We start from the raw sequence: 126,788 nt of genomic DNA on the forward strand, positions 1-126,788 counted from the left end.
CGGGTTTACATAAGCAGTAACTTGATACAACTCTGATAGTAAGTAAAAAGAGAGGCTGACCAGTTAATGCTGGATTACATGTGTGCATTGTTTCCTCTGAAACCGAACCCTGGTGCAGGAGCGGCGGACTCCACCGCCAACAACGAAAACTACTGTTTACAGAGAGGTAAACACAGAATGTAAATACACTGAAAAGATATTGTTGGAACAATGTTGACGACAACGAGCAACAAGAACGAGGTCTGATTTTATGAAAATGTCAAGTTTCTAACTTTAACGTTAACGCCCTGACAGGTTGTCTGGAGATGTTTTAAATTAGATAAGAAGCTCCAAAAGTAATTATTGTGGATAACAGACACATGGGCAGTCCTGAAATAGTTTTTGTCATTCACTAAATATGTGTATCACATGATGTTTCTGCCGAGGGTTCAGCCGGTTTCTGAGTGGTGTCACATGAGTTGACCTCGCACGAGAATGTGATTTGTTACAGGCCGAGACAATCAGAATCCTCCTTTGATTCTCGTTTCTCTCCCTCCTCTCCCTCCTCTGTCTCTTCACAATTATCCCGCTCCTCTCTCTCCCCTCTCTCCAGCTGCCGGTTGGACGGCTTTGAAAAAGTCGAGAGTCTGCCTGTTGATCAGATAGCCCAATAACTAATGAAAAGCGTCATGGAAGTGACAGCAAGATTAATGAAGTATCCCGGGCTGCACTCGCATGCCGCACACTGGGGCTTTTCCCGCGGAGCTGCCGCCGCTGCTTAACCGCTATTTATGGTGACAAATAATGCCCCATTCTGTCACCGACACCTGCGAGTCAAGGTTAAAAAACATATTTGCCACAGCCAGTGCATGGACGGAGGACGGGGGGGGGGGGGGGAGAACTGGGGATAAAGGAATGGAGGATGGGAGGGAGGACAATGATGAAGGAGAGGAGAAAGGGAGAGCTGCCATTTGAGATAGAGAATAGAAAGAACTTATTTATTGGAGCTGGACTCTGTGGGGGGAGACGGCGGGGGGGTCGGGGGAGACGGCGGGGGGGTGGACAGGGAGAATGGGAATTGAGGATTAATTGAAAACATCTGTGCTGTGCAAAATGGCCGCAACGGAGGAGCCTGAAGGGGATGATAGCAGAGAGGAATCACACACGGCTCTTGAGAATGTTTATTATATTTGACTCCGTATTTTTATTTATTTTTTTTTCATTTTTACACTCGTGAGGAGACAGCTGATGATGTCACCAACTGTCTGGATTGATATCTTAGTGTGTGTGTGTGTGTGTGTGTGTGGATGTGTGTGTGTGCGTGGGCAGACATCGCTTTGATCAAGAAAGCGGCGCAGTCGATACCGTCGGGCCGGAGCTCAGGAGCGGTCAATTCGTCTGACCTTCAGCCGCAGCGTTACAGTGGGCCAATCAGACAAAGTGTGTGTGTGCGTGTGTGTGTGTGTGTGTGTGTGTGTGTGTGTGTGTGTGTGTGTGTGTGTGTGTGAGATAGAGCCAAACCCAGGCAGAGGTTAAACACCAGTGGGAACACTATCCAAAACACACATTTGTACGGGGAGAAGCACACACAGACCCTCAGGGTAGTTTGAACTATTAATGCTCTACAAACACAACACATCTGTAACCAGACGCAGGTGCAACTATGTTGTGCTTCTTGTATACATACTTCATGTTGGAACACACACATGTGCAAATACACATACTGTACATATGCTGCCATCATTTGCTTCTGCCAGCATGTTTCTACACCAGAAAAACATCTTCATACCTCAAATCGGAGGCGATACAATAAAGGATGGTGGATTTTTCCTTCTTCTTCTTCTTGGTTTTTCTTGTTTTTGCATCACTTTTGCAACACCAGAGCAGTGATAAGACACTCATGTGAATTAAACCTTGAAATAACAACCTCGCACCCTCGGCGGCGACTCGCAACCTAAAAGTTTCCGAGTGGTGCGACTCAGACTCAGTGATTCTCTTCCCAAACTCAACTTAGTGAAAGTACCCACAAAAATTAAAGAAATTAAGATACCTGGGACGTAACATGTTGACTAGTTTGCCAGCCACGCCTCACTAGTTTGCATTATTACGTCTGCCAAGCAGGTTATGTTTCCGCCTGTGTCTGTTTGTTGGTTGGTTGGTTTGTCAGCAGGATTACACAAAAACTACTGAGAGGATTTCCACGAAACTTAGATGGAGGATGAGTCTCAGCCCAGAATAGACTCTGTTAATGTTGGTGCAGATCCAGATGAAGGGGTGGATCCAGGAATTGTTTCTTACTTTCTCTAACATTGTGAGATTTTCAACATTTTTATTAATTTCTCTGGGAATACTGCATAGATCTTGTTGAAAAAACATCAGACATTTAGGTGGCTGGTATCTGTGAGTGAGTACAATATGATTATGAGTTTAAATTATGAATAAGCAATTATTGGTGGTGATGCTGGGCTGTAGAGTTTGACTTTGGATCAGGCTTGGTTGAATTAAAGGGGACAGTATTGGGGGGAGGTATGAGCTCTACTTGCATTGAGATTGAATATAAAAATGCAACTGTAAGTCAGCGCAATTGTCAGAATAAATGATGGCATTTATGATATTTTGAAACTTTTTGCTTATGCATGTTTCAAATGAAGGTCCGGTTAGGTTTAGGCGCAAAAAGGCAGTTGGTTAGGGTCCGGAAAAGATCATTGTTTGGCTTAAAATACCTGGTTTTGTTGCCACAAAGACGGCTGGAGAGTGTCCCAACATCTCGTTAAAGATACCCGCTGTTGTCGCTTTAAACTTTGTCTTGAAGTGGTCTTGGTCTCTTTCTTGTCAGCTGCCATCCCCTCCTCCTAATCAGACAGTCAGTTCATATACATATATCCTAAATATAATATCATACGTATTGTAAAAATGTTGAAATGACACATTTAAACAGTACAAGTACCAGTACGAGGTTTGCAGAAACACACAGTCCCAAGATTTAATAGTGTCCCTGCCTCCCCTGATCCTGGTGGCTCGACTTCACCAAAAACACAAAACAAGAGGAAAACAAAATGATACGAAGTGCTGCTGACAAAGAGCCCACACACACTTTGTGTGGACAAATCCATTCTTTACGCTAACGTACAGTAAATATCATAACCAGGTGGGAAGCAGCGATGACATGTCACGATTTAGTCTACCCACCTCTCGGTTTGTGGCTGTTATGTAATCATCATTTTTGCATTGCTGATTACTCTGGAGTCACAATACAAACCACAAGATAAACACAAGGCCAAACTGGAAAAACCCTGTCGCTGACAACACTCAGGAGACATTTCTCATCAGCTAGAGGAACTCTTTGTGCTGCCTACAAGACAAATATCCACCCGGGAAGGTGACACACTTTTCTTTAGACTCAACAGAGATGGCAGCTGAAACTGAAACCGAACATCTTTTCTCCTCTCGTACGAATCATCGCCAAAACTGACAATTTTCTTATCAGGTTGCTTTATTTATAAGATGTGCAACGCAAAGAGAACATGATGAAAATTATGCATAAGATGAGGGGGCACGTACAAATGCAACTGTATAATTTGTGTGTGTATGCATTTGTTTGCTTTGCTGCTGTGTATCTGTGTGTGTGTGTGTATCTGTGTGTGTGTGTGTGTGTGTGTGTGTGTGTCTGTTAACGTTTTTGTAAGAGTGGGTGTGTGTCTGTGTGCGTGCGTGTGTGCGTGCGTGTGCGTCAGGGGCTGAGGTTGCTTCCATATTGTCAATATTTTTGGGTCTGTGTGTGTTTCTTCAAGTGTTTTGATCATATTTTGGAGTGTATTGTGCATATACTTAAGAGTGTGGTTGTTTATCTGTGTGTGTGTGTGTGTTTGTTATTGTGTGTGCGTGGTTTAGAGCAGCGTGTACACACACACACACACACACACACACACACACGTGCATATCTCTTGTCGAGCTTCTTTTCAAGTGTGCATCTCTATCTGTGCGTGTGCGTTGTAGATGCACAGTTCGTGTCTGTGTAATGTTTCTAAAAATCCTCTGTGTGTGTGTGTGTGTGTGTGTGTGTGTGTGTGTGTGTGTGTGCGTGCGTGTGTGTGTGCGTGTGCGTGTGCGTGTGAAGGCTACAGATAGAGGGGGAGCAGCAGCAGTGTCTCATGGCTGCAGAAGCAGAGCAGCAGCAGCCTGATATCAGCTCCTGTTGAGTCTGATTACAACCAGCCAGAGAGGAAGAAAACGAATCGTGAAGAGAAAGAGAGAGAGAGGAGGGGGGGGAGGCTGACTAAGTGAGAGCAAAATGAGACAGAAGGGAGCGAAATGCAACAAAAAGACAGTCTGGGAAGGCGTGTTGGAGCATCAGAGAGAAAACAAAAGAGCGAGTGTCATCAACAAAGGGTGAAATGGAAGTGTAAAAGAGGAGGGAGAGCAAGACAAAAAAGAGGCAGAATCAATCAGCGCACTCTGCTGCACTTAAGTAACTGTGTTACTGTCAGCTTTGTGCAGTAATCTGATTTCTTTAGTGAGCTCTGTGTAAACAAGAAACCTGGTTTCCATAATTGGGGTAGGCGTTTAGAGAAAAACCTTATTACCCACCGCTGTAGTTCTGCTGGAGAACAGAAAGTATCACTGTGACAGGCGAGCAGCGGGATGAAAGGAAAGATCGTTAGAGACGCATCCACGTTTCAGAATAATTTAATCCAAAGTCTGACTCAAACAGGAAGTCGCCTCTTTAAGTATTAATAAGTTAGTTTAACAGCTGACTATCTGTTAAACGTACTCGGTAAGGAAGAGCCGTGTGCTCGCTCACCACAGATCCCGTCCTCTCACTGTGACATCAAATCACACAAAACAACGTCTTATCTCACCAGAGCTCTTCGATGTGATCAGCCATGGCCACAAAATCACAGAAGCCTCAAGTGTTCAAACACAAACTGTTACCAAAAACGCAAACTTACCGTAGGGGAGGCGATCTCGCTTGGTGGACGAAACACGCGACGAAAAAAGATAAAAGATGAATTCTTCTGTTAACATCAGTACAAACCATGTCAAATTAAAGATGGCGCCTGAGTCTCCACTAGAAGTAATACACATGAGAGCCAACATGCTCGGCTCACTGATATAGCTTCAGTAAGAGGTGTAGTGAATAAACAGAGGAAAAATAAAGGACAGCACTCCCATCAAACCAGTGATTTTACCAGAATACATGCTGAGGAAGGGCGTCTTTCCCAAAATATATGTTTGGTAAGAATAAACAGTCTGATGGGAGCGCTGTCCTTTATTTTTCTTTTGTTTATCCACTAGAAGTAGAATATACTTCGCATATGAAAATCATGCGTCTGAGTTTTCAAGTTTTGGGGCGAGTGGTTTCAAAAAGAGGTCCGATTGTATGTAAGCTTATGAAAAAATGTCAATACTTCTCGCTTTATTTATCACCTCCGTTAACAGTTTCCTAATGAGTTTATGGTCTCAATCTGTAGTTTCAAGTCTTCTTCAGTGCAGCATGACGTTCATTTTGTAAATTATGCTCCCACGTAGAGTGAAATAGACGATAAAGCAGGGTGTGCTTCAGGGCGTGGCCACCTTGTGATTGACAAGTCCCTACAAGTCACCCTCGGGTTCTCAGTCGGATCCAATCAGAACAGCTCAACCATCTCATCCAGATACGGTCAGTTCTTGCTAACGCTGGTCCAGAAACCAACAGGTGACGTCACGGTGGGTTTACAGCTGAGTGAGAGTGAACTGAAAGTGATGCTCGTGAGCTGTTGAACCGAAACAACGAGCTGAAAGATGCTAAAACGCTGAAATAGAGTCGGGAGGTGATTCTGTTTAGGGTTCTTCACTTTTTACTGGTTATGTATTAAGTATAACATAAAACTACTGATCAGTGAAGCTTTGAAAGTCAGTAAGACTTTTGCCCACCGCCCAGTGAGTTTGTTTTTTTATTAACACTGTTCCAGAAACTGATTTCATGAACACCTGCAGACTTGAAACGCTTCGGTCCAGGACTTTGATATATGATGGTCTACTTCCTATGTGTTGCCCAATTTCCATAACCTGATTTCTCCCAGAAACCTTTTTCTTCTTCTTCTTTTTCTTTTTCTCTGGTATGCATGTAAACGTGCTGAGTGAAAAGGAGAAAACGATAAGAGACAAAAAAGGGGGTGAGTGAAGAAAGGCAGAAACAGAGAGAGAGAGAGAGAAAAACACGCTGCAAAGATATTTACTGAGGTGGAAACGAAGAGAGACAGATAAGGAGGAGAAAGAACCGGGGGAGAGCGAGGGAAGAATCAAGAAAAGAAAAAAAAGAGAAGGGAGCGAGCTGGAGATGGAGGCAGGGAAAGGGGAATAAGATCAAATAAAGGAGAGACAGCGGGGGAAAGCAAGGGGCGAGAGAGGGAGAGAGAGGCATGGTTGACACATAAAACAAAGATGAGACACCTAGAGAGAGAGAGAGGGTGAGAGAGGCATTTGTGAAGAAGAGGCTGTTGCTGGAAAATGTAGATAGACACCTCGGAGAGAGAGGAAGGAAAGAAGCGAAGGGATCCAGTGTGTGGAGGGGCCAGAGAGGAGGAGGAGGAGGAGGAGGAGGAGGAGGAAGACAGAGTGGGGAGGAGGGAGGGGAAGAGCTAAAGAGGAGGGGAGGGGACGAGACAGGCAAGGGAGGACCAGTACGAGGAGAGAGAGAGAGAGAGAGAGAGAGAGAGAGAGGGGGAGGCAGATACGGAGGTCCACAGACAGCAGCAGGCGTGCAGAGTGCAGCATGCAGGCTGGCCATTGACGCTGCTGTCGGATTGAACACACATGCACAGACACACACACCCCTGAGGAGTGTATGAGACATGCCCAGGCTGCTGTCCATGGACACACACACACTGGCAGGGCACCAGAGAGGAAATACAGCAGACCCCCGAGCCTGAGGAGCTATGGAGAGCAGCATGTTCTTTGGTGAGTTTTTAAAAAAACATTTTTTTTTGTATTTATGTGTTTGGATCTCACAAAATCCTTCACGTCAACCTGTGTGTTCTGACTTGTTCTGGATACTGAAGGAGAAACAGAAGAAGTGCTGGTTTGCATTAAAGTTACACACCTGGAGACCTGCTTTTCTTTATGTATATATATATATATATGTGTGTGTGTGTGTGTGTGTGTGTGTTTTCACTGCATGTGCTTTATCACAGTCACATCCAGAGTGCACCTCTCCTTAAATGTAAATGTGTTCCAGCCCGCCTGTTACTTGTTCTGCACAACTAACAAAGACGGATAGGAGTGGAGAAAGCGTGAAGTTGCACACCGGGGACTCCTTCAAACAAAAAATGTTGGATGAACCTGCTCACCAGGTGACCCGCTTCCCTCCTCATGCTCACACTCAGCCCGGTGGATCCAAGCCTCTGAGTGTCATCGTGTTTCACTGTTTGACCAGCTGACTTGTCCAAATAAGATTGCCAGCCCCGAGGAGAGCCACTTGATATTCTGGGTCGGATATTTAGAGAAATTTAGAGAAAGGCCCCCCCTCCATTAGTTTTTATAGAAACAGACTGGAGGAGGCTTAGGGAGAGTTAATGCGCGAGCGGCTTCTCGTCAAGTGCTCCTCTCACGGCTGGCTTACAGTCACATAGGAGGAATAATTACACAGGGATCCCGAGTTCTGAGGGGGTGATTTGTTAAATGAAAGACTCTTTTTTTTTTTTTTTCATCCCGGGGATTAAAGCGATCTGAAGTTACAGACCGTGGCTTGTAACAGCGAGAAGGATTTTCTCTTGTTATGCCATACACAGAGGAGGAGGAGGAGGAGGAGGAGGAGGAGGTGGTAGGGAGAGGAAAAAAGAGTGCTGGGAGCTTATAAATGAATAAGCTGTCAGGTGCGGAGACAGCTTCAGCTCTTTGAGATCCACCACCGATGTCGGTCAGGTGTGCAGCTTGTGGAAAGCGGAGAGGAGACGGAGGCGATGCAGGTCTGGCTGGTTGGCTGGTTGGGATTTGGCCCCGTTTAACCCAAAAAAAATCGAGACAAGAGGGGGGAAGGAGACGCTTCCAGGCCTTGAAGTGGGAAAAAAACAGTTCAGGGAGGTTTACAGGGTTGTTGATTCTTGTTTTGTCTGCGAGCCACCTTATCTCCACAGTCAGTGTGGAACAGAATAAGAACAGGAGGAGTAAAGGTCAGTGTTTGCGTACAGGATGTGCGCCGTTTTAACATTTATGAATGCAATCCTGAGTGCTCGGCTCGGAGAAAAATAGACGCTATCTCCTAAAAGATTAATAACGCTGTTTGTTCTCCAGCTGTGCGTGGCTGCTATTTCCACCGGAACGTGTTTGCTGTTGAAGTGATTAACATCAGGTGACGTATCACGCGGCACCGCTGACCTCTTGGAAACAAGATCCGAAAATGGGAAAAAAACAAAACAAGCAGATGAAAAAAAAGAAAGCTGTACGTCCAAAAAACAAACAAACAGGAGAACAAACCCAGCAGGCTGAGAGGTCTCGAGTGTGCGCCGCAATCATACGAGCTATTAGTGCCGTGGAGTCGGAGGCCCGGAGGAAATCTACCCGGTGTGTCTGACTTTGCGGTCGGCGTTTAGCAGCACGTACGCGTCCCTTTGGTTAACCTCAGATTACAGAGCGCACGGGAAGTGATTGTTGGATGTGATTCGGAGACAGCTGTGTTTATTAGCGAGCTCCACTCACGACAGCGGCGAGAGCTACAGTATGCTAATCTGAAGGGGATGGAGGCAGCGTGTGTTGGGTAGCTCCGAGCCAAACGCGCGCCGCGTGGCGCACGCTGCTGAGATTTATGGAGTTGTGAGAGAACACGGTGCCGATCCTGTAAAGGTTAATTGGAAAATCAGTGGAAGGCAAAGAATAAGAATGTTTTAAATCTACCCTTTGTAGGCACTTTGTGCAGTTTAATAGGGGTGAAATGATTTTATCCGCCTCGCTTGAAGGGAAGTGCTAATCTCGGAGCATGTTAAGGGTCGCGGAATACAATCAGCAAACTCAACGAGACCACAAAAGGTGTTAATCACATCTGGAGCGTCATCAGCATACGAATGACTCTCGGAGAAATTCGGATTTATCTAATAATTGGATTTATGTTTGCTGAGGGGAAAATGAAGAGCGTGCAATCTTATTTTTGAGGCTCTCACGCTGCGTGGACTCTCTGGACAGATCTCATCGCGGGCTCAGGACAGTAAGAGGAGGCAGAAGGTGGAGGAGAGCTGCACAAGATGATTAATTATTAATGCCAGTCGGCGTCCTCCAGACATCATTTTTACTCCCCGTCTCTCGGCGTACTGCCGCAGGAGTAAAAACGCTTGAGCCCAGACGAGTGAATCTTTCAGGAAGGGCGATGCAGAGGACAGACGGCGTCTGAAGCGCGTCATGATACAGTAGCCACACACACACACACACACACACACACACACACACACACTTCCCGTCCGATGAGCTGCTCCTAATGCCTCCTACTGTAAGTGCTCGCATCATTAAGCACAGCCTCGCAGAGAGCGGATAAACAAAGGCCAGTGGCTGAAAACGTTCATCAGTTCTGATCCTTCCAAATATTTCCAGAAGTCGGATCTCATCTCAGTTCTGCGCCATTAAACTTCTGGGCAGAGCCGGCAAAAGAGCATCTCCAAAAAGCCCGAGGTTCAGTGTGTCAACTGGTTTGTGGTAATTTGATTAATTAAAATTATGTTTTAGAATATTCTCCCCCGAAGCAAAGTCTCTACGGACGTGATGAGGTCTTCAAAGCTGCTCTAATTAGTTTCGTTTGGCCACTTGGAAAGAAGAACCCTGAACTAAAGTGAAAAATGCACGTTTAACATATTATGACCTTGTGAAAATGTATGCGACTGATGTGCGAGCGGACTGTTCACACATCCAGCAAGCAGGGAACAACATCAGCATTCATTTGGTGTCATTTCTGTGGTGAGGTGGCGTCTAATAGCTGCGGTTTGGTGATTGGCTCTTTGGCTGCTAAAGCTAGATGCTAACTTTGACTGGCTAACATTCAGCCAAGGAAGAAAAAGACAAATGCTCGAGGTAAATTCCCTGTTTCAGTACACCGATGTCATTTTAGTGAAACTATAAAACATTCTGCCTCCATTACATAAAAAAAACGTGTGTTTATTGGGCGATATATCAATATCGGTATCGACGCCGACACCAAAAATCGAGTTTCGATCAGATTCTAGTTTCCAGAGCTACACACAGCGGCCGTGTGCAGCTACAAATGTCGTGGATCAGAGTCCTGGAGGTGAAATAACAATAAAGTTTTGGGAAAAAAATAAAATAAAACAACAAGCAGAAAGACACTAAAATGCTTCTTATGACGATGACATGCAGAGCTGGGGGATCATTTCCTGTGTGTTTCACAACTGGCAACACCTTCCACAACACCACACATGCAACTTATCTGATGTATGAATGTATTGATCAGTGCAGCTTTAAGGGTCCTGCTTTACCACCTGATTTTAAGACACTGTCCTGCAGATTTGGGGCTTTTTTGCTCCTGACACACGTCTTCTTTCAGAGTAGTGAGCAGATGTGAAAGATACATTGAGGTGTTGATTTCAGTTCAGATTTTCTGGACATTTATGCAAATAAGTGCTGTTTAAAGGAAGTTTCATGTTGATATGTGTTATGTGTATCAAAATTATCCCTTCTCATCAGTTTTTGTCTAAAAATGTACAATGATTAGCCTCTATATATCGTTTCCTCCAAAAAATGTTTTTTCTAAGACTCTGAGCCAGAAATCTCAACTTCAGTAGCGCTCAGTTTTATACCCATCTATATTCTGAAGGATTTCACAGAGGGGTTTTCATGTATCATTCATAGCCTGATTTAAAGAACATTTTATTCCCTAAAACATGGCGGAAATTGATTATTTTTATTTTTATTTTTTTTACGCCTGTTGACAGTATTTCTGGTTTATGGAGTGATAAAAAATTCCCTTTGTAAAAACCTTTGACTCCAATATGTCAACAAAATGAAACAGGAATTTTATTTTGAACCTGGCTTCATCCAGCGCTCAGATTTCTGCTCATGTAAATTCATGCAGATTGGGACCTCGTTTGCATATTCAAACATACAATTTCAGAAAAAAACCTCGTGGTGATTTCCGTTAGTTAAAAATGTCACCTGTTCTCCTGTGGTGTCTCGCTTAATGCACGTCAAATAAAATAATCATGCAGCATTGAAAACTGCACAAAATGCACGGACAGGAGGAGAAGGTGTTTGGTTAACAGGCACCCGGCAGCGGATTTCCTCTAAGGCTGACTTGCAGGTTAATCAGGTCGCGATCACATCTTCTTTTATACACATTTTATTTGAATTTCTGGTGTATGTTGGTTTCAGGTTTGCCTGTTGGCGAGCTGCAGACAGAGAGCAGCCACTCTGCTGCCGTCTGTGTGGCCTGAAATACAAATCTGTGGCCACATTTACATAGACAAACATTTCACAACCTCAAGCACTTAGGAATCCCACATTCAACCACCATCGCATACTTGCTGTCAGTGGCTGCATGAGAAGCTCATAGTCAGAGGTCCTCACTCAGCTACAAGACTTCATTCACTGTGTCAACAAATCAGTCCTGGGAGGCTCGTGCAGAGGGGGGCGATGCTGACATATAAGCAGGCTTTTCATTCGGCTGACGTTTTTGGATTTCGTTTGTTCGGAGCCATGTTTTAAATCCCTCTTTGTTCCGTAGTTTCATGCTGCCTGTCTCCCGGGCCGCTCCGACAATCTTCCACTAGATATTTTAATGACATTCACCTGCTGACCTTTCAGCGTTGAGCGACTCTCCCGAGCGACTCTCGATGCAGATGACTTTGTCAGCTGTAGACATTCAGCCCACCTGCGGCCCTGCACTCTGCCGCCGGAGTCAAAATTTAGAAGTTGCAGACAGAGCTCAAATATTAACATTTTTAGCCAAACGCAAGTCAAATATTGACACAAACTGATAATTATGGATGCCATCTGTGCCTTTTCTGCCACAGCCTGCTGCAACAGGCTTTTTTCTGTCTTGGCGCCGGAGTAATCTGAAGTCAGCGCGCCGCTCAAAGGTCCAGGTTAAAGTTCGGATTAGCAGCCGCGGCCTCGTTTTCCTGCTCTTGCCTCGTATTCTGCACTTTTGCTGGTGGTGACAGATGATCGGGCTGTGGGGAGTTGAAACACTAACCCCCTGCTGCAGGCTGGAATGTGCTTTTTGTGTTTGGGCATGTTTGCTAGATTTCAATTGTTGCCCTTCACAGAGGAGACAAAAGAAAAATTTGCCCTTTTATACCTCAGCTGGTGTGAGGAAGGTGTGAGGAAGGTGTGTGGGGTGAGAGGAGGCTGAGTACAGGAGTGGCTTGAGGGAAAATAAGCACCTTCACTCAAATATATATTTTTTTATTATTCATCGCAGACACTGAGTCTAGAGTTGAAAATGGGTGCGTGCGTAAATAGTCACTCCGAGTGCCAGAGTGCAGTCTGGCGCAAACCGGACCGTTCATTAACTCGGAGCGCTGTTGGAATAAATCGTTCGGTTATCGAGAGCAACACGCTCTCAGCGGCACTGAGTCCGAGGAGACGCAGCAGCAGAGCGCTACGAGCAGCGCTAGCTAACTGTAGAAACTGTGGACTGATGAGTGAATTACCCGAAATAAATGAGAAGAGAAGACTGAGCTGTTTGTGTGAGTAACGTTAGCTGTTAGCTGTAACTGTTTACTGGCGGCCTACATTTCTAAAACTTATTTTCAGAGGCATATTGTCATATCGTCTCTTACATTGTCCTCCTCCTTACTGTCAAGCTCTTACACAAGAGACATTTTGTGATACATCGATGGAAAACTTTATCTTTAAACCGTTTTCTGACAGTTGACCCGTTTGTTAATTTACACAGAAAGCAGGGCTGTACGATACTGGAAAAAACTGACTTTTGGATATTTTGGTTTTCTGCTTTATATTTTGTGATATGAAAAATTACAGGAATATCTTCCAGATAACTTGAAGAGCTCGAAGTGGAAAACCGCAATCACTCTAGAAGGGGAGCGCATTTTGTCAGTCAAACAAAGCAGGCCCTGCTGTCTTTGATGAATTGATCAAGAATGATTGTGGTTTGCTGAGCGTGCAGAGCCAGCGTGTCACTCACAAGCTAAAAAACTCTGATGTATCCGAGAACCATGAAATTTGACTAAATTATGTACGATTAGACAGACTGCTCTTATAGATTAGTCATGGAAAATTAGAGCGTTGAGACTTTTGTGCTGTAGGAGGACATGTTGGAGTTAATTTGCCTTACTTGACGTTGCAGAAACTGTACACTGTGCAGCCCGAACAGAAAGAGCACAGTCTACTGCTTTGAACAGCCACGCTCTCACAGACTGGATTAACAAACGTCACTGTCACTTCGTCTGTCCACCACCGTGTCTTTCATCCAGGCTGAAATATCTCCACCACTGGATGGATTGTCTTAAATCTCACGATGAACTCTTCCAACTTGGGTGAAAACTAAACTACGTGCAACACTAATTCATTCTCATCAGCCTCGGCTGTGCTTTACTGTACGATCTGCATCTTTACAGGCTGCGTTCAGGCGCGGTATTGAGTGTGGGTCACCCGCGTGTTGAATGCTGTCAGAGCCTGACTCACGTTCACTGTGTTTAGACTCTTAAAATGAAAGAAAATACACTTTGAGTCATGTTTACGTGTTGCAGCCTGTGTAGACGGCTGCTTTCATGCAGAGAAACATATGAGGCAGCGACTGAATGATGTACATAAAACGCCTCCTGCGGGCTGCGTTACAGTAAAGTGATGTCATTTTCTGAATCCACCAGATTGTTCTGCTTGTTCTAATACTTGCTTTTACCCGATTAGTCATTATATCCACATTACTGGTGGTTATTTATCAAAAATCTCATTGTCTTAAAGTCATCCCTATAATATTTCTCAATATCTAGCAATCGTAATATTTGATTTTGTTGCCAGTTCAAGCATTTATGACGTGCTCTTGAGGAGATACAGCCTTAAAATTATATATATATATACATATAGCATCTGGTACAACCTCACACTCTGCCAGCATGGCTGTTTATTCAAAACACATGTTCAGCATATAAAATGTGATGCAATGTTTCAGATGAAACTGCACACAATATAATAAAGTGTTAAAATAAGCCCCTCTTTGCCCCGCTGCAACATGAAAAGCAAATAATAGCACAAAAATATCATAAAAAAGAACATAAAAAAGCACATTTTGCATGAATATGTGCTTTTAAATGGGTAAACGTTTGAATGCAGGACTTACAGCTGTAAAGGAGTTGTTTTTAATTGTTGTATTGCTGTTTTCTACTTCAGTAAAGTATCTGAACACTGTGTCAACACAGAGACTTTACTGTGATTCATTGTTCAGTGGAGCTAATCACGTCTGAGTGATGCAGGGAGTGACAGACTTCAGCCACAGTGACATTTCAGATTCAATCTCCTATCACTCAGCAAACACGACCCTATCAAACAAATTCACATTACAGTTTGTCACCCGTCGTCCCGCTGCAGACTAAACCCCGCACATCAGCCCTGGTGTGTCTGAGCGCGGGATCTGTTTTGACTGTGCACGTCGGAGCTGTGAATGGCGGACCGGGCCCGGCGCGAGGTGAGGCGTGTGCATGCCTCTGGGTTGACGTCAGGCCCGGCATGTCGAGAGATGGCACGGTTGGATGATCCCTGCAGAAGGACATGCTTTGCAATAGTCGGGACTAGGACGTGCCTCCACATGAGAGACGGCATGTGTTCTTTTTCCAACAGATGGCAGCGCTCTGGCGACTGGAGGGAGAAGACAGAAGACACAGCGAGAGAAGGGGGGGACAGTCTGTGGTTTTTCCCTCTCCTCGTCTCGTCTTTATGACTTTTGCTTTTTATTTACCCCTTACCACTGCCTGGGGACCGAAACGTGGCAAATCTTGTTTTTATTTGTCTCTCGACGGTGGTTTGATACTGTAACTGCCAGCTCTTTAGAGCCGTGCTGGCCCACGGTTTCACTGTTGTTAAATGTGCAGCGATATAAAAAAATCATCCCTCTGGTTCTCATTACAGCTTTGTGAAATGGCTTCTTTAATTCCTAATGTTTTGGAAGGCTGTGACGGTTTTCTTTGCCTTCTCTCTTTTTTTTTTTTTTTTTTTTTTTGATCCCCCCGTGTTGAAATCAGCCCTGTGCTGTTTCCAATTGGTGGTTTATAAAGCGCTCTGCTGGCGTGGCGCACTCACATGACAATAAAAGTGAAGTATTTACTTTTGTTTTTCCTAGAGATGTGTGGGCCAGGCCTCGCTTTGCCATTGAATCATCTCACAAGACACACTGCGCCTGCTGCAGTCATTCCACATCAGCTATTCGCGGGGACGATTTGCAGAATGAGCACATCTGTTTCGGAGAGATAAACATCATCGCGGCATCGTGCACTGGCCGTCCACATGTACGACTGGCTCTCGGTACATAATTTGGGTCTGGTTGTGATTAAAAGAAGAGGCCCGAATTCAGAAAAGCGACGAGCCTGCAGCTTATTTATCGCAGACGTGATCTCTGAGCCAATCTACAGTAATGAAGTCCATCCTCATAATCAAGTGTTGAAATACTTTTAAGTACAAGTAGCAACCTCAGAAACAGGTTTGTAAAAGTAAAAAACACAACTCCCTGTCAAATCAAAGTCCTGCAGTGAAAATGTATTTCCAGATACCGAACGTAAACACACATTAGCGGCTAAACACACGGAGACATTTAGCTAGAAATGCTTTCGCCAGCAAAACCATTGTTTCCCTGCGGTACGGCACGTCTGGTGCGCACTCCTCTCTGGCACCGTGTTTTTCTGGCCGTTCTTAGAAGTTGAATTATCGTCAGCTTTTCAGCGCGAGGAGTTGCACCACTTTGAATGGATTACTGTAAATATGATGGCCCGTTGCACACACAACCCTGCTCCACGAGCAAACTGAATAACGCTTTTCCAAGACAGTCTTGAAGCGACTGTGCCGGAAGCGACGAGTCTCTGTGTGATCGGGGCCTTCGAGTGTATCTATAGAGTAGAAGTACTCATTGTGAGGTATCAATGTGGTGGGATGTGCGGTGCCCTTGATAACAGAACGGTATATTCCAACATCTCGAGTGGCTCAGTTTGTGCCAGAGTATCTTCTGGCTCTCAGAATGAAATTATCTCAAGTCAAGGTCCAGTTTTGTTTGAGCCACATCGGCTGAGATGCTGCTGAAAAGCCCTGAAAAGCTTTGAAGTGGACCTTGAGGTGCTAGTTTGACACTAACATTGGACTTTCAATGTGAAATCAACAAAAGCTACACAAATTTGAGATAGAAAGATAAGTTGTAAATAAAATGGCAACACCTAAACACGCCTGATGTCTTTCATCAAGATCGCTGCATCATTCCCTGAGAAATGTATGAAAATGAAGAAAAACAACTTGTCTCAAAAGATAAAGAAAGTGAGAAATAAATCCCTGGACCGGTCCCTTTGTCTGGATCCTCACCAAACGTTAATGGGGTCTATTCTGGGCCGAGACTCATCCTCCATCCAAGTTTTGTGGAAATCTGTTCAGTAGTTTTTGCGTACTATGCTCATAAACCAACGACAAACTGACGCAACTGAGAGCATTACCTCCTCGGTGAAGTAAATAAAATATAAGATTGGATTTTAAAAAACAATGAGTGAATGATTACAATCACATTATGCAGAAGCTGCGATAAATCTCTTATTTATTTGAGCTTGGACGTTCAGTACATGTGACAAACTCCACTCGAGATCCACCAGCTGGCTGCGAGCAGCTCGCTGCAGGAGCTTTTGAAAGCCCAAAGCAGCGTGTAAGTGGACCTTGAGTTGAGTTTGTTTGTCACGCCGGCTCTGAAAGCCTGCAAATCCAAGTGACGAGGACTCTAATGACAAATGTAATAAACAAAATGTTGTTGATGAAAGACTTCAGTTCGAAATGATGAAAATCCTCCGAAAGATTTGAGATTGAAGGTTGTCTTCTGGGTTGAGGCATTAAAGGAATCCAGACGGGAGATTTGGGGGATTTCCACGGTATCAGATGACAGACACTCTACAAAATTAGAAAAGTCATTTTTACTCCTGGCAGTAGTTTTAAATCAAATCATCTGGCGCTCTAAGCACTGGAACTAACACAGAGACACAAATAAGATGTTACACAGTGCAAAGAGACATTGTGACACAGACTGAACAAACACACACTTGGATGTTAAGCGTGAAAAGCTCTGGCTCGGGCTCGTGCCTCCGCTGCCGTCTGCAGTTCAACATGTTGTCTTTTCGCTCTCCCTCCTACAGGTAACACATGTCAAAATGGCCTCATGCCCGCCCTGGTGCGCCCCGCCATGCCTGCCGTCCAGACCTCACTGGGCATGAAGCAGTTCCTCCCGTTTCCGTTGGATACAGCCTCGGCGGTCCGCCTCTTCCCGGGATTCAGCGCGGTGAGTCTCTCGTGCGTCACGTGATCCGCTCAGATGACCCCAGCTGAGGTCACTCTGATGGATGGCATTGTTTGAAATGTTTCCATATGTTCTTGTTCACCCTTCTCTGTCTCTAATCTCTTCATATCTCAACATTATTCATGTTTGCTGACATCTTTATCTGAAGCTGTTATCGCCGACCCAGAGCTCCATACCATGAGCTTGTTTTAGCCTTGAGGCGGCGAGGTGTGACCTTTTCTGTTTTATGAAAACGCTCTCTCATTGTTCCCCATAAAAAGGATGCTTTTAAAGCGTTAATGCAGGAAGGACTACGTTTAACAATGTCAGCACTCCACTAAAGAAGAGTACGTCTTACTGTACGTTTTATTATGCTAATATTTATTCAGAGGCAGCAAGATGGAAACCGCAAATTGATTTCTGACCGTTCGGCTGTATTTCTATTAGTGAAACCGCATAATTTCTCTTTCAGTCATGCAAAAGTGGAGAGAAAGCATTGGTGGAGAACGTGTGATTATTGTGGTGGCGCACTCGCTCTCCGGATAGTTTGCATATCCAACTCTTATCACGCCGACTTAATGACAGCTCTGTCTTTACCAGAGCTGCTAAAGCGAGAGCAGATCATCCCTCTTTGAGGAATTTGGCTGCCTGCGCGCCTCCCGTCTCCTTGTTAACATTCACATCTGTTTTTATTTTTAACTCAAACACAGAAACGTAGTTTATCACAGAAAAATGTCAAAAAAAAAAAAAAACCCCAGTTGGCATCCTCGTCGCCTCGCTGTTGTACACATCAGCTCCGAACGAACGTCTTTTCGCTGGCGTCTTTTGTGAGAAATTCTCAGATCAGTCAGAGTTTGCAAAACACGCTCCGTGTTGCACTAATAGCTTGTTTGGAAAAGTGCGGTGTTAATGCGTGTCACCTCTTTTCCTGAGTGCAATATGGTGGGCACCATCTGGAGGAAGCACAAGTTCAACTGCAGACATGTTTGGCGAGGCTTTACTTCACTGATCTGTCATTTCGGAGACAATTTACTGAGAATTATAAAGAAACTTTCCTTGAAAACAGAGACGGAGACGCTTGAATGAACTAATTCCCATTTAAAGCTGGTGGAACAGCTGGACAGTTTGTCTACATGAATCATCCCTGAATGTTCATGATTTATCTGTTAATAATTACTTTTGCTGTTATTTATGTGATTTATTATGCTAATGTTATTTTTTAAAATATATTTCTAACAAATTATTAGATTTTTAATTGGACAGTTATCATTAGTTTCCGAGGGAGCCCCAAAAAACCATGTGAATACAAATTATATTTATGAGTCTTATGTTTAGAAATTTGAAATTCAAACTTTAAATCAGGCATCACAAACCAAACCATAGGCAGCCAATCAGAGATGAGAGTGTGTGTTTCTGGATGCTGGACGTTGAGTTGCTTTCACGGGAAGTCACCACAGCGATAACACAGCGTATCACCGGGGAGAATTGCATGTTTTAAAGGGAAGAAAGCCTTAACTAAGGAAGAATTATCATGGTGAAAGCCATGTTGGTGAAATGTTATCGATGACACGTCCCGTTCCAGTGAAGGAACACGGAGCAGACAGAAACACTCGAGTAAAGAGACGTTTTGCGATGACACAATACACTGTCTCGCCTTGTCTCGTCTCATCGTATCGGTGTAAACAGGTATGCTTAATGCTTATGCTTTTTATTCTTGCAAGTAGATGCAAGTTTCAACTTGTTTAGTCTGGAGTTTCTTTCCATGAAGACCTCAGCCCCCCTTTGAACAGCATTGTTTCCAGCGCCCCGCTGACGTTCTCCGCTAGCTCCCCCGTTGAGAAACACGACACCAGACCTTTAATGCATCGGGAGAGGTGTTCACTGACAACATATTCTGTTTCCTACTAAGTCCTCTCTTGTGATACAATAAGAAACGATTGGCAGAAATTAATCAGCTGTTACTGAATAGCTACTCGAATAACGAAATGCTACATTTTCTTTCTATCAGCTGTGATTCAACTAATTATCTTTGAGTTTTGGACTGTTAGTCAGACAAAAACAAGCCATTTGAAGATGAGTATTTGGGCTTTTTTAAAATTCTAAAGGCACATTTTACTGAATGTTTTTGGAAAAACAGCAGTTTTATGATAATGAATGTAGTGATGAGTTGCAGTCCTGAACACGACACTCGCTCAAGGCAGCCGAGGGAGCGTGGTGGAACATTTTATGGTAATGTCCGGGCCTTTGGTTAAGGTTTGGGGAGAGTTGTCATTTGTTCATCTGTGTTTAATACAGAGGACGTCGCGGTGATGACACAATGCGTTTACTTTGTTAGCATTTAGCCAAAACCACAATCTTTTTCCTAACCTTAAACAAAGGGCTTATGTTGCCCGAGCCTAACGTCATGTTGGACTTCCACGTCTCCTGTGTCAGAGTCCTAGTCCCCCCCCTTCAACCACAATGTAACCAAGAGGACAAATTAGTCTTACGTACCGTACATTTACATGTGAACGTCTTCCTCTGACTTCTCCGACTCCTGTGATTGGTTATTATTGTGATTTGTACACATTATTATAGGTATATTATTGATCTATTGTTGTTTTGATCCCATCACATTTTTAAAATTTGAATCAACCCCTTTAAGTTCATTGTTTTTCCGAGACAAACTCAATAATTGACCGTTTCTCGTGCATCAATATCTGGAGTAAACAGCTTCCTGAAGTGCAGCAGTAGCATGTGGCTACAAAGTCCTTATTGGATTTGCGATCGGTGAGGCGCTGCCTTTTTTTAAATGGAGCACTCACCGCTGTGCACTTACTGTACTGGGCCTCGTGTGTGTGTGTGTGTGTGTGTGTGTGTGTGTGTGTGCGTACGCTCGTATAGATCTATCGATTGATCTTTTTTGAAAGCAGAAAGTAATTATGAGGAAATATGTGGCCTCGAAATCAGCGAGGTCATCAAAAAAAAATACGATGACTCCCGGAAAAAGAAAGAAGAACCCTGACTGATAAAAGCTTGAGAGCATTTTCTTTTTTAAGAGTCGTCCTTTGAGTTACGGGGGGATAGCTCAATTTAAAGTGAGCCGGAGAGAGAGGTTGAAATATGGAGCGCAGCTGGATAAAAGTGAGAAAGAGAAAAAAACCCACCACACACATGAAGAGAGGGAAAAGAAGTGGGGACATGATGGAGAAAAGTCCAGATGACCCTGTGGGAAGACGGATTGTTTCTACGAGGAGAGTTTCATGAGAAAGTTCAGGAATACTGCGTCTCTTTTCTCACCCTCGTCTAATCTGTATTTAACAGACTTGTCTGCAGATAATGAGTAATACACTGGGAGGCCTCCAAGTGGCGGAAAGCTGATACTAGATTAACACAAAGTAATCACCTCTCGCTCTCCGTCGCACAGACACGCTAACACACACCATTCTTGCTCCTTCAACCCTTCCCTCGTCTCTCTCGGCCTCTTTCTGTTTCCTTTTTTGTCGCTTTTTTCCCTCAAACTTCCCTCCGAGCTCCTGCAGTCACCGGCAGACTGTGGTGTAAAATCAGGAGTTGATACAAGAAGCTGTAGAAAGTCAAGATGCTGGCCTATATTCTATTGTGCTGCTTACACAATCCCCCCCTTTTCAGCGCTTTCAACACCAGTGTAAGTTTGGTTTTCAAGCAGTGCAACAAAGGAGCCTGTTTGCCAGCTTGTAGGTCTGATCGGGTGTCTTTGTGTCACGGTGTGTCTCTGGGTGGGAAGAGATGTTTTATGAATCATACTAACAGAGCCGCTAGAGCTGAAAAGTCAAGTCGGTGTCACAGAAGGAAAGTGCTGGTTCAAGTTCAGTACTTTAGTGAGAGTAAAGAAAAACTGGCAGTAAATTCATCCGGCTCATTCGAAAGGACATTTTTAAAAACTTTACATTTCTTTGGGTTACGTTGTGAAAACACTGTGCCCTGGATCAGGTTGGGTTGAGGCACATAAACCACTTTGTTAGGGTTTTTAAAAGATTATGTTTTGGCTTAAAATGCTTGTTTTGGTCGCTACAAACCAACCGGAGATGTCCCAACTCTATAAAAATATCTGTTTGTCCCGAGGTCTCGTTAAAAACACTCGGTTTTGTCGCCACAAACCTGACTGGAGATGTCTCGAGTTCTTGTTTGAAACACCTGGTTGTTGGTCGCCACATGCACAGTGGAAGATTTCCCAACTTCTCGGCAAAACTATCTGTTTTTTGTTGCCTCAAACGTGGCTAGAAATTTTCCCAAAGTCTTCTTGAAAATCTTGCGTCATGCTTCCAACTGTTGAAACGCTGCGGTCACACATGACAAATATCCAGTGGTTTCACACTTAAAAACGTCTTACACTTACTTATACAAACGTTAACGCGTCAGTGGTTTGCAGAAAACACTGAAAGCCAACATTTTACCCCGGCAGCTTGGCCGACTGTACTCTGTGAAGAAAAGCTAAAACCTTGAATCTTTGGTGAGTTTTTCTGCTTTCAGATTTTATGAAGAATGAAAGAAATAACAAATACAAGAAAATCAAGGACATGAAGAAGGCCATAATAGAAGTAGGTGTTAAGGGTAACACAGAGGACACATTAAAGAAAGGATACAAAGAAACTGATCATTTCTCTCTAATGTTTAGTGTAAAATGTTGAGTAAAAAGGGCAACATTACCTCCCAAATGCAGCAGAGTTTCAGCACAAAGCTGTAAAACAAATGAAGTCAGTAACTTTTTCTTAACTATTAACTAACTTTCCAGCTAAACATATGGGCCAATATGGCTTCAGTCAAGCAGTTCACGAGATGCACATCTCCGACTGTAATTGTGCGCAGGAACCAAACAGCTGTCCGACTGAGTGCAGCCGATTCTGTGATTTACGAATCGGGCCGAGGCGAGTTTCCATCTGAACCCTCGGTGGAAGCACACACTTTATATCTGCTCAGATGAGGTCAGATTTGCTTACGCGCCTCCGGGGCTCAATAAACATTTACGCTCCCTTATTCAGAAAAAAAAACCACACCGAATGATCCTATAGATGATGATGACAGTTGTTCCATTAACGCACCGCAGCGGTGAGGACACACTTCATCCAACGGGCACTCACATTATTGGAAGTGTTTTTTCATACGTGGTACAATAGAAAATAAGAAACAGAGAGAGTGTGTGCGTGTCCACACCTGCATCAAATGAGACTAATACCAAAAGTCTCTGGTTGAGCTTTTTACACAGTCTTGTTCTGGGCTGAGTGACTGACACAGTGAGGAAGTCCTCAGCTGGAGGCGAAGAAAAGATGTTTGTTCTCTCTCTCTCTGTCTCTCTGTCTCTTTTCCCTGGTGGGGCTCTTTATACGAGGAAATGTAAGAGAAAAATGTGGCTCGAAGACATAGAAAAAAAAAGACTTCCTGCATGTAACTACATGCGCTCAGAGACGCAGGGGGTAAAAAGGTCTTTGAGGAGGCTCCAGTTGGACGGGAGGTAGTTGAGGTTGGAGCAGAGGATCAGGAACATTTCGTCTTGTAGTGGTCATGTTTTTATTACCAGGTGTTGAACGGTTTATGAGCCTCTTCTGTTCCTTCACACCTAACAACGCGAGGGTTGCTGATTGATTTCAGTCTGTTTTTATTGTTGTGTTGTTCTAGCTTGTCATATTTCTTTTCAGGTGTCGTTTTGAATATAAATTGGTGATGTGTTATGATCCATCTACCTGCTAGCTATTAACTTTAGGCACAGAGATGGATGATGTAACAATATGCCAAGAGAGCAGGAGACGTAGGACTGACGTGGGGAAACAGATAAACTGATAGAGTGGGGGAAAGACAGGCGGGGAAACAGACAAAGACAGGAAGTAGGAAGTGACATGACACACAAGGATATAATCTACAAAATAAAACAGGAAACAAGTAACCAGAAACCCAAATCCATGACATTTTTAGGCAATGTTGCACAACAATAGCAAGACTTCTTACCTACTCTTACTTATTACTCTTTGGTAATATTGAATTTGCAGGATTTTTGCATCCACATAACAATTTAGATTTTTCTTTTCGCGTATTCAGTTCATTTGATTAGTATAGGGCTCAAACAGGGACTATGAAAATAATATTTGCCGTTGAAAACAAAACCTGAACTAAAAAAAAAGAAACATTTGACATTGAAAAAAATGTTTAGGAAAAAGCTGCATTAAAAAATAAAACATAGACATTAATTGGTTTTATTCTATTTTGATATTTTTTCTTATTTTATCTTTATGATGCTTTTTTTTTGTTCATATCCGTCGTTTTTCAATTAAATGTTTTAGCGCTTCATGTTTTTTTCTGTTTCAACTTTCTGTCACTGTTTTGGCCCGGAGAGGATATGATGCTATAAAAGGTTCTTTAAATTTTGGCATGAAAATACATTTGGCATTGAAAACAAAACCTGAACCAAAACAGGACACATTGGCATTTCTTTTTTTCTTCTTCAGCGTTGCTGATTTTGAGTTTCACCTTTCTGTCAGCAGAGAGGACGGGTTTGAGGGGGAGGGGAAGGAAAATGGGATTTACGTATCTGCATACCAATGACAAACCTGCACTCCTCTGACCACACACCTAGCATACAGCACTGACTTCCACAAGTTCACCTGAAACTTCCAAACCGCAGATATGTGAAGTCTCTCTGCTGTTGTTTTTCTTTTTTTTCCTTGAACTGAGCTGGATTAAAGTTAACTTTTAACTGACGTAACGCTGATCCGGCAGAGGTCTGCTGGAACGGGCGCTAACATAAGGTTGTGTCAGCTGCCACATCTAACCTTTGCAAATGTCAGCGATCAGAGCTAAAATTAGTTAATGTTACATTTTATAGCTAAAGTTAAGTTCTGTGTGAAGAACAATGGCAGAAGGAAACAGACTTAACAAGCCTGCAGTTTGGTAGTGTCAGGTAATCTTGTCAAAGACACTGCTGTATTATAAGTGTGAGGCCATGTCAGAGAAATATCAGAGTAAATTTGAAAAACAAATTGTATGTCTGTGTTTTTATCAGTGGAAGTTTTGTTCAGTGCGAACACAACTCTGTGTTGTTGTTCTGCGCACGTAAGAAATTAATTTAGCACAGCTGCTCTGTTGTTGTTTTCTCAGGCGTGTGTGTGCTGACCAATCAGAGTAGACTGAATATTTGGGAGGGGGGTCTTAAGGACAGAGGAGCTAAAACAGTCTTCTGTGATGTCACTGGTCTAGCCCCATAGTTAAGTGAAAAAAACAAGAAATATTTGCTGATTGTGCTCTTAAATGATTAATTCCTGTCCAAAAATGTAATAATATTGAATAATAAGATTTTAATAAGATGTTTGTGGGATGTCAAAGATAAAACAATGTTGTTTCTATGTCAAAAATCTAACCATACATATATACATAGCAGCTCCTCTGTATTTAAGCTAGACTGTCCATGACCTGACAGCTTTCACTGTTTATTTCTACCACATCCATAAATTAGCCTTTATTTTGCACCAATTTGTGTTTTATTCATTATCAGTAATTAGTTTTTTGTTTCCGTTACACCTCTCAGAATTTCTTTTTTGCCTGCGGGGCTCAATAAACTTTGACGCTGTTTTATTCAGAGGAAAACACCAAATGATCCTATAGATGATGATGACGGTTGTGCCATTAAGGCACCGCAGCGGTGAGGACACACTTCATCCAACGAGCACTCGTATCATTGGAAGTATTTTTCATACGTGGTACAATAGAAAATAAGAAAACCCGAAATTAAAGTGTGAGCGTGCGTGCGTGTCCACACCTGCATGAAATGAGACTAATACCAAAAGTCTCTTGTTGAGCTTTTTGCACAATCTTGTTCTGGGCTGAGTGACTGACACAGTGAGGAAGTCCTCAGCCGGAGGCGAAGAAAAGATGTTTGTTCTCTCTCTCTCTGTCTCTCTGTCTCTTTTCCCTGGTGGGGCTCTTTATACGAGGAAATGTAAGAGAAAAATGTGGCTTGAAGACATAGAAAAAAAAAGAGACTTCCTGCATGTAACTACATGTGCTCAGAGACGCAGGGGGTAAAAAGGTCTTTGAGGAGGCTCCAGTTGGACGGGAGGTAGTTGAGGTTGAGAACAGGGTGGAGGAGAGGATCAGGAACATGTCGTCTTGTAGTGGTCATGTTTTTATTACCAGGTGTTGAGCAGTTTATGAGCTTCTTCTGTTTCTGCACAACATGAGGGTTGCTGATTGATTTCAGTCTGTTTTTATCGATGTGTTACCATAATATTATACAGGCCTGTACAGGTGTTATTTTACTGTGTGCAGTCGGTGATGTGCTGCGAGCTGTTTGGGTTATACATGAGGATGGTTTTTGTCGGCCTGTGTGCTGATACACCTGATATGATCTGTACGTCGCCTGATGATGTTTTTTATTTCACTATTTCTATCCCAACATATGTGGCTGTGTTTGGCCTTTTGCTTCAGTTTTGCACATTAATAAACAGGACTCCTCACTGCTAATACTGGATTTACAGGATTTTTGCATCCATATGATGACATATCTTGATTTCTCTTCTTTCTGTGTTTAATTCAAAACTACAGAAAAAATGATCGTGCTCTTATTTGTCTGCAGAAAAATCCATAATATTGTCAAGATTTAAGATTTAATTGTCCAGGCTTGCCTCGCCTTTCTGTTTCTCCCTCCTCGTACGTGTCTGCTCTGGTGATTTTCTTTGTCAGCAGTATGTTTTATGAAAGTCTACAAGAACACCACACCTCGCACACTTTGTTTTGTTCTTTTCACCCCTGAATCAGTTTTCACAACAGCAGGTGAGCCGGGTGTGGAGGAAGCTCGTTGTAAATTATGTACCCTATTGATACCAACGTGGCAACAACCAGGTGCACTTACAAGTTTGTACAAAACAACAATTAAAGGTCCTATTTGTAAGAAAAGGTGCTTTTTGAAGTCAAAAACAAGACGCTTTGGGATTGCAGGACGGGTCGGCCGCCTTCCCAGAACGTCAGTCTTTGACGAGTTGCGAGTGAGACTCAAAAATAAAATGTCTTTAAATAGAAGAGGTCGCATCACAATCTGAGCATTTAGAGGAGAGATGTAACACCAGAGAGCATCTCTGTCTCACTCTGTTCCTCTGCAGAGCATGTGTGATTGTCTGTAGACAGGAGAGGGAGAGCCAGAGCAGCCAGTCAGCTGTGGGTGGCGTCGTTCTCTCAGACAGATACAAAAATAAAAGTTCGAAAATGCTAAAAATGGGTCACTAAATATACCCGGGCGGTCTGCCAAGGTAAAGTCTATGTGTGGGAAACACCGCCTGACAGTGTTCACAGTTTGTTCTGCCACATCCATTAATCGTTTTGCACGATATTTTTTTTTATTCGCAATCACTAATTAGTTTGTTTTACGTTCTCCATGATCACTTGCAGGCATTCACATCTTGCTACTTAATCTATCAGCAGTCTCTCAGTTGAATATCTGGCTGATTCACTGTATCATGAGTCAGAGTCAGAGGTCCGCTTCAACATTGTAGTTTTTGGAGATAAATACATCAGTGACACATCTACATGATATTAATGAATGGTGCAATCAGAAATGTTGGCTTTGTCCTACGTTACATTCATCATCATCAAGGAAAGGATTCAGTGTTTGGGTTGTTCGACTCCAGAGTGAGAATCTGGATTTAGATTGGCTGAAATAAAGGCGAAAACAGCGTTGATCAATGTGTCGCGCTTCATGAAGGAATTCAAGGCTTTTCTCAACAATAGGAGGAAATTAATCTGTTAGCACATCTGAAACTTGAACTTGAATTTGTTACCAAAATTAGAACAACATTTTCACTCACGCCTGCCAACGTAAACATGCTGTAGGTGTCGGGATGTGCTGCTCTTCACTGTGGACACACGGACGTGCTGAAGATGGCACACCGTTACTTCACAGTTCACGGTAAAAGACACAGAAAGCGAGCTTTTTGGAGAACTTTTCGGGATTGCTCTGCAACTTTCAATTGATTCAATCGTGGAGGTGTTATTGAAATTGCCACCTTGAAAGAAATGGAGCAAACCGGAGAAGAAAAAGGGGGAAAGGGGAGGGATGGAGGGGAGAGCTCGACGGGAACCAGTGAGTTTTGGAGTGTAATGAAAGGGAAAAGTGAAAGGGGGGGAAAGTAGTTTTCAGTTTAACAGAGTGGGAGGCCGCCTGATGTAGGAGGCGGCGTATGTGTGTGTTTGGGTTGTCTTTCTTTGGCTCTGAAAATAAGATCTATCTCGCCTGGAGCCTACATTTGTCTTTGAGAAACAATACAAACTCCATTTCCCCCTGCAGAGTAATCAGGAATGTGATTTATCGATTCTGCGCACAGATCTGCACGCTGGGAGATTGCTTTGTAGTCCTGCAGCAGCGGTGACACACGGGCCTCAGTCTGCTCTCGACGACAGCATCACAGTCCATTTCAATGTGTGCCCACCCTCGCTAAGTCAATGTTAGCATCAATGGCTGTAATGGAAATGTGCTCTTTGACAAAGCACATAACACAGTGAAGTCAGAATAGCTCTTTTGTGCATTCAGGGCTCTGGGTGTAAAAATCCCATTAATTTTTTTTTCCCAAGCTAGCCTGACCTCTGAATCACTCAATTACATCTCTGCCTTGTTTCTGATTCATGTAGGTCTGCTGTTGTGCTGTTTCCTCCGTCTGTCAGGCTCTGTAGGTGAGATTAACCCTGTCCTGAGGGTCAAGAATGACCTGTTGGTGGGTTTAACAGAAGACAAACAAAACAAAAAGCATGAAATCTGATGATTTTTTCCGGGACTGAAGCTCCCATGAGAAAAAGTGAATCACTCTTGTTTCTTATTCATATAAAAGCTGCAAACCATCAGGGTACAAAGATGTTCCGAACCATTTGCAGATGATTAAGTATAAACAAAATCATTTTGTTCACCTTGCGTGCATGTCAAGCATGAATGTGTTTAACCCTCAGGTGTGATGACAAAGCTTTCTGGATTTGCTACAGCTCTAATTTTAATCTCTAATCAGCCTCGTCTCCAAAACAACAACTGAGACTCATTAGCGTTGGAGTATTCAACATGTTCTCAATCCCAACTCATCAAATACAGCAGCTCGGTCAGCGGCCTTCAAACTATGACGCTCCGAGGTTGAGTTAGCACAATAAATATGCAACATCCGCTTAGAATTTCAAAATAAAGCTTGCTGAGGGACACATTTCATGTATTGTTAGTTCCCACTCGCCCCATAGACTTTACAAGATTTTTAGATTGCTCTCTTCGGCTTTTACAAATATAAAACGGGATCATGGATCAAAGATTCGTGACAAAAAGAGTTATGATTGACCTTGTCTGCAGGTCGAGGTTTCCTCTCAACAGCTTTGCAGGTGTCTCTTTTATAATGGGGCTCTTTGGGGAAAATGCTTTTTGGACCACATGGGAATTTTCTGCTGCAAAACCACGAGTGGCCACTGGGTAAAATCAGAAGCATATCCAGGTCTTAATAATGTATTCATGGCAGGAAGGGATGAAAGTCAGGTGACCAGCATTGTCACCTGATTTTAGTCATCATGGTAACAATAATAAATATGTGGGTACGGTTGTTAAACAGTTGCAGTTTGGCCTGGTTCAGGCGCCAAAACAACTTAGTTTGGTTAAAGAAAGATCCTGGCCTGTCTAATTCATGTACATTAGTTATGTTATGTAACGTAAAAGTCATTGATTTCAGGACATGAACCCTGGACTGTTCCTGACACATCCAACAACCCCGACCACCTCCTGACAGGCCTCTCTGGCTCTTTATAGAACATGACCTGACTTTGACAGCTCGTCAAGACATCATGCGACAGTCGCCTCCAGAAGTGACTCTGAAGGGGAACCCACAGCGTCACGGTTTGAAGCATCGGACCGCTGATCGATCCGAACAGGCTCTATTTAGAGCTGGCGCAATATAAAACTGACGGAAACAAACAATTTCTGATACGTTTAAACTGCACTAATCAATCAAACTAAACAATGAAAGGAATCAATGTGAAAAAGAGTCACTTGTGATGAACCCACGCACTTTTCACTGTAACTCTCGGCAGCAGGAGGAAGCTGTATTTTAAGGGATAAAAAGCTCTGATAAACAAACTGAGCGTTAACTACCCAAACCCAAATGGCAGACAGACGACGCGAGTGACTAGCTGGTGGGAGCAGGGGAGCAATTTAGCAACTAAAGCGACAGATATTCCGACTCTAACTGTGTCTGCCGGATGTGTAAATAGGCTGTTTGCTGGCAGGTTAGCCGTATTAACTTTACAAGGAGATATGTCAGTGTTTTGTTTACAGCTCGTCAAATTGTTCCCAAGTGACCAAAAAAAAAGCCAGCTAACTCTGCTTTAAGCCTACGTATTGTGAGATTATCAAGGAGACTTGTGTTCTGTCTTGGAACACTGAATATCTTTTAAAGAACATTTCTAAAAGCGGATTTACGGTGTCAATACTTCCAGGAATCCAGCCTCCTCCTCCCTCTCTCTCCGGCTTCATCCTTTTTGCTTTGTTTTTTATTGACTTTCAAATGACAAATGATTTTTCAAAGCGTGTTCTGTATGATGATATAATGAAAAGAACAAAGGGTGAGTCAGAGCTGCTTTGCAGACTCTCGTTTGATTTACACATGTCCCATAAACATCTAATGGACTCTATAAATTGTGTTCCCGGGGGAAGCGTGCGAGCCCAACAAAAGGCAGAGAATGATCAAAGCTAGAGAGCGAGCGGGACCACCACGCTGCCAGCCGCCTCGCTCGCTCGCTCGCTCGCAGCGAGTCACACCTGCTGGAGAGGAGTGGAGTGCATATCTGTCTAATGTGTGCTGCAGCAGGCCCTTATCATTTAGCTCGTGCTCTGGGGCTTTTTAACCCCCTGAACTGAGTGGAAGCTTTATATTGGCGGAGCTCGTCTTGATGTGTTCTCCCACGATAATATTTCACTCTCTCTGGATATCTGCCAGCTTGCCGCTCTCTCTCCGGTGGAATGCAGAGATAATAGTGGGGAGCTCAAGATGATTTTTTATGGAGGTGCTTAGTGCCAGCTTCCCAGGCGAGCCGGGCTGATGCCGAAAGTCCTGTGTCTCCCTCTTGTCTCAGTAACCTGCTGATACTGTACACCGGTGTCAGGCTAACAGCTCTCAAAGCTCCTGCTTAAATCCTATGAAATGTCATCCACAGTGTGCTAACTGATGAACACAGGGTTTGAATCAAAGGACAGTGATATCTATTTGTTTCCCTCCTGTGTTTCTGTGCACAGCACAGCACATCAGAGGCTTGGATGCAGGAGAGAAATGGAAGACAGAAGCAATCTGTTTTTGCTTATTTGATGGCGTTGCCATGTGCTCGGGGTTCTTTGAGGCAATAACAAAAATATGTCAGCATTAACTGCCCATCTGGTCATCTTAAAAGAGGGAATACTACTCAATTTGAGAATTTAAGAAGGTATGTTGCAGTTAAAAAGAGCAGCGAGTGTTTTGGATTAAAGACAGGGACTTGTGCAAGTGACTCCAGTCGATTTTCTAACAAAGTGACAGAAAAAGCACCGGACATGAAAGACTCATTTCCTGACTAATTCATATAAAACTGAACTGCTGGCAAAGATTTACCGGAAAAAGCCTGAGTTTGTGAAAAATGTTGTCTCTTCAGTTGTTACCGCAGATGTTGAACTCATGACCACGATGCTGACGAAGCTGGGTTGAGGTGGGGATGCTCACAGTTTGGGCCCATTGCTGCATGTCAGTGTGGTGACCACCCTACTGTGAGGATGTGATATAAATAGACGTTAGATTAGATTACATTATACGGTCCAGCCTCGTTCACAGGAGGCTGAAGTTTACTATCAGATTAATCTGAAATTTGCGTTTTGTACAAGCATACTATATTTTACGTAGAACGAAGCACACCTGAACAAGCTTGGCACAAAATATCCGACAGTGCAGAGGGAGAAAGGAGAGGAGGAATCTGGTTACACTCTTCAAAACTGCTCTATGAGTGATAGCAGCGCCACAGTTTTGCATCCTATAGTCAAATTAAAGATAGTTTTTCAACTAGTGGAATTGCCACCTCCAACGGCAGAGATGGAAATCAGGTCAAAACTGAATAATTACAAAATTAAATGTCTTTTTACCAGTTTGCATCCATGAGATCGTCTGGGTCACAAGAGACATCTTAAGCAAACAAATTATTGACAAGATTGGAAATAAGAAAAGAACATTTTTCTCACTTTTCACTGTTCGTATGCTTCAAAATTGGCCATTTTTGGGACATGTCTTGGGCTATAAATTGGCACACGTAAGTCATTATTTTTACTCTCAAAACACATAGGGACCTGCCCCTGAGCCCCCCGGGGGACCAGGACTCATGACCTGCTAAAATCCTGGCTGCGGCCCTGTGAGAGAGTACTTACCGAGCCTGACCTTAACTCGGCAGGCGGTTTGTATTTTTATGTCTGAACCCGACTCGAGCCTGACGCAGTTGATGTCGGCTGACGCACTGATTTTATGTCACCCTGCCATGCAGTTGTTACCATGGTTACAGCTTGCGTTTTCACCTTGATTACAGATCAGTAGAGTGAAGATGACCTGAAAATGTTTTGTTCTGCGCTCATAGAAATGAAATTTAACAAAAAAATACACATATATTATTTATACTGTGGTTAAGGATCCAGCCAGTAAGTGCTGCTGTCAACTGGCGTGACTGAACCTGACCTGAACCCGGGCATCATATCCACATTTTTGTCCAAAACATTTCCCACTGTATCCACGCTTTCATAGAAACATCACACTATGATTACAGAAGTTGTACACAAACACAACCTGTGCTAACGGTCTGTGACTCAACATTGTTTTCCTTAAAAGGGTCACAAGCCAAAAAGGTTGGGAACTATCGTCATAGATGACTGATGGTACTGCTGGGTTGAATTTGGAAGTTCATTACAAGGCTTTATGTTGTCTGACTCAATTTTATAAGTTTATAAGAAGAGCACTGGCTTCAGAGTGTTATCTTCTCTCTGTCTCATGTTAACAGCCTGTCTCCCTGGAGGCCTGAGTCAGAAAAGTTGTGCTGTGTCTTTTCCCATTGAGGTTTAACTCAACCGGAGATTGTCTCTGCCTGAGAGAAATGTTTATACTGATGAAACTAGAACAATCTGCATATTTCAAGCATATGAAAACTGGTAAACCGAGTGCTGTTACCCTTAAAAGCAGCTGTTTCTGACATTCCCAGAGCCAAACGTGCTCCGTCTCTGACATCCGTCCCTCAGTAATCTCCTCCACTGTGTGTGCGTGCGTTACCATGTTTCACCGTCAAAGCAGAACCAGCTGGAACGCGAGCGCAAGCAGTTTGCACCTGCAACACCATTGTTCCCATAATGAAAAGCACATTGGTCCCAGAGGGAGAATTCAGCGGTGTCGTTTTGCACGGAGACGAGGTTGACCTGTGGATTTACGAGAGTGACGGACTCGCAGGATTTAATCATGATTGTGATGAGGCAGCCTGGGGTTCGCTGCATGCCAGTGGTGCGAAGTCTACGGACACACCCTGTTTGTCCCCAGCGATGCCTCCCCTCTGTGAAGCTTTCTCACAGATTTCTCTCATGAGCAGTGTTTTTCTCTTCATGAGCTTACGTAAACGTGTCCCCTGTGTGCCCAGAGAACTTAAACAAGGGTTTACCATAAATCACTTATGCCGCAAAGCTCCCACAAGAAGGTGGCAGCCTCCTAAAACTGAGCTTGAAAGTTAGTGGTTTGAATTCCTGGCCTTGCCTGGAAAAATGGAAAAAATGCAATAGCTGTCATTGTGTTGCAGTTTGTCATGAGCACAAAACCACAAGGGAAGCCCCCCCCTGAATGCAGCTCATGAGTGCGGGTCCTTCAGTATTGAACAGTGCGAGGCTTTGCTGTTGTAGATAATGTGCCTTAATATGTATGACTGCATAAATGAGAAGCAGGGAGCATTGATAAAGAGCATGCTTGCTCAGCAGACTTTCCCTGAATTAAGTGAAGCAAAAGAATACCAACATCAGTGAAAGCAGGATTAGAAACTTAAAGCCCTGCAGGGCCTGTGAGGAAAGTTACAGAATGACGGCGCACACGTTGCATTGTTAAGAGTCAGTGTTTGCAGGTGGCTCATGCATTTTTCTATCCCAGGGCATTGATTTTGGAAAATCCAATAGATGGCCACACTCCTCGGGCTCCTCTCTCATTACCACGGTATCAGCCTTGCTTGATATTCATGGTGGAATATTATGAGAAGATAAATCGTTTAATCTTAGTTCTTATTGAACCGTGTCATGAGTGGGACACTCCCCTCCATCCTGTGGGTGTAGCTGAAGCACTTTGATAGAATGATGGATTAGAAATTAGCCTGCGAGGGAATTTAGCGAAAATACGATCGAACTCCATCCGCTTGAGTTTCACTACACGAACGGTGATTTATATGCAAAAACACTTTCAATGTCCTGACATTGCACTTTTCCAGAGCTTATCACGGTATACGCTAAAAGCGAAATACATGATTTTTTAATCGTGCTTTGGCTTAACTAAAAAAGTTTGCCATGCCCATAGTGATACTTAAATTGCCATAAAGATGTTTGCCAATATATTTGCTATGTCTATTATGTCTAAGAGATCAACAACTTTTTTCTTGGTTTTACTGTTAAGTCTTTCAGTTTTCTGTCTTTTTCTGTACAGCTACAGTCTCAGAGATGCGTCCTGAGCATGTCTCCTCCCATTAGCTGTCTTCAATATCAACACTACTATATCTACACATTTGCAGATGACACAGTTGTGTTTGTGTTTAATACGCTGAAAATAACAAATATTTGGAAGCCCCATCTTCATTGATGAGAGGCTTTTCGATGCATTTTGGATTTGGAGATTGATGTGCAAACTTTACGGGGTGTACTTCCTTTATTTTAAATGTATTTTTATGTATTAATAGGTTGTTGGGCATCTTGATAAAGACTGCGATAATATGTCTTTGTATGAGGATGAATCAGTTTAATTGTGTATCTGGTATTGTTTTGGTGTGATTATGGTGTTGTGGTTCTTTGGTGTTTGTCAGTCCGAAACAACTTAGGTTTAGGTGGATTAGGTTTTGTCCAATTTGCTCTTAGTTGTTATGAGCTGTATAACTGCTGTTTAAAATGTGACTAGTTAGGCTGTCAAAGATTGAGTCCATGGTAATCCATTCAATAGGTGTTCAGGTTGAGGTTTTTCAGTCTGGATCAAGGTGGTAGACTTACTGAAACTGCCATGCCGAGCTGCAAGTATTGCTGGAGAGCATGTGGGAGCACACAATACGGCTTTAAAACACAACACAGAACACAAACCTAAAAACACATGTGAAGATACGGGTAGCACTTTTATTGACTGGAAGATCACAATTAGAGGACATTAGAAAACGTCCTGGAAAACCTTTTAAAAACTGCACTGCGGGTTTTCAGCATTTTTATTTGTCAGTCAGAAAAACACAAAGTAATCCAACCCTTCTGTTTAAAGCAGAACTTTCTTGAGCTTGTTAACAATTTAGCTCCAAGCTCAAACTCAAACTTAATTTAAGACATAATAACCTAGATACAATTTCACTGAGGTAAACAGACTTTATAGAAATATTACACGCGTCCTGTTGCCATGTTTGTATCATTATAAGCAAAAAAACATCTTGCATTCTTTCTTTTAAAACTTACTTTTCAAAGTGGCATGGAGCAGTTGATATATAGAAATGCCTCATATAGAAAAATATGTCGAATGGAGGCATGGGGAAGCACGGGCTGGTAGCTGAAGGCTGCTGGGGGCTGAGGATTGGAGGATTGGGCTGGAAGCTGGGAAAAGCGGGGGAAGAGGTCTTGATCATTGAGACGAGGTGCAGCTGGCGTGGCTCTGCTCTGACTCCAGCACACCTGTCTCCACTCAGACAATCACACACAGTTTTGGAGAGACACAGAATCATGACACTCAAATGTATTTAGTCACACCAGATCCTCAGGTATCACCTCCCGTATTTTAACTGTGTCCGACCCTGGCTGTTTTTAGAATGGCAGATGGAAAAGCTTTGAGTCACTGGACAAACAAGACTGACAGATGGGTTATTTTACATCAGTAGTCCACAGAGAACCGCCCGATAGATTTTAAAAAGTCTCCATTAGATAACCGGAGGACCCGGTGCAGAGGGGGGTTACGGTGTTATGTTTTTATCTTTTATCTCAGCTGGACGGGGGACAGACTGTGAGGCTGCCAAATGCCTTGAGGGAGCTCTCCCAGTTCAATATCTCATCCTGATGGGGTCCGGTGGGGTGAGAGGGGTCAGCGGTGAAGAGCAATGGGAGAATCCGGAGGGAGCATTCGTACCTGGTGAAAAACACAGTGTCTGCGAGAGAGAAGAGCAGAGGGAGCGCAGAGAAAATGTGTCAGGGTAAGAAAAAAAAAAAAGAGAAAAGAAATCGAAAAGGAGAAGAAAAAAAAACAAGACGTGTTGTCTGGAGCGGTGGTGGAGGACACATTCTAGACATAAAGACAAAGAAGGAAAGAGACAGTGAAAGCAAATCGAGTGCAATGTTTGACCTTCACCACTGTTCAACAGCTTCTTCCCTTTTACTTCAGTTATCTCCTCACAATAGTTTGCACCTTTAGTTACCACCATTAAGCAGCCGGGCTTTGAAAAGAATAACGAGATGCCGTCATCGGGATAAGTGGAAATGAACACTGTTATATTATTTTGTATTGTTTCCTCACTCCCAATTATTCTGAGTGAAGTAATTGGACAGAAAAACGCACTCACCTGTTTGGCTGTTATGTAAAAAAAGAGGCCTTTTCAGTCGGCGCCGCCTCCACACAACGGAAGAGCAGATAAATATTATCATCAAGTGGAAACAGACTTTTTCGCCAAAGTTTGAAAGATCAAAAGGATCTTTAGTAACTCAGTTAAAACCAGCAGAATATGAGAGAAGGGTTTGAAGACACAAAGCAGATTTTCTGCATTTCATTCATAGCACAGACTGTGTGAATTTTCCTATCCACTGAAGCGCTTAACAATGAAATCTCTCGCTTTCGCCTTCCTATCTATTAGCCTTCTCTTCCGTATGTGCATGTGTGTCTGTTAGAGCCATTACGCCCATTATGCTGCACACAATTGCACAGTTAAGAATATAATTTCCAAATAAATATAGGCTCTGTGCTCAGAGGTAATTTTATTAATTCATTCATCTTTTCAGTGGGTGGCACGCGCCCACCTATCCACACGCAGACCTGACAGAATGTAATGAAAAGGTGGTCATTTGGTTTAAAATGAGCAAAAAAAAGCTTTGTAATTATTTTCTTTTACCAACAATTGGATGAGTTAAAATAAATCTTCATCTCCCTCACGTTTCTATTTTTGGTCTTGGCGCAGATTTAAAGGGACAGTTCACCCCAAGGAGAAAACACATTTTTCCTCTTAGGCGTTACTGTCAGGTGTTTATTGATCCAGATTGTTTTGGTGCGAGCTGTGCAGTTTTGGAGCTGTCTGCCTTCTCTTGACTATAATGGAACGAGATGGGCCTCAGCTTGTGATGCAGCGAAACACTACATCTGGCAGTGTCTGTTTCCAGAGTTCATGACCCAGTTACTTGGGATAATCCGCAGACTTTGTTGTGAGCACTTTCATGGAAGAACTGTTTTCTTGTTATTAAACCAAATCCTCCATCTGTGCCTTTACTCATGGACGAGAGGCTTGTGCTCGTCACAGCGTGGGACGTAAACATCAATGCCGTCCCCCTCGGCCGATGGTACGTGTCCTCAGGATCCGTCGTTTTTGCACCTCCCATTCATTGTCTGGTAGCGTCTTGTTTCAAGAAACGGGACATCAGATATACGCCTAAAAATGTATTCAGAAACACATTTCACTGAGCTATTTTTGTGATACAAGGCAAACTTTCCAAACCAGCTGCCATGTCGGTCCGCTTGGAAATCCCAGAGCAGCGGCCCACGAGTGGTGTTAATCCAGTCAGGTGCAGCCAGTGAATGTTTGCGTTGTTGTCGGTGGGTGTAGCCTGTATTGGTCAGGCATGCAAAGCTGGGAGGCGTTGCATGAAATAACGCCCTTGTAGACATGTAGTTAGTTAGCTAGCCTTTCTTTCATTTATAAAAGTAAGTATACGCTTTTTTCTGTGCAGTGATATGGATAGAAAGCAGTCCCTACATGAACCTGCCCACAACACAGTCTGTGGATTATCTTGAGTATCCGGGTCACGATTTCTAGAACGAAACATTGTCGTTTTGAGTTTTTTCAAATGTGTTTTTTTGGCGCGCTGAGCACCACAAGCCGAGTGCCATCTAGTTTCATTATATTGCAGAGAAGGCAGACAGCTGATACCTCCAAAAACTGCGCCACTCACACCAAAACAATCTAACAGATAAATACTAGAAAGAGGAAAACTTTGTATTTGTGGTTTGGTCGTGAACTGTTCCTTTAATCATTTATCTGCTCTTTGCCTCACCACATCTCCAGAGAGGTGATCGACGGTGAAAAGAAAACTGTAAACCATTCTGTTTCTTTTTGCAATAAATTACTTACAATATTATTCATTGTTATATTTTTCAGTAGTCTGATATTTGGTGTGATTGAATATGAGACACACTGGCTCTGACTGACACAGCCACTTGTTCTCTACCTGACCTGCCTTTAACATATCCGTGTTTCCCTGCTCACCTCCCTCCTGTATCACAAGCTTCTGTCTTGTTGTATGAACACCTGGAAGCCTTGCTCTCGCTCGTTATAAGCCAATGGAAAAAAAAAAAAAAAAACCTTTTGGATTTGACTTGCTAATTTCTGAAGTCCAACGATCTACGACAGCGGCTGATGATGAACTAACGGACTGGGTCAGGCGGCGGAGGTAATTGGGAGACACATCGGGGGGAGGATTACATTTGACAGGTCATTCATCCCACTTTAGTTAATAGTAAGCGAGGCTGGCGGCTGTGAACAGAGCATTTAGACCTCACCAGTGGAGCCCTCATTGACCCGTCATTCTCTCACTATATATGTATTTTTTATAGATATGAATGTGTATTTTAAATACCTGGTTGCCTTTTACAGAACAGATTCCTCAGTACCTCGGGAGCATGTGGCGAGAGCAGCCAGTATAAACACTACATGCCTCAGTCGTGCACATACTTCAAATATAGCTTACACTGTATATAATAGACTGTAACACAGGCGTCTGCTGGACATGTTATGTGCTCTCCATCGGCTCTGCACACTCACTCGCATCTAATGTGACAAAGACCTTTTGCGAGACATCATTATAAAGCCTCCTTCTGTTGCTCGAAGCACATTCAGAGCTGTGGTTACTGCGAGGTGACAGTTTTTTTCCTGGTTACTGTTGTACTGCAGAAGGGAACACAGCATATTTCAAGTGTAGGGACATAAAATCCAGGTGAAATTCAGTTTAAACCCACACGGACCACTTGCAAAAGCAAAACCGATGAGCCTTAGCTTCTCTCATCTCGGGTCCAGTGCTGAGTTAAACAATCGCTGCTGCTGTTGTGGTCGAATTCAAGCACAGCTGTACTGTAAAAAGCCATACGGGAATTCAGTGGGATGTATTTATCTTGTCTCATCAACTTAAAGGAGCGATTTGTAAAATATGGCCAGAATTTTAGCCTAATCAGAGCTTAATTACCTCCTTAACACATGACATGAACTGAATAAACCCACCAAAACAGTCTTCACCTCTGGATGGTCCCTGTATCCACCCTGTACTGCCATGTTCACTCTCAGGCTGTCCAGACAAACTCTAGGGCCACTGGCTCCACAGCTAACTGAACCATGAGCTAATTAGCTAACGATTGCTAACCAAGGATAGCTAGCAAAGAGCAGCAGTTGTTGGCTACTCTGGTGATAAGTTGCCTTCAATGTTTTTGGAGCTACTTTACCTCCATATTCTATAAATAACACCTTTAACATCAAACTAGAAGCTCAAAAAACTTAATTAAACTTGAATTCTTTTTGTTTTTTTATTTTCAGACCACCACCAGAACTTGAAAAAACACGAGTCCTTCTGACTTGAAGGCTTCTGGCTTGACTTGATGAGTTGTGCAGAGCTAAATCAGCTCATTAAAATACGTTTCACGCTCTGCATAATAGCAGACTTCACAGCATGCATTGTTTGAGAGTTAGATCTCTCCTGAGACCCGTCTGTCTCATCGTTTGAAGAAAATATATGCGATGGAAGTTTGCAGTGTGTCTGTTATTGTACAGTACCAGTGCTGGAAGTCAGGTCCGACTGGAGCAGCTGCAGCTTTCTCTTTCTGTGAATTGAAGTAGTGACTCTTCAAACTGAGAAAATGTCAAAACTAAATCTGATTTGTTTTAAATTTTTGTTGATGCAACTTTAATGTTTTAAGGTTATTGAATGTGTTCACTCAATTTCAGTTAACTTAAAATGTAGTTTCACAACAAAAAACACTGCAAAATGATTATTAATTTATTATTTGAGTTCCCTCACATATTTAACACATATTGAACTTTTTTAAATTTTTTAATATAAACAGTGTGTGGATGACAGTTTAATCTAGTCGTAAATAATGTGCCTGCTCAAACAGATAGCATCAGCTGGAGTCGCCCATGTTTCTCTACCAAGAAGTTGGACTACAGTATGTCACGTCTTCGAAATGAGACTGTACTCACAACGAAAATGACAAAAATCACCCAGGAGCACCTGAAACAACCTGTGTTTATATTACCTCTTGTGGTCGTATGACAGCTGACCGTTGTCGAGGCAGTCGGGGAGGACGGTCGGGCTCCTGAGTGTGAGAATTTGACACCAGAGGATCGAACCGACAGTCGACATTTGGTTTCTTTTAACCATGACGGCATCTTTCCCTCGTGTAGTTTAAGGCTGCTTTCACACCTGCAGCCTGCTGGTGACTGACATCCGGCCCTGCTGCACTTCACTGCTTCTAATGAGTATATTTATGTTCACTGATTATGAACATTGTTAGCATTATTAGCCTGCAAAGCGACCACGTGTTTCAGCTGCAGTTTAAACGGCTTTTTTGACAAATTTAAGCACTTACATATTAGGTGTTACCATGGTAACCGATGTGATTTAGATAAATATATACATGGCTTATACAAAGTAGGCACTTTTCTTGATTTCTAACTGAGAGCATATTGATTCGAGACGCAGGGGTATTTTTTCCTCCACACGTGCTCTGTGCTTTTGTTGCAGCTTTTAACGGCCGCGTGGTCTTTTGATATGAGACATTGTGAAAGAAGAAAGACCTTGGATCAAAAGCTTTGTTTTCAGACTACTTTTCTCTTTTTAGAGCACGCCAGGCGTCTCCCCTCACCTGTTGAGTTGAGTCGCAGAGTGCTCAGATTTGATTGGCTGAGCGTAATCATGTGAGAGGATTTGCGACGCATGCAGTTGGTCGGTGAGTTTCCTCGGCTGCTGGGCAAAAATAGAGATTCTCAGTCAAAATGTAATAATTCTCAGTAATGTATCGGATAGGACGGCGTCTGTGTCCGGTCCCAGATAAGTGTTAGTGGAGAGGGGTGGCAGGTTAACACGGGCGACGCATTTCAGTCATTTTGCTATCAAGGGGGGATGTTGATTAGTTCACGATGAGCAGATCTATCAGTCGTTTTAGTTGTTGAAATCACAGATGGATGTGGTTGGTCGGTTTTCTCCTGATCGCAAACAAAACGTATCATAGTCTGCTCCGAAGTGGACCGGGACCTCCTTTCCAAGTGGTCTGTGGCAATAGATCCACAAAACATTGTCAATATGGAGCTTTTCAGCATGAGGACTTGAACACCAGAATTACCACTTGAGGTTTTGTTCACGGAGAGCAGATTTACAGAGCTCCTCGGCCCTCTCAGCAATGTGTTTGACTACGTACTTTAAACTGTACACAGTCATGCATAATAAAAGTGTTTGAGTTATGCTGTTTTGTTGTTTTTTTTTATTAGATGATTAACCAAATACAAACCTGCTTTATGATGTAAACAAACCAAAACAGCATCAGTAAATATGAATATTTTAGAGGGAAAAACACGTTTTGTTCTGTTGTGCTTTTTGTTTATGTTTGTACTATGGGTGATTTGTTTGTACAGAGCAGATTACAGGTCTCATACATAATGAACACACATTTATCCCATGTTAAAGCATTCAAACCCAACTTACAGGTGAATAAATAACTGCTTATCAGGAATGTTTTTGTTCAAGAGGAAGAAAGCCTCTTCTCAAACTTTAGCTTTAAAAAACAAAACAGAAATTACAACATCTAGCCACGTAATCATCAAGTTATTTATTGGTATTGATCAGTCAGCACCCTGCAGTTGTATTATGGCATTTTATGCTCTCAGGCAGTAAAACTTATGACTCACTGATCCTTCAAAGTGATTATAATCTCCTCAGAAACAGCTCAGACAGCAGAATGAAACCAGAATGTCACATAATTGATTATCTGCAGCTTTGTTGTGTATTTTAATGCCAGCTTGTTTGTTTGACGCTAACTCTGTCCGTCACACACAGACCCGTATCAGAGCAGGCTGCTTCAGAGCGAAGCACAGGTTGACAGATAGCGCTCAGTCTGTGTTTTTGTCCCTTTTATCAGTCGCCGGCCGTTAAAGTCAACCAGTCTGGACCGCCATCTCGGCTCATCACTGTCTTGTCCTGTCACATTATCCGGCAGCGCAGAGTGGGGGAGCGTCAGCCGCGGCCGCTGTGCTGAACTTTGAGACGGACAGGCCTTCTGTGGGCTGTCAGATAGTATCCGGCAAACGACCTGCTTATTCTGTCTCGCTGTCGACATGCCGGAGACGTCTACCCCTGACAAAGACACATCAGTGCAGATCACAGACCGACAGACGAATGAAAGCGGACACCGACAGATAGAGAGCCAGCCGAAGATTTACTTATATTGTTACGACACCTTGAACTTGATATATTTTCTCTAACAGCTGACAAATTAATACGTCTGCAAAGCTTTAAATTTCACTCAAAGATTGCACTTTATAGAAATGAAAGAAAACTCACATGAAGACTGGAGATTAAGTGAGATTAAAAAAAAAAGATAGGAATATTAATTTCAGGAACCTGGACCGACTGTAAGAACACGTTAAAGTGTAAGTTCACCTCAAAATGAAAATGTATTCATGATCCACTCACCCCCATGCCGAAGGAAAGCTGAGGTGAAGTTTCGTGATCATCAAAACGTTTCTGGAGCTTCACAGCAAAACAGTGTTGTAGCATTCTCCTAAGCTATTGACGTGGATGGGGACTTGTTTTAAAATATAAACTAACAACTAAAAAAGAAACATAAAATGGTCCCACACAGCTCATCCAGCCTAGTCTCTGAAGGCACAGAGATCCCAGATAGAGTTATAAGGACGTTATTTACACCCTGCTGAGGTTGTGCGGGATGCGTGCTAACAGTTTTAGCTTAGCCACTACAGCGACAAGAAAACGGGTGTGATTAACGTCTTTTAAAATCAATTTGGGATCTTCGAGAGACTCGGATTATGATGCCGGACGAGCTGCAAGTAGTTTTCTACTTCAGTTGTTTCAGAGAATGTTGCAACGCTGTTTTGTTGTGACGCTCCAGAAATATTTTGTGGGTATGAAAGTTCACTCTGCTTTCCATCGGCACAGATTTCAGGCCGCATTCTCCTCCCTTCTTTTTCAAAATCCCTCTCACTCCAGGAAAAAGCAACCTACACGCTGAAAATGATATGAAAATGTTACAAATGTAAACAATCTAGCAGATCTTACCTTTTTCTTTTGTGGGAATTAAGCCATTGTAATGCCACGGCTCACCTTCCCATGTGAAAAACAAGTTCACAGCGGGTCTGTTTTGCAGGGGCACCCTCGGCATCCTGGGTTTAGCCACGCTCCAAAGATGGCTGTGATTCGTTTAAAGAAATACAAACAAGCCAGAGCGTTTCTTCCCCCCTGTACCAGAATGGCAATTGGTGCAGCTAGACCATTCTCCATAGCGTAGATCCTGACTGAATTTAACATTTTTGGGCGAACTGTTCCTTTAGGAGGCAAAGATCAGCACCAATTTAAAAAAAAGAAAGCTATTTAAAGCTGCATCGAGCCACATTTTAACATTAAACAGTAATAAATGAACTACACCACCCATTACTGGTTGTGTCTTTGACTCCGTGTGTAAGATCTTAAACCCTCCATGTTTACCAGAAAATTGCTTTTTCCAATTACGTTGAGGATGTTTATGTGAGTACAAGACCTCTTCAAAAACACTGCAAACATTCCCCCTTTCTTTAATTGAAGATTGGTGGTGTTCTGCCATCTGCTCTCTGATCGTCTGCGGTGGCTTGATGCTTACCTCAGCCTCGGGCTAGAGGCTGTTTCATGGCAGACAGCTCATCAGGATGACTGACAAGTGTTGGTGCGCTGGAACTCGACCAACTGAGGAAAAAAACTGCACATTAGAGCTTTAGGAAGTGATTTGAAAGATGACACCGAGTTTGCTGCCCTGCTCGCTGCTGCAGGCTTGCAAAGTGGGCATATGTGATACGTTTTGGCGTGTGTGTGGGTGTTAGTGCCGTGTGTTCGCACGTGGATTATATGTGCGTCGCGGTACATTTGCTCCGGCAACATTTCCGTTGCTGGCAGGCGTGGCTCATGTGGAGTGTGTGGCTCAGTGGGTGGCTGATGGGAAGAGGAGCTCGGGGAATAACATGTCCCTGGCAGTGCAGCTGCTCTCTGCAGATGAGGCCTGAACACATCGCGTTTCGGCGCGGGGAGGGAGCGAAATGCTACATGACAGGGGGATTTCTTAAAAAGACACATGGAAAGATGCACAGGAGGTGGTGGAAATCTCGGCGCTGAGCTGTGCGTAATATGGCGACGGCGCCAATAATAGCGCCGTGGAATAAACTCACAAGGAGAACTTTCAGTCACTTTTTCATCACTTTGTACTCATGATTAATGATATCACCACAAATATGTGCTAATGTCCCTCATTTTGCAGGTCTGTGCCATTTCTCGCGGCCTCATCACTCCAGATTAGTTTCATCTGCACTGGAGTGAAGGAGAAATAACATGTTTCTAGCCCAGCGCATGTTTCTAGTAAGAGGTCATCCATTCTCTTGTGGCCCAGATGTTTTTAACTGGCGTTAGCTTTCCAGAGCTCGGGCCCCGCTTTCCCAGCAGGCTGCAGTGCGTCTGGTTCTCTGCTGTAGTGTTTCCTGTGCCAGCGAGCCTCCGCCAGCTCCATGTGTCATCCTCTGCTCTCTTCCCAAAAACTTGGGTGAGATTTACAGTACAAAGGTAGACTGTTGCATAACACTTTCTTTCCCTCCAGTCCAGCTGCAAAGTGTGTCAGGGCAGAGGCGGAGGCGGAGGCGGAGGCGGGGCAGAGGAGAGCCCCCCAGCTCCTGTAATGTAATGCGGCGTTTTCAGCGTTCGCAGGGTGGAAAGCTGATCTCTCTGCCGCGCTGCGTATCATCACATGCATTTCATTTGAAGAAGAGGGCGTTATTAGCTCCTACCTCTTTGACACAGCCTACACATTTAGTGCACAGCGTTACATAACACAGCGCATAGCAATCAGCGGAAGGAGAGATATAGATGATGAAAGGGATATTAGCGCTATCCGAGAGCAGCGGGTCAGCTCTGATATTTGGATGTTCGTCACTGACATCAGCTACTTTAAAATGACCCGCAGTATATTTTTAAAAACACTTTGACTAAATGTATTCTCCATTAAATGCCGATAATGTGTCTCATATTTTTACCCAACTGTTGAGTAGGTGTGTGAGGTCATTCTACCTTTTGAATTCTGCAAAAGCTGTAAAAGCTTTTATTAGCCAGGTCTCCGCTCCTCGCTCCATGCATTTATGAGCCATACAATTCAGAATAACTACACATTCTCTGCTGCGGTAAGTGTAAAAAGTTTCAAAAACATAAAAGGAGAAGACTTCGGGTTCAGTTTGCTCGGCCTGAAGCACATCTGTGTCAGTTTCCTGCCGTTCGGTTCACTTTGGATGCGTTTATGTTGTCACCAGATGTAATTTTCCGTTATAGCGGTGCACACAGAGTAAAACTAAGTATACCGAACAAATCTCATCCGGTAATCGTTTTTAAAGCTGTTAATGGAGAGAGTTTGTCCGCCTATTGCCAGCTGTACACACATGTGACATTATCACCTTATACGGTTGATATGATGACTGTATACCAAACAATCGACCTTTCCTTCCGCCTATTTTCGCTCTATGGTCCAAAAACAGTTGAGCAAGCTCAGTATCCAGATGTACCTCGGTCAACCATGGTCAAGATGTTGCTGGGGGGATTTCATAAAGTGACGCTCGATACCCTGATCGTGTGGAAGACGTTTAATCCATTCCCCAAACCATAATCCATTTTCCAATGTAAAGAGTGGATTAGGCTGAGTGGTGTAGTTACGATGCAAAGTCACATTATATAGATGCCACAGTCTTCACTGACACAGCTAGCTAAAGATAACTAACGTACAATGGTCAGCACCGTGGTCTGTAGTCAGGAATAAACACTTGGAGTGCTTTATTGATCCCAGTCAATAACAGTGCAGGGATGATGCTGACTGGTTATATCTGGCTCTTTAGCTGCTAAACACTGAGTGATCAGCTAGTTGTGAAGCGCATCTCTCAGTGGTTTGGTGTTGAGCAGGTGGTGTACATTGGTTTTATCTCAGCTTTTTTTTGGTTAGCACTTTACTTAAACTGTAGTTCGTCACTGAAAGGATGCACCTTCCCAGTGTTTTATTTTGTGGTGATAAATCAACGTCATATATTCAAGCTGCTGAGGTTTAAAGACAAAAAGTAACAGAAAGGCAACAAGGAGAATCAGGAAAGAGGACAAACCATGAAGTCATGGGAAACCAATCAATAACACTTGAGGACCGGGGGAACAGACACCGAAACGAAGGAGATGCAGGATGAAAACAAGAACCAACGAAGAGTAAAGGATAAACAGACATGAGGGCTAATGAACAAATGAAACACAGGCGGGATAACAGACAAAGACAGGAAGTGGAAAGTAAAACATGACGTGAGGATAAACCTTCAACATAAAACAGGAAATCAGCTGATTGAAACCTATGACCAACTCTCAACGTCACCCGTTAAGTTTGCGTACAGTATTTGTCTACAATTATAACTATTTTTAAACGTCCCCACCAAACAATACAGCATATAAAAAATATGTGAGAATGAGAATTACCACATTAACATCCTTAACATCAGGTGATAATTCTCTGTGGGTTCGTCTCATTGCAATTAGTTACTATTATTAACATTCTTAATGAAATATTGATCAATGTAGGAACTTCTTTTTTCTAATTTTCCCCCCTACACTCTGTTTGTATTTAGCTAGAATGAATCATGTGGCGTCTGCCTCGGATACCTCGGTGCTGTAAACCTCAAACCAGCCTTTTTTATTCGACGTTGTACTTATTCTGCATCGACACGCTCTGTGGAGACATTCGCTATCAGAAATACTCCACTGAATTTTGCTGCCGAGCTGAGGCACAATGGCATTCCTCAAAACCTTTCATGTCAAGTGCCACAGCGGATCATAAGTGTGTGAAAACACCCACCAAGGACTACTTTGTGATACTTTGTATTGTCTGTGAACATAAGCGCTGAGTGATTCATGTGAGACTCCCTCACTTCGCTGACAGCTCAATTGCCTTCATTGTTTCGCTGTGAGAGGAACATTTTATCACAGGCGTTATTTTGATTATAAAACGTGAGTGTATTCACTTTGTCAGAAATTATTGTTTGGATCCAATCTTTGAAAAGCGAAGCATTTAAAATTACGGTTACATCTCACTTTATCTGAGACGCATGATACATGGAGGAATAAATAGATTCTTACAGATTTCTGAATTCATTACTTTCTCTAAAAGCATCTCTACATACAGTAAGTGGCACTCAGAGGAACGCTCCTCTTTGAAACCATTTTTCTTTTTATTGTGTTTTTCTGGCATTAAATCTGATGTCAAAGTCAGAACCGAGCTGGGAGCTCATAACTCAAGCAGCCCATCACAGTCTCCCTGGAATGAATACGCTATACGTCCCTGAAACTGATACTCTCTCTCGTTTGTCTGAGCCCGTTTCTATTTCTGTGTCTGAGCCTGAAGTTTTCGGTCTAAAAAGGTGAACATCCTCACAAGCCCCCTCTCCCCCACATCTTTCCACACCTCGTCTGACGATTTCTGTAACTTTCCAGAAACAGACTCTCTGATATTGACACAGAGGTGAGACAGCGAGCAGCGCTTGAACTTTTCTCCCCAACTCTTTCCTTTTTTTTTTTGCTGTCAGCTTTCGTGTATACAACCGAGTTGCCCCCTACCACTTAGCCCCGTCCCCTCCGGTTTGTGTATTCACACCAAAGGACAGGGTGTCTCCAGCCTTGTTACTGGTGGGGTGAAGTGTCAGGGCTGCGTGGCTCTCCAGACAGAGGTGTTTCAGAGGCGCACTTCAAACTATGAGAACTCTCTGTCTTTGCAATGTATCATGGTCCTTTTCTTTATAACAAGCATAAAACAGCACGGCTAGCTAGCCCCGAGATACATTATTATTCATGATTTGTGCACGACAGATGAATATCCGTGCAGACATGCAGGGCAGGAGCACAGGTAGCTAACGTTAGCCTATAAATCACAGGTAGTGTCCAGGTAATGAAGCAGGGTTCCTTTTCATTCGATGAGTTGATTGATGGTGTGAAGTTGTGAGATGAGATTTTCTGTCTCTGTAAAAAAAAAAATGTCATTATGGTAATACCAGGGTTGCCATGGTAACGCAAGAGAAATCACCACAGCCGTTGATGGCATATTGGAAACGTCTACTCGCGTCTCTTTACATAAACGCAGTCGAACACAACTGATGTCGCACGAGGGTTTTGAAGGGTCGTCCCATTTCGCAGGGGGAGATTTGAGCCACTACCCCTTGTGACTCTGCGCTGATGACCCTCGGGAAAGGGGTAAAAATTGGAAAATGGGACTGAGCTTTTGATCGCCTTCCTCGAGAGACTGCCAGAAAATGTTCGCCGTATTTGAACTGTTATCACAGCTCGTTTTTCTCCACGATGGCTTCGCTTTTCACCCCCGTCTCTTAAGAACTCTCTCCGTCTGAGCCCCTGATTCACTTGTTTTCTGACACTGTTTCTCTGTCTGAACCCTGAAAAACCTGAAACTAGCACACGTTTTACACCAAAATGAGTTCATCATACAGGTTTTTTTAAATCATAGGTGATTGACTCCTTTACCCGTTGCTAGTAGACGAGTTCGGCCAATCGGTGTCTTTTTCCTAGTGTGTCATGTTCGTCGCCGCAAATGCGTCAGAAAACAGGGAACGGTACAAAGCAGCGTCTCAGCAGATCTCCAGAGGACTGCTGCACAGTCATTTAACCTGTGATCCCTGATTCTACCCTGTTCCACTGAAGACAAAAGCCAGATGTCGGTGGGTTTTTTCCAGTGTGAAAGGAGTTTAAGTCAGCGTCTCTTTCCCCTTCAATCCCAAGTCAATTTTCATTACCAGAAGCTGTTCCTATTTCTCAGTCTGTCTCCTTCAGACCCGAGTCTATTTACCTTTGTTCTCTGCCTCATCTCGTGTCCAAGACTCTCAGAGGGATGTTGGGTTTCTGCCATCGTCGCCTCTTCCCTCGTCTTCTTTCTTCTTTCACCAAACGTGATCTTTTCTGGATTTTTCCATTCCATGTTTTAGCGTGCCGTGCCCTCCGGCCGCCCTCAGTGAGTTGGCTCCCTCTGAGGTCACCTGACATCGTCACCTGTCGGCCCAGCTGCTTCTCGTTCCGTCAGCCGCAGTGTAAATACATAGAGACCAGCGTTCAGCCGTTCTTTGCCAGATTGTCGATGTTGCCAAGCTGCTGAAACTTTCCAGCGCTGTCACCTGCGCCTGATTACTTCCCTTCCTGCATGAGTCCCTTTGAATGTCTGATTTTACCGCCCGCCTGTTGGCAAAGTGGATGACAATGAAAAAAATCAGAAGACCACCACCAGCGCTAAATACAGCGTTCTCCCTGACATTATAAGCTCAATAGAAATAGGATTAGTTAAAGGTCCACTGCATTGTATTGGACTGTATAGGTGTGCCTAATTAACTCTGATTATTTCACATGAAAAGCAAAAGTTTGTCCATTAAAAGAAAGTTTTTACATTTAGGTGCATTTTAAGGTTTATTTTTGTCGTGAATCCTGATGTATTTTTCTTTAAAAAACCAAATATTGCAATTATATTTTAAATACATGTAGAATTTCCACCTGATTTTACATCATAAGTTCAAAGTAAAGCGTCACATTTAATGCAAAGTTTCTCTGTGATACTGTCGGTCTGATTTAGTAATAAACACTTGATGTGTTTATTTCGAGGTTTCTTTTAACTTTATACATAAACATAAAGATTACATAAAGATTATATAATACGATTAAAAAAACGTTGCTCTAATGTGACCCTTCACATTAAACAAGTCACAAAATTAGATGCACATGTAATTAAGGCATCACTAATTAGTTTTCTAGTTTGATATGTATTTTACCGTGAGGATATTCAACATTACACTCTGATATTTATTTATAGTATCTTAGAGAATTAGCATTCTGTATCGACTCATCCCCTGTATTATTGTACACAGGCAGATTTTGTATTATTATAATTATCTTATGGAAATGGAAATGTAATGTTTGTTCTAGTTTTGTACAGTAGATGTTTGACTGCTGTTGCCTATTGCTGATTTTTTGTAGTTATTTCATTTTGGATCAAGCAACATGCTAAACACGTAGCTTGCACCTTGTTTTTAAACGTACTACAAGGTATTTAACTTGTAATACTGATGACCTATGTACGCACATAAGACCTTCATCTAGATATTTTCTATATAGGTATTATAGTTATTCCTACTGTCGTGCACTCTGGTGGTACGGCACCAAATCAAAGTTTCACCGTAGTCTTCTTACAGTTTTTAATCTTACACAGCCACAAATGGATGCATGAACTCACTGCAAGACATCCTGCCAACTGCTGTGTTTGAAAAAGAAAAACAGTTTCAGAAATATGTTGCGTCTTTCTTTCAGTCACTTTCAAAACAAAGTGCACGCAGCCAGCCAAATCAAGATCTGGCATTAGGCAGGTGAAAACACTGCGGCCGCCAGAATCAACAAAAAAAAGTAATTTCCTCGTAGCTGCTTCAACATGATGTGTTATTAAACAGTGTCAATCCTGCTATCTTGGTGTGCGCTGGAATGTTGATGTATTTTTTTTGGTTAACTGACTGTGAGGTAGATGTTTCTGCCAATTCAAATACTAAAAAGACAGATGAGATGGTCAGATGATCGCAGTACGACGTTACGATCTCAGTCTCCAAGACTGACGTATCACATGAATCAGTCTTGAACAGGAGAAGACAGTTATGTGTATGATTCTGTCACAGATGATTACAGCATGGTTCTAGTTTCCACTGCGGTGCCACGGTGAAACTTTCTTCTCCCTCGGCACAAGAAATACTTCTGAAATAACGTAAACAGCCCGAGTTCAGCCAAGCAGCGTGCACGGAGAGCGACGGTGACATCATTGTGCCTACCTTCTGCAGCACAATTGTCACGGTGGATTAATCCTCCCACACAGTGCCGCCACCTCTCCTCCTTCTGCAGCCAAGTGGGGCCCATTGAGACGCTTTCTCAGCGAGGCAGATGTGTTTGTTCGTTCCCCAAAGCCCTGTCACCACACGCAGGGAGGCACACAGCAAACAGACGGGCGGCGTGCAGCACTGCAGTCGTACGACCGCTCGGAGCTAGTCCAGGAAGGTAGAAGATGTAGGTGCTTGGATGCTGTTTTCAATAATTATGGCATAATGGGAGTCATCTTACTTTTACTCTCGCTTGTCTTGCTCGTACGAGATCCAAGTGTTTTTGTTGTTGTAGTTGCATTCGTTCCAAGTCGGATTCAACAAACTCTCAAAGCACCGAAGAATAAAAAGAAGGATTTCACACCGCAGAGCTTCCTGGCCCGCCGACAGCGGACGGAAATATCAGAAAGCTGCGTCAGTGGTCGTATTAAAGGATAAATTATTACGTCTGCCAACAATTTGTCATCAGAGCCACGCTGACTGAAATAAAAAAGGGAAGGTTTTGATGTAAACTTGAAGCCGAAGTGCTGAAAAGTGAAGTGGTCCATGACTAAAATGTGATGTGGTCACTGAGATGTGACAGATGGACAAGAGAATATGAGACGGCAGGTGAAGTTAGACTGTATGATCATCAATCATAACAACTACTGAACTGCATAAATCACTGTTTTAAAGATGACTACATTTAAAAACGATTTCAGGGAAACTTCTCAGTTTTCACATCAGTAACTCCATCAGCTCTTTCCTTCTTGTTTTTCTCCCTCTTGTTACATTTTTTTCCATCAGTCTTGTGTTTTTCTTGTCATATTTTTTGATGTTTTATCTTTTATCTCGCACTTTATATTAAATTCAACTATTTTTTTACTGAAGTGGCAAACAGTGACGTTGACGATGATATGATCAAATCTTATATTTTACTTCAGTTTGTTTCTATAAGATTTTAAATGTTGATTAATTTAGATGATGGATTTATCTGCATTTTCCTTCAGTGGCCTCGAAAAACATAAAAAAATAACTATGAAAAGTCTTCTCGAGAGTCAGTGTTTGGTTTGTCCATTCTGGGACACCATTGCAACATGGTGGACACCCTCTGTAGACATAAAAGGCTCATTCTGAGGTAACAAAAGTCAACAACTCTTAGTTTCAGGTCATTATACACAGAATAAAATATGATTATTAATACTGCGTTCCTTTTATGCCAGTCGATCCTCCTAAAATCTACACACTGCACCTTTAATGGAGGTGACAGACTGTTGATGACACGTCTGAACCACATTTACATTTCATTCATACCAACAGGAGAATACAGGGAAAAAAACTTAAAAAATGTCTAACTTTACTTCAAAAACAGATGTGTTTGCACGATGGGTTCCTGCATGAGGCTCCATGAATCTGTCCTGCCAACAGCTTGACTTTTGCTTCTGCCTCCTTGACATAAAACTGATGGAGTACATCTCCTCACTGCAACGAATTCATTTTAATCTGAAGCAACTGCGCCACTACATCTTCGATTCCCGGAGAATAGTTCTGCATCACGTCTTCGTCTCTCTCCATCCTTCCCGAGCTCATTAGCTCTGCATTTATATGTTACTACATGCACCTGCCGGCCTCGTGGCACTCGTGTCAGGTGGAACTGAGTGTCGAGGCACTTGTTCTCCGAGGCTTCTCCTTTTAGCCTCCCGTGGCTTCTGATTGGACCTCGTTCAAATTGGTGCTTTGGTCAAAAGCTTCAGCAAAGATAAAAACACGGAAATGTGATCAGGAGGAAGTCAACCTCATACAAACTGCTTCGATAGTTTAATGAGCTGTAGGCAATAAACATTATGGGGCTGCATGGAATATTTTCCAAGAGTTTCACTATGTACAACTCTGATGCTCCAAAAAGTCAAGATGCCTTTGCAAGTCCTTAACACTTGCACTTGCACACAACTCTGTGGTGGCTGAGGAAGACAGCACACCATAGACGATCAAAAATTTAAAATGTTATTAAAGTTAGCAATTTAGCAACTGTGAGGCCAAGAATTAATGATAACCTAGTCATTACAAGCACAGCAATGTGACTTTCACTTCAAGTAATGTGGTCTGATAAAACAAAATCCTAAAGGGATTAATTAAGTGTCTTCTTCTTCTCCTCCTCGTCAATTATTACAAACTAAGTTTGCTTCGAAAAACAACATATAATGATAAAATAACTATGAAAATAGGTTTTTCAGCCACTATTAAGCAGAAATAATGAGGATTAACTATAAAGTGCGTTAGCCTTTCTGCTGACATGTATTTATAGCCTATATAAAAGTTAATATTGTAAAGCCTGGTCCACACGTCCAACCTGTCCATACCAACGGTATGAAAACGCAACAGGTGGTGATATAACTTCTATAGTAAGACCGTGTTGGCCAATCAGAAGCCTGCCAAACAAAGGAGACAATGATGATCTGTGTATACCGTCTAAGGCTTTTATTGTGAAAGGTACAAAAAACAGAGAGTCTGTTTGCCATCTTGGTTCAGACTATAGAGTCTTGTGTTATTATTTATTTATCTTCATAAGTGTAGATGCAACTTACAACCCTCTGCTTCAATATTTGAGAAGATGAAAATGTAGTTGTTGGTCTCTGCTGTTATCCAACCAGCCTGTGAAGCTGCACGAACCCCATTTCAACTTCCTTGCTGCGGCTGCTGCTGAATATACTTTAATACACTGTGGCATTACACCATAAGCTACACACACACTTGTCAGTGGGGTAAATTCATCTTTGGTTTCAGTCTCATCTGGGGGAAATATTGATGATAATAAGAAGATACACCGACGCCAGCGGTGCCTTTAAAGTGTCCACTTGAGGGATTTTGCCTGTGGCCATTACAGTAAGATCCCCGCACTCAAATACTCACGGTGGGAGCTGCGAGCGAGCAAATGGGGACTTAATTCTTGATATGTCTGTGTTAAAGTCGGAGCCAGAGAGCACTAGTTGAAGCGGAAGATGAACGGCTGGCTTTCCAAAAAAGCTCCAGGCGACCCGTTTCGTCTGTACAGCCCAGTGAGCGATGGACGAGTGAAGCTGATTTACAGGTCAGCCAGAGCGCTGTTTTAATTAGCCTCTTTCTGTGTCCGTCCTTCAGATGGACCCGGTGCAGAAAGCCGTCCTCCATCACACCCTCGGCATCCCTCCCACCGCAAAGAGGAAGCACGTCTCCTGCAGCGTGTGCCAGCTGAGGTTCAACTCACAGGTGAGCGAGTTTTCTTTTGAAGAGGAGTGAAAAGTTCAGGAGTCACAAAGTGATCCTGCCAGAGAGACACAGTCAGATACTCAGGACAGTCAGGGCAGGACATATCAGTTTAAAAAGTAACTGTGAAAAGCAATAATAAGGTCATAAAGGATGTTGGTCAGTCGAGATATTTCAGACTAAAACATCTCAAACTTCTGCACAATCATCTGATATATTCTCTCTGGAGGAGCTGTTTAATAGATTTTTGGTGATTTTTACCTCAGACTTTTAAACTGAGTGCGATGCAACACATAAAAAACAATCCATAGCACTAAAACTGTTGTAAATAGCTTTGAAGAAACCTCTTCATGACGCATGCTGGGTAAAGGATCTCCTCTAACAACACAATATAAAACAGCATCTATGAGATTATGAAGAGTCAGAGACATTTTTAGATTCAGGCCTTGAGTGGTAACTGGGTGGAACCTGCTCAAAAATGTCAAAACTCAACATTACGATGTATATTTCAAGTTCGGATTATTGAATTTAACTTAAAGTATCCACAGAGCGCAGCTTTTGCACACTTTAAGATCGACAGGTGCGTAGGAGAAGACCGACAGCTGACAAAATCAGGAAAAAGACTCCCACACAATGTCCGCTTCACTTGCAATTAAGTTTAAGTCATTAAACTTAATTGCAAGTGAAGCGGACATTGTTCAGGAGTCTTCCCGGGGCTCTGGGGTCTAGAGGGGTTAAAATTCATGGGTGATAAAAATGAAAGAGTTTGTGCAACAATATAACACAACAATCCTGCAATAATAAAAGTAGAATTAATGAGGAATATGAGCAGAAATTAAATAAAAGTTTTGTAGAGGTTCAAGAGAAGACACTGTCAATGGTTCACTTCATTGTCAACAGGCTGCCGAGTGTTTAATTTGGTTTAATTTGTTCTGGAGCTGAGAGGGGACAACGACTAGGTGAGCCGCTGAGGACGAGCTCCAGTAAAGAGCTGAAATACAGAACGTGACTCCAGACTCCTGTGAGTGTCGGTGTTACACGTGAATCAGACAAGAGGTTGACACGACTCGCACGTTATTGCTGGCGGTTTTGCCATCACTGCGAGGTCTTTTGATTCGTGGGAACATCTCTGAGGTGGTGTCACAGCAGGTGACGGGGGAAGCGGCGGGTAGTGTGGGGGGGGTTTGTTGTTTCTGTGGAGTTGGATCCATCTCGGAGACGTGATGTTCCAGAAGAGTCTCACCCATTACGACATCTCCGACTTATGTAAGACTCGCACAAGCAAAAATTAGGAGATGATTTTTTGTTTGAATCATAATTTTGCTCGTCTGAATCATCGTGTCATTTACTGCGATGTTTGACTTGGAGAGTGCACAAATGGAAAAACAGGTCTGAAGTTCAGCTCAGGCTGTGGAGGTTATTTTCCAGCTTTAGCTTCATTTCTGATGTTTGGCTTCTCACTCGCCCACTCGCTTTGTTTAACAGCTTTTCAGGAAGTTCAGCTGTATAACTGGAGTATTATAAATGTAATGCTTATTTATATTTCCTCTGCGTCTCTGTGCCTTCACCCCGCGGTGTCTGATTTCCTGGGTTTTCTGTTTTGACTTAGTTGAGTTGACATTACGAGAAACAGGAAAAATCAAATGAAAACGTATTTTCACTGCAGCCCTCGATTCAAACATAGAGAGCAGTTGTATTTTTTATTTTTTTAACACTTTTCCGATTTGACATGTTTACCGTCAGTAACATGTTGTTTAAACAGCTGCTAAATGTTGGCAGGTACGAGACACTGAGACACGGAGCAGCCCACAGGCCGGTGCTGCGACACACTGACACAATGATTTTTACTAGGAAAAATGTTTTTAAAATATAGCTGGAGCTGTTTTGCAAGGTTTATGAAGTTTTTTCCCAACAATTTTCAAAATTGCTCATTTTTTAAGGGAGTCTGGGGATATTGTGGTTCCTAGCTGAATTGTGAAATCAGCTGAAACAGCCAGCGTGTTCACAAACACAAACACAGACACGCTTGTTTTGGCAGATGAGGATGGAAATCTTCCCAAAAAAGCAAAATCTTGTCACATTTCAGTCTGAGAATTGTTCGCAGTTCCAACAAAGACACGAAGATTTAACCTCTCGACTAATCATAAGAGTTAATTATTGGTTGTCAGGTTATTGTTGGATACTTTTAGCACGTGTTTAACATTCAATAGTATTGAAAGTACCAAAACTATAAACCAACACTGTGTGCAGGTTGGTTGAGTCTTTTTTTATTTTTCTGTAATATTAGAAGTATCGTATCACTGTTGTATGAACTGTATGTACCGAACGGGAATTTTTGCAGTTGAAAGTTGACTCGTCGGTGCTTTTTGTTGGCTACATACGTGTGACGTTTATTGTTACTTATCATCTTGCATATCCATCAGCACCACTTCATCTGCAGTGAGTTCCCGCAGTCAAAGATCATTAAAAGTTCCCTCGTAGCCTTCAGTGGCGACGCCCAGCCGTGGTCGTAATGATCATTGCTCTATTTACAAAGCAAAGAAACATCTTGAGCTGTCGACGGGACACATCAGTGACCCGCCTGTAAAAAACCCATTCAGATTGAAATAATGAACACGATGGTGATCAACAGGAGGCGCTCAGTGAAGTTTCTCTGGAGCTGTTCGACAGCTTCACGTCTGAGAGGAGCCACATCCTCGTGGCTTAGTGTTCAGGGCGGAGGTGGAATATAAGTACATCTACTCAAAGATACTCGCTCTTTACTTGAGTCTTTCCATTTTTTTAGACTTTATTTCTGCTTCACCTAATTTCAGAGGAAAACTCTGAACTTTTTACTCCACTGCTTTTATCTGGCAGCTTTAATTACTAGGTACTTCACAGATAACACGTTTCTCACCCTTCTTGTCTAGTGCAGATATGTTGCTCTTACAGGACAACAACTCTACAAACACATGATGATCTTGTGGGATATTTTGCGCTGCTGTAGATCAAACTAACCATCAGTATATAAGATAGTTCAAATGAGCCGAACCTTAAACGTCTACAGCAGTAAAATGCAGCATACATATTAATGCAGCAGTTATATTAACCCCAACTCATCAGATGTGATAGTAAAACACTGACAGGGAGCTGTTTCACATGCACAATTAGCACTTAGTGAGTAAATTATGCTGATAATATTTACATATGAACTAAATGGACTCAGTGCTGTGTAAAGACAGTATTTATACAGCCAGGTGTTTAACTCTAAGGCAGGTTTTGATGGAGTAGAAAGACTGTTGGTTTAAATAAAGTTTCATGTCCTGGTGGTTGGAGAAACACACGCCAACGAGGTAACAGACTTTGACACAACACCGGCGCTCTCCATCGAGTGAATTTCCGTCCGTTCACTCTCGTCTTACCTCGGTTTCTATCCCTCCTCCTCTTCATCTTCATCTCCTCGTCCATCAGCGGGGTTTCGTCTTCTTCTTTTGCAGTGTAGCGTTTCCAGTTGTTCAACCACCACGCCACAATATATTTTTACATCGATTATCTCATACGTGCCCTCTATAATACCATCTAATGAGAAGCATTGCATTAATACCAGCGATCCCCCCCCCGCTCCCTAATCTCCATACCATTTTGAAAGTAATCAAAACATTTTAAAAAGAAAAGCACCGGCGCCGCTGCATGTTGTTAAATCAGTAGCATCCCTAAATAGCAATGTCATCGCTCTTTCATTAAAGGAGTAATCAATCCATTTCTAACACTGAATGTGTCGGTGATTACTCAGGATGAGGTTATTATGTCTCACGCGGGGAAATCTATCTCGGTGTGTATTTACCGTCCATCAGCTGTTAATTTGAACGCTTCATTAGAGAGATAAACCCTGTGTTTACCTGTCAATCAACAGGTGCTGTGTGTCGGGCCAGGAGATCGTAAAACCCCCCGAGGCTGTTTATTTTGCTTTTTTATTCGAGCTGCAGCTACGGCAGAGCAGCGTCTCAATTTGCTCCGTCGACAGATTATCAGAATGTGAAACTGCAGCTCGGACCGAGAGAGGATGCAGAGCAGGAAGCTGGGAGACCTGCCTGTTGTTGTCACAGGGTCTGTTTGTAAATCCAGTTATTAGCCTGAGATCATAAAGAGAAAAGAGCTTTGTGCTTCAGATGTTTCTGCTTTACTAGATGCAGTCGCGTTTATGAGTTGAGATCATAAACCGGACTCGAGTCTGTAATTTGTTGAGAGCGAGTGAGTCACCAGTTAGTCTCATTTATCCCCTAACAGGCAACGCTTTGCTGCCGGCTTACAGTTAATGCATTCACAGCGCTCCCTGTACCTCCTCACCTCGACTCATGTCTGTTTACTCTGCAGACCTCCAGTTTTTACAAGGTGATAATCCAAATGGGATTTCTTTCTCTAAATAGACGTGAACAAATGTACATGTCGCCCCTCGTTTTAATCTTATTTCCACTGCAGGATTTTTTTTTCTCCATGATGCCAGGAACTATTTCCGGAGCTCAATCAATTAACCAACTCGATAGGAGAGTTTAACTCGTGGAAAGGTGTCGAGGGAGGAAGGCTTCGAAAGCTATCGGACCGTCTGACAAGCAGTTGTGAAGAAGCATATTGGCAGCTGGAGCGAGCGCAGGGTGCCACTAATATCGATAATTGGACGAGGGGCGGACATTTCTTGTAATGTTTATTGGCGTTGAAACTTATATATAGCTCGACTTCCAGAGAACTTTAGGAAAAGTGAGATCTTGGGGAGTTAGTGAGTGAGACGTTTGACTGAATGAGAGAAAAAATACTGCAAGAAAATGGCTGCTAGGAGATTAAAAATGTCTTTCACGTGAAGGTCCTGCCAAACTATCGCCAAAGGAATAAAACCAGTAGAATAACAGCTATAAATCTAAAACAAGGAATTTAAAAACTGAAGATTTTTAAGATTCATGCATACAAATACAACAGCACTGATGGATGATCACGTTGTTTCGTTGCAGTTTTGTACTGAAGCATCACCAGCTGTGAAGCAGGGTTGAATATGAAGGAATTGCATCTCATCTATGTGTATTTAGATGAAGATGCATCTATCGGGGCTTTTCCACTGGCACTTTTGGCCTCGCCGAGTTGCTTTGGCACCAGTGTCACCATGCTAAGTTACGCCGAGCCGCTCCTCTGATGTATCCGCTCTTGCGTGGGGGCAAAGCGTGACTACCCCGCCTCAGAGCGGACCGGGGGTGGCGCTCCTGATGACCCCCCGCCTCCCTATCAAACAAGCTGGTGTTGTGATTGCGAGAGAGAGGCGTTTCAAAACTGTGTTCAACTCTTCTTCTTTTGTTGCTTCTCACTGAATCTCTTTAGTTTCGCCTGTTTGGTGTTGAACACGTTTCAGGTGTCTCAAAGTACAAATACAATAGTTAACCGCTATTATGACGAGCCGTGCCAGGCTCTTAACAACAGTCGTCTAACTGGGAGTCCAATTGTCACTCTGGTGGAAACTTAATTAGTGTAATTAGCCATTTTTGTTAATTTAATTAGCCGACAAAGAAATGCAAAGACAAAGTTGACACGGTGTATATTTATTCATGCGTAGAAGGGTTACCACCTCAGTGCACTTACTGGGTTTTCAAAACGGCAACAACACTCAGAAAAAATGTGCTTAATGCGGCGACTTTAATTGCACGTTAATGCTCCGTCTGATTTTAGTGCACGAGTTCAATGCAAAGTGTCACATTTAATTAGGTTTTCTGCCTTCGTGGTGAGTCGATGTGAATAAATTAAATATTTCAGTCTGATTTAATTAGTTTAACGCAAACGTATTAATAAACATAAACCTGATGTTGTTATTACACCTCAGGTTAAAAAGGGAACTTTGACGTAAACACAATCAAAGTCAAGTTTTATTCTTCAAGTATTATACAGAAAAAGTTACTGTGTTTGATTTATACACACTGACATGATAGAAAAACTTTGCATTAGATGTGACACTGAACTAATGTAAGAAGACTGGAAGATTGACGTGTTATTAAATACTCGAGAGTGTTGTAGGCAAATTATTTATTGGGTGAAGAAAGGAAAAAGAACTTGGTGATTTTTTTAAATGATTATTTTTGTATTTACACACACATCTGTGGGAACTTTTAGTTTCTGGAGTTTCTGGATATTCCAGTGATTCTGGTTTACAGCCTGTCTCATTATCTGAGTAACGATGGTTGAGGGCCATCCGGAGGTGTCGCCATCTGATACCCTGAACAACTTGGAGAACGACTTCTCTTCACCCCCCCAGGTCAGTTTTCATTGTGCTTTCAACAAGGTGATCCCTCATCCACTGAACACGCCCCCCCAGAGAGTAAATGCATTAAGAGTTCCCGCCTTCTCCAACAGCAGCCTCCCTATAGGGAAGCAGTAGCACCCAGTGGCACAGACCGTCTCCTCTGGCTTCTGACCCAACAGCACAGTCCAACAATGACAGTCAACAAGGTCGTCAAATACCCTCTGTTCACCTTCAACCTGCTGTTTTTTGTTGGTGGGATCATTCTGCTCACCGCATCCGTCCACATCAAGCAGAACAAGGCGGACTACCAGGTCACCGATGAAATCCTCCCGGCCATAAACCTGCTGGTATTCGTCGGCGCCGTGACTATGATTTTTGGTTTTCTCGGCTTCTGTGGAGCGATCCGAGAGAACCGCTGCCTGCTGTCCATGTTCTTCCTGGGCCTGCTGGTGATGTTCCTCATGTTGTTGGCTGTAGGAGTGCTGGGAGCCATAGCCAGAACCGCAGCCGCCCAGGAGCTGGTGAAGGAGAACATGCAGCAGCTGCTTCCGCTGAGCGACCAGCCGAAGGAGGTCCAGGAGTCGTATCAGAAGGTGGAGAGGAACGGGTTCTGCTGCGGCGTCTTCGACGGACATCTCGATTGGGGCAATTCGACAATGGTGCCCGACTCGTGTAACTGCACGGACACCTCCAGAAACTGCACAGAGCTGGGCGGACGTGAGGTTTACTCCACACCGTGTGTGACGTACATCATGACCTGGATGGACAGAATTTCAGACTCACTCATTGGGTCAGCGGTCGGTTTTGGGATCTTGATGGTTCTGGGCATGATTTTATCACTAGCCATGTTGTGTCAGGGAGTCTGTGAGAAAGGTGTCATTTAAAATGTTTAGCTCACAGCCTGGAGGTTCACAGGCGCTGACTGATGGACAGAACCATGGTGGTGTTGAATGCATCTTGTCCGAGCTTTGCCTCGTTGTACATTTTTGAAATTTTGTGCCTGTTTTATATTTAGTTTTGCAGTTACAAACTGCTTATTACACATTTTTGACAATAAAAAATGTGGAAAAACTTTTTTAAGTAACTATCTTGTTACATTTTTACTTCAATTCACTAAAACTCAGAGGGAAATATTGCACTTTTACTTTTGCTCCACTAAATGTATCTGTAGTCGTAACACATGATACTCTGATAATTAAACAACTTTCACCAAAAAGCTGTATAGTGTGTTCTTGTCAAACTTTAAAATAAAAGTGTAAGGTCCACAGGCCCAGATCCCAAGTTTGAGAACAACAGATTTAAACTTCTACAAGCAGCTACAACAGTAAAATGTTCCTCCACATCAAGTAATTTTAGATTTCATACTTAAAAAGGACATTTTGCAGGTACTACCTCTGTTTTTGCATTTGCTTGCCGTCATTTTAAACAGGTCTGTGATTGACTTAACTTTATCTGCTGAAAAAACACCACAAGGTTTCTGCTTTCAAACATTCTTGTAATTCTTCTCATACTGAAACGTCTTCATGGCTCTGGGACAACCTCAGTCCCAACATCTGTTTGAAAATCATTTGATTTTGATGTAACTTTATTGACAGAAAATGTAAATATATTCAGACACAAACAGATGCAGGCTGCAGCCGAATTGTAGAGTAAAATACACTTTTAAATGTGTTTATTTCTGTTTAGTTTAGACTTCTGTCTCACCACATGTCACTCACGCTGTGAATCAGTCTGAGGCGGCGCTGCCCCCATGACACCTGATCTGCTCCCCCACAGACACTCAGGCTCCCACACCGGGTGTTTTGGTTTAAAACAATGAGCAGTGGTTCTTTGTTTGGTGTTGGGACACCAAACTAAACTAGCCTCCCCTCCACAGAGTAAATGCATTAAGAGCTCCCGCCTTCTCCAACAGCAGCCTCCCTATAGTGAAGCAGTAGCACCCAGTGGCACAGACCGTCTCCTCTGGCTTCTGACCCAACAGCACAGTCCAACAATGACGGTCAAGAAGGTCGTCAAATACCTTCTGTTCACCTTCAACCTGCTGTTTTTTGTTGGTGGACTCATTCTGCTCACCGTATCCGTCCACATCAAGCAGAACAAGGCGGACTACCAGGTCACCGATGAAATCCTCCCGGCCATAAACCTGCTGGTATTCGTCGGCGCCGTGACTATGATTTTTGGTTTTCTCGGCTTCTGTGGAGCGATCCGAGAGAACCGCTGCCTGCTGTCCATGTTCTTCCTGGGCCTGCTGGTGATGTTCCTCATGTTGTTGGCTGTAGGAGTGCTGGGAGCCATAGCCAGAACCGCAGCCGCCCAGGAGCTGGTGAAGGAGAACATGCAGCAGCTGCTTCCGCTGAGCGACCAGCCGAAGGAGGTCCAGGAGTCGTATCAGAAGGTGGAGAGGAGCAGGTTCTGCTGCGGCGTCTTCGACGGACATCTCGATTGGGGCAATTCGACAATGGTGCCCGACTCGTGTAACTGCACGGACACCTCCAGAAACTGCACAGAGCTGGGCGGACGTGAGGTTTACTCCACACCGTGTGTGACGTACATCATGACCTGGATGGACAGAATTTTAGAATCACTCATTGGGTCTGCGATCACTTTTGGGATCTTGATGGTTCTGGGCATGATTTTATCACTAGCCATGTTGTGTCAGGGCGTCTGTGAGAAAGGTGTCATTTAAAATGTTTAGCTCACAGCCTGGAGGTTCACAGGCGCTGACTGATGGACAGAACCATGGTGGTGTTGAATGCATCTTGTCTGAGCTTTGCCTCGTTGTACATTTTTGAAATTGTGTGCCGTGTTTTATATTTAGTTTTAGTTACAAACTGTTTATTACACATTTTTGACAACAAAAAATGTGGAAAAACCTTTTTGATCTACTGTATATTGTTTGATTTTTAGTTCAGTTCACTACAGTTCAGAGGGAAATATTGCACTTTTACTCCACTAAATGTATCTGTAGTCATAACATCACAAGAACACGTGATACTCTGATAATTAAACAACTTTCACTAAAAAGCAGTATAGTGTGTTCTTGTCACATTTAAAAATTAAAGTTAAAAGGTCCAGAGAGGTAAAATGATCCAATATTTCACACAGAAAGAAAATATTAGAAAACGAAATATAATATAAATTTGTATAGCAGAACCTTTTTTTCTTCTTCCACTTCTTCAAATCATCTCATGACTCCTCAGATGAATCTTGGGACTCGATCAGGGCCCAGGAGTCGTCTCAGAACTAAACTTCTAAATCAAAAATCATTCGATTGTGATTTAACCTTCTTTATTGACAGAAAATGTAAATATATTCAGACACAAACAGATGCTGGCTGCAGCTGAATTGTAGAGTAAAATACATTTTGTGTTTAGTTTGGACTTCTGTCTCACCACACGTCACTCACGCTGTGAATCAGTCTGAGGCGTGGCTGCCTCCCCTGATACCTGATCTGCTCCCCCACAGACACTCAGGCTCCCACACCGGGTGTTATGGTTTAAAACAATGAGCAGTGATTCTTTGTTTGGTGTCAGGATCGTTTACTTGGGTGTCTGGTTGTCCTCAGGAATGTTGGTGGGTGGGTGAATATTTGCATGTGAGTAGCCGGTCCATTCTCCCTCCCAACGAGCCGAACACAGCAGCCTGGTCAGAAGTCCAAAGCTTCTGATGCCACTTTTACAACTATTGACTTTTTTCACATTGCCAGGACACAAGTTTGCCTTGCTGTTAGAAAAACGCTGGAAAAAACAGGGAACAATAGGAAGCAGCAGATCATATATGTCATCAGGCCGCATCCAGAAGATGTTAAAACATGTTTTAATAATATCCTGAATCAGACACATTGTTGCTCAGGAGTGAGACATCTCGCGCTCAGAGACAGATGGAAAGATATTAACTTCAACACACGTCACGTCAGCAGCCCACATCAGGGGTTGGCTGGGTGGCTCATTCACAGGACTTTCCCTCCAGAGATCAGGGTGATTTGTTTTTCATTTTTGCAACATAATTAAGTTAAAGTAAGTGAATGACGTAAGAGATGTCACATTCGTTACGTCGCTTACACAACTTAACGAGACTGGATGTAATTATTTTAATCCAAAGTATGATCTTATCTTTATCTAACAAAGTACTGTGTCTAACCCCAACCGAACGGTCTGCATGCTTTAATTGTGAAAATCTAACTGGACTTAAATTACTTATGACTACAGTCAAGACCTTCTCAACAGAGTCTTCCTCATCAGAGACCGAGATAAGACCAAGTAAAAACACCTTCAAATAGTGGTCTTGAGACCAATCTGGAGTACAACACTCGTGCTTCCCTGACCGGAGGCCTACGTGTAGATAGACGACAGAGTTGGACAAATTAGGAGTGAGAACCAGTTGGTGCAGCAGTAACATTCAGGGCCCACAACCCCAACAAATCTGCATCACCATAGGCTTTGATTTCGCCCTCTGCTCCTCTTGAGGACACTGTCCTTACTTGTTGCCTGCACAGACTACACAACTTGGTATATACTGTCTGAATCTAGGTCATAAAGATTTACGACTGGCTGAAAATGGAGCATAAACTCGGCAGTACAAATAAAAGTGAGAGACGACTCCATAAATAAAAAATAAAAATTCCCCGATTAAAAAAAAAAAGAACGCATAAACTCTTCCACAAATAAGAATAATTTAAACTTCCATTACATCAACACTGGGCTTTGGAGATAATTTTACTTGAGTATTAAGTTAATAAGTATTTGTTGGATGTGTTATGAGAGCAGGATTCAATAAATCTGAGGAAATTAAAACACAAACAGCACTTTCCTCTGTGTTGAGCTGTTTTGGTCTGTTCTGAATCAACCTGACCACCAGAAACAGCCTGTTGTTTATGGAAGAAATGACTCACAGTGTCATTTAAATCACATTTGATTGAATTATGACACCAGAACAATGTGAAACCAGAAACTCCCCGTCCTGACACGTACATTTTCCTCTTTTTTCACGGTCGGTTTGATGTTGTCACTTGAAAATCAAACATGATTTTTCAGGGTTTTTCCTCCTCAGAAGTCCAGATTTCTCGACAAAGCTTTTATTCATCTGAACATTTCTAGTTTTCATTTATTTTTTCCTCTCCTGCCTCCTCTGATCCTTTATAATTGAATGTGTTTTGTAACAGACCTTATTCACGTACATGTTATTTTAAAGACGAGGAAGGGAATGACGATATCATTAATGGACTAAAGCTTACATGTACTGTACATAAGCTATAAACTACACTGTGTTAATAATTAATAAATACAGAGCCGCTGTGACGAGTAAAACATCTGAGTTGAAACTTTGGGGGATGAATTCTCAGAGTTTTTTTTAACTTTACCTGACGTGATGAACACAATCACAGCGGTTTCAGTTCAGGTAGTTGTTAATCACATCGTCGTCTTAAAGCTTCATTCACTGCTTTTCTTTCGTTGCCCCACTTATCTTCAGGGGCTGTTTGCACGACACTCACTCACATATCATCACCTCATAGAGTTGCTAGCAAACAGCTGTTTAGTTACACATTCAGCAGAGCGACATTAGCATTCATCAGGAGTCTTCAGCTGATGGATCTCTTGGACTTGGCCTCCTCCTGAGGGAGATGTCCGTCTCTTCAGCTGCTGGATGCTTCACTTTGTTCACAGAGTAGTTGTTAACTGCGTCTGTCTGCTTTCAGGTGTTGGACGGGCAGTGTAACGTGTGTGTTGCTACTAATGCACATCCTGTTTACATTACAGTTCATTCATTTTATCACTACTGTTCAGAGATAAAAGATAAAATGCTTTATAAACATTATTAAGTAAATGTTTATTGTAACATTGCGGCTGATATTTATAATACTTTGTAAATGGTTAATAAATACTGTGTAGTAGTTGCCATTATAACTGATGTTTTAAACCTTTACAGTTGCTTTACAACTGTCATAACAGAGAACTAAGTAAAGTGTAATTAACAATACATTTGCCATGTATTAATGATGGTTATTACAAAGTGTAACCTTTATTTTCTTGCTATATTTCAGTTCCTGCATCGTTTTATGTCGTCTGTCTGAGAACAAGTCTTCAAGGCTTCACTGTAATTGTTGTGTGTACGACCAACAAAGAGCTTGAACACGATCTGTGGGTCATGACATGGTTATCTAACACACTGTTCACTGCTTTATCATTTTCCCATAAAGCCTCTTTGTAAAAACTTTCTATCACTCAGTGTTTCCTGGTAGTTTTAGCCTTGGCCACTGCAAACAGCCTGGCTACTGTCCAAAGATAAAAACAACAGTAATAATCCAAATTTGACCTGTAGACCCCAATTTCAGTGCTGTGAAAGGCAGAGTGAAACACCTGGTTGTGTTGATACGTAGGCAGGTTTTGTTAATTACTGATCTGGTAGAAAGATTTTTAATTTATTTCCACTGAGTGAATTCCCGTCTCTTCACTCTTGTTTTACCTTTTCTGTCACTGCCTCCTCCCTCAGGATCGTTTCTTTTTATTTCCTTTTTTTTTTCCACAATCGTTCCAGTCGTCTCTTCCTGTTTTTGGTCGTGCGATGGAAGTTGCGCCTCCTTTTTGTGCTGTGACCGACCGAATATCAGAGTGAGAGTGAGCTTCATAAGAAACCAATCTGAGGATGGAGTCGTTTTTCTACAGCCGTGTGCAATCAGTGCTTATTTAAGTATGTATTAAAGGTGCACTATGTAGTTTTAGGGAGGACATTTTAATGAGAAGATCTTCTTTGAATGATTGATTCATTGTTTTCATTACTGGATAAACTGAATAAACAAATTTGAAAATACATATTAATATTCTGAGTTTCTTCTCCAAAGCTACATAGTGCCCCTTTAAAGCAATTAATTAAACAAGTAATTTCAAATCTCTGTGTAAATATTTATGACTTATATGAGAAACAAAGTTAAAGTTCTGATAAAAGTATCCTCGGGGCTCATTTATTTATTAAGTTCAACACTCAAAAAGAATAAAACACTGAACCCTGTCTGCTTCAAAAGGGAAAGAGGAGCACACAGAAAAACAAACAACAAAAAATCTCTCGTGTAAATTTGCCAAAACTCTTCGAGCTTTGGCAGAAAGATGTTTGTTTTTAAGTCGAGCCACATCGCTCAAAGTAAAGATGCCAGTTGAAAAAATATGCTCTCAGGGCCTTTAAATGGGAGGAATAAAGCATAGCCTGCATTTCAGCCGACACTCGCACATCACGTCTTCGCTTGATGGATTCACTGGGATTTTAACGTGACCTTTTCGGGTTTTCAGACAGCCTCTCTAAATCCTAGAACAACCCCTCCGACTCCGGCTCCGTCTGATGTCTTTTCCCCCATCGCAGAGCACCTGGAAGGAAAACAAATGATTTCCTTCCCAGTTTTAATCATGCATGTGTCAGACTCGGAGTTCAGGCAATTCTTCCTCTTCATTGCTCTAATGAAAGATGAATTATTGGAGTAGTCGTATTAAACACCCATCCGCATCACCTGAGTCTCATGACAAAACAATAAGTTATGTCTTCGGCACCCGGAGAGTGATGAATGCGGGTCAGAGTGAGTAGTTTCGTGCCAGAACAAGCTGTGCGCTCCGTTTGAAAAAGTGACGCCTCGTCCAGAAATGGTTTCTATAACGATGGGAAAACGTTTAAAGCACCTCAGCTATTTCACAACCTTTGCCAACAAAGTTATTCAGCTGTGAATTTTCTGGCAACTTAATCCCTCTCGTATAATGAAACCTCCTCGCTTGTCTCATTCCATTAGATTTAATATTTTAAGGAGAGACACTACAGGTGAGCGGGGGAAAGTTTTAACTGGTTATCACCGTGAAACTTTCCCCAGTCGACTACTTTCATCAAAACTATTATTTTTTGCATTAAAAGTTTTCTGTAATTTAATGTTTTGAGATGCAAACGCACATTAACTAATTAAGTATCTGCTAGTTTTGAACACATTCCCAGAACAGAAATGTGAACATTGTGTGAAGCCAGGTTGAAGTCAAAGGTTTCGACAGAGGGAATCTCTCTTCATCGCTCCATAAATCATGAAGATGCTGGCAACAGCCTTGAATTTTTTGCCATGTTTTAGGAATTAAATGTTAAATAAATCAGTCAATGAATGAAATATGAACAACCGCCCTGTACGAATCCGCAGAATATAGATAATACAAGTGGAAAGTTTGGTGTATGTGCGAGCCGCTGACGTGGAGTTTGAGAAAAGACTCATTTCTGCCTCTAAATATATGTAAGATGATAAAAAATGGTGAAAACATTTTAACTTGTTGATTACTTACATTAAGACAGTTAGTTTTTGTATAACACATTTTATGATATGTTGTTTAAATATGTGAATGAGGGTATATCATTAAATATGTGCTAACTATGGAGGATTGAAGGTGCCAAAGTCAAAAACAAATAATAAATACATAAAATATATTCATTAAACACACCAAAAATACATTTAGAAGTGAATACATTTTAAAATGTAGACATTGATTGATATTTCTGTTTTAATTTGCCTCTTTATTTACTTGACTTTGTATTTATTCCTATTTTTATTTACTTTGCAGTCTGATTTTGCATTTTACTTATTCATTTTTATATTGATTGATTTCTGTACTTATTTATATATTGTTTTGCCTTGTTGCATTTTAAAAATTAATATACCTACATTAATTTTTAATATAAGTTTCGGTGCATTTCATGCCATATCATTTATTTATTTATTTGTTTGTTTTAGAAGTTTGGCATTTTCAGTCCTCCATAAATTAGCACACATTTAATGAGACAGAGCTACATTTATATTTTGTTTTATTTTCTGTGCATTTAATTTCATACTTACATATATTTTGAGCCATTTCTCTCTTTTTTTTTGGCAACCTCAGTTCTCCATACAAACATCCAGAACAGAAATCTGAACCAAAACAACACGTACATGTGGATCTGTTTTCTTTCCACTCGTCTGAAAAAAAACATGTTACGGAAGCAAAACAGCCAAACACTGCATGATGAAATGTGTTTCCCGCTGTAGCGTCTCTCCTTAATAATGTAGGAAATCTGGCCAATTTAAATGATATATCTGAAGTACGCCTCATAATGACCTGAGTTTCTTACTATTAAAACAATGTGAACACTTCCTGAATGGTCTCTTCGTCCCCGCTGTCTTTAGTGAATATCCCCACAGCGGCCCATAAATAAAGATGCTAACAAATGTCTCCCGGGGACGTGTGCCTGGTGCTCTTATTTATTCCAAGAGGCAATTGCATCTCTCCTGATACCTTTTCCTTACTGCCAACGGCAAAGGTATGCAGGGAAGTGTGCAGAGGTAAACAAGGACAGCTCAAAGTCTTTGCATGTGTCCCACTTCTGTGTGCCCGGGTGAATCTGTTGTGAAGGTGAAGCTCGGCAGCGCTACGTGTCCCGACTTTAAAACCGAATCAGACGCTCCATAAATTATCACCAGTCAGACAGATTTCTCAAAAACACTGACATCCAGGTATTATCTTTATTAATCAAGAAATGGGCTTCACATTCGACCTGAATGTTCATCTCATCACCACCTTTTTTGTGATTTGAATAACCTGACAAATCTGAAATCTCAACAGCTATTCAGGAGCTGGAAACGAGGGAAAGGCGACCGAACGCAATGGGCTGAACTTGCAAAACTGTCCGTCTTTACAAGAAAAAAATAATTTGATATGAAGGCCCTTTAAAATACCTCGCGGCTGCAGAACAACAGCTTATTTCAAATTCCAAAATGCTGCATTTATTAATATGAAGCCTTCTGGGGAAAAATAAAAAACTGCTCCCGAAGTTTTTCACTTAACAGATCCCAAAAGATAGTTAAGTCATTTTAAAAAACAATTACCTGAGAAGAAAATATTTTTTTAAGAGAGCGTTTTTTTCTCTGAAGCTGGCAAAAACACACCAAATTTTCTTGACTGCGAGCCATATCAGCCGTCCCCTGCTAATAACGTTTTAGTCTGCTTCACTGAGTCCAACTGTGTTCCGCTAGTTTTCATATTTTATTTCATCCTGGCTCTGTGTTTTGCTGCAGCGTTAAACCGAGCCTGCTATTTGTTCTCCTCACAGAGCCAGGCCTTGGCCCACTACAAGGGGACCAAACATGCCAAGAAGCTAAAAGCCCTGGACGCTCCGAAGAGTAAGCTCAAAGCCTCAGTGGTCACCAAGGAAACCGGCAACCAGGAGATCGCCAAGGGCATCAACACCTCGCAGGTCCCCAACGGCACTGACAGGAAAGGTTTGTGTTCTCCCGCCTGCTGCACATTCCCCGACACATGTTTCTTTGTTGTTCTTTCTTTGTGCAGCTGCTCTTCTGTGGGGAGCGAACGTTGGACCCGGCGAACGCACCTTTTTTTTTTTCGATTTGCTGAACACAAACACGCAATCACTCCAGGAGTTGGATGGACTCACTGTTGATTATATCAACCCTGTGCTGGCTGGTTCGCCAACGGGCCGGCTGCCTACTCAGTGCTCATATATCGAATTTGCGGAGTTGGGAGATCTCTGCAGGACACAGGCAGACATAAGAGGGATGAAGTAGGGCCTCAGCATGCTTCAAACAAAGTGCTCGTGGGATCAACAAGGCTGCGTTTAGCGCCGTATGAAAAATCTGTCTCCCTCGTTCACTTGAATGGCAAGAAATGAAGGGTTGTTGTGAGGCTGCTATGTTAACCTCGGATAATGATAAAAACCTAAATTAAGGCTGGCAACCTGGTGCTTCTCTCTGAGACGTGAAAATGTGACCTGAGCTTATCTGGATGAGTGCAACCTTTCTGTCTGCGGGGGTGTGCAGAGGTGGGAAGTAAAAAGATTTCATCGCTGCACTAGATTATACAGATAACTTTTTGCTTTTACTCCCTCCATTTTAACACACATAGCTCTACTTTCTACTCATTACATTTTGAAAACAGGCTCCTTACGATCAGTTATTTTTATTTTGCATCACCACAAGACTGATTTCAACCCGTCAGTGCACATGATGCACGGCAGACGAAGACGAAACGACATAACAAGACAGAGACGGAGACTCGAATGGGGAGAGAAGGCGCTCAGTGACGAAGGCTCAGGTTCAGTTAGTTTTGCAGAAATGGCCGATAGAAACGTCCTTCAGAGGGATATTTTTCACTTTTATACTCTGAGAACATTTCAGTGCCTCTACTTTCTTACTTTTACTTGAGTAAAGACGTTAGATCAGTACTTCGTCTTTCCTCACACAAGTATCTGTACTTCTACTTGAGCAAAGAATGTGTGGCACTTTTCTTGCTTGCCACCACAAGTGACAGGTCCAAAAGACATCAACAATCTGTCCGCCGAAGAGCCAGAGTGAAAGTTTTTGTGACGTCTTTTTAACGCTCAGTGTCACGTCCAGGTGACGTCCGTGCAGAGCTCGAAACGAACCTTTTCATGACATCATTTTCAGACGTCCTGTAAACCTCTGTTACAGACATCCAAAGGACGACTTCTTGCGGTTTAAAAGCAGTTTTTATGATGTCTGTCTTCGGCTCACTTCAGACAGACCTCAGGCACTCCAACTTTCCTCCTTGGACAGGAGGAAAGTTGGAGAAGGAGACACGGTGCCGCAGGTAGGAATCAAAACTGCCTTTTTCAAAATTGTTCCATTTACAGTAATGACCGGACTCAAAAGCTTAACCGAGGCCCGTCTCGTCTTCATTTACTATCAACTTTATGAAAACCACGTTTTCTTGGCAAGAGTTGGAAGACCAAAACATGGTGTTCAATAAAATGGATTATGAAGGCTGCTGGCGAGCGACTGAACCAATGATTATACTCTGTTTTACTGACGATTTACAGTGTCAGACCTTTTTTTTTTGTAGATTCAGGGCTGTATAAGCTCCATTTTTAATTGTTATTATGCAAATAACCCTGATTCCATGGAAGATTTCTGAAAATGTTCCTAAAAGTCTGTTTCAGCCGCGTCATGTTATTGTAAATAATGGAATAATATTGAAATAATTACAATAATGGCAATATGATTAGTTCAGATGTTGAACCATACCGACTCTTTTAGACTGTCACAGTCGCCCCGCATAAGAAATAGTTGAATCTGGATCAACTTTGCCACATCGTCATCCTATGAATGTCTGTTCGCCCCCCAAATATGCAGCTCATTCAGTCTGGGAATTTGTAGCATGTAACAGCAGATCTCTACCGTTTCCTTCGCACTTGTAGATAAAATGATTGATGCTTTGCAAACTTGTAAAATCCCGTCTCAAAGTATTAGACTTGTAAGCCGTCAGATGCTTTAAGCTGTTACTCCAGGGTCATATTTCATATCATCGCTTGCACCTAAAGCAACTACAACACAGTCACACATCCATTTTTTTTTTAATTCTGAGCTGTTGTCAGTCCAAATCCTTTTCTGACGGGGGACTTTGGGAGGATTTAACCTTCACGAAGATGTAAAACAGAATAGCTTTATTGTGAGACCGGCGTGTATCGACTGTGGCCTTCACACAACGTGTCACGACAACCGAGGCTACAACCTGAAACTTATTTCTCAACTTTTTTCGTGTTTTGTAGAGTTTTTATTTTTCTTACTCAGTGCACCTTGGACTGACAACTGTGGTCTCAACCTGTACTTTTGTCACTTTTTGATTATAACATCATGAATGCTTTTTGAGGAGAGTCGGTCAGAAAGAGTGTGTCCGGTAGGCGACTTGAGGGGGAACGATGAGAAACTCCACCCCCTTTGTTAGCAAACTGATCACAGTGCATCCCCCTTTTTAATCAAGTCAGACGGATACATACACAGACAAGAGACGGGACGAGGCAAAACACAACAGTCGGAGAAAATAGACAGCAAAAACGAAACTTTTAATCAAGAACGGAGTCTCAAATCCGCAACCTGAATTCAAGTTATTGACACTCTCAGCACTCAGAGACGAGCTGGTTTATGCGGGTTCATGAAAAAGTACGTCCTGCTCTGGTCAGCAGTCAACATCACTGTAAATAAACATCTGAGGATGGAGGCGACCTCCGCAGATCGCCGCTGCAGCAGGTTAAATCCGCTCTTGAGCTCTCCTCCCGTCAGTGAACAGCTCCTGATCAGAGCAGAATCCGACGTGACTCTGGGTGATTACATATTGTCCATTTAAATTCTGCTTTTTGTAATGCTACTACTTCCCACATGTGCGGGAGGCCTCAGAACAGGTGGAAACACTTCTACCTTTAGATGTCGTTGGATGACAAACGATCATGTACGAGCTTGCGTTCTTCAGGTCGATGGCAGCTTGTGAAAACGTTGCAACTCGTAGAACCGTTTGCTCGAGAAGTATTGCCGCCTATATTGAATTTGTACTTTGCGTTTGCCTTTTATTCCATTTTTGAATTTACTTTTTTTTTCTGGCACACATTGCCGACTGTGTGTAACTTAATATTCATCACACCGCAGCCAGGTGGCTGTTTTAATCTGGTTATATCTCAGCCAGGTGTCTGCTGAAAGAGATTCTCACTCTCGGCGGAGCGCCTGCTTTATAACACGTCGGAAAAAAGTAAACAAAAAGTAACTGCAACTCTCCACAACAGCAGACAGGAACCAGATGCAGATTATTTCAGATGATTTCTATCTGCTGTGTTTCATATTTGGCTGTGCGGAGGATAACGTCTTTGGCAACCGAGAGCGGCGCAGAGCAGCGCCGCCTCCTCCGCCTCCTCCAGTGTAATATTCTTTAAGCTGCCTGTTATTGTGTCATGAAATTGGCCCAATGAAAGTCTTCAACTTTAACTGTAACAATAGAGGGATTGGAAACACATTGAGCCGTCGCTCTGGGATTAATTTCACCTATGTTTTCGCCCAATGTTCCACTAGTATTTAAATTAGGAGCACATTTCTGGAGCACAGTCTGTACCGTGACCCATTTGCTGAGTGTGACCTATTCACGCCTGAACTTTAAAAAAGGTAGCTTCAGGTGGAAATGCAAATATTTAAAAGGCGGTATTCACTACATGTCAAAGAGGGAGAGGTTCAGGTTTGATGATTTTGGCTCATGTGATGTTTTTTTCCCCCTGTTCAGTTCAAAAGCAGGTGAGAGAAACGGTATTAACACGTACTTAATTCTATATATTTAACCTCACATATGCTTGTGTTTATGTAATATTAAGAGCTTCACACCTGGCAGCAGTCTGTCTCGCACCCCGCAGAGCTACTGAGCCGCCATACAAATGTCAAACCATTAAGTGGAGCAATTTACACTCGAACTTCCCAGGAGCTAATCCACGCTGTCGACATTTACCGTAAGAGAGCTTCTTCAGGGGAGACGTACGTGATGCACCCCTCCGGCTGCCATCTTGGAGGTCTTTAGGTGTCAACGACGGTGGTCTTAAAAAAAAAAATCTTCCGTGAATTTCCACAACAACAAATTTACAACGTGGCCACATTTTATGCTGTTTTTTAAAGGGACCTTTACCACGACTGAGCTTAAACTCTGGTACGTATGTGTGTCGTTAACGGATGAACGTAAACTGTAACAATATTAAGAGTCGAAGAAGTATTTTGTATCTCAGACAGAAGCTAATATACTTTAATATTTAGCACCGAGCCTGTGTTCACGCTCACTGCTGCTGCTACTGTGCATTTAATTTAATTTAACTACATAAAAAGATGTGAACTATGTCTCGGAAAGCTCAAGGTTCCCACAGCGCATGAACACCACACTCATTCACTAATTAACCAGCCATATTTTCAATAAAAAGAAGCGTCACAATATCCTTTTTTATAAAGATCATGTCAGCTAGTTATTAATTAAGTGTTGAAAGAGATATGCGCCCTTACAATTTGTTTAAGGGTCAGCTTGTACATCTAAACTGCATATTAGAAGCTAACAGTGACTAGATTAAGACCCAAAGTGTCTAAAAATTGGATTAAATAAAAACATCATGAAATAAATATTCAGATAAATAAAAACAGACAAGATACATAGCCAGAAAATTGTGAAATAATCAAATAATTGTTTGGGATGTTCGGGTCATTACAATGAAATGTTAGTTCATCCTGCTTCTCTTCAGTCTACTGCCAGCTTGTCTGTTTTCATTTCACAACACATTTTTCCATTTATTTCATAATCCCGCCTGTCATCGCAGAGTCTCCGTCAGTCAGGCAAAGACAAACAGGACGGAGCCGGCGCTGTGATTGGCTGTTTGTTTATTCAGACAAAAAGCAGCAGGCGGTTGCATAACTGCCCCGTCGACGAAACGTCAGGATGAAATGTGTTCTTACGGGATGAAGTGATCACTGGTAAAGGATTAAGTTGTGAAATAAGCAGACTTAAAAACAAAAAAAGACGACGTTCAAAAGTAAAAACAGATGGAAGGAAACAAAAGTCTGCTGTTGTGGAAATAAGAGACATTAAATTGTGCTGTTCAAATTATGTTTTTGTCATTATATAATTCATGTGATTAATTATTTCAGAAAGTCTTATTTATTTGATTTGGAAACAGGAGTTGCAGCGGCTGAAGCTGGAGTAGAAATTTTAGCAAGACAGGATTTATGATGTAAAGGGAGGTGACAGCTAATCTGGCAACTTCTCACAAGATTATTTTCCTTATTTCAAAGATCATTTACGCCACCGCAGGGCCTTCTTCTTGCTTAGTTTGTTGGATGCGTATTTAGCTCTGTGTCCAAGCTCTGTAATGAAGCAGGGATGTATATTCTGCATAACACGTCCTGTGTGTGTCACGCTGGAGCAGATAAGGTGGATGGCAGGCAGGAAAGTCAATGGAGAAGGATTTAGAGGATTCAGGATCAACGCATGGAACAGACAAACACGACAGGATCAGGGAAAATACAACAACGGGCTCAAGGAAACACAACAGATGACTGAACTGAAGACTCGACTTAAATACAAACTAAACTAACAAGTGGATGAGGAGCAGGTGGAGCGATGCAGAGTAACACAGGTGACGGGAATGAGTGGGAAAAAATCCAGGAACGAGCCGAGCTAATGAAGGAGAGGCAGTGCAGGTGTGGATGGAAAGCAGACTGGGGAGGAAAACAGGAGGGAAACAGAGCAAACAACAACACATTAACCAAGAAAGGCGTGTGTTTTTCCTGGTGAGCATCCACAGGATTGATTTTAGAGGGGGGGGGAGTCGTATCGAGGTAAGTTTGGGTCAAAAAAATGAATTTGGTGACAAATATTTGTTGTGTTGCATCTTTATTCCAGCGCTCTGAATTTAAAATGAAGAGAAAACTCTCAAAGTCTCACTCAGCTCATGCTGTGCAGCCAAACAGCAACAAACCAAACCCCAGAGAATGATTTCTAAATTCTTGAGGAAAAAATGTGTGTAGATGTGCAGCCGTGATGCAACATGCTGGTCGTAATGTGATACCGTCAGACAGAAAGGAATTAGATGATTTTTCTATCTTAAAGCTGCTACTTAAAGGAAATTAGAGAAAAAGGGGTAGTTAAGGGTTTAAAATCCCAGCAAAGTGTATGATTCATATGTACTGTATTGACATTTCTACAATATGTGGCACATCTAGTAAACATTACATGTATGTGAGCTGAATTCGATGTCGGGAAGAGATGGTGAAAATGGCTGCCAAGCGAGTGACCACTGTTCTAGACTGCGTTCTGACATTCGTAGGCATGATGCTGTAGTTTTAATGACGCTTCAGGACGTTTACCAGCTGTGTTTGTGGTGACAAAACCAGGTCATGTAGGCCCGAAACATCTTGTTCAAACCCTAATCAAGTGGTTTTGTGTCTAAACCTAACCACAACATAAATTTATGTAAAGTTTCAACATATCCAGGGTTTGCAGTGAGGTTTCTCTTCTTGTGATTGGGCTGCTGATGCTCCAAACCACCAAGGCAGATTTCTAATAGTGAAAACCTGCCTCTGATTCTGTAGTATAGTATAGTAAAGGTGGGTTCAAACACTGACCTCCTCCCACTCACCGGCACTGAGATCCCCATCTGTAATGGGCTCTAAACAGCCCTGACATAAACATTTACTCACAAAACATACAAACACACACAATGATAAACACGTTACACACAGACGGAGACCTCTGAGACCTTCAGCAACACGCCGTCATAAGCAAACAGACAAACGGCTATTAATCATTTCAGTGGCTTTAGGAGAAAAAAAAAACCCGGCAGCACACTTCTACACCATCTCTCTATCATATCTACAGTGAGCGGGGGCGGCGGTTTGTCACGAGTGGCACCGGGTAATGAATATTAATGTGCTCAGATGTCAGAAGAATTAATTGTCGAGGCGGGTAAATGCTGCATTATCTGCAAGGCTGAAGTGTTTGACGGTATATCAGCGGCACGAAAACCGGCTCTAATGAAAAGCTGAGTTCGGGAGGAAGAGTAATGGCCGTAGTGAGAGGAGGCAGGAAACAACAGGGAGGCAGAGCTCTGTTTGCTTTCTCGGAGTGGGCCGTCGATGGGTTTGTTTTTGCTCTGAACTCGCCAGCGGAAACAATATTGGTCAGTGATCGTTTAATTCCACAGCGAAACACACCCGATGCTGAGAGCGCTGTGCACGGTAGATGCTTAGTCGTATCCTGGTTGTGTCATTTAAGAGCTGCTCTGTAATGAGGTTTAATCACTTCATTAACAGTGAGTGTTTTTTTTTTGTCCTGAGGGCTTTTATTTTGTTGGAATACACTTTAAAAGTATCTGCTTCCTTTTATATTTTTCAACTGAATTAATTCTTTGTAATAAATTGTTTAATGAGTTTTGAAAATGTGAAACTGACTCAATTAAGTTCTCTGCACTTGACAAAACAAGTTCAACGAACTTTAGATATTTGGTTTGATCAACAACTGTTTAGCTGTCGTGACGCTCGGCACTTTAGTTTGAAGAGCGAGAGAGGAGAAGGCTGTCTGGAGGGTTTTAACTCTCAAGCAGTGCATGCTGGGAAGTCTGCTTTTATCCTTGATATCTTTCCTTAGAAACTTAAAACAGCTCTGAACTCCTACAGCTCTGTTGGACTCATGATGGACAGTTTGAAAAAAAAAAAAGGTGGATGAAAACTGATGCGGCAGAACCAGACGTACCGTCTCTTTTACTCCACACATTGTTATTCCTCGTCAAAACCTGGTGCCTGCTTTAACAGAAATGCAACTGGACTACTGACGGAGATTCAGGTGTGCCGACAGCTGATGTAGCCGAGCCGCTAGTCTCAAGCAGAGATGAAGAGCGATGCTTGAGGTAATTAATCAGACGCCACCGAGCTCCCGCTGGAGCCGCGAGAGGCTTTAGATCATAGACTGCATTAAACATGGGCGTAGTCTCCGTGATGTCGCCCTTAGGTTTCAGAAGAGCCATTGTGAAGCTCAGTGTGGTGGCTCTCTGCCTGACTACGCCTAACTACCAGCTGATCCAAATGGCAAAGAGGTGGAGCTATAAAGCCTGGTTGCTGACGGCTAGCTACACAGCTAGTAGCTAGCTTAAATGAGTGAGGTATAGAGCCCAAAACAGTTTTTTTTTTTATCAGGCTGTAAACATGTTCATTTCTGCTTTAAACTTGGGTGTTTGAACATGGGGCCTTGTGAACATTGACTCGCTTTTGGAGGCAGCCTCGAGTGGCCATTTGAGGGATGGCAGTTTTTGGCACTTCCACATTGGCTTCATTTTTCAGTCCCAGATGTTGCCTCTTGGTTAAGATACCCCTAATCTTTTTCCAGACATTTTTTTTAGACATCGATGTGTAAAAAATTGGTGGAGGTCCCCTTTAATTCAAAGAGGTGAGTAAAAGAGATGTTAAAGTCAGGCAAAATGGACACAAGACAAAGAGTTGGCAGGTTATAAAACAAAAAGCAAGCTTTAATAACGAAGCAGACGTCCAAAATGAAAGCAATAAGAAAACACAGGCAAAGGAGAATCCAAGAAAAAACAGACTCATTCAAAAAAGTGAGGACAAAGCCAAACAAAAGCTGGAACAAGGACGACACAAGAGGACCAGGGAACAGACAAACCAAAGAAGAGTAAAGGAAAAATCACAGACTTAAATTCACATGGGCTGATGAACCAACAAAACACAGGTGAGCAGGAAAAAGACAAAGGCAGGAGGTGAAAGTAAAACATGACACAAGAGGAAAAAATCTACTAAATAAATCAGGAAGTGACTCGAGCAGAAACCCAAACCGTGACACTGAAGTAACATTTCATCTTCAGGCATCATATTTCCATTTCTTTTTTTCTTCTAGCGTATTATCTCTGGAAAATCACTGTACCAACAAAAAAACAAACTGCTTGTGTGCAACATCAAAACAAAGACGACTCCTTACGCGACATAATGGGAGAAATTATTCGTGAAATGAAACTTTTCTTTTCGTAATTCTGTCTCGGGGTGCTTTAAGTTGATGTGGAGGGAACATAAGTGCATCTGCGAGAGATAATGAGTCCGTTTGAAAGCGTGTAATCACAGGGTGGATTTCATCAGACGCACCGTCTTCCTTTACTTCATTGTTGAACTTGTTGTGTGTGTGTGTGCTCTGAGATTGATGGACAGCGGGACACAGTGAGATAGTATAGATTAGCCGGATGACTCAGCGGCCGCCTGTCAAGTTTGTGCATGTGTGTGTGTGTGTGTCGGTGTGTCCTTACACCAGCACCGGAGAGAGTCGAGCCAGAGCGAGCAAGGCAAAGAGAGAGAGAGAGAGAGAAATGCCCACAGCACAGCCCGCCATCTCTCAGTTCCAGTCCACTGCCTGAGGAAATGTACCCTGATATTAGCTATTAAAGAGCAGATTGTCAGGGGAGCCATGCCAGCACTGACAGCAGCTGTACAATGGAGCAGGCTGCAGGGAGGCAGCAGGCTAGCTGAGGCTCTCTCCCCCCACAGTCTTCTTTTTTCTTGGGTCTCTATCGACCGCAGCCCGCCTTCCTCCTCCTCCACCTCTCCCCCCCCCCCCAAAAAAAACTTGCTTTTGTGCCCAAGCCTCCGTACGCAGGCGCTGGGTTGGAAAAAGCCCTTACACACAGACGTCGGAGACAGCAGCAAAACCTGATGAGTGTGTGATTAGATTGGCGCCGTACCTGCGCGGCGCTGCAAATGTTCTCATTTGAGGGGATCCTGGACGGGGCCGATGTGAAGCCGCCGAAACTCCCCAACAGAAATTAGGCGTGGACCATTTGCTCTCAAGCGAAATAGGAAAGAGATAAATCAGAGTGAATTCGAATCGGCCGCTCCTGCCGCTGTTAAAAATCCGAGATAAGGTCGCTTTTCTACCCTTCGACAAAAAAAAATAAAAAATACGATTGCAAGCGCCGATGCACTCTTACTTGTGAATGCAAATTTTTTTCACCTTATCAATCTTTTATTCGAGGGATATTCAACCGTGACTCTTTTCTCATTTACTCACTTTGAACGCTGACAAGAGCGAAAGGAGGAGGGGGGGAGAAAAAAAACGTAGACGTTGAATGAAATTTGACAGAACTCAAGAGCCACGAGGGATTTCTGTCCTTTAAGTTGTGACAGCATATAATAAGGCCCAATCATTTTAATTAAAGAGCTTAATCCAGCTTCATTGAGAAAGGTAATCAGATCTCTGGGGAGTCTTGTGATTGCCTGCGAGCCTAAGTGAAGTGGAAGGATTTCAGAGCAGCGTTTTCTCCTCCATCGCCAGAGCAAAATCTCAGGGGAGAGTCAGGAGAGGCTGAGGTACAAATGGAGGGAAGAAAAGAGGCGCTGTCTCTGCTGGAAGGGGTCGCGGTGTCCGTCCTGATCTTCCTTACTCTCCGTTCTCCTCGTCTTTGTTGCCTTCTCCTCTCCCACCCTCTCGATTTCTCTTTAATTGTGTCCCATACTCGATTACTCCCCTTTAATGTTATCTTTCCTCTCACCTTCTCACGGCCCCTCCTCTCCTCCCCTTTTTCTTTCTCCTTATTTCACACGCTCGACTTTCCACCGTTGTTTGCCTCAAAGCTTGTTTACTTTTCCAGATAACTTTCATTTAACTTTTCTCTTTTTTTTTCTCCCCCCCAATCTATCCTCTTTTGTTCTCGTTTCTTATCCTTCCCTTTCTTTCACCTGGCCTCAGTCTCTCCATCTCCTCCTCGCTCTCCCTCCTCCTCCTCCGACTTTGCTGTCGTGCCCCGCTCGCCCATACCAACTTTAGATTGATCACAGTCATTACCTCCATTAATGAGAGGGGATTGAGTTCTTAACTGGGCCTCGCAGAGCCAGTTAGGTCGCTCTGACTGGGGATATGGATTACTGGAGGCTTCCCAGAGTGCACGGCGTCCTAGGCCAGCCAAAGTACACTTTAATCACCTGCCCTTCCAACGGCAAATGGGTCTTTAATGACACCGTGGTAGATGGGTTCACCCCAACACAAGGGCAAATACATGCATGGCTTAACATGGTGTGGCCTCAACCAACCAGGCTTTGTAATAAGCAGACGGATGAAGACTGAGCCGCTCTTGTTCTTGTTGGTTTATTATTGAATTTCTTCACACTTCTATCAGGGCTGGGGATCTTCAGGCCACTCGCAATTCGATTTGATTAAAAAACTATTATTGTCTTGATCCAGCAATTTGTTTGCTATTGATGAATTTACTTATGTTGTCTTTGCTCGTCCTCACCGAAACGTGGAGAAGGAGCCAAGATGGCGTCCGTTTGACGCGACCTGACGCCAAGAAATTCTGCTTCAAACTAAGGATTTAATGTCGATCATAAATTGTGACTTTTATGCATTTCTAAGTGGCGCAAACCTGTTTTATACGATTATCAGACTGTGGACACATCTTGCTTGCCTGGACCTACTTTTTAAGACACAAGCTGACAGCACGGCTAACAAAGTACATTAACTTATAAGATAAGGTGAGATGAGATTCACCTTTATTGATCCCCTGTAGGAGAAATTCAAGGAAACAGTGTGCAAACAGTGACAAAAAGTAGCAGCGCAAGGAAGGAATTACTATGAGAAAAATAAAATAGAATAAAATCAAAACAAACTCAAATAAATAAGATTAAATCAAATAGAAATGCGATATACGCTAGACACATTATGTTTCACCGCGAGGAACGTACAGCCAGGTCTTAAAAAAGGGTTACAGTCAATCATAATGTCGAAAATGTGATATTAAACGTCCAGTTATTAGACTTTTCTGCATTGGGACACGATGTTTTAAGAGAGAATCACAATACATCTAAGAATTAATGTCCCTCGGCACTAACTTCTATCATACATGAAACATATTAAGGAGTTATCCGCTCTGACTTGTGTTAATAGGATTAAAGGAGGGCTTTGCTACTCGCACAAATGATCGAATAGCAATTAAAGGCCTTCTTTTTTTGTTTCTGCGTTTCAGTTTCGTGTTCAACAAAAGGCAGGGAACAAAAGTAATTAATGAGAAATTACAGGGTAACTGAACACTTTAAATACGCCTCAGCTCATTCACAAAGTTTCCACTTTTGTTCAACTTGATTGTTGAAGGCACTTTTCTACAAGAAGCTCGGTATCAGTTTTATCTCGGGGTTGTTGTTGTCGAGACAAGCTGTGTCTGAAGTGTCTTCTAACAGCTGTATAGCTTTATTTGCACGTCATTCAAAGGACTAGTTTGACATTTTGGGAGGGCTTCACAGTTCTTGGCTTGATTGCTGAGAAGATTGATATCACTCTCACGTCTGTGCATCAAGTGTGGAGCGGGAACATTAAGGCGATTAATCTCTATTAAGATATCTGCGTGTGAATGTTGAATCTGCAGGCGAGAGACAAGATTTTGGTATCTGAAGCATTTTGGTTTCCGTTTGTAGTTTGATTAAACTCATGTCTGACTGGGCTTTGGTTGCATTCAGGTAAACAGTCTGTGTGGAGGGCAAAAGAGGTGGAAGTCAATGGCCGAAATGGGTATTATCTGACAATGATTGAGCTTTTAATTAGCTTTTATAAAAAGATCTGCATCCATCTGCGTCTCAAGCTGCTAATCGGACTATAAACTATGATCGCCACATGGAAGGAAAAGTCTCTGCCTGGATATCCGCTGGCTGCACTGCTGCCTTGAATCATTGGGCGTTGGCTCCAGAGGCTAAATCATTAGCGTCAGAGGATAGCCAATGGGTTCACAGATTGGGCTAGCAACTGGCCTGGTTCTGTCCAAAGACAAAAAAAACAATATGGCATCTTGACATGTATGACTTACAGCTGACTGGTTACATCTCGATCGTTTGATCTGTGAACAGAGGAAAATGTTAGTTGTGGTTCCCAAGGAGTTTCATGTGTAAGGGCTTATTTTTGTTTTGCCTTCACGCTGTATTTATGCTAAGCTAATCTCCTCCTGGCTCCGGCTTCGCACAGCTGCACATAGGTATGAATTTTCTCATCTTACTCCGGGCGAGACGGAGAGAAGGCGTGTTTCCAAAAACACTCTCTTTTCTATTAAACACATGTAGAAATACAACAGGAGACGTTGTGGCTACAGCCAAGAGCTACACACAGTGACGGCATGAGGCCTCCTTGTTGCCAGTTTTGCACACTTTTGACCCACACCTGTGTGACTCTTTGATGTGATGTTGACTGGTGTTTAGCAAACTCACACAGGCGCCAGATGAAGCCTGTGAGATGCAGTTAAAAGGCCAGTAAGTGGACTGTGAGGTATGATTATAATAAAGATGTAAAACTACTGATTCCAGGCTGAAGAATGAACTTTCATGCTCGATATTAAAAGTGTTGGAAGGTGTATTTCATCCTCTTCCGGAGGCTAACGATTTCCCACTTCCAGTCTTTGTGCTAAGTTAGGCTAAACAAATCACGGTGCCTTCTCTCCTGAATTCATAAAGACGGGATTGATATTGATCCTCACACTCCAGGTATCAGAGCAAACAAGCTGGCTGCCAAAAAATGTTGAGGCATTCCTTTATAATAGCAGCCGAGCAATTTACTCTCCCCAACTGTTTACTGAATATATAGCAGCTCATGAAGGCAGTTGTGTTTGCAGTTCAAAAACACTCGGTCAGCGTAGAGTCGAGCCTTCGCCAGAGGGAAAAAATCCTCTCGGTGAGAAAATGAGAAAGATTATGCTGAAAAATGAGACCTATTCACAGAAAGAAACTGAAGCAATCTGCGATGATCAGCATGATGACAACAGCGTGGCGCATAATGGATCTCTCACTACCTCTTCATCCTGATAGTGCGTTTATTTTAACTCACTCATGATGAAAACAAAAGCAGTAAAATAACGACTCGCAGGCAAAAAGAAAAACCTCACCTGTTCACACAAACGCCAAACCTTTGCACTTTTTCCTGGAGCCACTGTCGGTCCGGTGACCGTGCCATTGAAAAGCTGCCCAGAGAAGCAGGTGTGATGGCAGCGCTTTTTGGCCGCCGGTGATCGCGGCGAGACCGAGTGAGTTAATCTCTGTGATTTCAGCTTGTTTTGATGCCTGGCACACCGCAGCGGGCTGGGAGTAGGTGGCCGTTAATTGCGGGGAGCAGAGAGGTCGCTGCCGCTCTGCTCGTGGCATAAACATTATTCATCAGGACTGACAGGGTCAGACACTTCAGAAAATAGTTCATGGATTAATTATTGTTCTTGTGGTAATAGCTCGGGCTCCGTGGGACATAATGTTAAGTTACACCTTGGTTGTTCATGGCCGTTGAACAATCGGGGTCAAAACTGATTAATGTGAGAGGTGTATTTAGCTGAATATCGGAAATATGAACATAAATAAAAAAAGAAACCTAATATATTTCAAACCAACACAGTTTTTATGTCTTATTCCTTCAAAGGCTGTCGGTGAGCGTCTCTGGCTCTAGTCTTTGCGGTGTGTCCTTCACCTTCGGCCCTTTTCGGCAGCTTTTCAGCCAGTTGAACTGTTGAATCGTTGAGTCCTCTGCCAGAAAAAATCACTCAGATTGGCTGTTCTGCAGAAATAATCAGTGCATGTGAGGAGAAACAGAAAAAGTAAGGGAAAGCCCTTTCAGCCTGTAGTGTCCATGATATCATGTAGACTGTCACTGTCACCCTGCGATCAACGAAGGTAGACCAAATGCAGGAGACAGCAGGAACAGGAAAACACAACAGATGACTCGACAAGCACTAAACTAACGAGGGGATTGAGGTGCAGGTGGAGAAACACAGGTGAGAGGAATGAGTTGAGGAACCAAGAGGGCAGGGAAGACTTTGATAGGCTGGAAAACACTAGCTGTGTCTCAATTCAGGGGCTGCATCCTTCGAAAGCCGCATCCACCGTTGTTAAATGGGACGGTCCAGCCTTCGGAGCATTTCATGGTTGCGTCACCAGATGTTCCCGCCCCTTACCCTTACATCACGATTTCCGCTGCTCAGGCCCGCGAAAGTGACGATCTACACCACTTGATGTTGCCATTTTCTTTCTTTCTTTCTTCTTTTTCGGGCGCGCAAAGAATCTTGGGATATGCGAGGCCGCAAAGGATAGTAGCGGTGCGTCATCCAAAAAGAGGGAAAAGTAGGCCGCATTTGTGGGGTGCATTTGGAGGAGGCTTTGAATTGGGATGGCCTTCGCTCGGCATTGTGACGTTATTGGCCTTCAAATGCACCCTTCGAAGGATGCAGCCCCTGAATTGAGACACAGCCACTGGGAACAGGGCTGGGCTAACGAAGGGGGATGCAGATCAGATGTGGTGGGAAGGCAGACCGGGGAGGAACACAGGAGGGAAACAGGAAAAGACACCACAAAACCCAGAAAACAGAAGTAACAGAAGACAAAAACGACAGGACCATGATGAAGACAAGAAATGAAATAAAGATACCTACAGTTCTCTGATGTCACCTTGGTGTGTCTGGGCCGGATAATAGTACCCGTGTATACTCTGTTTGAGATCAGATTACTGTGATCGCGTTAAATCTCTGGTTAAAGCAGAGAGTGCACTGGAAGGACTGTGTAGATTTTCTGGCTCTCGTCTGAAGCGTAGTCAGCCTCGACTTCAAATTAAACAGAACATAAATTACGCACAGCTAATAAGTGAAGTCAGTGGTCCCCTTCTCAGAGCTGAGTCCACAGACTTTAAATAAATGTTCCAGTCACGGTATCGAGTGTAACGGCCTGGAATAATGGTCTTTTTGTGCCAGATGTTCTTCTTTACATCAGTCCACAGGCAGCTGCAAGCGTCTGCTCAAACACACACACACAGATATGCAGGTAGAGGTCAATCAGCTCAATCCTCCTCCAGCTACGGTGATCAATAGACGCCCTCGCTGAAGGTCACCTGGTCATGTGATGGACTGATCGTGTCAGGCGGTCTGTGAATGGCACGAGGAAGAACGGCAGCAGCATCCACACAGAGTGGGAAGACAAATATCAAAGCGCAGACTGATTCAGTGACATTTATTTATCGTAATTTATAGTCACGTTTACTGTTGTCTTTAATGATGAACCCTGTCGGCAGAGTAAACACTGGCAACGCACGCTTCTGCAAACCACGTCACCATAAAACTGCATCAGCAATGTACAACCAACAGACAAACAAGCTAAAGCAGCAACACATGTCCACTGGATCCACCGCAGATCCTGAGATGGCAGCCGTTTGATTGACAGCTCGTTCTAAGCCCGCCCTAGAGCCTAAAACAGCGAATGAGTGATCGTGCCGACAAGAGACCCTCTCTTTCTTCCTTCTCCTCTCTCCGGAGCCACTTACACACCAGCCTGTGGATGATGGAGAGAAAAAATAAATAAATAATTCAGTGTGTTCAAACTCTTGTAGATTAATGCCAGAAGTACTTACAGAGCTTCTGACAGAAGCTTATAGACCTAAACCGTGCCTGCACTCCGAATGGTTCAACAACAGCTTTGAATTTACTTTACTTTGGGCTGCGTTTTAGGAAAACTACATACATCTTCAGGAACTGGAATTAAGAAAATAAAGAAAATAACTCCATAATCAGATTTAAATGTTACTCCAAAATGCCATCGTCACCATGAGGCTCACCAAATCCTGTATTTTTGTTTACTTATAGGTTAGAAACCCTCTCACGGCTTTCTCTCTTTGTTTTAATGCAGAAGTCCTATTTTTAGTTTTCCTTTCCCACCTTCTCCTCTTCCTTACTGTAAAGATCTGCATTCAGAGCGTGCAGCGAGTTTCATAAAAGTGCAAAAAGCAAATTTCATAGTTGGGAGTCAGTCAGCTGTGGGAGAGTGTATTACATCAAGTCTAAATGTGCCTCAAACCCATTTCAAAGGTTAATGGATTGGATGCTCACAAACAGTAAAAGAGAAAAACCCACGTTGCATACATTTACATTAACTTTAAAGCATTTAGCTGAGGCTTTCATCCAGAGCGTCGGGGCAACGCTGCCGTTATTCAACACCTCAGTGTGAATAAAAAGACAGCTTTCACCAGCAGCTCTTTCTGATCCTTCTTATTTAAAGGACGTCGGCGGCTCTTTCACCACAGGTCATAACAGAAACACACCTGCTGCTCCAACCTTTTTCTTTTTCTTTGGCAGGAGTGAAGCCGGTGACGATGTAACTCGGGGCAGTTTTGCGGCGCCTATCTCAGGGATAAATAAGAACCACATATAATGGCTCTCAAAAATAGCATGACATAATTCACTATTGATTTGCTCTCCTGGCTGGCTGATCTTCATTTCGTGACACTGGAGTGGGGAGAACTCAGAGGCATTGGCATCGATCAGGCGGCACCGCGAAAGGCAAAATTTCATTTTCGTGGACGCGGCGGCGGGCCCGCTGTGTTCTGTACACTGACATGTGGTGTTGTTTTATGAGTCAGGTTTATCGATTCGCTGCTGTCTTTATTCCTAAAGATATCAGACGTTTCTTTCAGAAGCACAGGAGCTATTTGTGTAACATGTTAATGTGATCTCACGCGCTGACAGAGGATCAGAGGTGCGATTATTTCTCAGAGCTGTCTATCCCTAATGCAATCTATATGCATTTCTATTTTATATGTACATACAGACCATGGCAATCCGTTCTCTCCTGATATACTTGTCTTATGAGCTTGGTATTGTTGTTGTTTTTTAGCCTTTTTATCATAAATATGAGTCGGGGATACTTGTCTCTGGTGTTTTCATGATACTGAAACATCTAACTCGGATACAAAACCTTGAAAGATATCGATACACCATTTTTCGATCCTGGTAGTGACCCTTCCTTTGTCTTTTTACGGTCCTTGGTTGTAGATTCAGAACAAGAAGAACCAGAAATAAATGTTTAAATGACACAAAGATAATCAAAAACATAAACATGCAGTCTAAATATGTTGAAGTCTTTATAATTATTTGCAGCCACAGAGGTCATATCTTGAATCAGTGACATTCATCAGTTCAAAGTCATTTATTTCCAACCCCGTTTATCATTACAAAGTGTTGAAGCATGTTAAACGTGTCTATTAATGCTGGAGATATTAGTACATTTTGTTTTTCTAGGAGTCTTGCTGCTCGTTCCAGCAGGCGAGCCTAATTGCTGTTGTTTGAGACTGTAAGCGTTTCCTCTCCGTCCCTGAGAAACTCATTTCCGCTGTATTCTGTGCAATTTGCAGCAATTCTGTATTTGGACACAAACGCTGCAAATTGGCGAAGGTGTTTTTCTTCATTGGCTTTTGTTTTTCTATATTTCGTGCTTTCTTAATGTGCAGCGGGTTGTGCTCTCAGGCCAGCTGTAGAAATAGCTTTTGTTGCCATGCAACCCATTGACAGCATATCAAATATTCTAACTTTCTTACCGAGTAAATCATCCAGGACCGGTGTTTACTCATTTATACGGCCCAGGCCTATGGTCCAATCTTCTGTGCTTGTTCTCAAACTCTTTGAACCCTGTTCTGGCCGTGCCTTGAAGTGAAATCATGCCTACAGTAACATGTACAAATAAAGAGAATATCTAATGTTATCTTAGCCCACTTAATCTTCACAAAAACGCATTTAGATTCATCTGTGGTTGTCATGCTTTTTCATTTTGTGAGTAACTCTGTAGTCTACGTCCCCGTCTCAACCTCTACGACACTCTAGTTCATATTTTGTGAACATGTTCAGCCACCTGTTGGTTGAATCACACGAATAAAACATCCTTGTCCCTACTGTAAATGATGGATGGACCCATATGATTCAACAAACAAATCATCTATTTTCTCTCTGCAGATGCCGTTCCTGGAGCAGCACCCCTCCCGCTGTCCCCTGTGCTCAGACTGGCACAGCCCTTGGCATCCTTGATGACCCTCACGACGCTGACGCCGGCACCTGCGGCCTCTCCGATAGTCCCGAGCAGCACGGCGGTCGCCACCGCCCCAGAGACTCCCTCGGCCGCCGGAGGGGACGAGGGGCCAGCCGAGCTCGGCTCGCCGTCAGAACCGGACCCGGAGCCCGAGGCCGAGCCCGAGGCGGAGACGGACGCGGAAACGGAGGAGGAGAAAGCCCGACGTCTTCTGTACTGCTCGCTGTGCAAAGTGGCGGTCAACTCGGCGTCGCAGCTGGAGGCTCACAACAGCGGTAAGAGACGTGTGCTGGGGATGTAAACGTCACTTCAGTGTTTGAAGTAATTATAACAGAGGTTTCTGTGCAGAAGACAAGAGATCTTCCTACATGTTTCCACGTGTTGAAATCTGAATCCAGTGTGTTTCAGTCCTGCTCACGGAGGCCCTCTGCCCCGCAGGTTTTAGATACTGTATCTAAGATAATGTACTGAAATGATCAGCTGGTCATCATCAAGCTCTGCTGAAGCCTGATAACGACCCAATCACTGGGATCAGGTGTGTTGGAGCAGGGAAACAATTAAAACATGCAGGGCCGAACACTCTAATCACCATGTGGAAGCCACATATGAACATGTGAATTCACATCATTCATTGGTGATAAAAAAGCAAATCACTTATTCTAAATTCTCCTGGTCACATGATACATTATATTATTTTTTTACATGTTTAAACTTTAGTTCACATGTGCAAATCTGTCACAATGTGAAATGTACATGTGAAGAAGCAAATATAAGGTGACTCCATGTGCTGTAGTTTGTTTTCTACACACAAAGAAAAGGCAATCACATATAAATGAACGTAATTCACATATGTAAATATTAAATTTCACACATGGAATATTTTATTCTATGTGGAAATGTCCAGCTCTCATATAACATTACTTTATTTTTAGTTGAATATGAAAATATAGCCAGTTGCATGTGAAAATCTATGAAAATGTGAATTTCACACATGGGGAAGCAAATTTCATGTGTCTCCTTGTGACACAATGTTTGTAATTCACATGTGGAAATGTAGATTTGAAATGTGCAAACTTTCATTCACACGTTATTTTTATTTCATTTTCACGAGTTAAGATTTTAGCTCACGTGTATAAAAACCAAAGGCAAAGGCCGTCTTTGTTTTCAGGTCCCATGAAACACAAACACCAGCATCGGTGCTGAAATACTTATTTTTGTTCAATCAATGCTTTTTGTGAAGACGGTTGTTACCTGCTGGTTTCTGCACAATCACCCAGAACCAGTGCTGACGTGTTCGTCGTCATCTCTGTTGAGTTGCATTGTCTGATGTGAAAAACACATTTTCTAACTTTTTTTGTGTGTGTGTGGGGGGGGGGGGGGTACAGTTGTCAGTGGTTTCCATAGCGACCTTGTATCCAACTTTGCTCACCTATGTCAAGACGTTCCTGCTTTCACGAGCAAAGATTGTTTTTCTGAATCGCCGTGTCAGACTAATTCACACACACAGATATTACAGTACGCAGAGTCGTCTGTGTCGTCTGCCGGAGCTTCCTGTCCCGCTGCTTTTGTATCATCATATCAATTTTCTTTTATAACGAACATTTTATTGAGAGTTTGAACAAGTCAAATAAAAATCCATCAGCAGGGACGTGGCAGACAACAACACCCACTGACGTCTTTCACATTATCCGTCACTGGATTGGGACTTCAAGATGGCCAGGCAGTGAAAGGGTCTCATGTGAACTTACACTGATTGTTCAACAGAGAGCATGTGGCCCTTTTTAGCAAACTTTTGAAATGTTGCATAAGAGAAAATGCAAATGAGTGTTTCTGTCAGCTGGTTTTGAGCGAATAAACTCTGCTACACAAAGTTAATATCGTCAGATTGATGTTTTAGACATGGCTGGGAAATTATATTCCTTCTACGAGTGACAAAATAAAAAAAAAAAAGCCAAATGTGGCCAGCAGCGCGTCATCAGCGTCCTGCAGCAACAACTCTCAAGCATCAGTTTGTATGTTCATCCGGCTTCCATTAAAATGACCTGTGGCCTGATACATTATCACATATAGTCTGAACACACAGAAGAAGAAGAAGAAGAAGAAGAAGAAGAAGAAGAAGAAGAAGGCCATTTCTATCCGGAGAGACAACTGAATAAAGTAAAGAAAGTGTTTATTCCAGCAGATGATGTGATAACGAGTCTTGTGAGGAAGTGTTGGCCGCTTACACTTGTGACCGAGGGGGATGAAGCTGTTGAATCCGCGAGGACTGGGTGCTGATGGGGAGGTGGAGGCAAGATGATGAGGCTAACACTGAAGGTGTGTCACTGTGCTATTGGACAGACGTGAGCTGCTGAAATCAGCTGACAGCCCGGAGAACGAGGCAGCACATTAGGACTTTGTGAGTGCGTGTGCGACGAGTCATAACCTGAAGGCCAAATATTGCAATAGTCTTCCTGAGCTTCATTTACGAGAAAGATGGAGAGGAAGGAAGGAGGGCACTGACGAGAGAAACTTCCTCCTCAACCGCCTCAAGCAAGTTTAAAAACTTTTGGGGAATTCAACCTTTCCTAATGCAATACTTCAAAATGTGCATAAAACTACGCTGATGGAGACACGGCTGATGTTTCGGCAGTATCCTTTAAGCTGTTGTAAAAATATTCTATCTCTTTCCAGGAAAAGTTATTCTTCGGTTTCAGTGGTTGAATCCCAGAATGACAGTTTTGCAGAGACGTTGAATTGCTTCTGAAGCTACAGTCCAATAACCTGTTGGACGTTCATCTACCAATCCTGAAGTTCTGGACGTGTATAGACGAGAGCAGTTTGTGTCTAAAAATCAACAATAAAACTTGAATTTGTTCAGAGCGTTTCAAAGTGGTTCTGGTGGTCTGAGTCCAGGTCCAGAGCCGTTGTTGATTCCCAGTCTGTGGCTTCACTACAGACAAACAGCTCAGGTCAAACGTGTAATTTCTCATGACTGACTTTAACAACGCTCTCAGCTTTGATCAGGGACTTTTTAGAAAAATTTACAAGTCGACCTCTTCACACTGACCCTCATATCTCCCAGGTCAGAGAACAGTTAACCTCGGGTCTCACCTTTCCTTCAGGCAGAACCTGCAGAGTGAAGTTCACGTACTCACCCCGCTCCTTCCTGTCTGAACCTGCAGGTACGAAGCACAAGACGATGCTGGAGGCCAGGACCGGCGTGGGCTCCATCAAGTCTTTCCCCCGGCCGGGAGTCAAAAGCAAACTGGCTGTGCCCACCAAATCAGCGACGGGCCTGCAGAACAAAACGTTTTACTGTGAGACGTGCGACGTGCACGTCAACTCAGAGACTCAGCTAAAACAGGTGAGAGACTCTGAAACACTCAAATATTTATAAACTCAAACAAAAAATGGTATAAGTGAGGAACTTTTTGCAATTTTCCTGCACACATAACATGTTTAAATGATGCTTTTAAAGGTGATTCTGTAAAAAAAAAGTTATATTTTACTACTATTCATCATTGAACAATATTTTGTGAAATAAGTTAATTCTTATTATTGACATCCAGTTAGAATAACACCACTCAGATATAAATCAACTGTATCTGGCCAAGAAGCACAAAACAGCCCGTAAAAAGCAGTGAAACAGACGTGAAGCAGAATAAAAGGTCTTTTCACAGCAAACATTGCGACTTCTCTATTCAGAAAATGGCAGCTCCTTTTTTACTTAAGCGTCCCAGTTCATCAGCGAAATGGAGTTCAGGATTCATGAAATGTAATTTTTGTGTTTCAAAATGTTTTCTGTGAAAAAGGTTTCTGCAGAGGACTGTCGGCCTTCACCTCCATGTGCTGTTAGATCAGGAGGAGGAGGAGGAAATTCATAGTTCGAGCAAAAAAAAAAAACTCTTTTGGAGTTTTAAATAAAGTTTTTGCTGACTGACATCCAAACACACGCCTCCTGCTGTGAAACTGCTCTGCCAGCAATTCGCAGGTTGCCCTGCATCGTATTTCTGACCTCCACCAAGGAGGTTATGTTTTCACCCTCTTCCAGTTGTTTGTTTGTTGGTTTGTCAGCACGATTACACAAAAACTTCTGAACAGATTTCCGTGATGTTTGACGCAGCAGTTAGCGGTTACCCTGGTGATATACTGCCCCCTATTTGTTTTGAGCGTGAATTGGACAGGTGGCCATTGTTACATATTGCACCTTTAACATTGCGTTGTAGCGTGTTTTTCACCCATTTTTGTTAATTTTGTAGGGATAGTGTCGCGTCATGGTGTGTGGTCTCCTGAGTGTTGGTCTAATTATTAAATGAATCCATTAAACACTTTCGAGATGAGTCATCAGAGAGATCATCATGACTCACGGGAGGAAAAAAGAGATTACTTCTGTACTAAAAGCTTTCTTGTCATATATTTGGTTTAAAAAATAAATAACTGGACCGTCGACTCGGGGACACGTGATCAGAACTTGGAATCTCTTTCTTTCTGTCTTCAGCTCATTCACTGTGTTTACATACACACCAGACGCCGGGGTTACTTGGAGAAATGTCATAAGTAGTTTGCTGTTCATCTGTGCAAATCTGCTTATTTAGACTCATTTACTTCACTGTTAGATTTCATATTTTGTCAGAATTAAGATTCATTTATCTGGATTCAAAGATGCACCGTCAGTGCTGATAATATTTCCTTTCAGTCAGCCATGCTGCTGTCATGCACATGCGCTCCTGCGAAAAAAGAAATCTGGTTGAGAATTTACAGCACGAGGCCAAGAAGAGAAGTTCCTCCAGCAGATAAGAAACCCTCCTAAACCCTCTCCTGAAATAAGGGAGATGGTTCCTAGTTTATATGCTGTTAAGGAAATCAGATTACTAAAGAAAGCTGATAATAATCTCATTCCTGTGATATGTTTCTCACTGTGGCTTGGCTGAAAACTCCTACCTAGGAATGTTTATCCTGGTTGTCGCTCTGGGGCACTCCATAAATCTTCTTTTCTTGTAGCTGCTGATCATTCTGTCACGGGGGGAATTTCATCTACAATACTTGAAAACCCACTCGGTTTTGTCTGAGCTAACCTTGAGCTTGCTCACTGAAAATAGACAGGCTTTGTATGAATTTTTCATGCAGGGACTTTTACTGAGTACTTCTGAAAAGCGGCGATTCTCTGTGAAAAGAATCCAGCATGACAAATTTCTGCTACGGCTGGAAACCAGAGGAAAAGTGTGATTGTCAAACCCACTGGAAGGACTTATGAGCTTTAGACGGAGCCAGAAATCTGCCTTTTGTTGTCGATGTGTACCCACACTGAATTATTTATTGCCTTTATCTGCTCAGAGCACAGAGTATTTCTCTAGATGTCATTCCAGATTCTTGTTTTCCTCTTGTTTATTCAAACCCCTCTGCGTGTTTCTGCTCTCTCAACACCAGAAAACTGTTAATTTCACCCGAAATGACATTCTGTATTTAACATGGGAACAAAATGTGTCATTTGGTAAATGCTGTCTGCACTGTACCTTGAAGCAGGGCCAGAACTGCAGTCATTTTCACCGCGGGTGGCTCCAGTCAAAATGAAACCTTTTAAGCTGTAATACTTCTCGCTTTGAGACAGGAGGTGTATTTTTAGTCCTGCCTCCTCCCTCTGGGTTGGTCAGGTTCCCACATCATCACATGATAAGCTATCTATCCTGAAATGACATCCAGCCTCAGGCTGAAGTAACAGGCAACTATAAAGCATCACAATCTGAAAAAAGAAGAAGACAATCTCCACTGTTTTTTTCTCAGGACGGCTCCTCTCTGGGGGAAAGTGCAGTATCTCAACCAGGAATACTTCAGCAGATGGCCGGGAAACCGGTCGAAACCTTCCTCTTGACCGGCTAATCTGTCTGATCCTCAGGGGTTGAATGATATTCTGCTGACCCCTTGATCCTTCCTCCAGCCCGAGGTGCAAAAACCTTTTCCTTAGAGGACCAAAACTGAAACTTAATTGAGGGCCACGGGCCAAAAGCAATGTAGGCCATGTTCACATTGCAGCCGTTTTCCTCTGATGTCGGGGGAAGCTCAAATGTCGTTCTGCTGTATTCCAGGTTACAAGTCGTATGAACATATTGAATCTGACAAACTGTTTTCATTTCACCACTTCCTGATTGATCGGCGACCTAAAGACAATGTACAGTATAAATTAGGAGGGACATATTTCAAGGTAAAACAACATATTTGATAACCTATTAGCTAACGGTAGCATTCAACCACTTCCTGTTAGAGAGTGTTACCTCATGAAAGGTGGAGATTGATGCTGTCATCGTAAATATCATCATATATCTTGGAAACGTTCAAGAATGGAAGTTAAACCGTCTGGATGTGATCAAATGACAATGTTAGCCTGGAAGTGGTTGAATGCTAACATAAGCTAATGGTCTATCAAATATGTTGTCGAGTATGGTGAAGTGATAATAATTTGTCAGATTCCCTACGTCGTTTATTTTTATATTGTACATATATTTTTATGACCCCGAGGCCATTCATGCTGATTGTTTTTTTTATGTTTGTTCACTGCTGGTGACGAGATGTGAAATTTCCCATTAAATTAAGCTTCTGCATTGTTTTTCTTTATGTGGAAATAGCTGTCCGTGTTGACAGGAGCAGCTGCTGGCCTCTTTCTCCTTGACGCCGCCACCTACTTGATGGCATTGCTGTCACTGTGTTTCCGTCGGAAAACAACAGAGGCAGCTGGTTCAAAATAAATATGCAAATCAGAACATGTTGCATGTCTGGATTTGTTCCTTAAATTGACATAATCAAGAGAGCTAGACCAGAAACAAAGACACTGCATTCTGAGTCATTCAACCTCTGTGACAATGAGATGAAATCTTACGTGAAGTTAAGTTTGACTAAAGACCGAGAAATGATTCATTCTGGCTGGACTAGATGACTTAAATCTTCAATATTATGCGATGACACTCTGTAAACTGCATACCTCCGCCAAGGCCCAACAGTCCCAATTCAGTTAAGCCTAATCCAATATCAAACTTGTATCACTCTCAATTCAAACCACCCATAAACTGCTTAACCCTAATTTAAGCTCCTGCATCAAAATGTACTCACTCATAGATACAAGCCACCCAAATATGTCTGAGAAATTAAAGAAAACATGGAAATACACCTTCTCTTCTTGGATCCATATCTTTATTCAGATCCTCACCAAAAGTTGATGAGGTCTATTCTGGGCCGAGACACATCCGCCATCCAAGTTTAGCAGAAATCCGTTCGGTAGTTTTTGCGTAATCCTGCCTACAAACCAACAAACTAACAGAGTTAAATATAAGAAAAACAGTAACACTTCTTTGTATACATTTATTCATGATTATTGTAATGTGAACATTTCCATATTGCAGCTTTAACCGCAGTCGAGTGACACACTGAAACCTCCAGTGTGACTCAGGACGTCTCTCTGACACTTTTGTTTTCTGTCTCCCCTTTCAGCACATCAGCAGCCGGCGTCATAAAGACCGAGCGGCAGGTAAACCAGCCAAACCGAAATACAGCCCCTACAGCAAACCGCAGAAAGGCCAGACCAAGCAGCCGGTGAGTCACTGCACGCCTCAGTCATCTTATCAGCAAATGTCTCGGTGTCAAGACAACAATCGCAGTGACTAATAGCCTCTTAGGAGACGGACGTATGAAGGCACGAGAGACGGTTATTGTTTGATACGCAAGACTCTGTTCATTGTCATTCTCCTCTTCCAGCCACTTCCCGTAGCTGCAGGTCAAATAAAAAGCATAAGTCTGCGCTTTGACCTAATATGTACTGTTCTCTTTTGCTCTGTTTGCATGGGAGAGACTGTTGGACCAAACTGCATCAAGAAATTTGGCAGTTTAATGTTTCTTTGCTTAGAAACTCTCCTCCCCTGCCTCGTTCAAAGTGCTGCGGTCTGCTCTTGGATAAGCACCATTCAATCCACTTGACGGCACCTCATTCAATAAAATGTCAACTTTCATAACTTGTTCACCTGTTACCTGGCTTTTATTAAAAAAATCCATGGCAGGGAACAGCATGATTTCATTTTGAAACTTGATATTTTATAGACAAAAAGAGGCAAAGTATCGAGTCTGAGCCAGGGGTCGAATATTATTCATAGGTAATTGTAAATGTCAGTTTTAACTTACTCGGAGTGCCTCTGCGTGTGGTCTTCTGCGTCAAGGCAGTTCAGATTAATGTCAGGCAAGTGTACAAACCACAGAAGAAGAGAAGTGCACTAAACTTTCCTGAGGTTGTTATTGTTTCTGGTACTTGCCGTCCCTTTTAACATTTAATCACGTAATAGCAATCATGGATCGACAGCTGCTTTTTTAACCATAGTTAGACAGAGTCGACACATTCATGATGTCGTTTTGATGAGCAGCCGTTCTGATTCAGGATCTCTGCACAACTCGGCAGTTAAATGTTAATTCCCGATATCAGCGTTTCATTTCTTACTAGTTGAAGTGTTCATTGTTGATGTCTGTAACTAACAGAGGCGGCACAAGTACTCGCAGTCTTTACTCAAGCAGGAGTACAGATACTTGTAGAAGTATAAAAGTAGAAGAACTGATTCAACTTCTTAACGAAGTACAGGCTCTGAAATGTACTCTGAGCTGTCAACCTTTACCGTTGACTTCTATCCAAACTCAGTTACAGATATCTATAATTCAGATTTGACATGTTAATGAGATCTTTAACTTGATTCTCACTGGTGGAAATGTTCGTGGTAAATATCTACAATCGTTCTGAGATCACAGTCATCATGAATCAAACTCTAGATCTAAAATTCAGCTCTGACTGGTCATTATTACACTATTAATATGTTGGCTTGGAGTTATAACTTGTATGAATATGATTTCAAATATCTAGATTAAAATTGTAACTACTGACAATTATATTTAAGATATCTACAATCATAAAAGGCATTTCCATTAGGGCTGGGCAATATAAACGGTGTATAACGCTATCATGACATGAGACTACATATCATCTTCGATTTGTATGTCGTTATATTGAGATACGTCACAAATTTAGTCTTTTCCTGGTTTTAAAGGCTGCATTACAGTCAAGTGACGTCATTTTTTTAAACTACCAGACTGCACTTTGTCATTATATCCACATTATTGATGATTATTTATAAAAAATCTCATTGAGTTAACTCAGTCCTGCATTCATGAAGTGCTTTTGAGGAGATTTCAACATATTCAGATATACAATACTCAAAATTAGTTAGGGACATGGGGATACGGGTGCATGTACATGGATATGCAATAAAAGTCATATACATGATGGTTTGTTTGTTACAGTCGTACATATTGGAAATTGATTTTTCAATTGTTGATATTTGAAATGGGAAAATTTCATTAAATTTCCACCCGTCAATCACTGATATCTAATTAAACGACAGATATCTGTTAATCAGTACATGTAATTGTGAAAATGTTTTTGCAACATCTCAAAACTCTTTCACAGACAATCTTAAATTAACATTTTAACCAGTCAAAGTGACATTTTTACATGTTGAAATGTCAGTGCCACAAGTGAAAACCAAACTGCTTCCAGTCAGCCCTGTGGATGAAATGTTAAAGGGCTTTCTACAGTGTGAGGCAAACTGAGGATTTCTTGCACTCCAGGAGATCTAACACAAACCCTGTAAAAAAAAGCTGTTTATTCGAGTACCACGCGAGGCTGGGATGGGTTCGATGCATGAAGGAGCCATGCGGATTCAATGTGTGAAAGATAAAGGACGGCTTGACTCTCCGGCGTACAGAACCCCTTTAGAAAACGGCATTCATCACACCCACTGTTTGCCGAGACCGAGCGCGGGGGCTACCAGTGTGGGGGAAATGACTTTTTCTGAAACCCATCATTGACTGAGTTAACGGAGAGGAGCTTCTTTGATGAGCGGAGAGTAAAGAATGCTTCCCATAGGGTTACGATGCCCGAGTCAGTGATTGATAACCCATGACAAAGGCTGCCATCCTGGTGCTGTGAGACCGAAGCTTTTCCATTACTGATACAGAAGATTAAGCCGGATAACTTTAGTGACCTTTTCACCCGATTAGGCTGCTTTTGGAGGTTCGGCGATTTTTTTTCCATTTGTCTGTCTGTTGTTTCCTTTTCTTTTCTTTCATTTCTTCTTTCCATTTTCTTTCTAAATAAAAAAATACATTCTCGCTCTGAAAGCAAACACACCGCTGCAAAATAACAGAGTTTGACGGATATTAAAGAGGTCTGTATTCAACCATCACCAGAATAAATGTTAGTTTCTGCAAAAAAAACACACAGAAAAGTTCAAACTGGACGTTTATTTATGTTGCAGCTTTTCGATTTCTCCCGTCACGACGCTGTGCTTACACTCTGGTCAGGTCACAGATTGAGATGGTCTGACTTCCCCTGAAAAAACAGCTGGTTTTGACGCCACAAAACAGCTGGAAATGTCCACACGTGTCCTATAAAATATCCAGTGGTGGCCTCACAACACCACCGCCACCCCCTCCACCTCCTGATGTGAAAAGTGGCTAATAAGCACATAATTTGAATGTGATGTGCCACGTTTAGTACAAATGTCAACCTTGTACCTGTGGGTTGCAGAAACCCTAACTGCTAACATTATTCCTAAATGCCTTGTTTGGGGATATGACTTGGTCCTGGCCAAGAAAAAATGACTTGAGACATCATGACTTGAGTCACATGTCTCGTGTCCATCTACAGACAGTTTCACCAAACTGCTGTGTTACGTTGGTTAAGCAGCGGAATAATAATTTACAATACAAAGGAGTCGACACACCTGTAGCTGTTTCACATATAAGCTCTGGTGTTTTGCAGATCACCTGGAACACTTTCAGTAATTAGCAGCTGATTTGTGGCACCTGTTTGATTCCCTGTAAAGCTCTCAGGCCCCCGACTCTCTCTGCAGCGTATACAGCAGCAGCAGCAGCAGCATCCTCAGCCACCGAGCTCGCTGTTTATTCATGTTTGTCGTAATGAATCTAATTTCCAAGTTAAATCTCGTTTGCGTGACAGGACTCGTTTGCGACCGTAACAGGGAACAGTCTGGAAAATCATGACAACACAACAGATAAACTGCAATGACGGAGAGCAAACTGTAAAATGTCAGGAAGAAGTCTGCAGACTGCTCGTTTTGTCCGTCCGACTGTTCGACACACAACCAGGTTTAATTAATAACGATTAAAACAGAGTGAAGCTGCAAATCCTAACATTTGGAATTATTCCTGGAAAAATGATTTCATATATTACTTGTTTATTACATTTTTTTATTGACTTTCTGTTGATCGAATAATCGATAAATTAGCACATTTTTAGCACTACAGGTGAGCGCTTTGTATCGAGCACCAGACATCGAAAACTGTGAAGTACCAAAGGTTGGGATTTAGTGTCCAGTCAGATTTACGATCTGATTCACTTGTTATTGATTCATTTTTCGTTTTTCCATTTTTTTTTGCCATCAAACAGGAGGAGAAAATGGTTTACCAGTATTTTTTTTTCTATTTTCTATTTTCATTTTCCTTTTTTGTTTATCTATGAATATGATTTTTCTATTCTTTTTTGTTTGTTTGTTTGTTTATTTTTTGTCATTTTGGCCACAAAAGGCTGAGTGGTTTGTAGAAAAAGCATTTTTATTTCTCACAATTGTTTGAGAAACTGTATCGTCTCTGTGTAGAAAGTAGCAACAAAAAAACAAAAAAAAATTAAATGATTTCTTGCAAAACTATGAATGTTTTTGTACCCTGATTCCAAAAAAGTTGGGACACTGCGAAGATAAATAACAAACAAAATGCACTGCAAAAACTCAAAATGTTATCATGGTATATAAGTATATTCTGACAATGTGATTTGTCATCAAAATAACACATTACACTTGATATAAGAAAATGTCGGTTTGTTTATTCGGTTTATTTAGTGATAAAAAAGCAAGGAAGATTTTTCTCTTCTGATTAAAATTGTTCCCCAAAACTACACGAAGCACCTTTACATTTTATTTTCCATTGGTGGATTTTTTTACTAACCACAAGTGAAAAAAGCTTGTATTATTTTTGAAAAACTTATTTGATTGGACCAATATTTAATGAAATGCAGCACAAAGACACAAGAGTTCATCCCAACTTCTTTTGAATCGGGGTTGTAGCGGATGTGCGATGTTGACTTTCATCTTGTCCACCGTGTGCACATACGATCTGTGCTGACTGTGCTTTTGTCTCTCTCTCTCTAACAGATAAAGTTAACCCTGGGTAAGGAGCGTCAGTGTCAACCTCTGACTGCGCAAATCATACCTGCTCACCTGGCGGCAGTCGCAGCAGCCGCCGCCGCCGCCATCAACAACTCTTTCGCACACCGCACGAACCACGCCACTAACCACGCCGCCACCCCCACCCTCTTCCAGACACAGACCCTCCCCGCCGCACTGCTCCGCCCGGCCCCTGGGCCTGTCAGGACCTCCCACCCACAAGTCCTATTTGCCCCTTACTGACCTGTCTGACCCGGGCGGCTCTGCACCGCCTCCTGTCAAGGACCAAAACCACGTGCTCCACCCAGACCAGGCGAAGGAGTCGTGGCAGCATCTGTGCTCCTTTTATGCATCCGGGATACTGAACATCCTCATACTGTGATCGGACCTTTACCACGTCTCTCCGCTCCTCGTATGGATTATCCCACCTTTAAAGATCAACCGGACTGCAGCGAAGCGTCGGGTTCTCTCACAATAGGTTTATTTCTCTATTCCCACTGTCAACCCGGGCTGCAGTATACATGCTTCCTGTGCCATACTGCAGCCCGTGGGCTCATACCCGGACCCTGGACTTGGACCTACATTGTACCGCAATAATGTATAAGACTAACCCCGTGAACTATGCAGTGTCATTACTCCATGATGCAGGGCACAGTTTAAGCTAAACCTATGGTAGGGATGTGCTTTTTGTAAAGATACAGCGTGGCACTAAGATCATTGCTTTAGTGGAGGATTACCGTCGCTCATAATTTAAAAAGGCTGTTACTGATCCTAAGAGCGAGCAAGAGCCTCCTCTGTTCCTGTATGCACTTTAAGCCCCTCCTCTGTTGATGTCTACATTAGATGGCTAGACTGTGTTAGATCGTTAGAGTACGTGTCGTAAACGTGTGTTTTCGTATTCGTCCTCGCATATCTGTACGTGTGTGCAAGTGTGTACATCTGCATGTGTGCGTGTGATTGTCCATCTATGTTCGAGTGTGTGTGTGTGTGTGTGTGTGTGTGTGTGTGTGTGTGTGTGTGAGAGAATGAAAGAGCTCCCACCAACCATAAGCCATCCCAGTCGATATCCAGCACACATTGTCACTGACCATGTCTCGGGCCAGAGGGACCACAAAGGCTTGTGTATATTAACTGTCAGTGTGTATAAGGTGAACAATTTCAAATAAAAAGAGTCCTAATTTGTTAATGTTTGTGATCCGGTGTTGTTCAGTGTGTGCTGTCAGACGTGGTGCTTAAAGGAACAGTTCACCCGCCAATTAAAATGCAGTCGTTATCTTCTCACCACCGGGCCGATTGGAAAGTCTGGTGAAGTTTCGTAGTCCACCGAACATTTCTGGAGCTTCACAGCAAAACATCATTGCAGCGTTCTCCTAAACAACTGAAGCAGATGGAGACTTGTTTTAAAATGGCTCCATACTCCTCAACCAGTGTAATCCAAGTTTCCGGAAAACCATTTGAAAAGATGTCGCGGGTTGAGCTCGTGCACACTCTTCAGACGGGGTCCGCGCTAACACTTTTAGCTTACCAGCTACAACAAAGATTTCAGCTTATAAACAGGTCTAAATAACATCTTCTCAAATCTATTTTGGATCCAGAAGACCTGGATTACAGCTGGGCAAGCAGTAAGTGTTGGAAGTTGCGAAGGAGTGATACATCTCACTTGCTGACTCGGCTCAGACCACACAGAAACCACTGACAACGGTAACTTTTATTATGTCTTTAACTTTAGTCTCTCTTTCAAACTCAGCGCTGACTGAACGGAAAGACATTAACAAGCCAAAAGCCTTTACTTCAACACACGTGCTAGCATCGCGCCTGAAGAGGAGAGTAAACCAGTGTGTTCACGGCCGAGCCGAGCCGGAGGGAATAAAAACCTGTGACTGCTGCAGGATTAATTGACCCGGGAGTTAATCCCGTTAATATACATTCACATTGCACACAAAAGCCAGATGTGAGTGGGTTTAAGTATTTCAAATACATTCGGGTATACATACAGTACTGAAGATACGCATCTCTTACTGAGCCCAAAGGATATTGACTCTCCCAGTGTTTGTATCACGATATGCATTTATATAAACTAATCATTATATTTCACGACTGCAGCAACACTTTCATAATTTAACATTCGGATTTCTCAGCCCAACTCCATTTCCACTACGACTCAAATATGTTTCTGAAGGATGTTCACTCTCCTTGTTTGTGCCACAGTGTGTGTTTGTAATACAGAGGCTAATCTATAATCCTAATGTAAATATCCCTGCTGGAAAATTACAATTCTATTCAATTATTTACAGTCTTATATTGTGTCTAACTCGAGCGAGCGGAGCAGAGCAGATGTGCACACAAGTGGCGTGAAATGTATTACGACTGGGTAAATACAAAAAAGAAAAAAAAATCCAGGCTGCTGTGGTACTGAGTGACAGATGACCTATTGGAGTAACAATGCAGCGGATTATTACCTGAATGATGTCATTTCTCATAAAGCAGCCGCGGCGGATGTCGAACAGCAGAACACCGAGGCTCTGGAGACGACGTACATCTGTACTGCTGTCGTTTCACTTCACTTTAAATGTGCAGCGTGGAGGATTTAAGGGGATCTACTGGCAGAAATGTAAAATAATAATGATAATTATGCTTCCATCAGTGTATAATGACCTGAAACTAGGAATCATTCCACTTACTCCACCTCAGAATGAGCCTTTTAAATCTAAAGAGGGAGCGCGTCCTCTTCAGCGGAGTCCTGCTGCAACACTGTGTTTCTACAGAAGCCCAAAACGGACAAACTAAGTAGGGCTCTAACGTGTTTTTTGCTCTTTAACAGCAAACGAAGGTGAGAGTGAGACGAGGGGTGTTTGTTGTTAGCAATCCGCAACCTCATTGCTAGATTAGGGATCGACCAATATGTTTATTTCAGGGCAGATACAGATACTGATCATTAGTGATGTAGGAGACCGATAACCGACACTGACACAGATTTACATTTGCAATAAAAATGAAAATCCTAGTCTCAAAATTTTCTTCTGTGCTGAAGTACAATTTAGAGGTTTCCAATTATCTGCTGTTTTTATTCTTCCAGTCCTCTGCATTTATTCAACAACTTTGCCACGTTACGTTACTTTGCAGATTGAGATTATTCAGTGTTGATCACTTCTGACATGTAACCAATCAGATGGCTGATAACGAGTCTATCCCACCACTGGATGCCACTAAGTCTGACACACTGGACCTTTTGAAGGACAATCATAGTTTTCTTATCGTCAACAAATCCTATGAAAACAAAAATCAATCAACCTTTTAAACGATTATAACAATACATTTTAGGTGACTATATTTTAAAACACTCAAGTCTGAAGTGATCCTACAGAACTGAACGCACACTACGAAGCAGAGGACATTGAAAGCAGCTGTGAAAAGGTGATTTTTGAGGAACCTGTTCGGAGCTGCCCCATTTACTTGCTATCTGTTTATTTTAGCCGAATGCCAAAATCCCTCTGGATTGATAGGAGTAGATTCAGATCACCTGTGGTGCAGGGTGTGGAGACGGGCTCCTAATTAATGGTTATCAGGTGGGGAACGGCTCCTCTGGGTCTTTCTGATTCCTTCATTGTCAGACTGCAGACCTCAACTTAACAGACTGAGACTGTCTGTTTAGGCCCTGTTGAGATTTATTTGCAGCCTTTTGTTTTTCTTATTGAGGGAAATTTTGAGCTTTGTGAAGCTTAGTTGAGTGACTACTATCTACTTTAAAGAGCGGATATACTATATAAAGTCGTACATGTGCAGATTTGTGCAGAATGGTTGTATTCTGGGAGCGGCTGCGGCCACGAGCCTGTTTGTTCCTACTGAAGATGTAAATCTGAAAACAACAACTTGTTTAAGCACTGGTTAGTGTAGTTTTTTTAACAAATGCTCCTTGAAAATGACTAAATGGTGCATTTGTTGCTCTACATTAATACACATTTGGTGCTCTGCAGTAATTACAGCAGCAGGTTGGTGCATGTGGGACCGAGAGAATAAACTCCGAGAGTGTGTTCATGGTAACGAAGGAACATGTCGCCCAGTCCAACACTGACTCATTTGTGTTTTTAATAGTTTTTGGACAACAATGGGGTTCTGTGGCACAGAGGAATAAGATATTTCCGGCTTTGGCTCCACGGCCGTTTCCACGGGATTTGCTGACAATAATTATCCGTCAGTGATCTCAAGTTATAATAAGGCTTCGTTTCCCAGTGTCAGCACATCACACAGACGTCAAGGCGTTTGGGTGTTCGGTTTCGAGTCAGTGCTTGAAGTGGTAAAAAAATAAATGCCGGTACATAAGTTGGCAAGCGGGGGGACGGGGGTGGTCACATTGGCACGAGTGGCCCACAAAGCTGCCATCAGGAGCACCGGGAATTCCCCTGAGATACCGTCTCTACTTTTGGTGTTTCGTACAAACAAAGCACTTCAAGCACCAACAGAGAAGGACGGGCAGGTGTGAATGGAGACGTAAGAGTCAGGCGGTGCTCCCTGCTAATGCAGTTTACTAACAACGCAGAGTAAAATGGAAAAAATGGCGAGTGCTGGCCCACCGTAAGCTCTGGTACACGTTGAATTAAAGTAAGTTATTTCCTACTTTTGGACCAGACATCACCATCTTTGTTCTGTAACACATTCTGCACCACACTGATTCACCCAGTGGGCGACATGAAGGCAGACATCGTCCCACTTAACAAGATGACCAAATGCATCCTCATAATCCCTAATAGGTGGATCGTCGTCCCGGTCTGGACCCGGACACTCTCCTATCTGGGCCTGACCTACAACTGATAAATTATTGAGAATTATTACATTTCGAGCGAGCCTTTCTATTTAAACTGGCGCAGCTGTTCCAGCATTTTATGGCACTGGCAGCCCAGGAAACTCACAAACCAATTGCACGCCTTGTAAATCACTCATGTGACGCTACTCGGGCGATCAAATCTGTGTTTTGCGTTAAGCGTTGTGAGTCGAGTCAGACGGATACACACAGACGAGAGGCGGGACGAGAAACAACAGGGGCGTCCCCCCTGTTAGGAGTAAACAAATCCAAATACAGAAATGAACAGAATAAACACAGCGAGCATCGACAGCTGATCTACAAGGATAGAGGAAGGATATTTTTTCTGCAGCCATGACCATTTTTATTAAGATAAATGTGACAGGGATGCAGCCAGGTTGAGGTAGAAACATGCTGAGGTTGATAAAAGATGTACACGTGGCAGACAAACGTCAGTCTGAGCAAAGATAAGCACGACAGAAATCGCTGATGCACGCTCTCACACGCACACACCATAAATACATCCACGATCTCTGACAACTTAAAGCCCGGGTGGCTTCCTTCCATGCAGGAAATAACATCACTGACAAAGCAGGTCTGAGCGCCTTAACTCTGACATTTTGGAGAGAGCCCAATTCACCACAACACCATAACTCATACGCTACAGATTAAACTCAGTTGTTCAGTCTGTGAACTTTTCCATGAACCCAAAAGCAGATTCATCCATCCCTCGTTTGTAGCACATCTACCCCCAAACTCCCTGACGCATGAACGCTGGCCCTCCAGCCAGACGAGGGAGCTTCTTTCCACCGAAGCCCCTGCTCGCCGTCCAAAACCAATACAGCAGACCGCCTGAGGACCTGGTCGCTGCTATGTGAGTTGAAATCTCTGGCCGCCATATCGCTTCCATTTAATCTCACTGGAACAATGATCACAAACATCTGTAAGTGGGATGTGGAGCCTCTCTATCTGTAGCTGTTCAGGAGAGCTATCAGCAGAAAAACACCGCCTGACTCCTCCATCAGCGGGGAAAATGCTGTGAACAGCTGGACGTCCAACCAAGCGAGCGCTGGAATGTAGATTACGCCTGAGTGTGAGTCAGAGAAGAGAAAATCTCTCTGTTGGCTCCAGCTGAAGACTAATGCTGAAATCAAAGAGCCTCGGCTGAAGGAGGATTCGAGACAATTAGTGCAATAATGATTAAACACAGTCACATTAAGCGTTTGACATCCTGACACTTAAAACATTCAATAATTAGTAGCCAGTAAGAAGAATGTGAACCCTTGAAAGAGAAATATACATTTAACCATTTCACTAATTCAGTACTTTCTTTTTTAAAAAGATAAAACAATAATGAGGAAGACGAGCTTGAGACTTTAACAGTCTGATCTGATCTTTGACAGGTTGAACAAGGTTTAAAGGTGCGATATGTAAAATTTAGCCAACTCCAAACAAATAGGGGGCAACACATCACCAGAGTGCTGGTAACTATAGCTGCTGTTAGCTTGTTAGCTCAGTTAGCCGTGCAGCTAGTGGTCTGGAGTGGGAGCTGGGAGTGGTATTATGGAAAAGGACTGGCTGGGGCTAGCTGGTTAGCATGCTAACTTCAGTAGGTATCTCTGCAACACAATACAAAGACGTAACTATAACTACATAAAATATAATAACTAAAAAACAAGAAAGCCTTGATAGTATAATCATAATCTACAGATTAGTTACTTATTTTTGTAATCCAATTACATGTAAGCAGTTACTACCCACTCCTCGTGATGAACGTGTGCAATAATGCTCCTCTTGTGTTGCTAAAACCCACAAATTCACATAATAGGAATAAAATGGTTAAATATGCACCTCAGTGTGCTCATTTGTAGCTACATAATCGCTGCCCACATCTGCAATAATTACAGCGATTCAAAAAAGGTCTATTGTCCTGCTTATTGATGGATGTTTTCCCATATTTGTAAATTGGCACAAAAATGACAATAACCAACAGACGGCCGGAGCAATTTAGTCTGATTATCTGGCTAAAATGAAAGAGTTTCCAAAAACATAACTGGCGGAAAGTTAAAATAAAAATGATTCTCACTTTATAAAATGGCAGCTGTGACGAATGTGCGCCCAGCGAGATGTGCTGGTAGGATGGAGGAGAAGAAAAGCCTCATTATTATAACATATCTACATATTAAGAACCTGGAAAATCTTTTTCATTTCATTAGTTTTTAATGGGCAAAACCTGCATGTCATTATCATCAGGCCTGATGAAGCTGTGAGCGAAACACCCGGCTCATTATGATCCTACAATGTACAAAGGATTCATTTGCCAGAGAGTCTGTTGTCACGGTTCTTCGGCTCATAATTATGTGGCATTTTGAGTCCTGTCCTTAGATACATCCGACATTTCCCTGTAACACATTAACTTTCCAAAGAAAACAATAGAGCGGTGGAATAAAAGCATCGCAGTGTCAGCTCATTATCTGCTCAGCTGTGAATGAATCACAACACGCTGTAAAAAGAAAAAAATGACAACAATACACAATCTGACAAAGACATTTACGAGCGTTAGCGGAGTTACAAGCCCTGACCTGAACTTAAAAACATGTAGACATCTGTTTTTGAAATAGTGGGCGACATAACTTTTTAAATTTCCGTTGGGATATAAACATTTCACATTAACCTCTGTAGAAAGCGAGCGACTCGGTAAACAGGATCGCCTCGATGGCGATGAGAGCCGTGTCTTCATGCCTCGATGATTTATATGCAGACTACCTGCTTGGCACAGTTGGACTGTGTGCGTCGGCCAAATCCCTCCGTCACATTCATCATTTTTCTCTGTCACTGTAACAAGAAAGAAGTTTCCTCGCGTTTCAGTACTTATATCGAGTTGTTTTTTAATTTCACATTTGCAGCCTGGGCGAGCAGAGTAAACCTCTTCAGGCCACAGCACTCAGTGCAGGATGTTGTAACTGATACTCGACATGAACTGCGCTGACAACGCCCTCGGGGGGACTCCTGGCGGGGCCGGGCAGGTCCGGGCAGCCTGTTACCATGTCCCGTGTAAAAGCTTTGATTCAACATCGTGATAAATGTGTCAATTAACATTCCAGTCCATTTAGGCCCTGACATTTTTACTTCAATCCGGACGTTTCAGGGTTTCAGAAAAAGCCTCGCTCGCGGGCAGCAATCTTTTTTGAAACACTGTCCCGCTTGTGAATTTGACAGAACACCTGCATTAAAAGCTCCCTGGGTTTTAGTGTCCTGTGTGTCTTTACAGAGTGCTTTTAGGCTCCAGTAATGAAAGATAAAGATTTAACGAGGGGGGAGGTTTGCAGAGGAGTCACTGAAAGGTTTGCTCATCGGTCGCTCTCCAGAACTTGGCAGTTTTTTCTTTTTAAGTGACTCACTGGAGCCCAGAATACTTTCAGAGCCAAAGGTTGAAGACTTACTTAAAGGACTCACGGATACACAGGAGTGCATAAAATATACACAGACATCCACAAATCTACAACCTACGCACACATTAGTATCATTTTTAATAGATAAACTAACAGGGTCTGTGCGCCGCAATGGTAGATTAGTGATGCAAGTGAGTGAGAGAAGAGCGACGCAACACCTCAACGCTTTAACATGCCCTTGTCGTGAGTTTAAAGTCCCCTCCAGTCAAAAATCTGTTTTTTCTTCTTGTTCCTGCAGTTGGATGTTTGAGCTTCACTTTGTAGGATGATGAATGTGCAGAGTTCGACACTAGACGTCTGTTTTCACATCCATCGTTCAAAGTGTATATTTCCTCAGCGCTCATCAGATGTTGAGAGGCGGGCCTACGAGCACGACGGGTCACCGCGGTGGAGCAGAGGTCGTGTGGCTCGGGCACCGCTTGGCGTCAGATATTCTGTCAACGCAACTTGTAAACTGTGATTTTGTTCTTCTGTTCTGAACATGCGACGTCCATTTCATGTCTATCCGCGCTGGGAGAGCGGATAGACATGCTGGGAGTCTCCTTCTCCATCTTTCCCTGTTAAAAGGTTGTTTTTCCTCAACATGGCAAGTTTTTCCTCACTCGGATCGAGCGTCTAAGGACAGAGGATGTCGTTCGCTGTGCAAATTGTAAAGCCCACTGAGGCGATGTGATTGTGATTGTCAGCTATATAAATAAAACTGATTTGATTTGAAAGAGTGAGCAGGGTTTTCTCGAGAGGAAATGTCGCCGAAGTTAAGAGTTCATGAGAAAGTAAACTCCGGCGCACCTTCACGACCAGGAAATGAGCCCCAGAAACAAACTAATTATCTCTGAGAACACCCAGACCCACAGAGCACCCATCAACATAATCACCCAGCTCTCAGTTCGGCTTTGGTCAATAGTCAATTTCTTCCCCTTTATGAAACGCAACAAATAACAGACTTATTTCTGCCTCAGTATGATTGAGTTTAATAAACACAGCCATTGAAATGCCTCGCTCTGATACACCGGCTTGCATTTGGGCTCTTGTAAACTACATGGGTACATGGACAGTACGAGTGCAATCAGAAAGATTTCAAGGGCTCGTCTGACAGCTGTGTTATTGCAGTCCCTCATGAATTTAGACAGCCTTCTCCCGGTTTTGTGACTCACACTAAGCAGCTGATGTTGAATATCACCTCACAATCTAACTGTTCTTCTCGCTTTTATTCTGATGTTCACTGTAGTCCTCTAACTGTGCCGCGGCAGACATGAACCCGAGGTGTGACGCAGACGTTGTTTAGCCAAGTTACGAGAAATCCTCAAGTCTCGGCCATGAGGTTCAGAGTGAAGTCCCAAAGCAAGACAATAACAGGGATAGTTTGACAATTGATACTACTCTCATGTTACCTTTAACTACCATTTTTTCATGTCAATTTTGTAATGACCAAACAAACAAATGAGCACTGAATAAGTCCTACAACCCAGAAGTTACTTTGCATTTTTGCACTTCCTGTTCCCTCCTTGACCTCAAAGTCAATAGGTTTTTGGTTAAATGCCTAAAATAAGGTCTGTCATTACCACCAGCTTAAGATATTTACACGTTTTGTTCTCCGACATAAACTACGCCATGAAACGTCCCACAATTTAATTATAAATTGCTTCCGTGTCTTATAAACAGCGGTTGCTAACAAGTGGCTAAATGAGACTATAGAACATTATACATCATCACACCAAGAACGGACTCTGATCTACTCACTAGACTGATCAATTTTTAAAAAACGTGTTTAGTAATTGAGTAGTAAGACGCTTAGCGGTTGTAGCGGTGAAGTCATGTAACAGTAGCGTAGTTTGTGTATAGCCTGACGTTAGCATTTTACTTCTGGCGATTGGCATTTACAATTCAAAAATCATAAAAGCGTTGCTCATTTTTGAAGATTATTAAGTAAACTTGTGTCTGCCACAGAGTTTATTTTTTGCAGTAATCCAAAATCCAACGTAAAAATCCCACAGGCTTTCTGTTGAGGGAACCCGGGCGATGCTAACGTCCGCGTTAGCTTACATAAATACGTCACCCCTACTGCTTTCTATACTGCAGCAAATGTAGGGAATGATTTGTAATTTATGAGCAGCATTACCTGTGTGAATGATCAGAATCAATGAATACAAATTAATAACAGTTTAGTAAATAAAGTTGTTCAAAGCTGTCAGTCCTTGAACATGTTCGACCATTGCTACTATCAAGAGGCAACAGAAACAGATGAATGATGGAGAAATACTCATCACTTCACGGCGCCTCAGTCAGTTTGTGGCATCCAGCGCCGCAGCAGTTGTTCGGTGACCTCTCATTAGTATGCGCTACAGACTGACCTAATCTCTCCGTAATCTCCTTACCCGTATGACGGGCACATCAATTATCGAGCCATTAATTATTGGCTCGAACAGATGTCAGTCAAGTGAGACGGACACTTTGACCCTGATGAATAACACCGAGCAATAAACGCGCAGCGAGCGTGTCCGACCGGTCGGCCATGAGCACTCGTGTATGAACACATTTGAGAGGTGCTATAAATTTCAAGGACGGTGAACTAGTAAAAAGGAGAGCTTCCATGACAATGATTGGCTCATATATCAGACTGTATGATGATATAAATACTTACAGTGCTCCATTTCACATCAAGGAACCAAATAAGCTTCCCGGTAGAAGACATTAACACATTTAATTTGAGCCATACGGAGGGGAAAGTATCTGTAAAGAGCTGGAGATATGGAACGAAAGATCCACTGGTGCTATGCAAGGTGGTGGCGGCTGGAAGATCATAATCTCTTAATATAACCTTCCTGGAGCCCTGCAGAGTAAAAAAAAAAAAAAAGCTCAGCTTAGAGAGTGATTTTATCTTCTGCTCAGGCTTATTGAGCTTATTTTAGTCAGTTCAGTTGGTGGAGAGCTGCACTAAAGCTCTCAGTGTTCAGGCTTTTATTCCCTCTAGGGCCGCCGACGCCGACGATGTATGTTCGCTTATCATACTCGTGCTGCTTTGGATGAAAGTGGCTGTTACGTAACGTAGATATGCTAAATTAATGGATCTTACATTTACTGTTAGATAAATCCAGGGGAAGTAATGTGAAAGGGTGTCTGCTGATTGTATATTTTCTTCACATCAAAAGACAAAAAACACTTGTAACCATCTGTATTCAAAGCCTGATATATCCGGAGTTTGTTGTCCAGTGACTATTATAACACATCAATGAGCCGCGTCGTTACATCGCACTGGCTGACATGTTTGTTCATGTTTAATGTATTTTTTATTTTTTATAGGTTAACACATGCACAGTGCACACTCTGCTGCCAGCAACACTCACTAGAGCACTGAATGTGAATTACTCCACATCAAAAAAATAGGCCCTAACAAATACAAGATTCCCTCCTGTTTGACTAAAATTTGCAATCAGCAACTTTCTTTTTTTAACTAAAACTGTGTGAAATTAAATTAGATATTCAGTATTTCCCTTCCAAAGCTGTTTCCCTTCACCGTATTCTCAGTCATCCAGGTCACTGAATATCCAGAAGGCTCGTATTATTGAGAGCAGTGTGGAGAAGCTGCCGAAATATAATTAGAAAGCTGAAACCTCCTGTTGAATAGATGAAACGACACAGTAGGATGAATTCTGGCCGGCGTTCACAGACTTCTGACGTAAAAACTGTCTATATGCTATATCTATAACTGTCTATCTATAACCAATATATTTTGTAATGGGATGCAACTGTGCATCAGAAATAACTATAAATCAATTTCTCCTTTCACTCTTTTGAAAAAATACATTTTGATCTTGTCCCTTTTTACACCCTGTTCTGTCAAACACAGCGAGACTTACAGCTGTAGGTCATTTTGATAGAAAAAAGGGTTTTAGAGGGTTGAACTATATGAACTACAGGCGGCCTCTCTTACATTTCTTAAGGCCACAGAAGGTCAACCATTTTCCCCATCCTCCCCTGATGTGTGGTTCTGTTCAGGATCAACTGGTTTGCTGAAATTGGCGGGCTTCTTTCAATGTGTGGTGGTCAGAACTGGACCACAGACATCCTGAGATACATCCTGAGGCAACGGGATTATTCAACAGCTCCTTTATCAACAGGTAAAAGCCTCCATGCACCTTTTTTTCTGGATGGGCGCCATATTTTATTTTTCTTTGTTAAAGAAGTGAGACGACCACAAAATCATATTCACTGATTAAACAATGGTATTTTGAATTTTTGCAACGAATAGAATAATAAACGTGTCGTCATGAACGCACCTTAAGCTAAGAGGGGCTAGCAAAGCTGTGTTTTTACCAGTAAAACTCTAACATGAAGGGTTTATAATATTTTAAACTTGGGATGTCAATGGTTATCTGTCAAGTTAGCTAAGGCAACAGCTAATGCTAGCTATGCAAGCGAGTGCTGGACAGCTCTCTCAAATGAAAGATAACTTTACAACTAGCTGTAACTAGGCCCGCGTCCACATAGCTTTTATTCGAGCTGAAAAGCGCTGTCTGTGCGCTACACGTTGGTTTTGATTGAAAGCTGCTAACGCTACCACACAGCTAACCTGCGTACAACCCGTAGGGTGTTTAAAGCACAACACTCAACAGCGACGTTCATTGTCTTGACAATCTGCTCCTACAAATGGACTTTCTGTCTCTGTTCTGAGAGTTTAGGACATACAGACACAGCCTGATCAAGCTTGTCCTCCATTGTCTTGGTCACCTGTGCGACAGGTGATGTGGCGCGACCGATCCAATTTTCAACTAGAAGCACTCGAGTGGCTGCACACAAAAAAAGGCAATCAGTAAAAGTCAACAACAGTGAGAAGGCCGGGCAGTCCTGGTTCGACCTTTTTCTTTAGATTTGAGAATGACAAAACTTTCTGCTGCCCGGGCAGCTGGGTTCAATCAAACTGTGGTTGAGCGAGTGTTTTTGATGGCAACGAGGAAATCTTAATAAAACAGGGGACTTAAGTTCCCCTGACTGCGATGAAACAGGTCTGCAGGACCACTTTGAGTCCCCGAGAGCTGTGGCATAAGTAGGGAGTGCCTGCAATGAGGTCACCGCTGAGAAACAACTGCAGCGCCTGCCAGCTGGGATGCAGTGGGAGACTTCATGCCTTTGCTTGTGATTTTTAAAGCCAAGCATGAGAAAGAAAAATGGCTCTACCCGGCACCGCCAAACACTCTTGAGTGGGTTTTCCGACAACGGGTGGATTAAACAGTGAACCGATCCTGAACTGGGGGAGGCGGTGTGAAAAACCTGCCAAAGCGAGAGCCAAGGCCACGTTTGCTTCTTCTGGATGGAGCCCATTTCTACAGCGTCTACTTTTTGAGTTTAATGAAAGAGAGCAACGTAGCGCACCGTCGTACTGTACAGATGGAGATGGAACGGAGAGTGGAGGAGATTTACTGAGAAACGGGAGGTCAAAAGTTGAGAATGTCAGAATTCTTTGCTCTGTGTTCGAGGGTATGAAAAGAAAGCTATTTTTTTCTTTAGAGATAAGATTAAAGACACTTTAAATACTGACGCTTGTGAACCCGAGCCTGAGAGAGCTTAGCAGCCAGCAAATCCAACACCACGGGCGCTGCCACGGCATCACAGCGATAACGAGAGGCCTCGTGGATCGGTGCAGAGGTGAAAATGGGGAAATTTGCAAAAACAACTGGGCACAGAATGACAGCAGAGAGAAAGTAATCCTTTTCTCCCTTGTAGCCCATCTCGCCACGTGAGAGAGGGGCAACAACAAAGTGGTCCAGACCCTCCAACACACCATCATGAGGAGTGAGGAGCATTTCAAATATATAGGCTCAAAGGCATCGGGAAGAAAGGAAAGCTGTGGGAGGCAGAAGTGAAAGACGGTGCGAGCTCTGAGGGTCAAGACGTGTGCAGAGTCTGCAAAAAACAAGATCCAGCAAAAAAAAAAGAGATGACCCCGAGAGTACAGAAGATTGGATAATGTGTGTTGCATGTAAACAGTTTCCATGAGTCATATCGGGAGGACTGTGATTGAAGATGCAGGAGTGTTTACTGGTTCAGCGTCTCTTTTACTTCATGACTCGGGAGTCACGAAGAAAATGGGTCGACCCATCATTCATCCGCTTAACTCTGGAATGGTTTCTGCATTACTTTAATGTGAAGTGTAACTTTAGGCCAATGAAGTGTCTTTCTAAACTTCTGCGTGCAGTGTATATCAAAGTGTTTTGGAAGAGATGTGTTGTACTTTTCACTTTATGGTGATTTATTAAATGTTGGAAATTGCTTATCCTCGTTTCTCTTTTTAAATCAAAAGACAACGTGTCATTTTGACAGTCGCACCTGTAAAAACATGTAATCACATACAGATTCACTGAATAAAACAAAGATGTGACAGTAAGATAACTATAGATCAGCTTAAATAGTCTCAGAGAAAGGGCTGGTGTGTGAGACCCTTCAGAAAGAAGAAGAGAAGCGATAAACCTCGGAAGCAAGAGGACTCATTATCTTTTTGTAAAGGTCTCTCAGTCAAATCAGAAGACACGAGCAGCGTGAGATCACAGGATTTGTTGTCGTCATTGTCGAACAAAACCCATCGCTGATGAAAGTTAATCGAACATGACACAGGCAGAAATGTTGATGAAGGTTCTCAGTCATCCAGGTCATGATAATTCAACTGGACTTGTTTCAGTTTCTTGAAGACGTTTCACCTCTCATCCAAGAGGCTTCTTCAGTTCAGTGCAGCCAGGACTGCACAGATTCGTACACTGTGGAAACAACCTCTCCATAAACCAGTGGCACAACACAGGAGGGACGACTCCTCAGGTCAAGACTCGGCTGTCCACTTACATCTGAAGGAGAAAAGTCCTTCCTTCAAGGACAACATTGTAAACATCTTGGCCGGATGAGAGGTGAAACGTCTTCAAAAAACTGAAACAAGTCCAGTCGCCTATGATACAGCACTTAGAATAGATGTAAGAATATTTCCTTTCTTGATATTTCATTAGTTTATTTTGTTTATTTAATACACTTAAAAAGCTGAGAGAGCTTGAAACACAGCGCACTGCTCATTTACATCTCCCAGCTGAACCTGCAGGGGGCTGTAACATCAGACTGTTGCCTCTTGAGATACAACACAGTATTTTCCCTTTTCGATATAAGTACTTCTTCTTCAGTACAGGATCTGAGTTCCTCCACCACTGCCTATAGGTTGCAAACGCTTGAATGGACCCTCCTGGTCTCTCTTCAATACCGAAGCCTTGTTCTACACCTTATTTTTGCATGGACACATAACACCACACGACCTGTTTGTTCTCAAAGGCGTGAGACACCGGAGCGCTGGGCGGATTAGATATGCATCAGCCACATAGTGATAAACCACAGGAGCTTATGAGCCGCGGCTGCTGTGGTTTGTCGCTGTGGTAACCGTTTCCTCTGCCCTCTCTGTAGCCGGCAGGTCGCACGTGGTTGAAATTTATCTCACAGCCTTTAGCGCGGGAGTTAAAAGTTTCGCAGCCGTCTCTGGAACACTGCACATCCCAACGTCACGAGGAACATAACGGAAATATTTTCAGCCGGCAGAGTTATCACTGTAATGAGGCTGTCACCGTGGCGACGTCCCGGGGTTACCGGTGACAGCCAGGACAGGTGACGCATGCCGACGGCTATGGAGATCACAGCGGGCAAACAGCCGTGACTTTCAGGAGGTCTAACCTTGTGTTTTTCCTTGACATATCAAATGCAGGCGGGCAAACGGCACTTTGATGTTACCTTCCTGCTCAGATGTCTGTTAGCTGATGGGTTAAAGGTGAAAAATATTGTCGTCTACCTTTAAATTACTATTAATTTTCAGGACATTTGACACATTTCTGTTTTGCTGTTCTCTATTATATCTGGTATAATGAAAATATTGACTCACATTTCATGAAAGCTTTTATGTATTTCTAAAGAAAATACAAAGAAGTGTAAAAGAAAAACGTCCTCCAGTGCACAGAAAGTGGTGCCGTTTATATTCCTGGCGGCACCAACAGCTTTATGTTTGGAATAAGTGATATATGATAAGTGCAGTGTAAACACACCACCGCAATGATCAGAGAGAGCTGGAGTTTTTGCAAAAACAAGATATAAACACGTCACACAATCGCCTGCGAAAACATGGTCAGTGACTCATTTGATGACTGATTTCCCCCGGGCACGGTACCAAGTGGATCAGTGCAGGAATACTTGAGCATTCAGGTTCAGACGAGGGTTAATTTGCAAATTATTCCAATACAAACATGATTTCTTGATTCAAATTGATTGTTTTTTGTCAAGAACACTGAAGCAACCCTGAGCAGGAACACTGTGAAAGATGTATGATTCGTCTGTTAAAGCTGCAATTCACTCACTTAAGTTTCTGACATTTTCTGTAGTTGGTGATGAAACTGATGAGCTGTGAAAAGTGGAGATCAAACCAGCCGGTCAACATTTTAAGTGCAGATGCATCAGTTTTGTAAGAGGAGGGATGATATTATGTTCTGGGATATTTTTTGAAAACAGACTTTTTTCCTCCAGAGATGGCTGGACTAATGGGAATATTATACAGATACAGTCCACTGCTGCCCCCACATGGCAACCGGAGGGAAATGCAGCTAAAAGTATTGAACCCCAATTATCTAAGAAGCCAATTTGATGTGCAGTGCAGATGTGGTTCAAAGGCAAGTGTTTGTCTTTGTTTGGGAGTGTTTGTCTGGCCTGATTTGAAAGGCAACATGTTGGAGTCTCGTCACATGAAGAGAGGAATTACAACATGCTAATCAACAGAAATGGAAAATCACATGCCCACAATTTTGTCAACGAATCAATTGATCGATCCAGATGTGTTTATAGAAATTATAAGGGTTATGTGTTAGTGCTATTGACACTAATGGTGGCTCTCCTCCGTCCCAGTAAGTCACGACAGTGTGGGAGAACATCAGGACCCTGAAACCAAAGAAGCTAAATCGAGTAATCATTATTTTGTGCACCAGAGCTTCGCCTGCTGTGACTTTTCAAAATGTCTTTCATGGAAAAGTGAAGATGTGAACTACATGAAGTAAACAAAACTAAACCAATTTACATGGACACCTGATGTGCTGAATGCATTGGACACGTGTGACGACCCCTGAGCCGGCCTCTCTGTCCAGGAGCATGATGGGTCGTCAGGGAGATTGAGCTCTCACGGCCAGACTACTGATTCCACCCTGGTTGGTTGTTTCTTGTATTTAGTTTGTTTTTTGTCTTAATTTCCTTTTAAATTATGTAAAATACACTCATTTTTAGTTGCAACTCGTTTGTTCTCACCTCTTTCGTCCAGCTGTGAGCCGGGCAGTGACACGTGTCAGGTGTTCAATCAGGATCAAAATGAGAAAAACATTATTGATCCCAAAAGCTACGTGGCTTTGTTACGTTTCCCCAGAAAACAAAACCTGAAGGACAAGGGTCGCAGGTTGGGAAACTAACAAAGTTTTGCACAAATCACAAAAGGGTCAAAACAAACTGGTCCCTTGATATCTAAAAGGTGGCGGTGGGAATAAAACCCCCACAGCCGCCCACTTATTCTATCAAAATGATAGATGAACAAAATCACTGATCAGGGGGGGAAACCAAAATGTATATAAACTGAAGCCAACTGAAGGTGTTGACTCCCTGAAACACAACCAACTGAGCACTGCAACCGTTATGAAGTACAGTTATGTACAGTTATGAAGTAATGCACAGTTAAAGGTGCGATATGTAAGAATTGGCATCTTATCAGTAGCTGGTTAGCTCAGTTAGCTGTGCAGTTAGGGGTCCGGACTGGGAGCTCGGAGCACTTGGTTATTGTTGGTGTTTCCACTGCTAGCACAGGAGCTTTGGACCAAGATGGGCAGTGGCTAGCTGGTTAGCATGCTAACTTCAGTAGATATCACTGCAAAACAATACATAGATTAGTCATAATGTCATATTCTGTTGATATTATCAGTTAATTTTGAATGTTTCTAACCAAAATTCCTACATATTGTACCTTTTAAGATTATCGTTTTAAAGAAACCTTTAAAAGTCACTTCATCTGGGAATTCTTGTCACAGCTGACACTAAATCTACACTGGTGGAAATGATAAAAAAAAAAGAAAATCCTTCACATGCGAACGATTACCAACTTGATTATGAGACTTGTCTTGCCACATGGAAAAAAAAACATTTGATTGATGATCCAGAAACTGTGTTCATCTGCTGTTCCTTTGACATTTGTGAATATGAACAAGAAAATGTCAAATATAAAGTGGAGCTGATCAGTGACAATAAACAGAGATCTGGTTGGAGATCTGAGATATGAACAACGTTTCATAGCAGCGGTGATTAATCAGTCTTCAGAAAACGTCTCGCTGCTTTTCCTCTGGATCTCCACTCGGATGGCTGAAAGCCAAAATGCTTCAAATCCACTTCAGAGCAAATACTCAGTGTTTGGCATTTTTTAAACACAGTTGACACACTTTATTATACTGCTGAAGGAAAAGTTTATACACAAAGTGAGTAATAATGTCAGGGTCAAGAAGCCGTCCCATTTTTTTTGAGTGGAACAAGTATTTTCCACTTCCAGCTCTGGATCTCCGCCAGGGCTTGTGAAGGGCCTGATTTAGAAGTGAAACAATCACCATCAGTTGTCAGTCTGACAGCGCTGAAGACTGATGCGATCCGTCTCGACCACAGAGAGAGTCCAGTTTGACTCACAAAATTCTCCAATATGTCAAAACTTCTGAGCAGTTTTCACACGTCACATGAAAACTTTAATATACCCTGTTTACAGGCTTACGACCAAAATGTCATCCTGTCAACATTTTGTTCCCACTTTATTCTCTTCTTTGGCAGGCGGCAGACGGTCGCATCCTGCACGGTTCAAAAAGTGATTTTTGTTGCCAGGGAAACAGCGGAAAGGTCGGCAAACAGCTGAATTCGGTTTAGAAAGACTTTGATATCTTCAGACAAGCAGAGATGGACTCCACCACCATTATTGCTTTACATCTAGAATTATGGGCTGGAGCAGAGTCTGAGGATTGGATTTTATACGTCCATTCGAAAACCATCAACCCATCAGCTTCAGTGTTCAGATAACGATGAGGTTCTTTCAAACAGCCCCTGTTATTGTGGTGGACCTTTGATGAAAATGACTTTGATGCTTCAAACGAAGTGTTTTGGCGGACGGTCGAAAAAGCATCTCAGACTCCTGCGTCCAGCAATTTTTGTCACTTTCCGAATCGAACAAGCAAAGCAGGCCCACTTCGAGCAGCAAATGGACGTTTGCGGAGGTGAGAAAGCAATCTTTCAATCTCTCTTTTCATTTCTCACAAAATTACTTCCATCACATTTCCTGTGTATGCCGAGTACACCACTATGAAGAGAGACTGTCTAAGAGCGTACCCCGTCATCTCCGCGTGAACAATGATTGCATCTCGGCCGTTCCTATGACAGCTTTCCACCCCGCGTTTGAGTGTGAACCACAGCTACAAACAGATTTGCCTGGAGAAAGGTAAGAGACGGTAGCGGCTGGTCGATAGAGGGTGCTCGGGCACCGCCTCACCACATGAAGAAGAGTCACATAGACCGCCAGGAAGTAAGGCTGCGTACAAAATGTCCGAACTATACCGAAAGACAGTGGCGGATTTAAGAAATTTGGGGCCCAAGGCAAAGGCAGGCATGGGGCCCTCTGAAATGAGAAGACAACACACAAAACAACAGGTCAATTATACAGACACATACGTTTTAACAGAATACACATGCATTATTTGTTTTCCCTTTTGTCCATCTCTTCCTGTCCCTTTTTCACGTTGTCTCTCTCCCTCATTCTGAAAACAAACACACAAAAAACACAGTATAAGGCTCTTACCCAGTGGTGAAGTGTAAGTATATTTACTCAAGTGCTGACGTAGACATACGTCAAAAAAACCCCCAACATTTATTTAATTATATATACCTCGTATGTATCTTGTTTTTGATTTGTATGCTTAATTAGCCTTTACCCGAGGCCTCCAGGATGTGAAGAGCCAGATCTCTCCTCTCCTCCACTTCTTTTTTTAGATGTGCTGAAGTTCATGTCAGGGATGGCTGGGAAAGCCTTTATCAGGGCTTTTGCCATCCAAACAAGATCAAATGCAGGTACTTACAACAATAATGGGGGGCATATAATAAACTACACACACTCATGATCGCTATTAAAAAAACTGTTATCTCTAGTCACACTATAATTTGTACATTTGCCGATAGAATCGATCACCGATGACCACCGCACAATGCATGCCGGTTAGATTTGTGTCCGACTTGATCCCGACTTGCTCTGACGTCATTGATGCGCCTGCAACGATAACCTTGTGAGATCAAGGCGGCCGCAGTCTTTAGAGCCAGGCGCCGCAGTTGCTCTCCACCGACTGCAAGACCTCAGGGCATGATGGGAAACGCCTGGCCGCGCCTGATCAAAGAGCTGATTGGCTCTTAGTTAGGACTACGTTCAGTCGACAATTCTTATTTTCTGTGTAATGGTTATATTTAATGCTAGATTATATGAATCTCATGTGCAATGAAGGTTTAATCTGTTAACAGACATATTTTGTGTGGTTGATGTACTGTATATAATTACAAATATAAATACATCAATGAATAAAGATTATAAGAAACCTTTGCTGCTTGTCCTCCCCATGTGTAACCTATATATGTACAGTAGCTGTGAAAACGTTTGGACTGTTTATTCAGTAGTTCAATTTCTTAAATTTAGGGATTGTATGATTTATAAATGACAGTGCCTTTATATAAATCTACTTTGTGGGCAATTCTTGTTCAATAAATTACTTCCAAGGGCTGAAATCTGCCCAGTCGTTCTGATTCTCACCTCAATCAAAACAGTGGCCTCGTTAAACAAATAAAAAGTTATGATTGACAAATTTAGACCACAGTGAAAAGTAGTTATCATTTTAGAAAAATCCACTTTGTATGACCTCAAAGTTTGTATTTCTATTTGTTACATTTGTGAGATTAAATATTAAAAATCACACCACATCCCATCTGCCCATTACGTGGATTATCACAGTGTAATTTATGTGCAAAGTGGAAAGCCAGCCGCTGCCGCTGCTGCTGCCGCAGCCGCAGTGAAGACAGTAGTCACTTTCTGTAACTTGGAGATCAGCTTTCTGTTTACCTCCTTCTTTCTCCTCTTTTCAGCACGGCTGGGGTAGCTTCTTTTCATCTGTCTCTTTTCTTTACTTTTCTCTTCTACACTCTCCTTTCCTTCTCTCGCCACTTCGCGCCGTTTGTTTTCATTTTGCTGCTGTCTTCCTGGATCCGTTCTGCACATGCGCAGTAAGATGGACTGATCCAATGTAGTGGAGACTGAAGGGGGGGCCCCGACACACACATAATACGATTAGCATTCTGCTGGCATTTTAGCGAGAGGATTTTAATCAAAAACCTAATTAATGTGCGCAAATAAGTAATAACTGTATTAACCATAAGTGTATGAGGATTTTTATGGGGCCCTAGGCAACCGCCTAGTTTTGCCTAATGGTAAGTCCGCCCCTGCCGAAAGACACAAACTGGGAGACACAGGGACAGACAGGACAGGACTGGAAACTGAACAGACGATCTGGCAAAGACAGCAGGGAGCGCGCAGACTATATATACAAGCAGGTAGGAATAAATGGACACAGGTGAAACACATCAGGGAGTGGCAGATGATCCCAAAGGCGGGAAACACGGACAAAGGGAGGAAATGGAAAGCGAGACTATAACTTCAAAATAAAACAGGAAATAACAAAAACCACAAACTCAAACTATGACAATTACTGTATTATAATGGTACTTGAATCATGAAGGCTGGAAAAAATATTCAACCACATCATGATACAGAAATATATAGAAGTATAGACAGTAGAGGTAATCAACATGCATTTTATTATTGTAGTCTTTGGGGCTGTAGATTGTAGTATCACGTAATCGCATACTTGACGTGATGACAGTGAACACGTCACGGTACGTACAGCTAGAGCCTGCAAGGTCTCAGTTCGCAGTTCGAGGATGGAAATTTGGATTCAGTCTAAGAATTTTAAAAACTAGTTTATGGTTAAAGGTATGTTAAGTGAAAAGTATAATCTGCAAAAAGATAATGTAGATCATATATGTTCTACGTTGTGATATGTGACGTACGTCCGGCCTAAAATAACTTTACCCATTGACTCTCATCATAAGTTGTACATGTGTAGTTTGCTCGTCTTCAATACAAAAGATGGGAAGTTCCCCCGGCACATTTTCTCCACAGCTTGAGAGGCAGTGAGCTGATTGACACACCGCCACCCATTGGGTAGCAGCAGACAGTCAGTCAGTCATAGTAGCTCGCTCCTCAGCAGCCAGACATCAAGACAGAGGAAGACTACACACTCTGTCTTTTTCAGTTTCCCAAGAAGTCTTTGCTAAGTGTTCAGTGATGCCAGTGCTTTATTTTGGTTTCCCTGCCTCCTTGTTCAAACATCATCAGACCCAACATGGATTCAGACGGATTTGAAGCATTTTTCAGAAAAGTTCGACAATAGGAGGCTGTCCAAAATTCAGCTTACCTGGCAAACAGAAGTCGTATATTCTCTTTCTTTGAGCACTGTCTTGATCTCTACCAACCCCATACAGAAGTATCTGACACGGGGCCTAATTCATAAAAATGTTATGAGAATTGCAGCTGAATTTAGTCTAGAGATCCTTTTCCAACAGTGAGCTTATGTTCGATTCATGACAGAGGCTGAGTATAAAACACCTTGCCTCAGCAGGCTCTTCAAATCCCATTTCTAATTAACGCACCTGTGATCTATAAATCTCAGATCATCTTTAATTGACAGCACCAGCTGTGTGATTTCCCCTCATATAATGCAGCACAAATGAAGGGGTTTGTCAGGAATAGAGATGGACTAAGAGAAGAAATGAAACTTTTTGGAAGGCGAGATCATGACGTTAGTAGAGGAGATCGAAGCCAGGCAACACATATTATTCTGCGTAATAATACGAAGAAAGCCATAGATGCAGCTTGGGAGTGTGTTGAGCTGAGGCAGACAGAACTGTGGCTCACATGCGTCCCAAAATTCGGAAATACCCCTACGTAACCAACGGGAAAATCACTTATGTCACGTCTGGACAAAGTAGGGTTTCTATAAATGACGGTGGCTTTCTGCTTAATGTGACTACAAGGAACTTTTCAGTGAAAGTAAACTGAAAGTCCAGTTGCCTTCGATACAGCACACACGTTTATGAAACAGTCTCCTGATTCCTCCGATGATTATAAATGACCTGTAGCAGCAAGCGAGACCATCAGCGAAAAGACTGCTATTTTTACATTACCTCATCGCAATCAATCCTGCGGTGTCTCTGTTACTTGCTTCCAAAACAAATGCACACGCTAGCACAGATCTTTACAACAGCAAGTGCTGTTATCGTACCGCTGTTATCGTACCGCAGTATCATACCACTGTCATCATAGCACTGGTATTGTACCACTGTTATCGTACCGCTAGTATCATACCGCTTTCATCATAGCGCTAGTATCGTACCGCTGTTATCGTTATGAATAAAAGACTTGGAAGATGTTTTGTACTATCAGTATGGATACCGAGCTTCTTCTGGGTCTTTGACTGGTTCCCCGGGCAGAGCTCAGCCCTGATAGCATTCAGCAAACTGCTACTATTAATTCAGGACAAGCTCTTCAAACCTCCCATGTACTTGGAAAAACACCAGAGAGACTCTACAGGGATCTTTACAGAGGGAGAGGACAAGTACCCCAAATCTTCCCCTTGATAACTCGGCCACAGTGACAGAGGTTTCTGCTACTTGATGAACCACATTTTTTTTTTTTTACGCTGGGTTGAATTTAAATTTCCTGGATCTGTTTGAGTGGTTGAACAAGTAATGAGCTCTGCCTCTCTGACAGCGGGAAAGATCAGGGGTTAGAATCTCCCGCTGGAAAGATTGTAATCACGAACTGTTGTCTGTATTCATTTCATGTTTGAACTCTTCATCAAAGGCTTGTGATTTAACTTTCTGGACAAAGTATTTGGGCACTTCTCCCAGCTAAGCAGCATGCGACACTGTGACTCACACGGCCATACATTAGCTTCTCTGGCAACATTAAGCTCCACCGTGATGAAAGAAAAGTACCATCTGACTGGTGCAAAGAAATTGCCCCGTGCATCTGTGTGGTTAGTGGAGGTTGTCAGCATAAAGAAAGGGCACATTGTGGGAAGGCAATGTACCACGTAACCACAGACACGTCTGTTTATATCATTAAACACACTGAGTTTTATAACCCTGACTCCAAAAAGTTGGGACTCTGTAAAAACCTAAATAAAAATCAGAATGCAATGTGTTCCTGAGGCCGTGTGGTAATATCCTACAATAATGTGTTTTACAAAGTGAACTTAACCCAGCGACAGTCTGTCTGCCAACTATTGAACTGCTTCTAGCAAGAGATGTTCTTGTTGAATACTTTTAAATTATTATCCAACATTTCATTCTCCAAGTTGATGGCAAAAATCTCAAAACCTGGCCAAACCTCTACCTAGAGACCACTTGAGATCACAAAATGTTTTGTAATTTTGGTGA

General features: G+C 42.6%; 3 protein-coding genes across 5 annotated transcripts; all 3 read left to right on the forward strand.

Moving 5' to 3' along the window:
• Window positions 1–6,668: 6,668 nt before the first annotated feature.
• znf385d (zinc finger protein 385D) lies at window positions 6,669–103,119 on the forward strand. Of its 3 annotated transcripts, XM_084357945.1 has the most exons (8): window positions 6,669–6,918; window positions 17,289–17,431; window positions 54,173–54,280; window positions 70,629–70,797; window positions 89,613–89,960; window positions 92,850–93,031; window positions 97,147–97,248; window positions 101,922–103,119. In XM_084357945.1, the coding sequence occupies exons 1-8, from the start codon at window positions 6,897–6,899 to the stop codon at window positions 102,174–102,176; spliced, it is 1,329 nt and encodes a 442-aa protein (XP_084214071.1). In that variant the 5' UTR covers window positions 6,669–6,896; the 3' UTR covers window positions 102,177–103,119. The 3 variants fall into 3 exon arrangements, with proteins under 3 accessions (XP_084214071.1, XP_084214072.1, XP_084214073.1); XM_084357946.1 differs by lacking the exon at window positions 54,173–54,280; XM_084357947.1 differs by lacking the exon at window positions 17,289–17,431.
• On the forward strand, window positions 60,679–61,701 carry LOC311260290 (tetraspanin-8-like). Its single transcript, XM_084357948.1, has one exon. It carries the CDS (start codon window positions 60,725–60,727, stop codon window positions 61,415–61,417), a length of 693 nt encoding a protein of 230 aa, XP_084214074.1. The 5' UTR covers window positions 60,679–60,724; the 3' UTR covers window positions 61,418–61,701.
• LOC311260291 (tetraspanin-8-like) lies at window positions 62,479–63,317 on the forward strand. Its single transcript, XM_084357949.1, has one exon. It carries the CDS (start codon window positions 62,527–62,529, stop codon window positions 63,217–63,219), a length of 693 nt encoding a protein of 230 aa, XP_084214075.1. The 5' UTR covers window positions 62,479–62,526; the 3' UTR covers window positions 63,220–63,317.
• Window positions 103,120–126,788: the final 23,669 nt, after the last annotated feature.

The sequence above is a fragment of the Pagrus pagrus genome (assembly GCF_965226575.1).
Source record: "Pagrus pagrus genome assembly, chromosome: 7".
Lineage (NCBI taxonomy): Eukaryota > Metazoa > Chordata > Actinopteri > Spariformes > Sparidae > Pagrus > Pagrus pagrus.

Coding starts and splice junctions, on each gene's coding strand:
- znf385d (XM_084357945.1), top strand. CDS start 6,897: ATGGAGAGCAGCATGTTCTTTG. Junction 17,432..54,172: donor TCTTCCCGGGATTCAGCGCG/GTGAGTCTCTCG, acceptor TCCGTCCTTCAG/ATGGACCCGGTGCAGAAAGC. Junction 93,032..97,146: donor CAGAGACTCAGCTAAAACAG/GTGAGAGACTCT, acceptor CTCCCCTTTCAG/CACATCAGCAGCCGGCGTCA.
- LOC311260291 (XM_084357949.1), top strand. CDS start 62,527: ATGACGGTCAAGAAGGTCGTCAAATACCTTCTGTTCACCTTCAACCTG.
- LOC311260290 (XM_084357948.1), top strand. CDS start 60,725: ATGACAGTCAACAAGGTCGTCAAATACCCTCTGTTCACCTTCAACCTG.